The following is a 124,053-nucleotide window of genomic DNA, read 5'->3' on the forward strand; positions in this document are numbered from 1 at the left end:
GTACTGTAGTAGGTTTTGACAGTCTTATGTAAGTGTCATAATAGTCATAAAAAAAGTACAGTGGTAGGTTTTCTGGGTTTTGACAGTCTTATGTTATGTAGGTGTCATAACCAGCTATAAAATAAGTACCGTGTTAGGCTTTCTGGGTTTTGACAGTGTTACGTTATATAGGTGTCATAACCAGCCATAAAATACTGCAATATATGTCACAATAGGTCTAAATATGTGTTGTGACAGTGTTATGACCATATTATGACAAGTTATGTCAGCTGTTATGAGATATTAGGACATGGCTCTGACCATTTCATAACGTGTTTTGACGCTGGGTGTCAAGTAATGTGTTACCGAAAACTGATTGGATTTGCAAAAAGTCACCAATGTAAGGGCATTTTGTCTATTTTTACCCAACTTTTAACCTAAATCAAATGACGTGGTGAATTGTTTTGTTGATTTCACATTGAATTCATGTTAGTTGATAAAAACTAGATGTTGAACTGACGTCTATGCCCAGTGGGGTGATAGCAGTGCCGGCTATGTTATGTGTGATTACTGTGAGGTGCAAAAACAAGCAGGAGAGTGGAGTTTGCCGTTCAAGATGTGATTTGCATCTCTGGCGTTTAGCCTCCCCTCAGAGGACAGCTATACAAGCCATCTAGTCATGAGTTCATTTGAAAGACAATAGCAAGGAATTTCTCTTATCTCAAATTCGGCCGGTCACCTTCCAGCTAACCACAGCCAGCCAAAGGCTGCAAGCTGTTTGGTTGTTTCTAAATAGCTTACATTTGTTGTGATTTGAATTTGTTTTGATTCATTTGCCAATTAAAAAATACAATACAACCACACATCAAAATAAAATAAAATGTTATTCCTCACACACGCCAAATACAACAGGGGTAGTAGACCTTTCAGTGAAATGCCCCCTTAACCAACAATGCAGTTTAAAGAAAATATCAACAACAAAAAAGTAAGAGATAAGAATGACAAATAATTAAAAAGCAGCCGTAAATAACAATAGCGCGGTTATATACAGGGGGTACTGGTACAGAGTCAATGTGCGGGGGCACCGGTGTCGTGGTAATTGAGGTAATATGTACATGCATAGATAATAACAGAGAGTAGCAGCAGCGTAGCAGAGGGTGGGGGGGAATGCAAATAGTCCGGGTTGCCGTGTGATTAGCTGTTCAGGAGTCTTATGGCTTGGGGGTAGAAGCTGTTTAGAAGCCTATTGGACCTAGACTTGGCGCTCCAGTACAGCTTGCCGTGCGGTAGCAGAGAGAACAGTCTATGACTAGGGTGGCTGGAGTCTTTGACAATTTGTAGGGCCTTCCTCTGACACCGCCTGGTATAGAGGTACTGGCTTGGCCCCGGTGATGTACTGGGCCGTACGCACTACCCTCTGTAGTGCCTTGCGGTCGGATGCCGAGCAGTTGCCATACCAGGCAGTGATGCAACCCATCAGGATGCTCTTGATGGTGCAGCTGTAAAACCTTTTGAGGATCTGAGGACCTATGCCAAATCTTTTCAGTCTCCTAAGGGGGAATAGGTTTAGCCGTGGCCTCTTCATGACTGTCTTGGTGTTCTTGGACCATGTTAGTTTGTTGGTGGTGTGGACGCCAAGGAACTTGAAGCTCTCAACCTGCTCCACTACAGCCCCATCGATGAAAATGGGGGCGTGCTGGTTCCTCTTTTACCTGTAGTCCATGATCATCTCCTTTGTCTTGATCATGTTGTGGGAGAAGTTGTTGTCCTTGCACCACACGGCCAGGTCTCTGACCTCTTCCCTATAGGCTGTCTCATCGTTGTTGGTGATCAGGCCTACCACTGTTGTGTCATCAGCAAACTTAATGATGGTGTTGGAGTCGTGCCTGGCTGTCCAGTCATGAGTGAACAGGGAGTACAGGAGGGGCCTGAGCATGCACCCCTGAGTGGCCCCCGTGTTGAGGATCAGCGTGGCGGGTGTGTTGTTACCTACCCTTACCACCTGGAGGCAGCCCATCAGGAAGTCCAGGATCCAGTTGCAGAGGGAGGTGTTTAGTCCCAGGGTCCTTAGCTTAGTGATGAACTTTGAGGGCACTATGGGTGTTGAACGCTGAGCTATAGTCAGTAAATAACATTCTCACATAGATGTTCCTTTTCTCCAGGTGTGAAAGGGCAGTGTGGAGTGCAATAGAGATTGCATCATCTGTGGACCTGTTGGTGCGGTATGCAAATTGGAGTAGGTCTAGGGTTTCTGGGATAATGGTGTTGATGTGAGCCATGACCAGCCTTTCAAAGCATTTCATGGCTACAGACGTGAGTGCTACGTGTCGGTAGTCATTTAGGCAGGTTACCTTAGTGTTCTTGGGCACAGGGACTATGGTGGTCTGCTTGTCAAGTGTAAATGTAAAGTTATTGTTTCAACAGGACCAGAAGTGAGACACTACAATTGGCAACAGTGCCAAGTTTGGGCCGCAGACATGAGGTAAGAACATACAGTAACTGTTAACAACTTAAATGTACATACTTATTGGAAATATCTGCCGTCTTTCTTTACAGACTGTCACAATAAATGTATATAAAATATAGGGGGTGGGGGAGGGAAATATGTTAACAGTGTGTAATTTATAATATACTGCTCAAAAAAATAAATGGAACACTTAAACAACACATCCTAGATCTGAATGAAAGAAATAATCTTATTAAATACTTTTTTCTTTACATAGTTGAATGTGCTGACAACAAAATCACACAAAAATAATCAATGGAAATCCAATTTATCAACCCATGGAGGTCTGGATTTGGAGTCACACTCAAAATTAAAGTGGAAAACCACACTATAGGTGTAATGTCCTTTGATGTAATGTCCTTAAAACAAGTCAAAATGAGGCTCAGTAGTGTGTGTGGCCTCCACGTGCCTGTATGACCTCCCTACAACGCCTGGGCATGCTCCTGATGAGGTGGCGGATGGTCTCCTGAGGGATCTCCTCCCAGACCTGGACTAAAGCATCCGCCAACTCCTGGACAGTCTGTGGTGCAACGTGACGTTGGTGGATGGAGCGAGACATGATGTCCCAGATGTGCTCAATTGGATTCAGGCCTGGGGAACGGGCAGGCCAGTCCATAGCATCAATGCCTTCCTCTTGCAGGAACTGCTGACACACTCCAGCCACATGAGGTCTAGCATTGTCTTGCATTAGGAGGAACCCAGGGACAACCGCACCAGCATATGGTCTCACAAGGGGTCTGAGGATCTCATCTCGGTACCTAATGGCAGTCAGGCTACCTCTGGCGAGCACATGGAGGGCTGTGCGGCCCCCCCAAAGAAATGCCACCCCACACCATGACTGACCCACCGCCAAACCGGTCATGCTGGAGGATGTTGCAGGCAGCAGAACGTTCTCCACGGCGTCTCCAGACTCTGTCACGTCTGTCACATGTGCTCAGTGTGAACCTGCTTTCATCTGTGAAGAGCACAGGGCGCCAGTGGCGAATTTGCCAATCTTGGTGTTCTCTGGCAAATGCCAAACGTCCTGCACGGGCAGGGCCTGGGAGGGCATAGGGAGCCAGACCCAGTTTTTCCCCACAAAAGGGCTTTATTGCAGACAAAAATACTCCCAGCTGTCTGGGTGGCTGGTCTCAGACGATCCCTCAGATCCCTCAGGTGAAGAAGCCGGATGTGGAGGTCCTGGGCTGGCGTGGTTGCACGCCATCTGCGGTTGTGAGGTCGGTTGGACGTACTGCCAAATTCTCTAAAACGACGTTGCAGGTGGCTTATGGTAGATAAATTAACACTGAATTCCCTGGCAACAGCTCTGGTGGACATTCCTGCAGTCAGCATGCCAATTGCACGCTCCCTCAAAACTTGAGACACCTGTGGCCTTGTGTTGTGTCACAAAACTGTACATTTTAGAGTGGCCTTTTTATTGTCCTCAGCAAAAGGTGGACCTGTGTAATGAGCATGCTGTTAATCATCTTCTTAATATGCCACACCTGTCAAGTGGATGGATTATCTTGGCAAAGGAGAAATGCTCACTAACAGGGATGTAAACAAATTTGTGCACAAAACTGGAGAGAAATACGTTTTTTGTGCTTATGAACATTTCTGGGATCTTTTATTTCAGCTCATGAAACATGGGACCAACACTTTACACTTTACATGTTGCATTTATATTTTTGTTCAGTATACTTTGTATCCCTCATTTACTTAAGTGTTTCCTTTATTTTGTCAGTTACCTGTAGGTTATATGCCTAAGGTTCTTGGACATTAACGTAGTAGGCTAGCCTGCAGCCCTTAACAGTACATCTTGGCGAGCTGCAGTCCACATTGCCGCTCTCTTGAGCCCCCTTTGTCCTGATCTTGTCCACATTCTGATTGTGCCCATATATAACCAACTCAGTGGCCTTGTGGTTAGAGTGTCTGCCCTGAGATTGGAACCAAAGACTGTAAAAGCGGGACCCGATGCATCTCTGCTTGGCACTCAGCATTAAGGGCATTGATTTGGGATAAGGCCCTGCAGTATACTAGTGTCCTGTCTGGTGGGTGTACTTGTACATCAAACTGCCTCATGCTACAGAAACAGGAGCAATGCTTGTGCAAAGCGACTTACTTACTAAGGTCCTTGGACGCTAAAGTAGTAGGCTGCACTCCTTAATGGTATATCTTGGTTAGCTGCAGTCAACATTGTCACTCTCTTGAGCCCCCTTTGTCCTGATCTTGTCCACATTCTACATTGTGGCCCCATGTTTTTAATAGGCGTGTAGAGATGATTCAAAGACACATTTCGATCTGATTGGGATGAAATCTTCCAGACCATTTCTGGAGGTAGTCTGGTGTGCATTGTGTCTGGATATCAATCAAGTGTAAACAGATCTGGATGGTCAAACCATTTCAATCATCATTATACTGGTCTCTAATATCCTTGACAGGTAGTACCATTGACTTATGGCATCAAATTGTCTTTAAATAAATATTATTTTGAAATAATATCTGTCAAATATTTGCATAGAGAGAGGCCCCAGCTAATCTTTTCACAATGCGGACAGAGTGAACAGAGAAGAGACACATTTTAATAGAATGTGCAGACACAACATTAGCTTTTGATTGGATCATATTGATCAGATCATTAAAAAACATGTTGGCGCAAAGTATAAACAAGGCTTTGTAGGCCTAACTAACTTTTACTGACTTTTTTAGTTATTTAGTAGTTCAATCTCCATCACATTCTTCATTGCTTGTCCCACTCAAAATAGCACTCATATTTGTGCAGTGGTGTAAAGTACTCAAGTAAAAATACTTGAAAGTACTACTTAAGTCATTTTTGGGGGTATCTGTACTTTACTTTATTATTTATATTTTTGAAAACGTGTACTTTTACTTCACTACATTCCTAAAGAAAATGATGTACATTTTACTCCATACATTTTCCCTGACACCCAAAAGTACGCGTTACATTTGGAATGTTTTTCAGGACAGGAAAATTGTCTAATTCACACACTTATCAAGAGAACATCCCTGGTCATCCCTACTGCCTCTGATCTAGTGGACTCACTAAACACATGTTTGTAAATTATGTCTGAGTGTTGAAGCATGCCCCTGGCTATCTGTAAAAAATCTATAAAAAATGTACAAAAATAAACTATGCTTGGTTTGCTTAATATGAGGTATTTGAAATTATTTATACCTTTACTTACTTTCGATAGGCCTACTTAAGTATATTTTAGAAATTACATGTACTTTTGATACTTAAGTATATTTAAGTAGTATTTTACTGGGTGACTTTCACTTTTATTTTCTATTATGGTATCTTTGATTTTTCCCAAGTATGACAATTGGGTACTTTTTTCACCACTGTATTTGTGTTGCCATTTGTTGTCCTATTATTAGTTCATGAGAAGTACTTCCCTACACACACACTGGAGCTACCTCTAGGGGGCTTACTGAGTTCATGAGAATGTATGAGGGTGAGAGAGCGTTGAGAAGAGCAAAGCGCGAACGAGAGATTTGTACATTTGGAGCCGTTCCCTTCGATTGTCGCCTACGGACGTCGATTGATAAACGTTTTCATCTGAAACGAGAAGACAGCGAAGCATGTCTACCAACGCAGAGGGAGAAAAGTAGTCCATATTGCGCGCTATTCGTACAAGGGTGTCAGTCAATGTGGTAAGTACAAGCCCTCCCGCTGTCCTAGGTTTCTGGCCAACTGTTTTTTGTAGGCTACAACAACGCTACAATAGTAGCAAGTCGACTATTATCAGTGTAGTTATAGAAAACACTAGTGCTACAAAATGTCAACAGAACATCCGAGGTTACAATGTTGAGAGTCGGCCTCTTAAGGCAAAGTGTTGCAGTAGCCTGTAGCCAAGTCTCAAGGTGGCATGTTATGTTATGCAGGTATTTGCACTGTATTTGCACTGTTTTACATGGCACTATCGACCATGTAGCTAGTAACAAGCCTATAGGCTATGTGTAAGCTTCATACATTTGTTGAGGCCTTTACTAAATAAGGAGACATTCTAGGTGCATTTACAAGAAGGGACTTACCAAGAAGAACCCGGTTTAGGACATGTATCATGTTCTCTCACCATAAAAATATGCTTGAAGGTGCATCAGGGTATCATGACTTTGCCAATACTGTAGGCCAGGGATCATTAACTAGAATTTCTGGAGTGGATGGTCGGGGGTCCGGAACATAAATTATAAATAATTTGTAGACTGCAAATTGACCTCAAGAAGCACAAAGATGTATTTGGTTAAAACATCATCATTTCGAACCTTGTTTACACTTGTATACGATCAGGTGTCTCTCTATAATGCGTGGGAATAATTGGGAACAGATTTTCCTTAATTAAAATGACTTGGAGCTTATTTTCTGGTGTTTTTTTAAAGTATGATGTACAACAATGAAAATGGTAAAAAAAAAATATATATAAATATTGTTATTTTTCTCAGGCCGCCAGTTGGGGAACCCTGCTATATTACTTGTCTAGAGTTTATCTGAGAAGTTGGTAGAGAGATTTTAAGTGATGACCGTTACTCCTGACCTAAATTCTGGCGTCGAATGGTAAGGCTATAGGGTCTTAAATAGATTACAAACGTCAGTGCAAGGAAACAGACACCCCGTTATATAGGCCTAAGCAATGTTTGAGAAGTATAGGATACTTGCCGTAACTGCAACGAAATGTAAGCAGTCTGACAGGGTAAAGGCTGGTTAACATAGGCTACACATACAAACGGTGCGTCCGATGGAATCAGTGTGTTCGGCTGGCCTTCTTGCAACCAAATAGGCTATATGCAGATAGTTGATTGCATGTCACATATCATAGAGGCCTATTTATCGCAAACATCCTGAGAATGATGTGGTCTTTAGTCCTGCATATAGATAATATACATTCAAACTCAATATATAACCTATATATATATTAATTTACAACGTTGACAACTGTTTTCACGGTTTATCCAGAGTCAGTAAGAATAGAAATACGTATTTTTTATTTAATTTTTTTATGATATCTCGAGCGGATGCTGCTGTAAATGCATGCATGCGCTGTTCTGTTTGTGTTACATAACCGCTGCATGCTGCTGTGTGCTCGAGCTGTGTGTCTGACCGGCGGCGCGTGCACCAGCGGTGAATACATGCTTGATTACCAGTCTGACCCAGAGGAGCATTGAATAATCTATTAGTGCATAGATCAGATGCTTTTATCTGCGAAACAAGACCTATATATGTCATTTGCGTATCGTGCTATTTGCTGTTTTAATATTTGTATTTAAAATAGAATATCCGACGTTCCAATCATCTACTCAATGTTAATATTTGTCCTTAAACTTGCTTTGACGTTAATGGAGAGATATTGTGGTATGGTTATGGGGGAAAGGGAAAATAAAAGAGAAACCACTTATTATAGGTGGAATTTTAGTAATGATAAAATAAGTAAAGGTAGGCTACATATTTTGGAAATTACATTATTAAAGAATACACTGAATACAAGCTAGGCTAGTGTATGTCAGACAGAAGACGATGTTGTGTATTGGCAGAATGGCAGTACAGATTTTAACTAACTGTATTTGAAATAACAAACCACAGAACAGGATTTTCTGTTTGCCAGCCCCTCAGTTAGTTCCAAAGGTTTATTTTATGAAGCAACTTCTATCAATAGCTACTGCTCTTGATTAGAAATAAGGCATGCCAGGCATGTACTGTAGAATTGAATAGATTCTAATATAATAGATTATTTGTCTATTTTGATAAATGTACATTTGTTTTCTGCATTTTGATAAATGTACATTTGTTCCCCCCCCACCACACACACACACCAGGGTTTGACATTAACTTTTTTGCCAAGTCACTTGTCCCCCCAAAAAAAGGTATGTAACACTATGGGCCAAAAAGGTGACTTAAAAGTGTGTTATATGATGCAAGGAACCACTTTACAAAAAAAAAAAAAATTATTATGATTATTAGGCCTATTACCATACAGAGAATCAGACAAAAAATGTAGGCTACTCTCTGCCTATTGACTTCTTTGCATATTCAAGCCTGTCTAAAAATACAACACTGTCCCTTTAAGGCTGTCCTGGAGGATGGTTGGCTACCCTTCATAGGCTATAAAAAGTAGCAAAATTACAACCAAATACTTCTTGTCTTTATAAAATAATTTCCTCATTCAAGGATTCAGAGAACAATTGGCTAAAGTAGCCTACTTCAAAGCAAGATAAATAACTAAGACATGTTTATCTATAACCTTGTTAAGCTAAAATATTCAGGTTAGGCTATTCTAAGAATATATTTAAAGTTGTCAGAATGACATGATCTATGTTGAATAGAGGGGAGTCCCAGCTGTCCGACAGCTTCAGATTTATTTCCCAGTTTCCAATATTGGTCACTGAGAGACGGTTTACCGGAAGCACCCTTTCATCAGCTGTGGGTCACAATTTACGCTTAAGCTGGTGGAAAGTTTTTAGGAAATTTGATATGACAATTACATTTAATACATGACAATAGTTAACTACTGAGATACAGCGCCTTCAGAAAGTATTCACACCCCTTGACTTTTTCCACATTTTGTTGTCTTACGGCCTGAATTTAAAATGGATTCAATTGAGAGACTGTGTCACTAGCCTACACACACTGGCCTGCACACATGATTTTTGAATGACTACTTCATCTCTTTACCCCACACATACAATTATCTGTATGGTCAGATTCAACCAAAAATACCAGGGAGGTTTTCCAATGCCTCACAAAGAAAGTATTCCATTACTCCAGCCGACGCTTGGCATTGCTCATGTTGATCTTAGGCTTGTGTGCGGCTGCTCGGCCATGGAAACCCATTTCACGAAGCTCCCGACGAACAGTTCTTGTGCTGACGTTGCTTCCAGAGGCAGTTTGGAACTCGTAGTGAGTGTTGCAACTGAGGACAGACAATTTTTACGCACTTCAGCACTTGGCAGTCTTGTTCTGTGAGCTTGTGTGGCCTACCACTTTGCTGCTGAGCCATTGTCACTCCTAGATGTTTCTAATTCACAATAAAAGCACTTAAAGTTGACCGGGGCAGCTCTAGCAGTGCAGAAATTTGACGAACTAACTTGTTGGAAAGGTGGCATCCTATCACTGTACCATGTTGAAAGTCACTGAGCTCTTCTGTAAGGCCATTCTACTGCCAATTTTATTTAAAAAATTTAACCAGGCTAGTCAGTTAAGAACAAATTCATATTTGCAATGACGGTCTACTGGGGAACAGTGGGTTAACTGCCTTGTTCAGGAGCAGAAAGACAGATTTGTACCTTTTCAGCTCGGGGATTCGATCCAGCATCCATTCGGTTACTGGCCCAAGGTTCTAACCACTAGTCTACCTGCCGCCCCACCCTTATGGAGATTACATGGCTGTGTGCTCGATTTTATACACCTGTCAGCAACTTGTGTGGCTGAAATAGCCAAATCCACAAATTTCAAGGGTTGTCCACATACTTTTGTATGTATAGTATATATTCATTTTGTCTGACAATTTTTTTTGTTGTTGCCCTGGACAAGCGCTGCTTGTCGAGGCACACGCATGCAGAAACACTGCACCTCTATTATTTTTCATCCATGTTGTTGTTCTACAGATTCTCCCTGGCTGAGAGATTTAGTCTTTATTAAGTTTAGAGGTTATATACCTATGTCCTTGATGTGTGCTGAATGCAGCCGGAAGCCAGCCTAGGCCCTTGTCGAAATTAGCGCACTATATAGGGAATAGGGTGTCATTTGGGATACAAGCAGTGAGTCATCAGGGCTAATGGGGGAGAGGAAACATGCACAATTTAATCTGGATTGGAGGGCTCTTCATCTCTATGTGCGTGCGGCATGTGTGTGTGTTTCATCTGTGATGGCTGCTGACTGCTAACTGCCCACTCATAGGAGCTTTGTTGTCTAATAGGGCAAACCCAACTCTGCCCTGATGTTATGGGGAGATTGATATAATGTAACTAGCTAGCTAACTTCTGTCTCTCTGTCTCTCTGTCTCTCTGTCTCTCTGTCTCTCTGTCTCTGTAAGTCTATAGGACTAGTGGAGTTGGAGGAGAATGGTTTATTTAAAGTCAGTTGGAGGCATTATACCAGCAGCAGCTGATGAGAGTTGAATTACATTATACAAATGTAGAATTGTCTGGGTTTTCCAGTTGTTGTTATCGACCTAAACAAGGCGTGATATAAGTGTTCACTTAATCCATACAGCAGTATAACTGTATAGGCCAATTGTATTTGGAATGGAAGGAACCATATTGAAATCCAGAAATATACATACAGTACATCTGTATCAGGTGTCCAATCAAAACGCATCTTTTGACCAAATGGTCAAATAGTAGATAATCCTCTATGAAAACCAATTACCTCATGTCTCTATCGTAATACGTTCAAAAGTTATTGGAGTTTTTTTTACCCTTGTAGGGTGGCCAGAATTTGGGTGACTAAATCAATGGAGGCTAGAGAAAAAAAAGTGTTAAAAAACGTGGAGCATCGCGCCAGCTAGGCTGAATTCTGTGAAAAATGAAGGCTACTGGCTACCAGACGGGCTCACTTTCCCGTTGAACTCGTCATCTTTTTTCGATTTTGAGACATGACGTAGTACGTTTCAAATTTCCTGTTATTTTTCAACAGTTTCTCACAAAAACAAGTGTCTCTGTGAAATGTCAATGGCGCACTGAGCGTATACCAAGCTTTCATTACAAATCAAATCAAAGTTTATTGGTCACATACACAGATTTGCATATGTTCTTACAGGTGCAGAGAAATGCTTGTGTTTTTAACTCCAACAGTGCAGTAATACCTTAGCAATACAAAACAATACACACATCATCCAAAAAGTAAAAAGAAAGAAAAGAAAAAGAAAAAAAGAAATATCAGAACAAATCCAATTTTCAAAAGTGTGTATACTTGTAGTTATATAGGATGAGCCATGACTAGAATACAGTTTATACATATAAAGTGGGTAAAACAGTATAAACATGATTAAAGTGACCACTCTATGGTGCAGGGTAGAGTACCAGGTGGTATCCGGCTAGTGACAGTGTTTGAGGTTTAGGTACTGGGCGGAGGCCGGCTAGTGTTGACTGTTTAACAGTCTGATGGCCTGGAGATAGAAGCCGTTTATCAGTCTCTCGGTCCCAGCTTTGCTGCAGCTGTACTGTCTCCAAGGTGGCTGGGGGTCCTTTGATCTTCTTGGCCTTCCTGTGACACAGGGTGCTGTAGGGCAGGCAGTGTGCCCTTGATGATGCGGTTGGCTGACCGCCCTCTGGAGAGTCCTGTTGTTGCAGACGGTGCAATTGCCGTACCAGGCGGTGATACAGCCCAACAGGATGCTCTCAATAATGCATCTGTACAAGTTTGTGAGGGTCTTAGGGGCCAAGATTAATTTCTTCAGCCTCCTGAGGTTGAAGAGGCGCTGTTGCGCCTTCTTTACCACACTGTCTGTGTGAAGGGACCATTTCAGGTAGTCAGTGATGTGCACGCTGAGGAACTTCAAGCTTTTGACCCCCTCCACTCCGGCCCCGTCGATGTGGTTGGGGGTGTGCTCTCTACTGTCTTCTGTAGTCCACATTGAGGGAGAGCTTATTTTCCTGGCACCACTCTGCCAAGGCACTCACCTCCTCTCTGTAGGCTGTCTCATCGTTGTTGGTAATCAGGCCTACCTCTGTTGTGTCGTCAGTAACTTGATGATTGAGTTGGAGACGTGCGTGTCCACGCAGTCATGGCTGAACAGGGAGTATAAGAGGGGGCTGAGCACGCACCCTTGTGGGGCCCCGTGTTGAGGACCAGCGTGGGGAGGTGTTTTTGCCTACCGTCACCACTTGGGGTCGGCCAGTCAGGATGTCAATGACCCAGTTGCACAGAGAGGGATTCAGACCCAGGGCCCTGAGCTTCGTGATGAGCTTGGAAGGCACTATGGTGTTGAAGGCTGAGCTGTAGTCGAGCATTCTCACATAGCTATTCCTGTTGTCCAGGCAAACTGTAATGGGTCTAGGGTGTCAGGTAAAATGGAGGTGATATGGTCCTTAGCTAGCCTCTCACAGCACTTCATGATTATAGAAATGAGTGCTACAGGACAAAGTTAATTTAGTTCAGTTACCTTCGCTTTCTTGGGTACAGGAACAATGGTGGACTTCTTGAAGCAAGTGGGGAAAACAGATTGGGATAGTGAGAGATTGAATATGTCCGTAAACACTCTGCGCATGCTCTGAGGATGCGGCTTGGGATGCCTTCTGGGCCAGTAGCCTTGGGAGGGTTAACACGCTTAAATGTCTTACTCAAGTCGGCCTTTTACATTTAATTAATTCTCGCCATGCTTGAGCTTTTTTTGCGATCTTTGAAGACGACGACCACAGAATGTGAAATCCTCAAAAGTTGTTCAGAGAAACCTGCACCACTAAGTCAACAGAGCTCGGTGCTTTTTATCGGACGTATTAGGTCACGAAGTCTGACTTTTGCGATATAATTGTTAATTATGTGTTAGAGAAAGACCCCACTGAACGATTCAGAACAGGAATAATCATGTTTGTCTTGGTAAAATGTATTTTATAACATAAGGAAGTAAAATTTCATCACCAAAGCGCGTTTTCACCAACTCTGGGCAGAGTGGGAGGACACCCTAATCTGTATACAAAATTGTGCACTGAAAAGTGTAAGACGTCAATGATAGGGCAGTCACACTTGAGTATTAGTAAAGAAAACAACATAAGGACATTTGAAGGCCCTCTCTCTGGATGAAACTGCCAAAGCGTAGGGTTGGGGATTGGGGGAGGAATAGAAAAGGGTGGTGGTGACAAAGAAGAGAATGCAGGACTATACATGTACTTTGACAATTTAGCTCATCTGTTGTTGATTAGAACAAACACACTGCCACATTTTGAGTTAGAGTTTTGTATTGTCTAGCTGCACACGCTATCCTCACATTTAGGCTATAGTCAACAACTGAACAACATACAACTGAAAACCCTTTTGTAATAAGTAACTCTTATACCTGTGTTGTAATTGCACTAACAACATGGATTACCATGTTACATTGTACTTTAGTAAATGCATTTTAATTGCATAGTAATGGAGGTTGTGTTTCAGGAAACCATGTTAGACACTGTGATTGGTTGTTTGACAGAGGTGGGCGGCTCCAAGGCAGACATACACACCTCCTGAATCCTATTTTTCCCTGACCAGTCTGACTCTGAGCCCGCTGTGTTGTGATGGGACCTGTGACCTAAATGTGATAAATGAGTGGTGTTTGACACTGTAATTCTTTGACAGTAGTGGGCCACTCCAAGGCAGACACACTCCTCCTATGTGTCCTTGTCCAGTCCTTGTGTGATCTGATCTGGGACCAGTGGGATAAATGAGTGGCCTGGCTGAGGGTCACAGCGTTGGCACACACCACAAAGCCTACACAGGTGAGGGGACCGGACTCTCAGACCTCGCATGAACCTTTTTACTTTATAAGAAGCATAGGAGGACTTATGCTCTTTTACGGAGTCAAGTAAATCAAGTGATTTTACAGAAGCTGTACTATGGATGTGTATGAAGATGCTAGGAATGAACTGAATGATAAACAGTTGAGCCCTGTGTTTGTTTCTACTTTATAATTTGATCCATTGTCAACCATATTGAAACCATGATAAAAAAAAACAGTGTTATTTCATGTCCGTCCCTAACTGTGTGTTATTGTAGTGCTGCTAACCCCCGTCTGTCTCTGACTGTGTACTGAGGTCTCTTGGTCTAATCCCTGTCTATCTGTCCCTGCTATCTCCCCCCAGTAGGATGTCGTGGGTCCGAGGCTTCTTCGTAGCCAAAGTGGACGAACGAAAGACCGCGTGGGGGGAGCGCAATGGCAGAAAGTCCAACAAGCGGAAGAACGGTTGCTCAGGGTCATCTCTCTGCAAGCCCCGCTGCATGAGCTGCCTGCGGGACGCTGAGGACCTGGACCCCACCCCTCCCACCCCCCAGCACTACCACCGTGGAGGAGGGGGGTCCGGCCCCAGCGGAGGGGGTAACTTTGGGATGCGCTGTGGCTGGCAGGAGGACCACTATGGGAAACGGACCGGGGCGGCGGGAGACCTGGGTTTGAAGGCCGTGGATCTGGGGTTCGACGACGGAGACCTGACGGGGAGGAAAGGTCCAGGGGGGGAGGATTTGGGGGAAGGAACAGGGGAGGACGGAGGAACATGCAAAGCCTTCACAGCCGCGGAGTGCTGGATGCGCGTCGTACGAGTGTTCCAGTCGAAGAAATTCACGTCGGCGAAACTGGAACGTCTCTACCAGCGCTACTTCTTCAGGCTCAACCAGAGCTCTCTGACTATGCTGATGGGTGTCCTTGTCATAGTCTGCGGCGTCATGCTAGCCTTCCACTGTGTTCACGCTCCACCCGACGTAGCCTACGCCTCGGTGCTCTCCGTGGCCATGGCCCTCTTCCTGTCCATGATGGTGGTGTGTAACAGGAACGGCTTCCACCAGGACTACATGTGGATCGTCAGCTACTTGGTGATCGGGGTGCTGCTGGTGGTCCAGGTGTTCGGGGTGTTGATGGTTGCCCCCCGAAGCGCCTCTGAGGGGATCTGGTGGTCCGTGTTCTTTATATACATAATCTATACGCTGTTGCCAGTGAGGATGAGAGCTGCAGTGCTGAGTGGAGGGGTACTGTCTACCATACACCTCATCACCGCATGGCAACTCAACCAGGACGATGTTTTCCTATGGAAACAGGTAGGGCTCTACAGTCAACATGATATGATCCCATACAACCTTATTGGAAACGGGTAGGATTATACAATCAACACTTTTTAATACAATGCAATTAATCTTATTCAGCTGGTGGCCATCTTGATACACAGTCTAACTTTATTATGAGTCATGGGGGAATTCACTTGCCATTTGCACACTTGTAGTAAAGTGTTGACGTTACATGGCTTTACACTCTATTCAGCAAGTTTTGTTGAGCAGTATCTGTATGGTTTTGATGACAATAATCATCTTTGTCTGTGCATTGGTTGAAATTGTGCAATGCTTTATTGAGAATAGCTTGAAGACCGGAGGTGTATACTACGACTCAAGCTAGACCTTCTGAGGGTTTTCTAGAGCTATCCAGCATCCGTAAGCTTCACATTCCTGCTCAGGCATCAACTGTATTATGACTGTGGATATTGCTTGTCCGCCTGCTGCTAACTCTAGCAAGCTTGTAACTGCGCGTGCATGTCGCACATGGCTAGTCGAACGCCGAACTCTTCATTGAGAAACATCAATCCATGGGCGAGTCAGTGCCACATTTTCATTTTCTTGCAAATTCAGCAGGCTATGGTGTGAAATAGGCTTTTAGAAGTGCCATCTTTATTTTATTGCTTATCGTTAATGCCGACTTTTGTGTGCTCATCAATGCACAAACACCTTTTCCCCCCACTCCTATCACTAGAATAATTGTATTAAGTTATATAAAAGTTTTACTGTGCTTGAAGTTTCAATTGCATTCTGTCATTACTGAATGTGTAATGTGATAGGTATTTTAATAACTACTATTTTCTAACACACAAAAAACATTTGATTGATAAAATATTTAGTCAGTTTGATTTAAATGAAGGGGATGATGGCGCAATCTTTGCGATAGGGACGGAATCTGATTTCATTGGTCCTCAACTCGCGACTCAGACTCTCCATTCAGGATAAATGGAGTTCTGAAGGATTCGGTGGCATAGAAATTTACCTGGCTAAAAGGTGAGCCATTTTTCGTGGTACCAGTTATCCCGCGTTAAACTCAGTTGACCAAAATTACCTTGCTAACTCCACAAACCAGGTATGTAGAAAAGGGCTCGGCTCATGTATCTGACACTTTGGTAACTATATGTAAAAAAATATATATACAATGGCAAGAAAAAGTATGTGAACTCTTTAGAATTACCTGGATTTCTGCATAAATTGGTCATACAATTTGATCTGATCTTCATCTAAGTCACAACAGTAGACAAACATAGTCTGCTTAAACTAATAACGCACAAACAATTATATGTCTTTATTGAACACACCGTGTAAACATTCATAGTGCAGGGTGGGAAAAGTATGTGAACCCTTGGATTTAATAACTGGTTGACCCTCCTATGGAAACAATAACCTCAACCAAATGTTTTCTGTAGTTGTGGATCAGACCTGCACAACAGTCAGGAGGAATTTTGGACCATTCCTCTTTACAAAACTGTTTCAGGAATATTCCTGGGATGTCTGGTGTGAACTGCTGTCTTGAGGTCATGCCACAGCATCGCAATCAGGTTGAGGTCAGGACCCTGACTGGGCCACTCCAGAAGGTGTATTTTCTTCTGTTGAAGCCATTCTGTTGTTGTTTTACTTCTGTGTTTTGGGTCGTTGTCCTGTTGCATCACCCAACTTCTGTTGAGCTTCAATTGGCGGACATCTAGCCTAACATTCTCCTGCAAAATGTCTTGGTAAACTTGGGAATTCATTTTTCTGTCGATGATAACAAGCTGTCCAGGCCCTGAGGCAGCAAAGCAGCCCCAAACCATGATGCTCCCTCCACCATACTTTACAGTTGAGATGAGGTTTTGATGTTGGTGTGCTGTGCCTTTTTTTCTCCACACATGGTGTTGTGTGTTCCTTGCAAACAACTCAACTTTAGTTTAATTTATCCACAGAATATTTTTCCAGTAGCGCAGAACATCCAGGTGCACTTTTGCAAACTTCAGACGTGCAGCAATGTTTTTTCTGGACAGCAGTGGCTTCTTCCGTGGTGTCCTCCCATGAACACCATTCTTGTTTAGTGTTTTACGTATCGTAGACTCGTCAACAGAGACGTTAGCGTGTTCCAGAGATTTCTGTAAGTCTTTAGCTGACACTCTAGGATTCTTCTTAACCTCATTAAGCATTCTGCACTGTGCTCTTGCAGTTATCTTTGTAGGACGGCCACTCCTAGGGAGAGTAGCAACAGTGCTGAACTTTCTCCATTTATAGACACTTTGTCTTACCGTGGACTGATGAACATCAAGGCTTTTAGAGATACTTTTGTAACCCTTTCCAGCTTTATGCAAGGCATGGTGTTCGAGGCATGGTGCACATCAGGCAGTGCTTCTTGGGAATAGCAAACTCAGTGTGTGAGTTAAAAAAAAAAAAATGTATAGGTCAGGGCAGCTCTAACCAACGTCTCCAATCTCATCTCATTGATTGGACTCCATGTTAGCTGACTCCTGACTCCAATTAACCCAGAGGTTCACATACTTCTTCCAACCTACACTGTGAATGCTTACATGATGTATTCAATATAGACAAGAAAAATACAATAATTTGTGTGTTTATTAGTTTACACTTGTCTATTGTTGTGACTTAGATGAAGATCAGATCAAATTTGATGACCAATTTATGCATATATCCATGTCATTCCAAAAGCTCCGCATACTTTTTCGTGCCACTGTACGTTTTAACTTAAGAAAAAACAATGCATGACCATTCATGGAGTCTTGCTCAATCCAAATTCTTGCTAGATCGAGTGTAGCTAAACTTCAATGAACGTTTCAGGGAACACACTTTTGGCATGAGAAGAAAGATACAAAATCACTCCACCTCTTCCTTCTTAGCCAGGGCCCCCTATTTATCCTTTTACAATCAGGCCCCACTACCCACGACTATCCATGACCTGAAGCAACCTACTTTTTCTTCCCTCTGCATTCATATAATATAGGATAAACTGTGTACGGACTCCATATTTCACACACACTCCTTTCACCATTCTCCCATGGTGTGGTGTCAAAGGTGCCTTACTAAAAGTAGATGGGACCGTGAAGTGTTGGCCGCCTTAAAATGTTATTTTTAATGAAGCTGTGTGTGCGTGTGTGTGTTTTCAGCTTCAGGGCGACGATCAGAAGCTCCTTTTGGAGTTTGTAGGTCATTTGGGTTGAATGAGCCTGTTTAGCTGTGTTTTGCAGGAATATCATGATAATATAATACAGTAGCATTCATATTCAAGCCTCAATTCACTGAGACAAGGATGCCATTGTGGTTTTGTGTAAGGGGTGGGGGAATATTTTGCGGATGGGGGCGTTGGGGAGGATTCTGATAGTCCAACGGACTTGACAAAGGAACATAACTGAATATCCATTGCTTGAAAATAGAGGAAGAGATTGACCCAAACTTTTTTCTTACTAGATTTATGCATTATTTTGTCATTATGAATGATTATTGCATATAAACTGCCTATAAACGTTATTACATAGTTTGCTAAACTTTACTTACTAATGTTGATGAATACATGAACAAGTCTTGTCAAATTGTTGACATTACTTTATAAACAATCCATAAGCAAACACTTCAGATAAAGAGTTCTTGACAAATTGCCAGTAGCAGTAGATTCTGCTGTACACAGTCTATCAAAACATATTGATTTATAGTTATGATACTATTTGATATGACAAGTTATTGACATGTCCATTAGATCAGTACCATTTAAAATCAGATGTAGGCTGAGCCCCAAATGGTACCTTATTCCCTATTTAGTGCACTACTGCACTAAATAGGGAATAGGGTGCCATTTGGTATGCAGTGTAGTATGATACAGATGTGGGATCCTAATTTGATCACTCTTTTGTTGCTGAGAATGTTCCTGGAAAGCAGGAAGTTCAAACTGGTATTGTATTTGAGTTTTAAAAAGGCTTCTGAAGTTAGTCATTTCCACTTTGAAATGTCAGACTCAATTTGCCCTAATGAAAAATGTATTAAGCCATACAAAAATGTACATTTAATTATAATCCACATAATAATTGACATTTCCTATTGCTGCAGGATTCTTTTCCTGCTGTAGTAAATTGGCTCAAATTTAAGACCTTACATCTGTATATACAACCACTCGAAATGGGACCGTATTGACATGGTACAGTTTACTACTGGTTCAGTGGTCTGGTGCTTTGCTTGTCCACTCCCCACTCCCTCCCTAGACAGACACTGAATCCCAGACCCTTTAGCATTCAACTCAATTATTTATATGTACACTAGTTGACCGATAGGGGGTGCTATGTTGAAGCCACCAGGCCTCCATGTTGGCACTCCGCCACCATGTTGGCACTCCGCCACCATTGCTAAAAATATATTTTGAAAGCTATAGAAATGTATTGATTAATGTCTACATAATGTTTTGGTGACGTTTATTCTATTACAGACACTTTAATGCATACTTTTAAATTACATTATGTGAGATAAACAGTAACATTCAAAAACATTTTCCTGAAAGTATAATTTTTTTGATGACTAATGTTACTGTCCCCACTACAACAACAAAAAAAGACGTGATTTTGTCTTTGAAGCACTGTAGAATTCCGTTCATTCCTATGGAGGACTGCTTTTACTGGGGAGTGCCAAAATGTCTGACCGGTTCTTAATGGCCAATAAATAGCATCAGCAATCTAGTGTTTTATATACAGTGCCTTCAGAAAGTACTCATACCCCTTGACTTTTTCCATATTTTATTGTTACAGCCTGAATTCAAAATGGATTAAATATGTTTTTTTCTCACCCATCTACACACAGTACCCCATATTGATGACCTGGAAACGTGTTTTTAGAAGGGGAAAAAAATGACACTCCAAATTGAGCTCGGGTTGCATCCATTTTCCTATCATTCTCCCTGAGATGTCACTACAACTTGATTGGAGTCCACCTGTGGCCAATTCAATTGTCTGGACATTATTTAGAAAGATACACACCTGTCTATATAAGGTCCCACAGTTGACCGTGCATGTCAGAGCAGAAACTATACCATGAAGTCCAAGGAACTGTCCGTAGATCTCCAGGATTGTCATGAGGAATATATCTGGGGAAGGGTATAAAACAATTTCAAGTGTGTTGAACTTTTCCAAGAGCACAGTGGTCTCCATCATTGGAAAATTGAAAAAATATGGAACTACCCAGACTCTGCCTAGAGCTGGCCGTCCGACCAAACTAAGCAACCGGGCAAGAAGGACCTTGGTTAGGGAGGTGACCAAGAACCCAATGACCACTCTGACAGAACTACAGAGTTCCTTGGCTGAGATGGAAGAACCTGCCAGAAGGACAACAGTCTCTACAACACTTCACCAATCTGGGCTTTATGGGATAGTGGCCAGACAGAAGCCACTCCTGAGAAAAAGGCACATGACAGCACACTTTGAGTTTGCAAAAAGGCAGGTAAAAGACGGAGAGCATAAAGTAAAAGATTATGTGGTTTGGAGAGACAAAACTCTTTGGCCTGAATGCAAAACGCGATGTCTGGAGAACCAGGCACAGCTTATCACCCGTCTAACACCATCCCTACCGTGAAGCATGGTGGTGGCAGCATCATGCTGTGGGGATGCTTTTCAGCAGGAAGGTAAGGATAGAGAGAACTTTGAATTCTTGTTGAGAACCTGCTTCAGAGTGCAAACAACTTTAGACTGGGGTGAAGATTTATGTTCCAACAGGACAATGACCCCAAGCATACAGCCAAAGCAGTGCTGGAATGGCTTCAGGACAAGAATGAGAAAGTCCTTGAGTGGCCCAGCCAAAGCCCAGACTTGAATCCCATTGAAAATATGTGGAAAGACTTGAAGATTGCTGTTCACCGCCGCTCCCCATCTAACTTAACAAAGCTTGAGAAAATCTGCAAGGAAGAATGGGAGAAAATCCCCAAATCCAGATGTGCAATGCTGATAGACATACCCAAGCTGACTCAAAGCTGCCAAATGGGCTTCTGCAAAGTATTGACTCAGAAGTGTGAATACTTATGTAAATGAGGTATTTCATTTTCAATTAATTTCAATTAGTTTTCACTTTATCATTATGGGGTATAGTGTGTAGATGGGTAAGAAAAAAAATATTGCAGACACCTATCCAATCCTGTCAGATCTCCACGTGCCTATGGGGGTAGGGGCTGGGGGTCGATTTGGGATCCAGGGAGTGTGTGTCTGTGGGCTCAGTGGTTGGCTGTGTGAGGCTCGCTGCCTGGTGGGTTTTGGCAGAGAAGGGTGGCCGGCCAGCCTGCTCTGGTGATCATGGCCTCCTGATAGACTGTGAACTGGCCTGGGGCTGTAGGGACTGGACTGGCCATGCATGGGTGTTAATAGGACTGGGGGGAATGTTCTGGCAGGGACAGTGTGCCTGTGTCCTTATATAGGGTGCCATTTGGTGCGCAGGGACAGGGTTTCTCTCCCTTTCTCTATCCCATCCATGGGAATAAGTTCCAGTCCCATGAGCAATCAATGACAGGGACATGAGCTCTAGTGGTGGGAGGGAGGACACTGCTGTAGTGCTCCTTCCTCTAGTTCTCTGACATTCTTGAGTTGCATAAAGTAAATAATATCTAAAAGGTTTTATGTGACTTTATTAAAATTGAAAAAAATGAGCGTGATGATGATTGTACGTTCTCCCTTTGATTCAGTGGTGAATGATAGTAGTTTGCGCAATTGTTCACCCTCTCTGGGGGAACAATCTGCCAGTCAGTCTCTGTCTGTGTTTGCCACCAGTGATTTCGTGAATGTACAGTAGAACCCCATTCAGTTTAGCCAGCCCAGAGGGAGGGAGGCTGGGAGGCCCCTGGCATCACATGGCCAGACATCCCTAATCTGGGAAACTCTTCTCCTCTTCTGAGACCTCTCTCTCTCCACACACACACACAAACCTCTCTCCCCCATCTATGTTTTTCGCTTTTCCCCTTACTTGAATTTTCCCTCTGGAAATGGACATGAAGTATCAGGGACAGAGAGACTGTTGATAGGAGGGACAAAAAAAGAGACTCGGAGAGGGTGGTGACAGAGATGGAGAGTGTGTGAAATAGCACCAGGCTGAATCATCCAGCTGAAAAACAACGGCATGTATATCTTTTCATTCTCTGTGTGTGTGTGTGTGTGTGTGTGTGTGTGTGTGTGTGTGTGTGTGTGTGTGTGTGTGTGTGTGTGTGTGTGTGTGTGTGTGTGTGTGTGTGTGTGTCACACGATTCTATTCTCCACAAAGACTGCCTTAACATAGAGTGGCCTTTTTATTTCTTGCTCGGCTGAGAATGAGATTGAGCCGACAGAACTTCTGATGATTATTTCCAATAGATCTCTGTGTCCCGTTCTCTGTTCTGGACTTGCCTCGCTCGGTCTGGGCTACATCTTGATTCACCCTGGCTGAGCCCTGGCCTGGCTGGCACTCTGATGAAAGCAGATCGATGAAGATTGATAGATAACCGTCTCTCAAGAGAGACACACTTACTCTGTCCCTTGATGTCAGTCTTGGTCTTCTCTCAGTCACAGAGCTGGATGAGAATGTCCTCATTCACACTTTGGGCCATGTAAGAGCTGAGGTTCTGGTGCTCTGGAAAAAAACTATTTTTTAGAGAAAGTGGAGGGACCAGAAACAGGAAACTTTACTGTCATGCAAAACAACTGTTGCTAGTAATGGAGACCACAGAAGCAAGGCCATTGGCTGAAAAGCATTGGCTGAAACTAATACATGGACATTTCATCATAATTGACATACCAATTCTCTAGGGGGTGGGCTCTTTAGAGAGATTGGAGAGATCAGAAACGGGACACTTTAGTGCCATTCAACAAATGCAGACCACAAAATGAATGGATATTTAGGCATATCTATGTAGCTACTATTTGTCTGTGCGTTCCTCACCAAATGATATTGACCTGACCAGTGAGGGAGAAAGAACCTGAATGTGAGGCATGTGACTGTGGTAAAGCCTTTGCTTACACATATCCTTCCTCATCTATAGGCCTACATCTGATTTAATCTCATTACATCACACCTAAGCCCTACATGCATGTCAGTATTAAAGATGGCACATGACGTCATGGATATTTCATTTATTATTGTTTTAGGTCACCTGCACCCGTCATGTGTCCTAGAACCATAGACCGTGTCCCAAATGGCAGCCCAAGGGCTGTGGTCAAAACGAGTGCACTAAATAGTAGTGCTGGGAATTGCCAGGGACCTCACAATACAATATTATCACCATACTTAGGTGCCGATACGATATGTATTGCGATCCTCACAATTCTGTATGTATTGTGATTTGATATTTTGATGTTCCAAACATATTGCTCACTATGTGTCTGCAGCAGACACAAAATAGAGCATGAGAAGGGTTTTTTCATCAGTCAGGGAAATAAAATTAGCTGAAAACAACATGTTTGCTCACTATTTAAAAAGAAGATGGAGAACAAGTTATAGAATGAGAAATACCGGAGTTTTTGCGCAGGTACTGCCGACTAGCGCTAGCTAACGCCACCTACAGGAGCCACCCCCCCCCCAAAAAATATATATATATACATATACATACACACACACACACTACCGTTCAAAAGTTTGGGGTCAATTAGAAATGTCCTTGTTTTTGAAAGAAAAGCTTATTTTTTTTGTCCATTTAAAATAACATCAAATTGATCAGAAATACAGTGTAGACATTATTAATGTTGTAAATGACTATTGTAGCTGGCAACGGCAGATTTTTTATGGAATATCTACATAGGCGTACAGAGGCCCATTATCAGCAACCATCACTTCTGTGTTCCAATGGCACGTTGTTAGCTAATCCAAGTTTATCATTTTAAAAGGCTAATTGATCATTAGAAAACCCTTTTGCAATTATGTTAGCACAGCTGAAAACTGTTGTTCTGATTTAATTAAGTAATAAAACTGTCCGCCTTTAGACTAGTTGAGTATCTGGAGCATCATCATTTGTGGGTTCGATTACAGCCCCAAAATGGCCAGAAACAAAGCACTTTCTTCTGAAACTTGTCAGTCTATTCTTGTTCTGAGAAATGAAGGCTATTCCATGCGAGAAATCGCTGATAATGGGCCTCTGTACACCTATGTAGATATTCCATAAGAAATCTGCCGTTTCCAGCTACAATAGTCATTTCAACATTAACAATGAATGTCTACACTGTATTTATGATCAATTTGATGTTATTTTAAAGTACAAAAAATGTGCTTTTCTTTCAAAAACAAGGAAATGTTTAAGTGACCCCAAACTTTTGAACGTGTGTGTGTGTGTGTACGCGTGCGTGCGTGCGTGTATATATATGCCTTCAAAAAGAATTCAAAATTGATTGAATATAATTTTTATCACGCCATCTACCCACAATACCCTATAACAACAGTGAAAACATGTTTTTAGAAAATGAAATGCAGAAATATCTAATTTACATTAGTATTCAAACCCCTTTGCTTCTACACTACAAATTGAGCTCAGGTGCATCCAATTTCCTTTGATCATTCCTGTGATCTCACTACAACTTGATTAGAGTCCACCTGTGGCCAATTCAATTGTTTGGACATAATTTCCGACACAGAGTTGCGACGAGCCATGTATCTGTGGAAAGGTATAAAACAATTTCTAGAGTGTTGAACGTTTGTAAGAGCAGAGTGGTCTCCATCATTGGGAAATTGAAAAAAATATGGAACTAACCAGATTCTGCCGAGAGCTGACCGTCCGACCAAACTGAGCAACCGGGCAAGAAGGACCTTGGTCAGGAATGTGTTCCTTGGCTGAGATGGGAGAACCTGCCAGAAGGACAGCAGTCTCTACAGCACTTCACCAATCTGGGCTTTATGTGAAAATGGCCAGACGGGAGCCACAGCTGAGAAAAAGGCACATGATAGCATGTAACTCTTTGGCATGAATGCAAAGTTATATGTCTGGAGAAAACCAGGCACAGCTCATCACCCGTCTAACACCATCCCTACTGTGAAGCATGGTGGTGGCAACATCATGCTATGGGGATGATTTACAGCGGCAGGGACCGTGAGACTGGTATACTTCAGAGTGCAAAGAGTTCCAACATGACAATGACCCCAAGCATATAGCCAAAGCAATGCTGGAATGGCTTCAGAACAGGAATGTGAAAGTCCTTGAGTGGCCCAGACTTGAATCCCATTGAAAATCTGTGGAATAGACTTGAAGATTGCTGTTCACCACCGCTCCCCATCTAGCGTAACAGAGCTTTGGAATATCTGCAAGCAAGAATGGATTGTTGCGTATAACAATCAGTGCGTGATGACGTAGTGCACACAAAATATACTTTTTCACTTATGTTTTCATGTACTGAATAAAATCTAAAGTTCAATGCGTTTCCATTATTGCATTTTCAACTGTTGGCACGTGCGCTCTAGTCAACAGCTCGCAGATAAAGTGTGGGTAGGCTGTATGGCTAGGCTAGCCTACATAATGAGATTATTATGGAGAATATTTGTATTTTCCAAACGGTAGTCAAGCATCGATCATCATGACACCAGAATAAGACCCTCAATATTTATTGGAAAGGAGCATCAAGCTCATTACTGTGCACTTTCACCACCCTGTGAAGTTCATCATTTATTTCATCTGTAGCCAATAAACTGCATGTTTCCTGAGTCGTTGTGGGAGGACCATGCCATATCATCGCGTGACTCCAAGTTTACTTCCATATGATGGTTATTATATCAATATTTGCACATAAAGGTGTTTCCACTGCCATTTCTCGCATAATAGATTTTACCGACACAAAAAGATCCCACCGTATCGAATGAACAAATGATCTGTCGGCATTTGTACAATTTTACTTTTCAAAGAGTGTTGCATTATGGAGATAAAAATAGTCCGACTTGTGCCTACAGTACATGTCGACTGCATGAAATGTACAAAAATCATGTTATCAAAGGTCATGAAGTTTTGACTGCAGTCGACTGCAAGTTTCTGCAGTTGCTCTTCAACTTCATCCTGCAGCCATCGCCTGCATTGTGGGAGGCTCTATTGTAAACCAATCATTAGACTGTTTTTGTTTTTGACCCATGCAAAGGTGACCAAAGACATGACTGAAACAGTAACCAATTTTGCCCTATTTCCGTCAGCTGTCGTCATTCTTTTTCAAAATACGGTATGACTTTACTTGCATAAAAACTATGGATGGAAATGTGGTTATAGATAGAGATATATGGCTCTGTTGTGTCCTGGTCATTGTGAGTGTATGTGGGGATTTCTGAGTATTGACTGCTGTGGTCTTGCCTGGCCTGGTGGCTGGCGCCGTGCGCTCAAACTGTGGCTGGGACAGATAGGCGCACGAACGCACACTCCTCGCTCAGACAGACCGACACCACAGAGACCAACCAGCTCTGAGGGAATAGCTCATGAAGTGGACCACCTGTCCCCTTGGTTGTTTGTTGTGTCATTGTCCCTATTGACAGTGGTAAGACAAGACACATCCAAACCAGGAGTACATCCAAATCAGGAGTACAGTACATATGGCCAACTTTTATAAAGTTGTTTTGTTTTGATTCTGAAAGAAAAGTCCTGGCAGTTGGACACACTGGATATATTGACTATAGTGTTGTATATTGATATTATATGGATTATTGTGATATATTGCATCAGTTATTGCTCAGCTGTAGCTATTCTCCATGTTGCTGTGGTAATAACGTGAACTTAACCCCTTAGTCTATGTCCGCGCCCCGTGGAAATCTAATTAGCATAATAAAACATCCCCATTAAAAATCGGAGATGGTTTTTTTTTTGCATTGGATGCGTCCGCCAATGTTGCACTTCTGCATCTACAGTGAAAGGTGACGGAGCTAGAGTGGTGTTTTTCAGACCATCCCGAAAATCGGTCTTCTAACAAAATCGTCTGTAGCATCCGAACAGTTTGGGCTACACACTAATATGACCCCTCTGTGGAAAGGTGACTCTCACGAACACGTACATGTATGTTGCTCTAGGACCACCAGAAGCCTCACAAGACTCGTCTAAAGGTCCCCCGGTGTTTTATCAAATAATTCTTACTTTTTTTTATATAGTTCAAGGGGTCTTACAATTCAAAATCAAATAGCTAAATGATCCTTGGTATGACTTTCTTTAACCCCCCCAGCTTAGACAGGGCTTAGTCTGTAGAGCGTTTTAAGCAATATGGAGTAGTCTATATACAATATATATTTAGATATAAATATATTAATCTCAACCCTCATTCTGTACTGACCTTTCCTTCAACTCACTTACTCATCCTTGTTGCACTGGCAGGCGCATATGGTAACAACAGTTGCTACACACTACTTAGGAACAGTAACAGGAACTACAGAATTTACATGGTAGTCTGTGGTAGTACTAGAGTACAGACGGTCAAATATATTGGCACCCTTTCCCTTTTTTAATGGAGTGCAACGGAGCAGAATGTTCTGTTCTGGTTGATTTGTTATCTTTTTACCCTGTAGGCACCTAAACATTTTCACAGGTGAGATAAATGACACAGCAAACAAGATCACTTGCCTCTTGACATATTAATCCGATTTTTTTTTAGTTCAGGCCATTTTTTTGACTTTGTGAGAAGGAAAGAAAAGTGAAAAATCTCTTTCAGTTTAGTTTTTTTGTTGTTGGTCCTGTGCAATTGTAAATCAAACAAATATACACCTTTTTATTACATAAAATGTCAAATTATTTTAGAAGAAATTGTGAGTTGTGCAAGGGTGCCAATATATTTGATTTCACATATAGACCATGCTTTGTGTCTGCAGTTTGTTTAGACCTGGTGTTGCTGCTAGTGGAAAAACCTGTTTCTGTGGAATTAGTTTGTTGTGTAGTCACTCAACTCGCTGTCTGCAGGTCAACCCAGTGGAAAGATAACATACTGATCCTCCTGGTGCACAGTAGTACACCTGGATTCAAATCCTGTTCAAAACATTTCAAATACTTTAGCTGTGTTCTATTGAGCTTGCCTGTTGAATGGAACCCATTAGAAAAGCCCCAAAAGTTCAAACTCTGCCCACCTGGTACTCCAGGCAGTCTAAAGCAAATGCTTAACAGATTCGAAAGATTTTGAATAGTATGTACACCCAGTTCTGCACACCAGTGGTGAACAAGATACCAATCAATGAGTTGTCACAGTCTGAGAGGTGTACATAATGCATTTAGGGCAGAACTCTTTCCTTACGTAAGAAAACGGCCTGACAACCAACCGCCAGCCATCACCACACTATCTACCTGAACCTTAGACTGATCATCCACACGTTTTGCTCAGAAAATACCTCACTTCTGTGTGACTTGCTCGCACTGTGAGGTAAGTGTTAGGTACACCATAGAATTAGTAGAACGGGGACCCATTCAAGTAAATTATACCATAATGGGTGGGCTGGTACTTCTATTCATTGTAATTGTATGAGGGAGACCAATCTGTGACGCATGGCCCACTGACATTTACCCCAGTCCGAGGGAATGAGGGCAGCATCATAGAGTTAGCAGTTAGCATGCACAGGAGAGCTTAATTTCCATTAAATGCATATCAATATTGTTTTGCTCACTCCTCTGGTCTTCAGGGTCTTACTGGGTCCTTTGTGCTATGGGATCATTGATCAACCCAGTAAACTGGTACCCATTTTACACTATCGTACTGAACCAGACCGAACTGTGTTGGCTTGGATATTGTATTTTCCAGCAACTGGTGGATGCGTAACCAGGCCAGCTTAGTAGAGCTTGGTTTGGCTCAGTAGAGTATAAAGTGGACTGTATGATCTGTCTCTGTCTCTAACACAGTACAGCAGACTTGGCTAATGGCGGTGAGAATTCTTCGTCAGATTTCACGGGCGCCAAACAAGTCCATAGGGAAAGACAAACCCTGGAGGCCTACAATACACTGGCTCAGATCATGGAAACGCAGGAGCCCAGCTGAGAAAGAGAGCGAGGTAGTGAGACACACACACACAGAGCGAGAGAGAGAAAGGGAGGAGAGACCTAGGGATACACAGTGTAAGAGAGCGAGTGAGACAGAGACACGTGCACGCACACGCACACGTGTGACTCATCCTGTCATTGTGTTACAGCCTAGAAGGGTGATACTACAGTGATATAACACTGGATAACTCTATAGTACACCATACTAGTGGGTGGGAGGAGTTCCAAATAGCACCCTATTCCCTATTTAGGCCTCTAGTCAAAAGTAGTGCACCATATAGGGAATCTGGTCAAAAGTAGAGTATAGGGTGTCACTTGGGACATACCACAGGATAAGCGATAACATAAATATTGCACATAAAATAACACCACTGATGAGACTTAAGAATAGTCTGGGCTAATAATAGTAATTTGAGTGAGGCTAGGCTAACACTGCTGAAACTTCTAATAACAGACACCAGACCTGGGTTCAAGTAGTATTTTTTTGGGTGGACCACATTTTAGGTTATAGGTCAAATCTTGAAATTCATATAACATTTTCATTGATTATTTTCCATATTTTTATTTTACCTTTGGACAACATGTTTATTTATTTTTATACATAATTCAAAGTAATGCTTATTTTGCTCATATGACTCACCACCTGGATTTGGTATTATGTAGCAAAATTTGAAATTGTATTATTTACATTGGTTAAAAGTAGAGACTCAGTGCTACAAAATTGTATATCATACACTGCATTTTTGAGGAACAATGTGAAAATCATTCTGCTTCGACAGTTGATAAACTTGTAAACTCACTTTTAAGAAATGGCCTTTGAATGTTTTGGTATCTAGTGAAGAGCTCTTGCTTGTCTACACCCATTCAGCATCGTTCACACCCTCTTAAGCTTTAGCTCCACCCATCTCGTTTCGCTCTCAGAGCATTCAGAGCGCACACTTGATGCTCTGGCCGATGATTTGTTTACCTCTGGATAACATGAAAACACCCTAACCAGCTCTGCTGGCAACAATTTCATTACACTTTTTTGCCGACGTTTACTGACACTGGCCATATTCAACGAGTGTTGTACACTTTAGCTTAAGACATGTAGCTAGCTAGCTAGGTAAACAATGAACCTAGCTAGGTAAACAACGTGTAAGATCACACACGTTGCGTAATGTTAGCTATCGAGCCAGCTAGCGAACGATAGCTAGTTAAACAACAATGAACATTGTGCCAAATCATATCTTACTAATGTTACCCTGCATGAATCTGCTGGGAGCTAACCAACCAGCTTCAATGTTAGCTATCTAACAATAGGCTCTAACTAGCAAAGCAAACGGCTCAGGAATTCAAATAATAACGTCATACACGTAACATTAGCTAGGGAGCCAGCCAGCTTTAGCTTAAGACATGTAGCTAGCTAGCTAGGTAGGTAAACAATGAACCTAGCTAGGTAAACAACATGTAAGATCACACACGTCACGTAACATTAGCTAACGAGTCAGCCAGATAACGTTAGCTAATTAAACAACAATGAACATAGTGCCAAATCATGTCGTTACTCCTCTCATGAATCTGCTGGTAGCTAACAAAACCAGGTTCAATGTTAGCTAGCTCTAACTAGCAAGGCAAACGGTTCTGGGATATGAATAATGTCATACACGTAACATTAGCTAGGGAGGCAGCCAGATAACATTAGCTAGCTAGCTAGCTAACAGTACACTTTAGCTTGAAATTAAACCACTTTCTGTAAAAATTTGAAATGTGTAATATCTGAAAGTGTAGCTAACTGGAATATCTTACCCGTATACATCATCATGCATGATGGACGCATCTCCCTGTCACGGATACCATGCCACAGTTGCCCTTAGTTTGAAGATGTAATCCGGAGACAGGTGTTTTCTCCATCTCTTTAGCTATCATACTCTAATTCCACTGATTTTCAAAACTCAATCCTCCAGAAAGTGGAGAGCAGCACCACACAATACTAAAACAAAACAAAAAAGCTGCGTTCGACAGGATTACCAACACAGACTGACCAGCTCAAATAGACAGAAGCCTGCTATATGGCAGACCTATCCGAACTCCTTTCTCGGCATGTCCAGCCCACTCATTATCTCAGCCAATCATGGCTAGTGGGAAGGTTGCTGTTCTTTTCTGTGGCTTAACCAACAAGGCTCATAATTTTGCAATTTTATTTCTATTTACAGATGGCATACAAGTTTGTTATTAAGGCACATGAAAGTTCACATGTTCTAGAAGGCATTTCTGCCAAAAAGAAATAGCATTTTGATTAAATGTATTATTATTATTTTTTAATTCAAATGGCTCTCCTGTGAACTCGTGACATACGCCTAGTTTCCTGAAACGGGTCACATATTAAGTAATAGTACATTCAGTATTAAAAGGAAAAGAAACTAAAAAGTGGTACTCCACCCTCAACCCTATCCAGTCAACATGTCTCCATCCAGAGCAGATGTAGATGGCTAGAAGGTGGCTAGAAAAAACTCCCTAAAAAGGCAGGAACATATGAAGGAACCAGGCTCTGAGGGGGGGGAGGGGGGGTCAAAACAGCAGGTCCGGGACAAGATGGCATGCTATGGAACCCCGACCTGTTAACTGGCTGTGCGGTTATGGAACTCTAACCTGTTCACCGGTCGTGCTACCTTGTCCCGGACCTGCTGTTTCGACTCTCTCTCTTGACCTCTGAATGCTCGGCAATGAAAAGCCAACTGACATTTACACCTGAGGTGCTGACCTGCAGAACAGTAGAAACTGGATCAGCACCATGACCAGGTGGACTGAGGACAGGGACAGCCAGGAGTCAAAAGCCAGGTTGGGCGGTATCCACATATTCATACCGTCGTACTGTTTCTGTACCATACCGGGGTATATGGTATTACCAGAAGTGCACACAAGGGGCACAGTTTTTTTTTTTAAAAACATACAAAACAATTTAGGCCAGGGTTTCCCAAGCTCGGTCTTGGTGAGCCGGCCAGGCAGAGACAGCAAGGGGAGTTCGTCACTCCAGTGCCGTGCCTTCACCTTTGCATCCCTGGGCCAGACTACACTCAGTCATAGGACCTACTGACGAGATGAGTCTTCAGTAAAGACTTAAAGGTTGAGACCGAGTCTGCTTCTCTCACATGGATCGGCAGACCATTCCATAAAAATTGAGCTCCATTTTAAAGCCTTGCCTCCAGCTGTTTGCTTAGAAATTCTAGGACCAAATCAGAGAGAGAGGTACAGTAGAACCAAGTCAATGTAATGCTTAGTAGATTAGCAGTAAAACATTGAAATCAGCCCTAGCCATAATAGGAAACCAGTGTAAAGAGGCTAGCACTGGACTAATATGATCAGTTTTTTTTGGTTCTAGTCAAGATTCTAGCAGCCGTATTTAGCACTAGCTGAAGTTTATTTAGTGCCTTATCTTGGTAGCCGGAGAGTAGAGCATTGCAGCAGTCTAATCTTGAAGTGACTAAAACATGGATTAGCTTTTGTGCATCATTTTTGGACAAAGTTTCAGATTTTTGCAATGTTATGCATATGGAAAAAAGCTGTTCTTTTTAAATATTTTTTTGTATGTTCTTCAAAAGAGAGATCAGGGTCTAGAGTAACGCCTAGGTCCTTCAGTTTTATTTGAGACGACTGTAATTTTGGGGCTTCACCATGTTTCATCAAAATGTATAGCTGTGTGTCGTCTGCATAGCAATGAAAATAGACATTGTGTTTCCGAATGACATCAGCTAGAGGTAGAATATATAGTGAAAACAATGGTGGTCCTAGAACCGAGCCTTGAGGAACACCGAAACTTACCATTGATTTGTCAGAGGACAAACCATCCACAGAGATTAACTGATATCTTTCCAACAGATAAGATCTAAACCAGGCAAGAACTTGTCCACGTAGACCAATTAGGGTTTCCAATCACTCCAAAAGAATGTGGTGACCGATGGTGTCGAAAGCGGCACTAAGAAGAACGAGGACAGACGTAGAGCCTTGGTCTGGTGCCATTAAAAGGTAATTTACCACCTTCCCGTGTGGTCTCATTACTATGATGGGGTCTAGAACCAGACTGGAGCATTTCGTATACATTGTTTGTCTTCAGGAAGGCAGTGAGTTGCAGATCAACTGCTTTTTCTAAAATATTTGAGAGGAATGGGAGATTTGATTATAGGCTGATAGCCAAACTTTGACCCAGATTTTTTTTTAAACTATTTCAGGAGAGGCTTTATTACTGCCACTTTTAATGATTTTGGTACACATCCAGATGATAGGGAGCCAAAAGAGGGCCAAGCACAGGAAATAGCTATTTTCCCACCCCTTTAAGACATCCAGGTTGCTTGTCAACTTGTAAAACGTTTACATCACAGTATATTTGGCCAGGCCATTCTCACTGTCGATAGTTATGTTCTAACTTCTAATAGTAACTGTATCCATTGGTGAATTGGGAGAGAGTGAGGTGATTGCCATCTAAGAGCCAACATCATTTTTTGCGGCAGTGCTGCCTGCCAACAGTTATCGTCTCTGATTTGAGAGATTCAAGGAGCTCGCATTGTTAAGTAATATAGTAGATGCGAAGCATTGAATATTTACATTCATGCACTTCTAAATGAATTTTGTAGCTTTGTCCCAGGAGCATTTAACTGCAGGGCAATCCAACATCATATGAAAGAATGTGCCTACCTGATTTATGGGACACAGTGAACAGTTGGGAGCCAATTTCATCATAAAATGTTTCCTTGGTGTTAAATACAGTCTGCGAACAAACTTAAAATGTATAAATTAATGGTTTAGATTACGGGATGCCAAGGTCATATTTTTTTATATTCTGTTCTAATTAAAGGGTTGTTCATATTCAATTAGATCTGTGGACCATACTTTTTTTAATGGCTAGCTCAGAATATGAGCTTTCATTTTAGTTATTTTATATATTATAGAAATCAGTCCTTTCGGAAGCCCAGATAATTTATTTTATAAGTCACATCATTGTATGCTTTGTTAGTTGGGTTTCCCAAGGTATTCCATAGGCCAGCATAGCTGACCTAAGGCCGCCCTCCAGATCGCAAGGCATTATTGTGAAATACTGGTGCATGCCATTTTGATTCCCAGTTACATTGTTTTTCAAAATTGTACCAAATAGTAATTGTGTGAGCAATAATAGGACCAAAGAGTAGTTTGCATTGTTTAAGGGAGATATCAGTAAAGGCCACTTCTTCCCGAGTAATATGCCATGTTTCTCTATACTTAGCCAGGGAGCGGACGAATCGTGTTTCAATCAATTTAGGATAGGGGGAATGCACTGTGTATTCGGCGCACGTGACAAATAAACTTTGATTTGATTGCTAGTCCTCCTATGTCTTTCCCTCTTTGTAAGTTTGGTAACTTTATCCGGGATTGCTTACTTGCCATATACATTTTAAAACGTATACATTAATTTGATCCCTACAGCCAGAAGGGGGACCCCAGGGAAGCATTGAACTACAGAAATTCAGCTGTGGCAATATATTTATTTGGACTATAGATATTCTTCCGGTTACAGCAACTATTATGTTAGTCCATCTACTGAGGTCGGATTGAATTGATTTGAGCATTCTGTTCATGTCTGCCAATGGTTTTATCTAAGGAAGGAAATACAGTGCATTCGGAAAGTATTCAGACCCTTTGACTTTTCCCACATTTTGTTACGTTACAGCCTTACAGCCTTATTCTAAAATTAATTAAATCGTTTTTTTCCCTCATTGCAAATATACAGTTGAAGTTGGAAGTTACCATACACCTGAGCCAAATACATTTGAACTCAGTTTTTCACAATTCCTGACATTTAATCCTAGTAAAAATTCCCTATTTTAGGCCAGTTGGGATCACCACCTTATTGTAAGAATGTGAAATGTCAGAATAATAGTAGAGAGAATGATTTATTTCAGCTTTTATTTCTTTCATCACATTCCCAGTGGTTCAGAAGTTTACATACACTCAATTAGTATTTGGTAGCATTGCCTTTAAATTGTTTAACTTGGGTCAAACGTTTCGGGTTGCCTTCCACAATCTTCCCACAATAAGTTGAGTGAATTTTGGCCCATTCCTCCTGACAGAGCTGGTGTAACTGAGGCAGGTTTGTAAGCCTCCTTGCTCGCACACGCCTTTTCAGTTCTGCCAGCAAATTTTCTATAGGATTTAGGTCAGGGCTTTGTGATCGCCACTCCAATACCTTGACTTTGTTGTCCATTTGCCACAACTTTGGAAGTATGCTTGGGGTCATTGTCAATTTCGAAGACCCATTTGCGACCAAGCTTTAACTTCCTGACTGATGTCTTGAGATGTTGCTTCGCTATATCCAAGAACGAGGACAGACGTAGAGCCTTGGTTAGAGCCTGTAAGTAAGCATTTCACTGTAAGGTCTACACCTGTTGTATTCAGCGCACGTGACAAATAAACTTTGATTTTATTTTCTTTCCATTATGGATGCATTTAAACAAAGTGATTCTGCCTTCTTGGTTTTCAGCTTTACACAAGATGGTGATTTTTTGTTTCTTATGCATCATTATGATTACACCTTTAGTTTTGTTTGGGGCTGATGAAAAGGCAGTCCGTTTGTACAAATGGTTCTCTATTCTGTGTGTGTCCTTTTGGAGAATTGCTATATCAACATGGTTTCTTGCTAGGTTATCAAGACAGCTGGAATGTTTAATGGGACAGTTTAGGCCTTTCAAATTCCAAGAGAAAATACCTAGCGGTACCATTGTTCTGAAAATAATGTATTATTGATCTAATTGTTATCTTCAGTGTTAATAAGCCCAAGGATGTGAAACAAAAAGCAGGACCCACAGGGAAACCCCCCACGCATTGGTCGTTCCCCACCCCATTGGTCCCCCATGTAACGGTGAGTGGCAGCCTTACATATAAAATCTCTTAAGCAGCATATTTTGGTGGGGTCTTAAGGTATTGAGAAAGAAAGAAAGCAAAACATAAAATAAGTAACCATTTTACCCCTTCAGACATTTAAATGTAAGTTTGCAGACTTGATGAGTTAGGGTGGGGGAAAAGGGAAAAAAGTTTGCTAAATATAACAGAAATGCAAGTCTAAACAGTCAAATAGGATGGCTGTAGGAGCAATGGCTCTTGATCCATTATCCTCATTATTATTATTAGCAATATGGTCTAAATTACTTTAAACATAATGTACTCTCAATTTGTATTAAGCATGTACTGCATGTGCTCTATACTATGTAAACAATTTTATATGAAAAGGGTATGTGCAAGAAATGTAGTCTTATCTAGATCTTCACAATAATTAATCAAGTCCTCCCTGGGAGCTAAATTCAGCAGTGAAAAGAAAGTAGTATTTGTTTTCTTTCAAATACTTTAAATAGTCTTGATTGAGCTTGGCTGGTGTAATGAAACCAGTAGAACACTCCCTCAAGTGCAAATCCGTCCCATCTGGCACTTCAGGCAAGTTAAAGCAAACGCTCCACTTATTTGAAAGATTTTGAATAGTATTTGAACCCAGGTCTGACGGACCTGCACTAAAGACCGGTCCAGGCCCCTGTACTAAAGTAAATAGAGGGATTTAGATGAGAATGGCAGTGGGAGACTGAGCTCTATTAGCGCTGTGTTAACTGTTGATCCCCATCTTCCATCATGGAACGCCAAGCTCCAAGGGTCTTTTTCAAATGGCAACCTATTCCCTATATAGTGCACTACTTTTGGCCGGAGCCTGTTGGCCAAGAGGATGGACCCTGATAAAATGTAGTGCACTATATAGGGATAGGGGTACCATTTGGGATGCTAAGCCCCAAGGTTTTTGAAGACAGTTTTCACTTTAGTCTCCTGCTGTGTTCCATCCGGATCTGTCTGTGGTGATTAGAGTGAGGGTGAATCAATGGCACTGACCTTCTTGTCAAATGTCACTCTGACTGACTGTGGCTAAACTACCCAGTCTGCAATGGCACCCTATTCTCTATGTAGTGCAGTACCTTTGACCAGGGCCTATAGGGCTCTGGTCAAAAGTAGGACACTAAAATAAGGAAGACGGTGACACTTTTGGATGTAGCCCTATCCTCTTACAGGCAGGCGCCATCCCCAATAATGACCTCACTTGATAGTGTTGCATGCCTTACTTGGGCCTCTGGGTTTGGAACATCAACATCAGTCATCTTTGTCATGACGAAAACAAACAAGTCTCTTGGTCTATGTTGACAAAAGACGTTGTCAGTTGTCCTTTAACGACACTAGCCTCATGATATCATTGGTCTCCTTCTGGTTTAATCCAGATTAGCCAGGCTTTCATTGCTTGTTACTCCTTTCAAAACGCTCCCGCCCAGAGCCTTCCACTCACAAACACACCATTGTTGGAATCGTCACCTAATTCATAATAATTGTGTTTTTATCCGCACTTCTAAGTCATTTTACAATTTATTGAATAGAGAACTGCTTATTGACTACTTATTAAGTATTTTCTCTCAACAGACAGGTTGCCTCCCACAATGTACCAATGCTCCAGCTTACTCATCTATAGTAGGGTTGGGCGGTATCCAGATGTTCATATCGTCATTCCGTCCTTCTCTGACCCCGGGATTTACGGTATTACCGGTTTAGTACACAAGGGGGCGCAAAAAAAACCCACAAAAAAGCCGATTGGACGTTTATTACCAGAATGCTAACAAAATTAGCACAAGTAATAGGGAATTTCCATGGAGGCTGGTAGCTAAATATGCTAACGAGCGCAAACGAAAATAAACAAATTGCAAAGACAGGCAGTCCAGCTCATAAAGTTATACGTATATATGTTGGAGCTACCGAATGTCATTTTGGTGAGTTTGGACATTTTACAAGCTAATGTGAACGAGAGACATTGTGCAAATGAACAAAGTTTTGACACATGCAGTACGGGCTTTCCAGCAGCAGGTCTACACGCTGTGTCTGTGTAGAGTCTGGAGTCGCTAGGGCAACGGGCCTGCTTGCTCGGAGAAGAGGGGGGAGGAGCAGACAGGCTGAAAACGGAGAGGGGGAAAAAATGCAAGAAAATCAAGAAAGCAGTGGCAGCTGTACTAATAACTCATCCAAAGGGCTTTGACTTCTCAAACACGGCAGAAAGCTAACACAATATGACGCCCCGTCACCTTGTTAAATCAGCCACTTACACTACATGACCAAAAGTATGTGGACACCTGCTTGTCGAACATCTCATTCCAAAATCATGATCATTAATATTTAGTTGGTCCCCCCTTTGCTGCTATAACAGCTGCCACTCTTCTGGGAAGGCTTTCCACTAGATGTTGGAACATTGCTGCGGGGACATGCTTCCATCCAGCCATGAGCATTAGTGAGGTCAGGCACGGATGTTGGGCGATTAGGCTTGGCTCACAGTCAGCGTTTCAATTCATCCCAAAGGTGTTCGATAGGGTTGAGGCCAGGGCTCTGTGCAGGCCAGTCAAGTTCTTCCACACCGATCGACAAATCATTTCTGTATGGACCTCGCTTTGTGCACCGGGGCATTGTCATGCTGAAACAGGAAAGGGCCTTCCCCAAACTGTTGCCACAAAGTTGGAAGCCCAGAATTGTCTAGAATTAGTCCGTGGAACTGTAGGATTGTGAAGCGTAATTCATCACTCCAGAGAACACGTTTCCACTGCTCCAGAGACCAATGGCGGCGAGCTTTGCACAACTCCAGCTGACGCTTGTTATTGCTCATGGTGATCTTAGGCTTGTGTGCGGTTGCTCGGCCATGGAAACCCATTTCATGAAGCTCCCAACGAACAGTTATTTTGCTGACGTTGCTTCCAGAGGCAGTGTGAAACTTGGTAGTGAGTGTTACAACTGAGGACAGACGATATTTAGCACTTTTAGCACTCAACGGCCCAGTTCTGTGAGCTTGTGTGGCCTACCATTGCTGCTCTTAGACCTTTTCACAATAGCAGCACTTACAGTTGACCGGGGCAGCTCTAGCAAGGCAGAAATTTGACGAACTGACTTGTTGGAAAGGTGGCATCCTATGACGGTGCCACGTTGAAAGTCACTGGACTCTTCAGTAAGGCCATTCTAATGCCAATGATTGTCTATGGAGATTGCATGGCAGTGTGCGTAATTTTATCCAATGGGTGTGGCTGGAATAACTGAATCAACTAATTTGAAGGGGTGTCCACATACTTTTGTATATATAGTGTATGTGTTGCCACCCTAGGGTCAGAACTACTCATGAAGCAAATTTAGAACTTTGATTATTCAAAAACGTAAAATACCGCCACAGTGTCATTCATATATATATATATATATATATATATATATATATATATATATATATATATATATATATATATATACTGTGATATGATATTTTGGCTATATGCACAGCCCTACTTAAAATGGAGGCAACTGCTATTGAAAAAGCCAATTCCTTTGAGCATTGTGGTCTGGTTAGGTCCGGGACATTGTACAGTTCAAGGTCTAGCTCGCCTATGACAGTAAAGATCAGTGAATAGAACAGAGAATCTAATCACTAATCAGGTCTGTCAGGATAATTATTGAAAGCTTGTTTTCTGCCATCTGTACAGAACTGTAATTGCAGCTGAACACTGGGTTCAGTGTGTCCGCTCGTGTGCATGCACGTAATTGCTTTCGTGCATGTGTTAATGCTGAGCAACTCGTGTTTTTTTTTAGGACTGTTCGGTTTTGGTTCGATTATTAAAAATAATCACGGTTTTCGGTTACGACTATTAAAAAAAAAAAAAAAAAAAAAATTAAATGCACTATGCGTTAAGTGAGTTGAATGCTATAACAACACAGACTAAAACATTTTCGACTGCCGTTAAGGCGGCGGTAGTGTCACAAGCACCGTATTTTTCATTTTCGTCACTGGCATTTCCAGTCCTCATGCCAGGTTCAGCAATGTACCTGTCTAACATCAGCACACTTGCGCTCAGATGGGATGGGTTGAAAATATTTTAGTCGTGTCCTTAACGTGATCCAACGTGCTAATTTCGCTGGTCGGGATATTTTAAAACCAACCAAAACCTGGTTTTTAGCGGTAACATGAATTATGACAGTTGAAACTTTGCCTATCCAGCCGTGACGCACACTGCCCATATGCGCATGAAACAAGAGTATCCTAATGTGCTTTTGGTGACTGTATATTTCTTATTAAGAAACATAAAAAACGAATGTTTATAGCCCCCCCTGCCCAATGCAGTTGCGAAGTAGTCAAGACTGTTGATAAAGGGATTGGCTCCTGAGACCGCTTGGAAATAAATCTTAACCACCAAAACTTCATTGAGATACAACGTTTGAGAGGAGTAAAACAGTGAGCTGACATTCCCTTTGTATCTATGCATTGTAGGCGGGCCCACATTATTTTAGCCATGCAGGTCCCGTTTTGGACGTGCGTAAAATGATGTAGGCTACGTGTCCATGCCCATCATGAAATTAGAGAGAACCTCGTATTTAGAAGTTTACCGCTATTCAACGAGGTTATCTATAACCTGTAACAATTACTTGTATTCCGTTTCATATGTTCAAAACACAAAGCCCCCCCCCCCCCCTAGGCCTTCTGTAACGAAGGCTAGTTCAACTGCAATGCGTGTCTTTTTTTATCCAGGCGATTTTATGATATCATTACATTTTGTACATTTATTTATTGTTGTTGTTTACAAAACAAACTGATTTGGTTGTAATACAATTGAAGGGAAACAAGCAATCTTATTAGAATGATTCACCTTCCTGGTTTTATGATTAAAGCGTCCGTGGCGCACATGCAATGTAACTTCTGTAGATGTGTGAATGCGATCTGATCTGTAAAATGGTTCCGATTATCTTTGTGAAACATAGGCCTATTTGGGCGCAGTATAACGGTGAGTGGACATTCTTCCTTTCTCTTTACATAGGATCTTTGTCCAGCTACTGTGAAAAGTTTGCATGTGCGTAAAACCCTCCAAGTCTGCGTTGTTTTAATATTATATGCCCACGGGCAGAAATGATGGTGCCTGTAAGTGTGACATAGCCTATTTTTAAAATAAGTTTCGTTTAGAATTTGATTAGAATTATTCGTTCTCTTTTTAGGCCTTTTCAATAATGAATTTAATCTTGCTTATTGACTATGTTTGGCATGTCGATGCTCAGACATAATGCAATGTTCTGTAGGCCTAGGCCCTATATCAGTGTGAAAGCTATTGAAGCCATGTCATTACTTAGAACAATGTGGATTGTAAATGGGTTCAAGTTAACGTATTTATCAAATATATGTCTACATTAGATTTAGTTTCTGTAAGCCATTTAACAAACTATAACAAACTAACATTGAAGTTGATTCCAAGGCAATACATAAAAGACCGTAAATACACAAGAGGGTCAAGTCTCGACACACCCATAACTCGTTTTTTCATCAAAACCCATCCCTTTCGCGCCAATGACAGCAAGTATTATAGTAGTGAAAATAACAAAAATATTTCTGAAATACTCCTGAACCTATAGGGCTACCGCCTGCGTTTAGATTTACCATTGCGTTAGGTTTGTTAAAATCGAATCCCATGTGTAAAAGAAACACACAAGTAGGCGTGCAATGGATTGTGGTCATTGTAGTTTTCTGGGTAAACTATGTAGAATATTGGCCTATTGGAAACTTCAACTCTCTACTGCATCTCACAGTTCGGGCTTGATCTGATTTGACTTCAGATAAACTGTGCAATGTGCGCATTGAGCTCACAGGGGAAAAAAATGATCCAATAATTGAACCGGCATTGGTCAATTAGTTGTTTAAAAAACGAAAAATAACTGTACTTTTGGTTAATCGCTCAGCACTACACAGTAGGGCAAGGGTTAGGGTTAGGAATTAACTTCTACATAAAGAGTCCACGCACAGCATGATGCCACAGCTGTGAGGGGAAAATTACATATCAGATATTTCCCTCTAGGTTCAGCAAGAGTTGCAACTTGCACAGATTGGAGTTTTTCCTTTATGGGCAATTCCACAGTAATGGAATTGTGCTGAGACTCAGATGTATCACTTAAAATGTATGCCAAAACCCTCCCATTTGATTTCAAAGTTTAACAAACCATACAACTCTATGTACTAAGACTATTAGATTCAAAGATGTCTGCTGAAATAATGGGGTGTTAGCTATGAAATGACAACTTGAGTTTGAAAAAATCTCTTTTGGTTATTGAAACTACAGTAAATCATAAGTGGACTAACACCCAGTAACAGAATTGCTGTAAGATAATTGAATCATAGGTCCCAGATCTGTACTACACACAAATGCATAATTATGGATATGAATGTCAATCTAATCAAAGCGTATTTGTCACATGCGCCGAATACAACAGTGAAATGCTTACCTACAAGCCCTTAACCAACAATTCAGTTTTAAGAAAAAATAAGTGTTAAGTAAAAATAACAGTAACAAATAATTAAAGAGCAGCAGTAAAATAACAATAGCAAGGCTATATACAGGGGGTTCCGGTACAGAGTCAATGTGTGGGGGCACCAGTTAGTCGAGGTAATTGAGGTAATATGTACATGTAGGTATTGTTAAAGTGACTATGTATAGTTAATGCAAATAGTCTGAGTAGCAATTTGATTAGCTGTTCAGGAGTCTTATGGCTTGGGGGTAGAAGCTGTTAAGAAGTCTTTTGGACTTGTTTATGCATCCTAAATATGTATAGAAAAGTAGAAATATACAATATCCTGCATATTTGGTTATTATTCTACACCAGTGGTGGAAAAAGTACCCAATTGTCATACTTGAGTAAAAGTAAAGATACCTTATTAGAAAATGACTCAAGTGAAAGTCACCCAGCAAAATACTACTGAGTAAAAGTATTTGGTTTTAAATACATTTACATTTAAGTCATTTAGCAGACGCTCTTATCCAGAGCGACTTACAAATTGGTGCATTCACCTTATGATATCCAGTGGAACAACCACTTTACAATAGTGCATCTAAATCTTTTAAGGGGGGGGTTAGAAGGATTACTTTATCCTATCCCAGGTATTCCTTAAAGAGGTGGGGTTTCAGGTGTCTCCGGAAGGTGGTGATTGACTCCGCTGTCCTGGCGTCGTGAGGGAGCTTGTTCCACCATTGGGGTGCCAGAGCAGCGAACAGTTTGGACTGGGCTGAGCGGGAACCGTGCTTCCTCAGAGGTAGGGGGGCCAGCAGGCCAGAGGTGGATGAACGCAGTGCCCTTGTTTGGGTGTAGGGCCTGATCAGAGCCTGAAGGTATGGAGGTGCCGTTCCCCTCACAGCTCCATAGGCAAGCACCATGGTCTTGTAGCGGATGTGAGCTTCAACTGGAAGCCAGTGGAGAGAGCGGAGGAGCGGGGTGACGTGAGAGAACTTGGGAAGGTTGAACACCAGACGGGCTGCGGCGTTCTGGATGAGTTGTAGGGGTTTAATGGCACAGGCAGGGAGCCCAGCCAACAGCGAGTTGCAGTAATCCAGACGGGAGATGACAAGTGCCTGGATTAGGACCTGCGTCGCTTCCTGTGTGAGGCAGGGTCGTACTCTGCGAATGTTGTAGAGCATGAACCTACAGGATCGGGTCACCGCCTTGATGTTAGTGGAGAACGACAGGGTGTTGTCCAGGATCACGCCAAGGTTCTTAGCACTCTGGGAGGAGGACACAAGGGAGTTGTCAACCGTGATGGCGAGATCATGGAACGGGCAGACCTTCCCCGGGAGGAAGAGCAGCTCCGTCTTGCCGAGGTTCAGCTTGAGGTGGTGATCCGTCATCCACACTGATATGTCTGCCAGACATGCAGAGATGCGATTCGCCGCCTGGTTATCAGAAGGGGGAAAGGAGAAGATTAATTGTGTGTCGTCTGCATAGCAATGATAGGAGAGACCATGTGAGGATATGACAGAGCCAAGTGACTTGGTGTATAGCGAGAATAGGAGAGGGCCTAGAACAGAGCCCTGGGGGACACCAGTGGTGAGCGCGCGTGGTGCGGAGACAGATTCTCGCCACGCCACCTGGTAGGAGCGACCTGTCAGGTAGGACGCAATCCAAGCGTGGGCCGCGCCGGAGATGCCCAACTCGGAGAGGGTGGAGAGGAGGATCTGATGGTTCACAGTATCAAAGGCAGCAGATAGGTCTAGAAGGATGAGAGCAGAGGAGAGAGAGTATACTTATATACTTATGTAAATATACTTAAATATACTTATGTATCAAAAGTAAATGTAATTGCTAAAATATACTAAAGTATCAAAAGTATAAGTATAAATAATTTCAAATTCCTTATATTAAGCAAACCAGACTGCATCATTTTCGTTTTATTTACGTATAGACAGGGGCACACTCCAACACCCAGACATAATGTTCAAACAAAGCATGTCTTTAGTGAGTCTGCCAGATCAGAGGCAGTAGGGATGACCTGGGATGTTGTCTTGATAAATGTTTGAATAGGAAAAATGTTCTGTCCTGCTAAGCATTCAAAATGTAACAAGCACCTTTGGGTGTCAGGGAAAATGTATGGAGTAAAAAGTACATCATTTTCTTTAGGAATGTAGTGAATAAAAATAAAAGTTGTCAAAAATATGAATAGTAAAGTACAAATACCCCAAAAAACGACTTAAGTAGTACTTTCAAGTATTTTTACTCAAGTACTTTACACCACTGTTCTACACAATTGTTTTTATTTTATTGAGCTCTGCCACTAAACAAGACCAAATTTGGACATCAAAGTACAGCACAGCAGAGTTCAGCGCAGTAGAGTCAAGTAGAGTATAATTCAGTAGAGTTCAGTACAGTACATTAGTGTACTCAACTCTGGTGTGCTCTACTGTGTTCTGTATTGAGCTCTACTCCTTTATTCTACTCTACTGTACAGAGTGAGTGAAGGGGAGCCCGCTGGGCAAAAACTGGTTAAATCAACATGGTTTCCACATCATTTAAACCCCCCAAAAAATCAATGTGATGACGTTGAATCAATGTGGAAAACTGATTGGATTTGCAAAAAGTCGTCAGCGTAAAGAAATTTCGTATTTTTGTCACAACTTTTTTACCTAAATCCAATGACGTGGTCATAGTGATTTTTGTTGCTGAATTGAACTGAATTCACGTTAGTTGAAAACTCAACCAAATGCAAAACAAAACTAGATGTTGAACTGATGTCTGTGCCCAGTGGGGAGGGATTATCCAGACTTGTTGTGCTCTTGCTTTGACTACCAGACGACAGGAAGAAAAACAGTTATCAGCTAAACATAAGTATACCAGTGGAGGACAGTAGCAGGTGACCCAACTATGGTGTGTGACTTCTATGATTCCCTATTGTAGCCAATTCAATTGCAGAAATTCCTTGACCGATAAAACTAATTGGTGGGGGGGATTCTGTTACTGATTAAATCACTTCATAATTACACTGAACAAAAATATAAATGAAACATGTAAAGTCCCATGTTTCATGAGCCAAAATGAAAGATCCTATACATTTTCCATACGCACCAAAATATAATTTCTCTCAAAGTTTGTGCACACATTTGTTTACATCCTTGTTAGTGAGCATTTTGTCCTTTGTCAAGATAATCCATCCACCTGACAGGTGTGGCATATCAAGAAGCTGATTAAACAGCATGATCATTACACAGGTGCACCTTGTGTTGGGGACAATAAGGCCACAACACAATGCCGCGGATGTCTCAAGTTTTGAGGGCGTGTGCAACTGGCATGCTGACTGCAGGAATGTCCACCAGAGCTGTTGCCAGAGAATTTAATGTTAATTTCTTCACCATTTGCCATCTCCAACATCGTTTTAGAGAATTTGGCAGTTCATCCAACAGGTCTCACAACCGCAGACCCGTGTACAGGCCAGCCCAGGACCTCCACATCTGGCTTCTTCACCTGCGGGATCGTTTGAGGGGGTTCTGAGGAGTAATTCTGTCTGTAATAAAGCCTTTTTGTGGGGAAAAACTCATTCTGATTTGCTGGGCCTGGCTCCCCAGTGGGTCGGTCAGGCTACCAAGTGCCCACCCATGTCTGCGCCCCTGTCCAGTCATGTGTAATCCATAGATTAGAGCCTAATGAATTTATTTAAATTGACTGATTTCCTTATATGAACTGTAACTCAGCAAAATATTTGAAATTGTTGCATGTTGCATATTATATTTTTGTTCAGTATAATAAACAAGAAACACTTAACTAATATGTGTCTATTAGTTGGTAGGGGTCTTACTTTGCATTGTGTTTTGAGGGATTATCGTCATGGATTTGTACATCCCGCCCCAAGCTGACACCAAAAATGCTCTCAGAGATCCTCATTGGACCCTGAACAAACTGGAGACCACATACCCGGAGGCAGCGTTCGTTGTCGTCGGCGGGGACTTTAACAAAAGTAATGGAGAGGACTGTGCTCCTGAATTATTATTATTATTATTATTATTATCAACACATTAACTGTCCATCTCATGGACATTTGACAATTGACCACTGCTACAGTATATGCCTTTTCGACACGGGGATGAGGCCTTCTCCCGTCCTCCTTTCTGCACATCTGACTGCGACTCAATTTTGCTTCTCCCCGCCTACAAACAAAGACTCAATAGGGAAGTTCCGGTGGTCAGGTCTGTACAATGCTGGTCCGACCAATCAGAATGAATGCTCCAAGAGTATTTTGATTCACATGAACTGGTATATGTTCCGGGTCGCCTCTGGGGCAACATCAATAAATACGCCGACTCAGTCACTGGATTCATAAAAAAATACATTGATGATGTGATACTGATAGTGTCTTTCAAAAGACATTGGCAGCGTGGATTGATGGCAGCCTTTTAGGGAAACTGAGAGAGAGAGACCCTGCTTATAAACATGGCAAGGTGACCGGGGACAGTAGTATAGTTAAACAGTACAAATACAACCTACGCAGATCGATCAAGATGGCGAAGCACAAGTATGTGGACAAAGTGTAGGACAAGGTTGGACACGAGGCAGAGGCTCCTAACAATCATGGATTACAAAAAGCAAGCAAGCCAGGCACGTCGCGGACACCAACTCTGCCCTACCGGACGAGCTAAACACCTTTTCTTACTCTTAGAGCACAGCAACGACTCTGAGCGGCCGAGGAGAGCCGCTGAGGACAAAGGCTACAACGAGGGCTACGTACTTATGGTCTCCACGGAGGACGTGTGTTAACCCACGCAAGGCTGCCAGCCGAGACTGCATCCCTACCTGCGCCCTCAGAGCAGAGCATGTGCAGAGCAGCTGGCTGTTGTTTTGAGACATTTTCAACCTCTCTCTAGCTCAGGCTGCTATCCCCATCTGTTTCAATATGTCCACTATCATCCCCGTGCCCAATAAAGGGAAAGTAACTGAACTGAATGACTACCGATCCGTAGCACTCACTTCTGTCTTCATGACGTACTTGACCCTCTCCAATTCGCCTACCACCCTGACAGATCCACTGACGACGCAATCACTATTACACTGCCCTCACCCACCTGGACAAAAGGAATGCATACTGTATGTGAGGATGCTGTTCGTTGACTACTGCTCCGGCCTTTATTACAATAGTGCCCCCTATAAGCTCACATCAAAGCTCACTGCCCTGGGACTGAACTCTTCCCTATGCAACTGGGTCCTGGACTTCCTGACGGGCCGCCCCCAGACACTGATTCTCAACATGGGGGCCACACAAGGGTGCGTCTTCAGTCCCCTCTTGTTCTCCCTGTATACCCACGACTGCGTGGCCCCACACAGTTCCAACTCCATCAAGTAGTAGGCCTGGTTACCAACAACGATGAGATGGCTTACAGGGAGGAGGTAGGCACTCTGACGGCGAGGTTCCAGGTAAACAACCTCTCCCACAACATCAGAAAAACAAAGGAGCTGATTGTGGACTTCAGGAGGAACCTGGCTGTCGTGGAGACTGTCAAAAACTTCAAATTCCTCGGTGTATACATCTGTGGAGCTGAAATGGTCAAACCACATGGACATCGTGGTGAAGAAGGCATGACAGTGACTCTTCATCCTCAGGATGATGAAGAAATGTGAGTTATCCCCGAGGGCCCTCAGTGTTCTTCAGGAGCACCATCGAGAGCATACTGTCGGGCTGCATCACAGCCTGATACGGCAACTCCACTGCCACGAACCACAAGGCACTACAGATGGTGATGCGCTCAGCCAAACGCACCATTGGGGGCACACTGTCTGCACTACAGGATACCTACAACACCAGGTGTCACAGGAAGGCCAAGAATAGGTCGCAATTGTAAATGAGAACTTGTTCTCAACTTGCCTACCTGGTTAAATAAAGGTGAAATAAAAAAAAAATAAAAAAAATATCAGGAACCCCAGCCACCCGAGCCATGGTCTGTTCTCCCTTTTTCCATCACTCAGATGTGGGCAGTATAGGAGCATCATGGCAAAAACTGGAAGACTGGCCAACTCCCCGACCATCAGGCTGCTGAATAGCCACCACTAGTCTGCTATCCCCCCTACCCCACCCCACCCCAATCGACATTTTATTATTTATAATTTCCACAGTTGTTAATATGTACAGTATATTTTAATGATGTATTTTTATTGGTTTATTTCACTTTGTCCTGCATTGTTGGAGCTCAAGAATTTCACCGTACCCTGCAACTACGTTTGCACATAGGACTATTAAACTCTCTAATCTAATCTACCTTTGAAAACTTGTTCTGGTATATGTTTTCTAAGAGTCCTTTTCAATCTGTTTAACACAAAATCAAAGCCATTGCTTATTCCACATTTTTAGGATGGAAAAAGGTTGAAAAACATATACCTTAATAGCAAAAAGATATACTGTCTATAGACTTCGCTTTCATTTGACACCCAATTTGACATGCTCCACATGTTGCTGCTCGTGGGTCCATTTACATGGAAATTACCTTATTCCATCTTGTTCTAAAGGCAGCTCTGCCTCGAGGGCGGAAATGAATGCGATTGGTTAAGTTTAGGCAAAACATTGGTTTGCTTAACTTTGAGGCGACTGAGTTGCAGAGTGAGGTAATGTGAGGGTGAGTGATATTGGACACGAGCACAACAAACCCCACTGAAAAGAGCAATATGAAAACAGCTCTGTAATCCCATCTGATTTGAAAGTTGTGTATATTCTATTAAAAAGGAGGGGGGGGGGGGGGGGTCCTGGTGGAGGAGGACGTTTAGTATGTTTGTTTTACTTATTAAATCCTTGAATAGCTGGGGAAGATTTGCGTTCATGTTTTGCGTTTAATTTTAGTTCTGACAGATGTATGGCTCCAGTCTAAATCTGCTGAGTCTAGTGGAATGTACACGTGCACGCACACACACACACACCAGATTACTCCATGGGCTCGCAGGTCGCTTAAAACCAATTTTGGTTTTAAGCCATTACACAAACAGAGACCAGCATCCAGATGGAAGCTGTCCAAGTTGGCACAGATGGATGGGCCTCTCTCCCTTTCTCTCCGCCCTCCTGCCCTCTTTCGGTCTTTGTTTCTCTTTATATCCTCCCTCTGTCTCTCGTTCCCCCTCTCTCTCTCTCTCCATATACTCCCCATCTCTACATTGCAACTTTTCCATCTTTATAATGAGCCGTTTCTCATTCTAACACGAAGAAAGGACTGTATGAGGATGTTTTCTATAGGACTGACTGGTTCAGGATATCTGTTGCCACCATGGCATATCGGTGAGTATGCGATGAGGAATCCAGGTTTAGGGGTATTTATTACACACAGAAACACGATGCACATCGGAGGAGGGTTTGGATGGAGGTTAGTATGAGGTTGGATGTTGGGGCTTGTAAGGCCTTTGAGAAAGGATTGGCTGTGTCAATTAGGATCTGGTGGTGTGGAAGGGAGATACAAAAGGGAAACATTAGAAACACATCATAAATGTACTTGATTGAATAATTAAGGTCACAAATTAGTAAGGAACTCCCCTCACCTGGTTGTCTAGGTCTTAATTGAAAGGAAAAACCAAAAACCTGCATATACTCGGCCCCCCGTGGAAAGAGTTTGACACCCCGGCTTTCGGGCCTAACTGTATGCACGCCAAATAGCCTACACGCCAATCGCCGAATGCTTTTGGGAACGGGCAGAAAAAGTTAATGTTGATCCACGGAAGCAAAAAAGACAATGTCGGAATTGAATTAGATAAGAGAAAAGCTGCAAAATGGAGAGTTAAATAAAGAGAAGGTCGGCCAGAAAAGTCATGTTTGGGAAAGATTTGTTGAACTGGTAAAAGAGGATGGTCAACTGTAAGTGCTGTTATTGTGAAGCACGGGACCCCTGAAGCGCGTAGCTCGTAAACCCATTCTTTCCTCGGTTGTAACACTCACTACCGAGTTCGAAACTGCCTCTGGAAGCAACTTAAGCACAATAATTGTTTGTCGGGAGCTTCATGAAATGGGTTTCCATGGCCGAGCAGCCGCACACAAGCCTAAGGTCACCATGCACAATGCCACGCATCGGCTGGTGTGGTGTAAACCTCGCCGCCATTGGGACTCTGGAGCAGTGGAAAAACATGTTCTCTGTAGTGGTGAATTGCCCTTCACCATCTGGTAGTCCGAAGGACGATTTTGGGTTTGGCGGATGCCAGGAGAACGCTACCGGCCTGAATGCATAATGCCAACTGTAAAGTTTGGTGGAAGAAGGATAATGGCCTAGGGCTGTTTTTCATGGTTCTGGCTAGACCCCTTAGTTCCAGTGAAGGGAAATCTTAAAGTACAGCATACAATGATATTCTAGATGATTCTGTGCTTCTAACTTTGTGTCAACAGTTTGGGGAAGGCCCTTTCCTGTTTCAGCATGACAATGCCCCGGTGCACAAAGCGAGGTCCATACAGAAATGGTTTGTCGAGATCGGTGTGGAAGAACTTCACTGGCCTGCACAGAGCCCTGACCTCCACCCTTTCTAACACATTTGGGATGAATTGGAACGCCAACTGCGAGCAAGGCCTAATTGCCCAACATCCGTGACCGACCTCTCTAATGCTCTTGTGGCTGGATGGAAGCAAATCCCCACAGCAATGTTCCAACATCTAGTTGAAAGCCTTCCCAGAAGAGTGGAGGCTGTTATAATAGCAAAGGCGAGAACCAACTCCATATTAAAGCCCATGATTTTGGAATGAGATGTTTGACGAGCAGGTGTCTACATACTTTTGGTCATGTAGTGTAGTGTAGCATAGGTATAAATACACGAAGGCACTCAACAAATTGACAGTACAATATTTACACATGTCGGGAAAGGGGATATGGAGAGCAAAGTGTTTAAATTGTGCGGTATTTTTAGCAATAATAAAGTCTATTAGCAGCTGGTGTGTGTGTGTGTGGACGTGCCTGGGAAAGTGTTTTTTGTTGGGTGTGTTCTCTCCATCTCTCTTTCCTTAAACTTGTGGAGGTCCTCACCTTATAAGCTAATGTTTAGATTATGTTCAAGTCTTCTGTCTGCCACAAAGCTGTTAACTCCATTTCAAAAGAGTGTCTGTGTTTCTCAAGAGATTTTAGCACAATTAGACTAACCTGTATAAACAAACGTTCCATGAAAAATGTTTAGTGGGGTGTTTTGAATAGACTAAATAGAATTAAGGAGGAGACCTTTAAGTAAATGTTCAGTTTGGTGTGGAAATAAAAATTTTCTCAAATGCTAAGAAACTTTCAATGAAACTGAGGTCCACTTGATCTCCATCATAACCTAATGAGTACAACACTATTATTTTTTGCAAAACTGTAAGTCATTTCTCATTGCTTTCCCACACAATGCAAATCCTAAGCACATTTTTGCAAAACAGGAAACACAACTCTACAAAAGACACAAAACTCAGTTGAGTAAATCATGACAAACAAAATTAAAACATTTGGTCACAGCTGATACAAATTACTCCTATGAATGTGAACCTCTTCTGCATGTGCGCAAAACGTCTTTGCATGGTGGTTCAATTAGCAAGCAGTCCTTATTCATGCATACATGATGTCACCTCTCTCTGAGTCGCTGTTTGCATGAATGGGCCAAGGAAGAGGCCCAGGGCAAGGCCAAAGGAGAGGTAGAGGGGCCCATAGAGGAACTGGGATTCAAATGTGTGGTGGTGGAGTAGCTCAAAGGGGAATATAGTGCCTTTGGAAAGTATTCAGACCCCTTGACTTTTTCCACATTTTGTTACGTTACAGCCTTATTCTAAAATTGATTAAGCAATCTACAAACAATACCCCATAATGAGAAAGTGAAAAGTTTTTATTTTATTTTAACATACCTTATTTACATAAGTATTCAGACTCTTTGCTATGAGGCTCGAAATTGAGCTCAGGTGCATCCTGTTTCCATTGATCATCCTTGAGATGTTTCTACAATTTGATTGGAGTCCACCTGTGGTAAATTCAATTGATTGGACATGATTTGGAAAGGCACATACCTGTCTATATAAGGTCTCACTGTTTACAGGGCATGTCAGAGCAAAAACCAAGACATGAGGTCGAAGGAATTGTCCGTAGATTTCCGAGACGGCATTGTGTCGAGGCACAGATCTGGGGAAGGGTACCAAACATTTCTGCAGCATTGAAGGTCCCCAAGAACACAGTGGCCAACAACATTCTTAAATGGAAGAAGTTTAGAAGCACCAAGACTCTTTCTAGAGCTGTCTGCCTGGCCAAACTGAGCCATCAGGGGAGAAGGACCTTGGTCAGAGAGGTGACCAAGAACCCGATGGTCACTCTGACGGAGCTCTAGAGTTCCTCTGTTGAGATGGGAGAACCTTCCATAAGGACAACCATCTCTGCAGCAGGTCTTTATGGTAGAGTGGCCAGACGGAAGCCAATCCTCTGTAAAAGGCACATGACAGCCCACTTGGAGTTTGCCAAAAGTCACCTAAAGACTCTCAGACCATGAGAAACAAGATTCTATGGTCTGATGAAACCAAGATTTAACTCTTTGGCCTGATTGCCAAGTGTCATGTCTGGAGGAAACCTGACACCATCCCTACGGTGAAGCATGGTGGTGGCAGCATCCTGCTGTGGGTATGTTTTTCAGTGGCAGGGACTGGGAGACTGGTCAGGATCGAGGCAAAGATGAATGGAGCAAAGTACAGAGAGATCCTTGATGAAAACCTGCTCCAGAGCGCTCAGGACCTCAGACTGGGGCAAAGGTTCCTTCCAACAGGACAACAACCCTAAGTACACAGCCAAGACAATGCAGGAGTGGCTTCGGGACAAGTCTCTGAATGTCCTTGAGTGGACTAGCCAGAGACTAAACTTGAACCCGATCGAACATCTCTGGAGAGACCTGAAAATAGCTGTGCAGCAATGCTCCCCATCCAACCTGACAGAGATTGATAGGATCTGCAGAGAAGAATTGGAGAAACTTCCCAAATACAGTTGTACCAAGTTTGTCGCATCATACCCACGAAGACTCAAAGCTGTAATCGCTCCCACTGTCAAGTCTGAATACTTTCCAAAGGCATTGCACAAAGAGCTAATGTTTTACATTTATGCCACAATTGTTGACAGTGTTGTCAATCATGGCCTTTCCATGAGAGAGGCTGGGCAGCGGGTCTAGCCCAATCTCCGTTGATCAACTTTGGCATCAATAGTGACAATATTGAAGAATGACGTTATTTAAGTTACAATGCTAAACCACACTGTATTTCGGTATTACTGTACTGTATCCAGTCAAATGTGTGTAAAACGGTTCTGTCAATGCCATTCATGTAACCAAATTGTCAGAGATCCAGACAGCAGTCATTCAAGATCATAACATGTTCAGAAACGTAAACAGTATGAGTTTGGCAACTATTGATCAGGTCCTTAAAATACACAAAGTGGGAATGAAACAACTTTGTAAGGTCCCATTCCGAAGAAACAGTGGGAGCGTGAAGGAGACTAGACTCCAGTGTGTACAGGTAAGGGTTTGTCACTGTAATGCCTTTTCTTACAGTAAAACATTAAATTGCATGCAGCTGGAATATTTTACAATATATTTACTTCATGTATACAGTGCCTGCGGAAAGTATTCAGACCCCTTGACTTTTTCCTAATTTTTAGGTTACAGCCTTATTCTATGATTGATTAAATCAATTTTCCCCTCATCAATCTACACACAATACCCCATAATGACAAAGCAAAAACAGATTTTTTAAAAATGTTTGCTAATTTATATAAATAAAAATAAACTGACCAAGGCCCTTCTCCCCCGATTGCTCAGTTTAGCTGGGGGGCCAGGTCTAGGAAGAATCTTGGTGCTTCCAAACTTCTTCCATTTAAGAATGATGGAGGCCACTGTGTTCTTGGGGACCTTCAATGCTGCAGAAATGTTTTGGTACCCTTACCCAGATCTGTGCCTCAACGCAATCCTGTCTCTGAGTTCTAGGGACAATTCCTTTGACCTCATGGCTTGGTTTTTGCTCTGACTTGTACTGTCAAATGTGGGACCTTATATAGACAGGTGTGTGCCTTTTCAAATCATGTCCAATCAATTGAATTTACCACATGTGGACTCCAATCAAATTGTAGAAACATCTGAAGGATGATCAATGGAAACAGGATGCACCTGAGCTAAATTTCGAGTCTCATAGGATAGGGTCTGAATGCTTATGTAAATAAGGTATTTCTGTTTTTGCTTTGTCATTATATGGGGTATTGCGTGTAGATTGCTGAGGAATTTGTATTTATTTAATCAATTTTAGAATAAGGCTGTAAAGTAAGAAAATGTGGAAAAGGTCAAGGGCTCTGAATACTTTCCGAAGGCATTGTACATAAATATTGTTCCTCTATTGTATTTTTATTTTAGAGAATAATGGAGCTTGAAGCCAAATGCAACACCCCATATATTAGTATATGTGGATGAAGCCGGCTTCAGCCTTTCAAAAGTAAGGAGACGAGGGAGTAACCTCATTGGTAAAATGTGCCAGGGCAAAGGGATGAAAACATCACCCTGTGTGCTTCTATCTTCAGCGGTGTTGTTCTTTGCCACACACCTTCAGTTGGCCCGTAAAATACACACCGTCTCCTCACATTTCTTGATGCATTGGACCATAGAGTAAGGCCTGACATATGGGACAATTTTGCTTTCCACCACTCCCGTCTTGTTACTGAATGGTTTGCAGCCCACCCACGAATGATGACGCAATTTCTCCCTCCATACTCTCCTTTCCTCAATCCAACCGAGGAATTCTTCTCTGCGTGCAGGTGGAAGGTTTATGATTGCCGTCCACATGACCAGATGTTCCTCTTAGACGCAATGATCGCCGGTTGTCTGGGCATCACTGCAGAGGACTGCCAAGCATGAATGTGCCATACAAGGAGATCTTTTCCCTCGCTGCATTGCGAGGGGAAAACACCCAGTGTAATGTTGATGAAAACGTGGACTGATCGACAAAGAATGGATTGAATGATCTGTGTTTGTTGCCTTTTTTCACGTTGCTTTGTTTTGGTTGACTTGGTGTATTTAATTTTTGTTCTCTGTGTATACTGTACAGCATCAGTGAATCTGTAAAGTACAACATGGAAAAAGGTGAAATAAAGCCTTTTGTTTCTGGATATTCATGCTCTTGAGTGACATCCTCTATGCATTGGTCATAGTTGGTTAAGTCATTTTAGGAAACAATAATACAGCCCATGATGTGATAATGTGTTTACTTGCCTTTTTAAGGTCATACTATAATTATCGTACCAACAAATGACACAGACATACTGTATAAAAGAAGGTTACCCATGTTAGGGTATATTGATAGTTGTAGTTAGTATGTATTTGGCCATTATGTAACGATTGATTGAAATTACTTTTCATTAGATAACACGTTTGTATGTTTTGGAGGTAGTTGATTTTGTGTCATGTATTTCATGTTTTGAGTCTTAATGCATTTTGCAAATTAAATGTGTAATTTTGGCCAACGTATTTCAGTTTGGGGGTGCGTGTTGATGGGTTTTGAAAAATTTAATTTTGTTTGCACAAATATGATCAAGCGATCGAAGAAATAAAAATCTGTTTTATTGTCACATAAACCAGATAGGTGCAGTGTTGTTTTACAGGGTCAGCCGTGGTAATACGGTGCCCCTGGAGCCAATTAGGATTAAGCTCAAAGGTAAACCAACAGATTTTTCATCTTGTCTGCTCAGGTATTCGAACCAGCGAACTTTTGAGTTACTAGACTAGCCTGGCATTATGAACACTTTGAGAAAGGTGAGAGGAGCAAGGAGCAGAGCGTGCCCAATTTGACTGGAGCGCAGAGCGAGATTCCCAATGTCTGGAGCTTCGGCCTTCTCACCTGCTCCAATTTTGCTACAGTAGTGCTCACTTCACGACCTCGGGGCATGCCCGGCCCAGCATGCATTTGTAGTTTACTTGTGTGCTGCTATAGCCCCTTGCTTTATCTACTGTCATGAAGTTTGCTAAATATTTTCATAAAGAAACAACTGATAAAACACAGGTGCAAAATCAAGGTGACTTACAAAGATAAAGAGCAAGAGAGGGAGTGTGGTGATGTAAAGAATCCTTGTGGGATCTGAAAAGACATGTGTCCCGAAAGAATGATGATGTACTTACTACGTGCACTTGCTAAAAGAAAGGAACAAAATGGGTAGCTACTTAAGTGTCATTATAGTAAAGTATCTATAAACCAAAAATCTGGTCTCTTAAAAGTTTCCTTCATTTTGTTCTATTATCTATACAATAGGCCATAATTGATTTTGGCCCAATGGGACAGGCATATTCCAACATTCAAGGAGCTTTCTGTTTTGATTGGGTTATTTTGCCTAAAAACCTTCAGGCTTACCAATAGAATTAAACAAAAATATTCTGTATCCGTGCCCAGTCTGGCAAAAAGAGGTCAAAAGGGTGTTTATCATCCCCAGTGGCTCTGCAAGTGTAGAGAGGATATTCTCTACTGCTGGACTGTTCTCCAGGCAACATCGCATGAGCCTGAAGCCACAGACTCTGGCCAAACTCGTGTTTCTAAAAATGAATTCAAAGGCACTGTAGACTGAGCCTAAAGGCATTTTGTTTGTTTTGTATTTAATTCTAAGTAAGTCACAGCCTATACGTGCAATTTATGGACTATAATGATTTAATACAACAAAATGTTGTTTAAATGCTAAGCGCATAATGTCCCTCACTCCCTACCAGCCTAGTGTGTCGCACTCGCAAATGCTTCACAATGTATTTCTTTGTAGACTATAGCCTTGAAATAATGTAGCCTAAAAAATTCATTTTTGTTCCTTCTTAGGCTCCCTGTCTGGCTCCTGGCCTATTTAGAGTGTTTACATGCTGTTTAATATGACATGTAGCCTATTTTAAATGATGAGCGCTTCTTACATACACATTTTCCTGTTTACTCAAATACTTTTAATTCAAATCATATGGTTTGTTTTCAATACTTCAAAACCTAAATGGTAGTCACAAAAATAAATGGCTATTGGTTTAATTGTGATTTTAATGAATGGCTTGAATTTGAAGAGGCAGTTTTTTCCCCCTGTGAATGCTGTGCGGTTTTTAGCAGAGCGGTTGGAAAGGACATGGAGTGCTGGAGTGGTGCACAAGCACCGCTCCATGAGTGATGAGCGGGATTTCCGACCGCTCAACTCCGCTCACATACTTGCTCATCTCCGCTCACGTACTCTGGTTCTTATCAACCATTCTGTGTCATCATAGTGCTGCAAGGAAGAAGTAGTGCTCTCTCCCTTCCTGGACACCTCAGAATATGACTTTTTGTTGTTACATTTACCCCTTTTTCTCCCCAATTTTGTGGTACCCAATTGGTAGTTAGTCTTGTCTCATCGCTGCAACTCCCGTACGGACTCAGGAGAGGCGAAGGTCGAGAGCCGTGCGTCCTCCGACACACAACCCAACCATGCCGCACTGCTTCTTGACACAATGCCCACTAAACACGGAAGCCCTCCGCACCAATGTGTCGGAGGAAACACTGTGCACCTGGCGACCGTGTCAGCTCGAACCCAGATACTCTAGTGGACTCGAACCCAGATACTCTAGTGGACTCGAACCCAGATACTCTAGTGGACTCGAACCCAGATACTCTAGTGGACTCGAACCCAGATACTCCAGTGGACTCGAACCCAGATACTCTAGTGGCACAGCTAGCACTGCGATGCAGTGCCTTGGACCACTTTTATTTATCTGAAGGATTTCCTTTAATGCCCGCCCTCCCTTCAGGGCTTGTTGTTGTCCGACACATATGCAAACCATTTGTTTACTTGTTTGTTTGTTTACTGCTGTAGTCTAGTGTTTACCCCAATTGGTCTTGAATTCATTTTCAAATGGACACAGCCCAAACCACACAGTCAGTAGTGTTATTATCAGGTCAGTTAAACAGTGCTGATTGATACCTTTTTATTGTCCCAAATGAAATTTGGTTGGTGCAACATTAGCACATAGTACAGCAATGACATATTGAGTTGTTTTGCTGCCACTGTCTTGAGATGGTAGATAGATATTTTGTTCACACACACACTTTTTTTCAGAGTACCGGGTCAGGTTGTTTGCCTGCCTCTGTCTGTATTGTTGTAACAACACAGAGCCTTGCCTGTCTCTTTGTATACACTGTAAACCTCCTCTCAGGTCTAGTGATATTGTGGAGAGGAGAGCACTCCAACCTTCCATCTTCACACAAACAAGGTCTTCACTAGAGTAAACTACTTCAAAAGAACTGCACTAAATAAGGAATAGGGTGACATTTGGGACACCAAGGCCAGCATGCCAGGTACTTTGGACCCACTCCAATTTGCTCCAACAGATCCATGGAAGATGCCATTTTCATTGCTATTCTCACGGCCCTAACACATCTGGACAAGAGGAACACCTATGTGAGAATGCTGTTCATTGACTACAGTTCAGCATTCAACACTATTGTTCCCTCCAAGCTCGTCACCAAGCTCAGACCTCTGGGTCTGGACACTAACCCTTGCAACTGGATCCTGGACTTTCTGATGGACAGACAAGTCTGTGAAGATTGGCAACAACACCTCCTCGACACTGACTCTTATCCCTGGGGGGGCCCCTGTGTTGTGACCTCAGCTCTCTGCTATACTTAAGCAATAAGGCCCGAGGAGGTGTGATATATTGGCCATATATCACAAATCCCAGAGGAGCCTTATTGCTATTATAAACTGGTTACCAACGTAATGAGAACAGTAAAACTGAAAGTTGTGTTGGTTGTCGACCTTTCGGAAGCAGAGGAGGGAACAGGACTGCAGTAGAGTTATAAGTTCCACATCACCGAGGGCTTGACTTGGACCAACAACACCACCACTCTTGTCAAGACGACACAACAGTGTCTCTACTTCCTAAGGCAGCTGAGCATGAGGTCTGGTACCAACAGTCTGAGACAGTTTCTATCTACAAGCCATCAGACTGCTGAACACTTAAACTGGACTGACCACCTGTTCTGATTCTCCACTCTTTAGCGCACACACACACACACACACACACACACACACACACACACACACACACACACACACACACACACACACACACACACACACACACACACACACATACATTCATGCTACACACACATCTGCTGCTATCAGAGTCTTAGTATGAGTGCTGAATACTGCACATTTTCACTTTCCCCCAATCTCCCCTTCCGCAAAAAACCCATACAGTTGAAGTCAGAAGTTTACATACACCTTAGCCAAATACATTTAAACTCTGTTTTTCACAATTCCTGACATTTAATCCTAGTAAAAATGTCCTGTCTTAGGTCAGTTAGGATCACCACTTTATTTTAAGAATGTGAAATGTCAGAATAATAGTAGAGAGAATGATTTATTTCAGCTTTTATTTCTTTCATCACATTCCCAGTGGGTCAGAAGTTTACATACAGTCAATTAGTATTTGGTAGCATTGCCTTTACATTTTTGAACCTGGGCCAAACGTTTCGGGTAGCCTTCCACAAGCTTCCCACAATAAGTTGGGTGGATTTTGGCCCATTTTTCCTGACAGAGCTGGTGTAACTGTGTCAGGTTTGTAGGCCTCCTTGCTCGCACACACTTTTTCAGTTCTGCCCACAAAGTTTCTATAGGATTGAGGTCGGGGCTTTGTGATGGCCACTCCAATACCTTGACGTTGTTGTCCTTAAGCCATTTTGCCACAACTTTGGAAGTATGCTTGGGGTCATTGTCTATTCGGAAGATCCATTTGCGACCAAGCTTTAACTTCCTGACTGATGTCTTAAGATGTTGCTTCAATATATCCACATGATTGTCCTTCCTCATGATGCCATCTATTTTGTGAAGTGCACCAGTCCCTCCTGCCGCAAAGCACCCCCACAACATGATGCTGCCACCCCCGTCCTTCACGGTTGGGATGGTGTTTTTCGGCATGCAAGCCTCCCCCCTTTTCCTCCAAACATAATGATGGTCATTATGGCCAGACAGTTATATTTTTGTTTCATCAGACCAGAGACAATTCTCCAAAAAGTATGATCTTTGTACCCATGTGCAGTTGCAAACTGTAGTCTGTCTTTTTTTTTGCGGTTTTGGAGCAGTGGCTTCTACCTTGCTGAGCGGCCTTTCAGGTTATGTCGATATAGGACTCGTTTTGCTGTGGATATAGATACTTTTGTACCTGTTTCCTCCAGCATCATCACAAGGTCCTTTGCTGTTGTTCTGGGATTGATTTGCACTTTTCGCACCAAAGTATGTTCATCTCTAGGAGACAGAACGCATCTCCTTCCTGACGGCTGCGTGGTCCCATGGTGAGGTCTTGGCTGATTTATTTTGATTTTCACATGATGTCAAGCAAAGAGGCACTGAGTTTGAAGGTTGGCCTTGAAATACCTCCACAGGTACACCTCCAATTGACTCAAATGATGTCAATTAGCCTATCAGAAGCTTCTAAAGCCATGACATCATTTTCTGGAATTTTCCAAGCTGTTTAAAGGCACAGTCAACTTAATGTATGTAAACTTCTGACCCACTGGAATTGTGATACAGTGAATTATAAGTGAAATAATCTGTCTGTAAACAATTGTTGGAAAAATTACTTGTGTCATGCACAAAGTAGATGTCCTCACCGACTTGCCAAAACTATAGTTTTTTTAACAAGAAATTTGTGGAGTGGTTGAAAAACGAGTTTTAATGACTCCAACCTAAGTGTATGTAAACTTCCGACTTCAACTGTGAATATTGGACAATAAATTGTGTCTTCCTGTATTATAGTTATGCTCAAGTGTTTATTCTATTCTACTGAGCCATTTACTTTATGTTCATATATACTGTATACCATTTGTAAGCCATACATATGACTAAAAACACATGTATTTTTGGATCAACGTCCAATACTTCTCTATTCTTTGTCTAGACTCAGTGGCTACTACACGTCTGCTGGTCCCACTATAAATAAACTACAACTTATAGGCTTTATAAAACATTTATTAAGTCTTCATAAAGATGACATGGGTGCTTCACAAGTCATGTTTGAGCAAAGACACACTACAGTAGCTACACGTCTGTTTTACCTCGTAATCGTAGACGAAGACGTACTGGACACTATCAGTAGAATCCAATGAAGCGAATGGCCCTTTGCAAAGCACGCACATGCAAGGAAGTATGCAGTGGGTGTACGAATGCACAGATACACAAACATGTTTGGCCACATACCAGCATCGATTTACATATGCTGGTAGTGATGTTGGAGATAAATAAATACCAAGTACGGCAGTAAAGGCGCACTATCCTCCAGCTATAATATACAACTGAAAAAAACTTGAAGTGTATTGTATTACACTTCACACTCTGATCTTTGAGCAGAGTCTGCGCTGCATTTTTGAGTGGTGCATACTTGCCATGTTTGGTAATGCCATTTGATTGATTTAGTGGAAATTGTTCAGCCTAAAGCCTGGCTGTTTTAGAATCTTGTCTGTTAAGACCAACTGTTCTAGAATGTTCTGAGGAGAACAGAGCACACCACATTGCCATCCACGTGGGATTTGATTTAGTTGCAATAGTTCTATTCAACTTCTGTGGAACTGGTTGTTCTGATGGTCCAGTAGATACGCTTCCCCCCCCCAAAATACCATATTGTTCACTTTGAGGAGAGCAGAGTCCATAAAAGGAATGGCCTTAGAACTTCTATGGAACTGGTCTAGAATGTTGTTCTGAGAACAGCAGAATACACCAGTCAGTCTCTAAGTCATTTCCTTCATTAATCTCCATCAGACAACAACATGGCCATCTGGCTGTGATAAGGTCTGCTTCACCCAGGGTCTGAGGCTGTCTGTCTTTTTCTCATTAGGGATGAAATAGTCTGTCCTCTGGTCAAGGGTCAAGCTATTTTCCCAGGCTGAGAGAGAGATCTTGTAGTCATGTGTGTTCAGTGTACACCATTGGATGTGGACAAAATCACTTACAGACACTGGCTTGTTGCCTGTAGAGGGTGTGTGTGCGCAGCAGAGGAATGTTCTCGGGGTCAACGACCTCACTAAGCTAACTGCAGGCTATCCTAACTTCACTTAGCTAGCCTAATGCTGTTGTGTTGGTCTAGTCTAACTGTAGGCTAAACTTCTAAACTTAATTTGAGCCAGCCCATGCATATAAGCCTACAATGCGGTTGTGTTTTGCTGCAGTGGGCTCATAAACAATTCACATTCGCCTAGTCTCTTCCCCACTGCCGCTGTGTCTGAAAACACAAGCGCCCTGTGAATTTAAGCAAATCAGACTAGCATTTGCCTATCTGCACGGTGCGAGAAATAGTGAGCCTCCTCTCTCAATCAGTTCCTAGTGTCTATCTGTACGGAGGAATAGTGGAGTAAGGAAGAAGTGTGGGACTTCTGTCTCTGACCCCGTTTCTTTGTATTGTCTATGATTATGAGTTGTGTTTTGATGCGTTGTCAGATCCAATAAGGGAAGCAGACAGACAGACAGGCAACATAATGCTGTCCTATTGATGTCCACTTAATCACTGAGCCAGTCACAATAAGGTTATTAACAGTATGAGAAAGGGAGGGAGAGCTAGACCAGAGACTATATAGGGAATCGGGCACCATTTGGTACACACACTTGGTCTATAACGTTGTATTGTAACCTACAGTCAATGTAGGTTTAACCCTCTACTCCAGGTTGTGTATAGTTACAGAAATGTAAATTCCCAGTAACACCTGTAAATATATAGATTCCCCGGTAAATCTGTACATTTACCAGTATGAAGGGGAATGTATAGATTTTCAAAAAGAATGTGTAGATATCCCGACTTCCCATTTATAGCCTAGAAGACATCTCAAGAATGTCCACTTTTGCAAAGACACAAGGTTTTTCTCATCTTCTCTAACCATATACTGTATATCATACCTAATTTGTGTATCCAGACATTTCTGGATTAGATGTCTAGATTTCGTGCTGTAAATCTTATGACATGGTGATGGTGAATGGTCGTATTCAACCTCACCCAGGTCACACCAGGTTCTCTCTGTCACAACAGAGTGTATACTTACATTTCTCTCTCTCTCTCTCTCTCTCTCTCTCTCTCTCTCTCTCTCTCTCTCTCTCTCTCTCTCTCTGTCTCCCTCTCTCTCTCTGTCTCTCTCTCTCTCTCTGTCTCTCTCTCTCTCTCTCTCTCTCTGTCTCCCTCTCTCTCTCTGTCTCTCTCTCTCTGTCTCCCTCTCTCTCTGTCTCTCTCTCTCTGTCTCCCTCTCTCTCTCTGTCTCCCTCTCTCGCTCTCTCTCTCTCTCTCTGTGTCTCTCTCTCTCTCTCTCTGTCTCTCTCTCTCTCTCTCTCCCTCTCTCTCTCTGTCTCTCTCTCTCTGTCTCTCTCTCTCTCTCTGTCTCCCTCTCTCTCTCTGTCTCTCTCTCTCTGTCTCCCTCTCTCTCTCTGTCTCCCTCTCTCGCTCTCTCTCTCTCTCTGTGTCTCTCTCTCTCTCTCTCTCTCTGTCTCTCTCTCTCTCTCTCTCTCTCTCTCTCTCTCTTACCACTTCCCTTTCTCTTGTCTCTCCCTCTCTCTCCATCGCTCTTTTCTCTCTTTCAAGTTCTAAAATGCTTTATTGGCATGACAAAAGTACTTGCATTGTCAGGAAAAAACAATGTTGAATAATTCAACAGGACATAGATGACACGCAGAAACATTCATCTGAACTAGAATAGGTAATTAACACATAATAATTATAATAATAATACATTTTTTCAACTTCAAATATAGCGATTTTCAAAGGATCTCAAAGCGCTTCAAAGCACAAAAAAACAACATAACATCATGGGATGGACAGTCATTAGAAAGTTCATGGCTTGAGTGGTCATCTGAGGGAGGTGGTCAAGCGGTAAGAAAATGTCCGGAGGCAGGCAGGCAGCAAGCGCGGTCTCATCAAGGTGTCTCGCTGTCTCTGTCTTATCCGTAGTAGACCTCGGATTTTGTTTGAGCTAAGCCACTGTGGTCCGTGGACTCCGTAGTAGCTAGCTAGCTACTCCTTCGCTTCTATCAAAATGAAGGGGCGCCCACTTGGATGACTACGGCAGTTACGTGGTGCCAGAAAGCGCACGACATGTCAATAATAATTCAAGATCTCTCTCCCTCTCTTCTCTAGCTCAGTGGGAACATGTGATAACATTGTGAAATGTGTAACCTTACATGTCGCTCGCTCTCTCTCCCTCCCCTCCAGCTGAGTGCCAACGTGTTGATCTTCCTGTGCACCAACATGATAGGTATCTGTACCCACTACCCTGCCGAGGTATCTCAGAGACAGGCCTTTCAGGAGACCAGGGGGTATATCCAGGCCCGGCTCTACCTACAGAGAGAGAATCAGCAACAGGTAGGCTACATACACACACACACACACACACACATACAGGCATACATTTACACAAGCCATTACACTTGTTGACCTAACTATATTTTCAAATTATTGTGGGTCAACAATATAGAGTATTTCTGAATGCCAACATGTTCCCACGCAGTATTCCAACCAATGACTGGCACTCAAGGCAGTGACTCACTGAGGTTTCTAGCTGTTGAAACACATGAAAGGGAATGGGTTGAGTGCTTTTCTCTCACTTCTCTGTCTCTCTCTCTGTCTCTCTCTGTCTATCATACACATTTTCCAGGAGCGCCTGTTGCTGTCGGTGCTGCCGAGGCACGTTGCCATGGAGATGAAGGCAGATATCAATGCCAAGAAGGAAGATATGATGTTCCACAAGATCTACATCCAGAAACATGACAACGTCAGGTAACCATGGACACACACCCTTTCCCTCTGCCGTAACCGTGGACACACACTGACCATTTCACTCTCTTCCCGCAACAAGTGGTGCTGAGGTCAAAATGTGACACATCTGTATTGGCTCAAATGACAAAACTGCCACAGTTCCTCAAATCCTCTTAAAGCACATTAAAGGAAAGGATCCAAGGTCCCTCCCTGGGACTGCTTCCTCCAATGAACTTTGAGAGGAATTGAGGAAACAAGGATGGAGGAAGCAAGCATATGAAAGCCAGTCATTTTTTCAGACATTGCCTTGGGCCCATATCCACAAAGTGTCTGAGTAGGAATGCTGATCCAGGATCAGTCCAAGCTATCTTATTAAGTATTAACTAAAACACTAAACTGGTCCTAGGTCAGCACTCCTACTCTGAGTTGATTTGTGGACCCTGGACTACCTGATCTAACACCACCAGCCTCTTGACCCAGATATTAGTCTAAACTCTATTCAATCACCATCAAGATGTGTTGGATTAACACTGTGAAACTCCCCAGACATTCTCTCTCTATTGGTCTGTCTTCTATCATGTTGTTGTTGTTATTATTATTACTGAGTCAGAACATTGATCAAGAGGGCAACAGCGCCATCTCTCATCTCTCCACTAGAAGTGTCAACATTCCAGTTGTTTTTCCTCTTCCTTGTAATTATTACCACAAATTAGAAAATGAGAATCGTGCTGAGATGTCTTCACTGGGGAGGGAGGGAGGACTGAAGGTGACCTATATGAGTCCAGACGAAAAGCTGAACAGAATAAATGCCTCTCTATCTCAACAAGAGATGGAGGGAGGGAGCAGACAGGCCGGTCGGCGCATGACCATGCCAATGATGGGTTATTGATCCATCTCTCTGTCTCTCCCTCTTCCCCCTCTCTCTCTCTCCCTCTTTCATTCTCTATTTTTCCTCCCTCTGTCTTACAATCTTTCATACTCCCGCTTTCTCTTTCTCTCTCGCTCTCTCTCTCACCCTGTCTTTCTTTCTCTCTCTATTCGACAGTATACTGTTTGCAGACATCGAAGGATTCACCAGCCTGGCATCACAATGCACCGCACAAGAGTTGGTCATGACACTGAATGAACTTTTCGCTCGCTTCGACAAACTAGCTTCGGTGAGCAGTTAGACATCATATAATCAGTCACTTCAACCCCGTACGTCAGATTTCAAACCTATTATAGATGTACTCTTTACTTTTAAATTGTGGATTTTGCATCGCCCATAGTGACGTGTGATTCATTGGCTACTGGCCACTTACGTTTGTGTTGTGTAATGCTCCGTAATACATTTAACATTTGACGTGTAAACTACTCCCTAACCCTGAACCTGTGTGTGTCCTATAGGAGAACCACTGTCTGAGGATCAAGATCCTTGGAGACTGCTACTACTGTGTGTCTGGACTGCCTGAGCCCCGGGCCGACCATGCACACTGCTGTGTGGAGATGGGAGTGGACATGATAGAGGCCATCTCGTGAGTCACACACCCTAATGAATAACCTACTTTGAATTAGTAGAAAGCACGTTTTGGCTTGTCTAGAATCTATCGTAACAGGGGGTTTTCGGTGTGTGTCTGCGCAAGCTTCTGTGTGTCTAACTGTGTGTGTGTGTTTGTCTCCCTGCAGGCTGGTGAGAGAGGTCACAGGGGTCAATGTGAACATGCGTGTGGGTATCCATAGCGGCCGGGTCCACTGTGGGGTGCTAGGACTCAGGAAGTGGCAGTTTGACGTATGGTCCAACGATGTCACGCTAGCCAATCACATGGAGGCAGGGGGTGCGGCAGGGTAAGCCCCTCCCAACACACCATACAAAACTCCAATAGGGTTGCACTTGATCTACTGCTAAACATTTAGTTGAGCATGCAAGTTCAAGCCTTTATTGTAAATTTTTTGGTAAAAAAGAAACATTTGTCTTTGGCTTACAGGCATATGGCTCGGACGCATCACAATTAAACACAAATAGAGGATAAAACACACGCTTGATAATACAATAAATCTAACTAGATGTGAGGCATCATAATAAAGTGTTAGTATTGATTACATTCTTTCTGGTACTGCAGTCCTCGAGATTCAAAATGTCCTCTGATGTACTGTGTCGATGTGACCCCTTGTCCTTGTGTGTATGTGTGTGTTACTAGGCGTATCCACATCACCAAGGCCACCCTACAGTACCTGAATGGGGACTATGAGGTGGAGCCTGGGTTCGGAGGGGACAGGAACGCCTATCTGAAGGAGAACAACATCGAGACATTCCTGGTGCTGGGGTGCAGCCAGAAAAGGGTCTGTTGTTTAATTAACGAGTTAAATCAATCGTTTTTTTCATTTATACTAGGAAAAAGAATAGTTTATAGTCCATTGTCAGTTTCAGATTCATTTCCTTTAGTTATCCATTTATTCATTGGTTTCTTCTTTTTCTCCTGGATGGTACTTATCATTAATTATTAATTGAATTATCAGAAAGAATGTGTTTTGTTCAAAATCTCTGTCAGAATCTATGTTGGTAATAGTATCGAATTTTTGGGGAATTAAAAAATACTGTGGAACAACATTCAAATGTCCAGTGTGAATTAAGGTCCATTGGTGTGGTAATTTCCCTCCCCGCAGAAAGAGGAGAAGGCAGCGATGGCCAAGAGTGCCATGATGCAGCGGGCACGTGCCAACTCCACTGAGGGCCTGATGCCACGCTGGGTACCCGACACAAGGTTCTCCAGGACCAAGGACTCCAAAGTCTTCAGGCAGATGGTGAGAAACTGATTACCTGAAATGGCCTGAGAGTAAATGATTGCTCTATATAGCTAGGATCCCGTCCAATTGGCGACAGATTTTCATGCGAATATTCTAAAATCTGCGTCAAGAAAATATGTGCATTTTCCCATCAGAGGTATTTCCACCAAACTGACTTGTTGCGGATAGAAAATCAGTGCGTGATTACGTGTTGCACACAAAATGGACTTTTTGGACATACTCCGAATAAAAAAAAACTAAAGTTCAATGTGTTTCCATCGCATTTTCAACTCTACTGATTGTTTGGTCACAAAAACGGTTATGTTAATTGTGCCTACTCTGGTCATAGTATGTGCACTCTAGCTAACAGCTTGCAGATAGTGCGGGTAGGGTAGTCTACATGAGGAGATGATTATGGATAACCAGAACAAGACCCTCGATATTTATTGGAAAGGAGCATCAAGCTCATCACTGTGCACTTTCACCACCCTGTGAAGTTCATCATTTATTTCATCTGTAGCCAATAAACTGCATGTTTTCCTGAGTCGTAGTGGGAGGACCACACCATCACTTGACTCCACCATTTTCTGCATAATTCATTCATTGTATCGACACAAAAAGTTCCCACCATGTCGAACAAACAAATTATCTGTCGACATTTATAAAATTGTACCAAAACTTCCTGTTTCCATCACAGCTGTTGTGATTTTTTTTTAATTATACGGCATGACTTTACTCACATAAAATGGTTCATGCTTTTGTCTAGCAACCTAAGCTTTAATCATGTGCGTAATACAAGCCTCAAGCCTCTAAAACAGCCAATGGAAAACTGAAATCATGTATCGATCAGTATAGAGCCAACACCATCACAACAAGTGGGAGTTAGTTACCCAGCTCCACTGTGAGTAAAGGGGTAATCCACAATTGCTATATACATTTTTTCGACTTATAAATATATATATATATACGCATTTCTTCTTGAGGAATATAACTTCTAAATGCCTCATGAGCTCAGTTCAACTGTCGTACTCATCAGAACCCAAAATATAAGCTTTTTTTTACCCCAATGTTTGTAAACAAATTACATGTAAACAAACCTTGTATAGCCTCAAAATATGCATAAAACTATCATTTTGATATCTTGGATGGTCAGTCTTTGCATCAATAGCTCTGTCTATGAATTTACGTGGTTACATTTCTCCAGGCCCATCCCTCAGCTTTTTCCCAAAACAGAGGCAGGGTGTACCCTTTGTTATTGTTTCAAACGCAGATTGCCCCTTTAATGTACACCCAACACCCAATGGAAGTTAGTGGCCAGTGGCAGACAGCTAGTCTAACACTTGTTATTGACTCTGATATGATTCACAACAACAATGCTTCAGATCTGATCAGTCTAGCAGGACTGCATCTCCACGATCATTTCTCCTCTTTTCCTGTTCTCAACCTCTCTCCGTTCCCCTCTCTTTCCTCACACCCTACACTTCACCTGTCTTCTCCTCTTCTCTCTCCTCTTCTTTCCTCTCCTCTTCTTCTCACCCTCTCTCCAAACTCACTCCCCTGCCCCTTCTCAACTTCTGTCATCTTGTTCCTCTCCTTCTCTTCTCTTTTCTCCTCTTCTCATTACCTCCTTTCCCCTCGCTCTCTCTTCTTTTCTGAGGGGTATTGCCCAGGGGGAGGAGGGTGTCATTTTAATCCTACAGCATTAATTAAAACATCAGTCTGGCTCCCAGGGATTAACTGTGCAGATGTCTGAGTCTGGCGGTATGTTTTTCACTGGCTTGGTTACACTGTGGTTTTCCCTGGCTACGTGTCTAAAACATCGCTCTCTCTCATCCATTCTTCTCTCTCTCTCTCCTCTCTCACACTCTCTTTCTTTCTCTCTCTCTCTCTCTCTCTCTCTCTCTCTCTCTCTCTCTCTCATCCATTCTTCTCTCTCTCTCCTCTCTCACACTCTCTTTCTTTCTCTCTCTCTCTCTCATCCATTCTTCTCTCTCTCCTCTCTCTCTCTCTCTCTCTCTCTCGCTCTCTTTCTCTCTCTCGCTCTTTGTGTTCCTCTCACTTTTCCCAGGGTATCGATGAAACATCCAGACAAGACAAGTGAGTCCTATTTTGGCCCAGTAGTTGTTATCGGGTTACTGTGTGTGTACTCTGTGTTGTTGTAGGCATTGGCCAGTTTGTGTGTGTGTGTGTGTTTAATGTAGTAGTGGGGACTGATTGGCACACTGTTAGTTATTGTTGGAGCTAAGTTTAGAGCAGACTGTTGGTTTTAGAGGGTCAGAGTCAGTCCAACACTAATTCCCTATTGGCTCTTAATCACTGCCTGTCACAGAGGTAGACCTGGGTTCAAATAGTATTTGTTTTCTTTCAATAAAACGCTTGATTGAGCAATGCCCGGGATGGAATGGAATAGTCTCAAAAGTGTAAAGTTTACACATCTGTAAACAGGCTAAGAATTCAAATACTGTTTGATTTGTGCTTCTATCTCCATGGCCCTGTCTGTTGTCCTTGTCTGACTGTCCCCATGACCCTGTCTGTTGTCCTTGTCTGACTGTCCCCATGACCCTGTCTGTTGTCCTTGTCTGACTGTCCCCATGACCCTGTCTGTTGTCCCTCTCTGTCTGTCCCCATGACCCTGTCTGTTGTCCTTGTCTGACTGTCCCCGTGACCCTGTCTGTTGTCCTTGTCTGACTGTCCCCGTGACCCTGTCTGTTGTCCTTGTCTGACTGTCCCCGTGACCCTGTCTGTTGTCCTTGTCTGACTGTCCCCGTGACCCTGTCTGTTGTCCTTGTCTGACTGTCCCCGTGACCCTGTCTGTTGTCCTTGTCTGACTGTCCCCTTGACCCTGTCTGTTGTCCTTGTCTGACTGTCCCCATGACCCTGTCTGTTGTCCTTGTCTGTCTGTCCCCATGACCCTGTCTGTTGTCCTTGTCTGTCTGTCCCCATGACCCTGTCTGTTGTCCTTGTCTGTCTGTCTCCATGACCCCGTCTGTTGTCCTTGTCTGTCTGTCTCCATGACCCTGTCTGTTGTCCTTGTCTGTCTGTCTCCATGACCCCGTCTATTGTCCTTGTCTGTCTGTCTCCATGACCCCGTCTGTTGTCCTTGTCTGTCTGTCTCCATGACCCCGTCTATTGTCCTTGTCTGTCTGTCTCCATGACCCCGTCTATTGTCCTTGTCTGTCTGTCCCCATGACCCTGTCTGTTGTCCCTCTCTGTCTGTCCCCGTGACCCTGTCTGTTGTCCTTGTCTGTCTGTCTCCATGACCCCGTCTATTGTCCTGTCTCCCTGTTTGTAGCCGCTGTGCCCAAGAGGCCTTGAACCCTGAGGATGAGGTGGATGAGTTTCTGGGCCGAGCCATCGACGCCCGCAGCATAGACCAACTCCGTAAAGACCACGTCAAGAAGTTCCTCCTCACCTTCCAGACTAAAGACCTGGAGAAGAAGGTCAGAGGAGAAATGTTAACACTGTTTAAATTCAGTATGATGCGTTGTGATTGGCTGATTGAGTCAATGATTGATTGATTTGACTATTAAAATACATATAAACCCACTCCAGACCAGGAGACATCACATACGTTACAACATGAAAGAAAGCACAATAAAGCCTGAAGGATCCCCCCCCCCCCCCCCCCCCGTTGTGGTCCTCCTTATTGTGTTAGCAGCTTGCTGCTGCAGCTAATAGTGACACAACCACTAATTGTATTATTCCTTCTCCCGATGATGTTTTCAGTACTCTAAGAAGGTAGATGATCGTTTTGGAGGCTACGTGGCCTGTGGTCTGTTAGTCTTCTGCTTCATCTGTTTCATCCAGATTATCATCTTCCCCCAGTAAGTCAATATCTTTTAATTATACCTAACCTCTCTTCTCATTGTATTTTATTTTGTATTTATTAACCTTTCTGATTGTACCTGCGTGGAACTAAACTAGGCTGCTGGTTGGTCTGGTTGAACCACTACGGGGTAGCCGGCTCAAAGGACCAAATAAGGGACAGCCTTTTTAACAGTATTACACCCATCAAAGACAATATACTGAATTCATGTAGTAATGTACTGAATAGTAGCCTATGGTAAATTGAATTTGGTGCAGTATGTGACTTCCGGTAAGATGTATTCTTCTTTTTCTCCGCAGCACTCCTCTCATGCTGGGTCTTTACATCAGCATCTTCATCATCCTCGTCAACATCCTCTTCATCTGTGCCATCTACTCCTGCATCAAGGTACGGGACAAGGGCCACCATTTTCTAATCGCATAATCACCCTTTCATAACAATGTAGCCAAAAGTTGCCATTTGTTATGATGATGCATTGTATTCTTCAAGAATCCGTGTGTAAATAGAATTGAAATGACCATTAAACATATTCCCCAGATCCCAGGCTGTATCTTTTAATCTAAGAGGAGGACTAAGATGAATTATTCTCTTTCTTCATCTCTCGCTCTCTGTCTCTCTGCCCCCCTCCCCCTCCCAGCTCTTCCCGGCTGCATTGCAGACGGTGACTAAGAAGATCGTCCAGTCTCGTACCAATAGTACCCTGGTGGGGGTCCTCACCATCATACTCCTCTTCATGTCTGCCTTTGTTAACATGGTAGGGACCACTATTTGCTTTCCCGTTCATGTACAATAACAGTGTAGTTAGAATTGCAGGTAATGAAACATTTTCCTTTTTAAAACGTTGTACGGTACTGTGGCATAGGTTTTTGTGACAAGCTATCAGTAGAAGATGATAGAGCGCCGTGTTGCGCAAACATTGTGAATAATTCTCCCAATAGTGCCTGCAACGGTAGTAGTTCAGTTTGACATCCGTGTGTTTGGGTTTCTCTGTTGGTTGACATGTGTAGCTCTCCCTTTAGTTTACCTGTGACAGAGAGGGCCTGGTGGACTGTGTGGTGCGTGAGCGTAACCTGTCCTCCAGTTTGGTGACTCTGTGTCTACTACACAACCTGACACAGTCGGCACAGGACGGACTGACCCTGTGCCCCAGCCAGCCCATGCCATGCCACTTCCCTGAGGTGAGCCCAGCAGGGACGCTAGTGGGTGGTGTGAGTGTGGTGTGAACACTGTATGTAATAACATTGTTATAACTTGCTACACCCCCCCCCCCTCCCCTCTCCTCCTCCAGTATTTCTGCTACAGTGTTCTCCTGACCCTGCTGGCCTGCAGTGTGTTCCTCCACATCAGCAGTATAGGCAAGCTGGCCCTTATGGTGCTGATCCAGGTCACCTTCCTGCTGCTCGTGGAGTGGCCCCAGGTGGCCCTGTTCGACAACGCAGATCTGCTGCTCACCGCCAACACCCTGTGAGTTAACACACACACACACCCTGTCACTAACTGTAGCCTACTGTTCGCCCACCTCATAGTATTTGTTCAAGTAGTACTTGTTTCCGTTCAAATACTTAAGCTGCACTAGTTGATAAAGTTGCATGGAATAGTCCCGAAAGTGCAAACCCTGACCATATGGCACTCAAGGCAGGTTGAATCACGTTGCAGTCCACATTACAAGCTTAAGAGCGCAAGTATACAATTCTAGTCAATGTGAACTTGTGTCTACCTTTCTGGTGTGCAAAGCACAAATGTCTTGTCAAGTGTTGAAGGTATTTAATCAATTTGTGTTATGTTTTTGCCCTTAGCTCTTTCACACCATTGAATGACTCTCTAGATTGGTTTCCTAGTTTCAATGAAACGGTTACAGAGACGTGGTAAGTTCAATGTTATCTTTTGGTCTTCTCTTTTAGTATGTTGGTCAGCGTACTGTTACCATGTCCATGTTAGTGTGCGTGTCTACTCTTAGACTGAGTCCATCCTCCTCTGTCTCCCCCTCAGCCAGGAGTGTGATTGATTGATTACAGTGGCAGTTCATGCCCATCAAGATTAGAGAGACCAATTTTAATTTTATGAGCATGGCCTCATATATTCCATTCACCCAGCTCAGTGTAACAGCGATAGGTCTAGGCTACTATAGTACATGATACTAAATGTTCCCCTACAGTATACCTACCAATCATGGGGTGTTACAACCTAGCCTACAAATGAACGTTTGTAACGTAGGTCGATAGACAAATTGGAGAAATCAAGGTGATATACAGTGACACAAACAATACCGCCTTGTACACTCTTGCCTGCATCTAGCAGGTGTAATTATTAGTCCAAACAGTTGCAAAATATTCCATTTTCAACTAAAACAAGAGATTCTATTGGACAAATTCAGGTAGGTCTGTTTAATTAAGAAACTTTTTGCAACAGAATCGGCGGAATGAATACACCCCTGATCACCCGCAAACACAGTTCACTTTCATAGCAGCCACATACAGCATCATCGCTTTGCTCGTTGTATAAGTCATTCTCGCATCTACACGCTCTCCTTCTCTAACTTTTCCATCAAAAAACCTCTCAGAGCCAAACCTTTATACCATAAGGTTACTGCTAGAGCATACATCATTGTCACCATATTAACGTCATAGTCAACAAACTAGAACAACAAACTATTGTTAGTACACCCACAATCCAATCCATGTGTCAAATCACGCAGTACATGTAGCACAAGCAGTTTAGCAGTTAAACCGGCAGGCCCCGGTGGCAATACATTTCTAAAACTGAAAGCTTACCTTGACTTAGAAGAGTTGCGGTGTTGGATAGCCTTAGCCAGCTAGCTAACATAAACAGCATTCCTCTTTGTTTGAGTCAGGTTGTTGAGTAGGCTAAATCATCTGCATTAGCTAAACTAAAGGTAAACAAAAAAGGAAAAAAAACATGAAATATAGCTACCTCTCTCTCTCTCTGCTGCTTTTTATTTTTTGTTAAGCATTGTTATATTGTTAACTTTTCAAATATTTTCTTTCTCTCTTTTTGAGTCAAGTACTCACCACATTTTATGCACTGCAGTGCTAGCTAGCTGTAGTTTGCCGGTATGCTTTCAGTACTAGATTTATTCTCTGATCCTTTGACTGGATGGACAAGATGTTAGTTCATACTGCAAGAGATCTTATAGGTTGGAGGACGTCCTCCAGAAGTTGTCATACTTACTGTGTAAGTCTATGGAAGGGGGTGAGAACCATGAGCCTCCTAGATTTTGTATTGAAGTCAATGTACCCAGAGGAGGATGGAAATGAGATTTTTTTAATGTTTCACTATTTGTATTTTTCTGAAAATGGTCCTCCCCTTCCTCCTCCAAGGAACCTCCACTGATTTGATTGCTTGATTCATTGCTTGATTGATTGATTGATTGTCATCCTGTCTCCCTCCCCCCAGCCAGGAGAGTGTGACCAAGGTGTCTCTAAAGGTCATGACCCCTGTCATCCTGACGGTGTTCGTCCTGGCTCTGTACCTACACGCTCAGCAGGTTGAGTCCACTGCACGCCTCGACTTCCTGTGGAAGCTGCAGGTAGGACCTGGCACCACACACATACACACTTACTAGAGTTGTGAACATTTAGAAACTGGGATCCTTAACGTTAAGTTCCTTTTTTATTAAAAAGACAAGAGATATAGATTACCAAGACCTATGCACACCATGGTTCTTTCTGTCTGCCCACTCCTCTCTCCCTCGTGCTGGTAGCATTGCATTAGTGGAAACCAAGACAGTTCTCAGGAATGGCCTGGTTGTTGCATCGTCTGGGGCAATTTTAGCTAACCCTTTCCTAACCTGGCTTGTTAATTCTCCTAACCTGCCACGTTAATTTCCCTAACCGGCTTTATAAATTCTCCTAACCTGCTACGAAAAGTCACTTCTGCTAGTCAAAACCGGCAGACCTGCCCTGAGAACTGTCTTGGTTCCCACTAATGCTAATGGTGCGAGTGTGTGTTCAGTCTTCGGTCTGTTGCGTGTAAAATATCCTAACTTATTCATTGATAATAGGCTCTGCTTTACTGAAGTTGCGAGACATTGCAAGCCAAGAAATTGCAAGATACAGCATTCCATTGCGAGATACACCTTTTGGTTGCTGATAGATAGGCCTAGTGCACGGTTTTGACTCTGTCTGCCGGGTGGCCGACCTGTCTATACTGTGCCCCTGTGCCCCTCCCCTCTCTCTCCGTCCCTCGCTAGCTTGCTATGAAGGACATGAGTGTTTGTATTCTCTGAAGTACTGCAACTAATCAGTCTCCTCTGTTTCAAAAATACTGAATCTTGACACTCAGAAATGGGGTCTGTGCAAAGAATAAATTATTTTGGAGAGTCGACTCTCCACCATTGCATCATCGTCGTTAACAGTTGGATAAACGGCAGCAAAAAAAAAATCACATCCCTCACACGCACACGCCTCGACTTCCTCTGGAAGCTAGGTAGGACCTGGCACCCCACCACACACACGTCCAGCAGGTAGAGTCCACATGCCTCGGTTGTTGTATCTGGTGACATCACTCAGCAGACCTCAGCCTTTCTCTGTAGATAGTGGTTGCAGCAGAGTGACTTTTAATCTCGACTCTGGTCTACGTTCAGTGGAATACTAAATGCCAATCAGCATTTTCGGTTCCTCTCAATACCTATAGACAGACAGCAATGAGGTTGCCCTATTAATCATTTAGTCACTTCCTCATCTCTTTTAACAAACCATTTCCCCATTCTCCGGTGTCTGTCCCCTCCAGGCTACAGAGGAGAAAGAGGAGATGGAGGAGCTTCAGGCCTACAACCGCCGCCTCCTCCACAACATCCTGCCTAAAGATGTGGCCGCCCACTTCCTGGCGCGGGAGCGGCGTAACGACGAGCTCTACTACCAGTCCTGTGAGTGTGTGGCCGTCATGTTCGCCTCCATCTCCAACTTCTCTGAGTTCTACGTGGAGCTGGAGGCCAACAACGAGGGAGTGGAGTGTCTCAGGCTGCTCAACGAGATCATCGCCGACTTTGACGAGGTGAGAGAGAATAATCTGTATAAAGAAAGGGAAAGGTCGGGGAGGGAGGAGAGGAGGAATGGGGGAGGGCAGAGAGACAACGAGAGGATGGAGTCTTTGAGATTACCGAACGAGATCATTGCAGACTTTTACGAGGTGGGAGATAGAAGGAGGTGGGAGGGGAGAAAGGGGTGGTCTGGAATAAAATTCCCAAAGTCACCAAGAGAAAGAAAGAATAGCGATTGATATAGCTGAGTCGTTCTATGAATAGAGTACATTTTGGGTAGTGCACCTAATTTTGAACATTTTGTCATAAAAAAACATATTTACCCATCTCAAGGGGTTAATCATTTAAAAAAAGACTAACCCGTAACAGGGTTGAGGTTTTCATCTTAAATCAGCCATAAATCTCCATCACTGGGTGAATGGAAACTTGCTGTGTGCAACAGGAAGGGGCAATTGTATGCAAGCTTCACCAAAAATGTTAAATACATTTTAAAAATCTATCCTTATCCAGTTGTCTGTTCTTTCGACCGATCGAGGAAAAAAATGTTACCTGACCCAACTATTCTGCTCCTGCTGGCTTTAGCAGATTCTGCCATTACTCTCCTGAAGTTGCCGGTAATAGTCTACACGAGGAGTCGGCAACCTTTTCTCATGTGAAATTCCAATATGTCTTACCATTTATACCGATCTATGTGCCAGTTATGGTTTTCATATGCACATTTTCATTTAAACAGTTTAATGAAGTTATGAAAAACTGAATGAGCACAAATTGGCGAGAAAGAGCGCATTCTGGAGAGAGAAGTGCATCTGGGCGCATGGTCAATCCGACGTCTGAATTGGCCATGCAGCATTTACGGTGATACGGCCTCAGCAGAAGTCAGGGCATACATACTTCTTGAGCTTCGTGGAGCAGTGCGGAGCAGTTGTAAAGGAAGTGAGTTTGGGTTTTCTACAGGATGTACCGCTCCCACCTACCGTCAACCAATCATGTCAATGCTGAGTTATACAGAACCCTCGGCATTGTTACAACATTTGGGAGGTGGTACAGGGCTTGATTTGGCCTCTGCATGCCTCTGGAGGCTCCAACCACATTTTCGGATTAAGCTAAAATGTGTTTTTAGTCTTGGTCTCTGCAATGGATTAGATCACTGAGATGGGCGCAAATATACATACAGTACCAGTCAAAGTTTGGACATACATACTCAATCCAGGGTTTTTCTTTATTTTTACTATTTTCTACATTGTAGAATAGTAGTGAAGACATCAAAACTATGAAATAACACATATGGTATCATTACAGTAACCAAAAAAGTGTATATTTTATATTTTTATTTGAGATTCTTCAAAGTAGCCACCCTTTGCCTTGATGACAGCTTGCACACTCTTGGCATTCTCTCAACCAGCTTCATGAGGTAATCACCTGGAATGCATTTCAATTAACAGGTGTTAATGTGTTTGAGCCAATCAGTTGTGCTGTGACAAGGTAGGGGTGGTATACAGAAGATAGCACTATTTGGTAAAAGACGAGGATTCCATCATTACTTTAAGACATGAAAGTCAGTCAATCCGGAACATTTAACGGAACATCAATCCGGAAATGTTTACGTTTCTTCAAGTACAGTCGCAAAAACCGTCAAGCACTATGATGAAACTAGCTCTCATGAGGACCGCCACAGGAAAGACAGACCCAGAGTTACCTCTGCTGCAGAGGATAACTTCATTAGAGTTAACTGCACCTCAGATTGCAGCCCAAATAAATGCTTCACAGATTTCAAGTAACAGACACATCTCAACATCAACTGTTCAGAGGAGACTGTGTGAATCAGGCCATGGTCGAATTGCTGAAGAAAAAAAACACTACTAAAGGTCACCAATAAGATGAAGAGACTTGCTTGGGCAATGGATATTAGACCGGGGAAAATCTGTCCTGTGGTCTGATGAGTCCAAATTTGAGATGTTTGGTTCCAACCACCGTGTCTTCGTAAGATGCAGAGTAGGTGAACGGATGATCTCCACATGTGTAGTTCCCACCGTGAAGCATAGAGGAGGAGGTGTGATCATGTGGGGGTGCTTTGCTGGTGACACTGTGGGTGATTTATTTAGAATTCAAGGCGCACTTAACCAGCATGGCTTCCACAGCATTCTGCAGCGATACGCCATCCCATCTGGTTTGGGCTTAGTGGGACTATTATTTGTTTTTCAACAGGACAATGACCCAACACACTTCCAGGCTGTGTAAGGGCTAAACTTTTGACTGGTACTGTATATATATTTGTTACTGCTCGACTAAAACAATGTCGGTTGACCAACAGCCTAACAAGCAGACAATCGACCAGTCAACTAATTGGGGTCAGCCCTAAGGCTATCTATCTATGGTTTGACATGTTATGCCTGACGTGCTCAGTTTTCCACCTCAAAACACCAGAAAATTGCCAAAAAGAGTAGAACCAGCTCACCTACACTATGATTTGAATATTATATGTTCAATGTTTTAAATAATTTTTTTAAAGGAATAGTTTCAAATTTTAGAGTTAAGTCAAATCTTCTTAGAAGTCGGAAAAACATGACGAGGGACAAAATGCTGCTATATTCATATAAAAAATCGAATTTATTGAATGTTGTCTATTTTAAACAGGAATTCATTTAATATAACAGGCTTTTAAAGTTCAATATTGGTGCACAATTTCTACCTAAAATATCAAAGGGATGCAAAATGTACTCTATTTGTGGAACGACCCAGCTATTATAGTACAGTTTGTTATTGTGTGCGTTTTGGCACTGCTTGTAACTCTCCCTTTCCACCGATGACTCGATTTTGTCTACCCCCCGACCGCCCAGATCATCAGTGAGGACAACTTCCGTCAACTGGAAAAGATAAAGACCATCGGTAGTACCTACATGGCTGCCTCTGGCCTCAACGACTCTACCTACGACCGTGAGGGACGATCACACATCCTGGCTCTGGCAGACTATGCTATGAGACTCAGGGAACAGATGAAGTACATCAACGAACACTCCTTCAATAACTTCCAGATGAAGATAGGTGAGTCCCTGGACCTATAGAAGAGAACCCCGGTGGGGTGGGATGGTGGTAGTAGTATTAGGAGTAGGACTAGCCATGAGACTCAGGGAACAGATGAAGTACACCTACAAGTACTCCTTCAATAACTTCCAGATGAAGATAGATGAGTGGTATTACATGTGTGGCAAAGTGTCCCTTTGAAAAGACAACACACAGAGTAAGAATCAATTCTGGTTAGGGCTGCAGTCGTCTATCATTAGTTGACTATTTGAATCAGATGCGTTGTACTGGAACAAAAGCCGGCACATGTTGCAGCCCTCTAGGACAGAATTTACAAGTTTACTTCTAGATGGGTGAAGTGGTGCAATGCAGGCAGACAGGTTGACTGTGTCTTGTTTCCTCATGCAGGTCTCAACATGGGTCCGGTGGTGGCAGGGGTGATCGGGGCTAAGAAGCCCCAGTATGACATCTGGGGTAACACTGTCAACGTGGCCAGTCGTATGGACAGCACAGGAGTCCCAGACTGCATACAAGTAGATACACCTACTTTGCCTGATATTAAGAATTACTGTACATATCTTTGGTATCCACTGTATTTTAGACATGTCATTGAGAGTCATACAATGTTCACCCATTTAAAACTTATTTAAATGCTATATTAATCTGTCAATGTAATTCCTTGGATGATGGTCTCCCTTTTGCTGCTATAACAGCCTCCACTCTTCTGGGAAGGCTTTCCTCTAGATGTTGGAACATGGGGAACCTGCTTCCATTCAGCCACAAGAGCATTAGTGAGGTCGGGGACTGATGTTGGGCGATTAGGCCTGGCTCGCAGTCTGCGTTCCAATTTATCACAATGGTGTTCGATGTGGTTGAGGTCAGGGCTCTGTGCAGGCCAATCAAGTTCTTCCACACCGATCTCGACAAACCATTTCTGCTGTATGCTAGAGCGTTAAGATTTCCCTTCACTGGAACTAAGGGGCCTAGCCCAAACCATGAAAAACAGCCCCAGACCGCTATCCACCAAACTATACAGTTGGCACTATGCATGCGGGCAGGTAGCATTCTCCTGTCATCCGCCAAACCCAGATTCGTCCATCGGACTGCCAGATGGTAAAGCGTGATTTATCACTCCAGAGAACATGTTTCCACTGTTCCAGAGTCCAATGGCGATTAGCTTTACACCACTCCAGCTGAAGCTTGGCATTGCGCATGGTGATCTTAGGCTTGTGTGCGGCTGCTCAGCCATGGATTCCCATTTCATGAAGCTCCCGACAAACAGTTCTTGTGCTGATGTTGCTTCCAGAGGCAGTTTGGAACTCGGTAGTGAGTGTTGCAACCGAGGACAGGCAAAACATTTTTTACGCGCTTCAGCACTCGGTGGTCCCGTTCTGTGAGCTTGGGGCCTACCACTTCGCGGCTGAGCTGTTGTTGCTGTTGTTGCTAGCAGGGCATAGATTGGACGAACTGACTTGTTGGAAAGGTGGCATCCTATGACGGTGCTACGTTGAAAGTCACTGAGATCTTCAGTGAGGCCATTGTACTTGCAATGTCTGTCTATGGAGACTGCATGGCTGTGTGCTCAATTTTATACACCTGTCTGTCAGCAACGGGTGTGGCTGAAATAGCCGAATCCACTAATTTGAACGGGTGTCCACAATATAGATTGTGTCCCCTCCGTCCTCTATGATCAGTGCTGCCACCTGCTGAATATAAAACCCTACTGCAGCGCAGTATTTTGCAACTACGATTTATTACAAGGAACAAGAATTGTAACCAGATACCAAGTTCTCCACTTCAACCTTCGCTACAATTGTCATCATATACTTTTCCTTCCACCGTGTAGCGCCTTGGTCATCTTAGATAGAACAGAAAACTCTAGGATAGCTGCTGTGTAGCTGTGGCTGACATTGTCTGTGGAGACGAGGTGGAGTGTCTCTGTGTCGAATGACACGCGCGCACACACACTTACGTGTCCTTGTGTTGTCTTTTCCCAGGTGACCACAGACCTGTACCATGTCCTGGTAAACAAAGGTTACCAGCTGGACCACAGAGGCCTGGTCAAGGTGAAGGGGAAAGGAGAGATGACCACCTACTTCCTGACCAGCGGTCCCAATGGTACCCAGGGCAGTTAACAGACGGTCACGGGACTACCGCTGGCTGCTAATACATGAAGAGGAGAGAGATGGAGAGGGAGAGAGAGCGGGAGAGGGGGGAGTGAGTGTGTGAGAAAAGAGAGCGAGAGGAGGGAGAGGGATGAGAAAGAAAAAAAAGAGTTCAAAGCCCTGAAGGAAATGTGTGTGTGTGTGTGTGTGTGTGTGTGTGTGTGTGTGTGTGTGTGTGTGTGTGTGTGTGTGTGTGTGTGCAATCATGTATTCTTATGCACACTACTTTAGGTTTGGGTCTCAAATGGCTTCCTGTATAGGCCCAGGGCCCTGGTTAAAATTAGTGCACTGTATAGGGAATACTGTGCCATATGGGACGCAAACCAGGAATTTTGTTCTCACTTCAAGGCTTTTGACACGAAGCTACTTGAAAGATATAATGAACGAATTACAGTGAAGACCTATTGCCTTAGAAGGAAATTACTGAACAAAAGGCTATATTTGTTTTGTTGTGAGCTACACAGCAAATACTTCACGTCCGGCGCTGTTATTTATTTTTCACTGAAATGGATGGATTTTTTTGTTGTCATGACGACCTTGTAACAAAAACTACATATGTATTATATGAAATATTCAAGGATAAGAGGATGAGAAGGATGACAATGACCAAAGAACAAATGTTTAATTATGAGGGACTGACGCTACACACATCAACCAATTTCTGTTTGAAATGACTGCAGAAGGAACAACTGACATGACAGCGGATTGAACAACTGCAAACCTGTTGTTTTTTTCAGCATTTTCTTTCTTGTCACTTTTGACAACAAGGGCCACGGAAAACAACGTCATTGTCTTTGATAGCGGCGAACACATTCTTGTTTTTGACTTTGATGTGCTTGCAAATATGAAAAGGAGAGCTGAGAAATCGTGTCTTTGATTGTGCACTGTGAACGAAGAGAGACCACACACACACGCAGAGCAGCCTTGGATTGGATTTCGGTGTTCCTTTCAGGGCCTCTATTGTGTGCAGGCTAATTCTAACCCACATAAGGTTGTGGTTTCATTTTTCTATGTATCATCAATGACATTCCCTCTCTAGATGTATTTTTGGGGTACAAGCCAAAACAGAAACTTTAGTGACGGACAAACAAACAACTGCATTGCTACCACGGTACCGGAATGAGTGTTTTCATTGCTGTGAGATGTTTTATATGAAATAAGTGTGTGCGTGTGAGGCTAAGTGTATGCTGTTCTTTATCTTTAAAGGGGCATAATTTTTCACTGTGAGGTTTTTAAAGATTCTGTATGACAAGTGGGGGTGCGTCCAAAATGACACCCTATTCCCTGTGTAGTGCGCTACATAGGGAATAGGGTGCCATTTTGGACCGCACACGTGCCAAATTGATGCTGCAGGGCTTATGCGCGTCGTTTTTATATCTTATGCTTTGGAGTTGTGTGTTCATTCCTGATTGATGTTTGTTGATTTTGTTTATATCACCTTTACTTCATGCCGTTTATTTTGACTGTGATTATGATCACAATTCCATTCCAACCCTTAGCGTCTAAAAGCCCACAAATTGATTTTGGATTGTGTTTAAAGGAGGTGGTTATCTACACACGGTGGGCCTATAGCCTACAGTGCAATGTTACATGTACAGGAGAATACACAAAAGTTATCTGGCATGAACACTAGCTGTTAACTTGAAATAAAAGGTACATATAATGGTAGTATCTGTACTCCATAGTATTTGACACCATCGGATAGTATTGGTATTTAGTACATAGAAGCTCTTTACCCCCCCCAAAGGAGTAGTTGAAACTCATCTTATGAATGTACAAAAATATACTGTATGTCTATGGTGAAACTACTACTACTTACTATTTTTGTGGTACAAACATCATCTGGCTTGTATTGAAAGAAATTCCCAGAAAACAAGTTTTAATGGTGCCAATACAGGCTCCCAGGTCAGGACAGGGACGTGGAAAGAGCTACTTCTGTATTATGTGAAGTACTATTGCTATTGAATAGAAATGAAGGTTAATGTCCCTTGATCCCACTTATCCCGGCAATACTGAGGCTCACTGTACTGTACAAGGGAGTAGGTTACAGTATGTAGGCTCTACCGTGGTGACTTGTGGCCTCTGTCTATCTATCTTCTTCCTCGACCTATGTCATGTTCATTAGGAACGGAAGAAAATAAGTGAAACAGGGAGGTGCTACAGTACCTGAACTTGTCAAATGCGAAATGGCTTGTTTAGGTTTTTCGTGGCAAAACGGATTCCTACTGTGAACACAAGCCTAATGAACACGAGCAACCTGTGTGTAGGAAGGAATGGATCTCGGATTGAAGTTGTTTTGTTCCCCCTTTTTTCTTTTTTTCCCCCATCCTTTTCCCATTAGTTTCTTACTGTATTTGAGTTGAAAGGCCAACAAAATACTGTTTGTTTGTTTTTCCATTCCAAAAATAACAATATAGCAGAATTGAAGAAATTAAATGGTTTGATTTCCCCTTAAAACGAAATCAATACATTACTGTTTTGTGTTATTGATGATCATTTATTTATTATTATGTTACTATTCAGTGTCTTCCCCTAATCAATGTGCAATCTAGGCCTGTGTGTTTTTCTGCTGTTTCATTGCAATGCACATTTTATTAAAATAATAAGTTGGATAAGTTATTGGTAATGTCATGTTCATAATAATGGGTACCATGCATTAAATCGCCCCTATACCTATGTAACTATACAGTAATAATAACTGCAGTAACAAGACTATAGCTGTATAGGAATAACTATGTATACAGATGGGTTTTAGGATGGAGTTAGCCTCGTTCCATGATCCTGATCCCATGAGCTAACGTTCTGTTTCGCTATATGGATTAAATGACAAGTTTCTTATTTTTTTTTTAACCAAATCTGTGTTTTAGAAGCATGGGGATGTCTATCGCTGGTGGGCTAAGTTTCCTAAAACCAAGTGAAAATTGCAAAAAAATAAAGTGTCTGGACACTTCGATGTCGATTATGGCAGCCCCCCGCACCTCTCTGATTCAGAGGGGTTGGGTTAAATGCGGAAGACACATTTCAGTTGAATGCATTCAGTTGTACAACTGACTAGGTATCCCCATTTCCCTTTTCTTTCCCTTTAACATTTCATATACATCCAAAATACAGATTTGGTCCAAAAAAAGTGAACTTGTCCCTTAAGTGAAACTAAACGAGAGCACAGTGGTCAGGATGGTGGATAAGGGCTAGTAGGGTTGGGAGTCAATTCCGTTTCAATTCAGGAAGTATACTGAAAATCCAATTCCAATTATCTTCAATGCTTTTCAATGAGGAAAATGTGGAATTGTAATTAAGGTTTACTTTCTAAATTCAGTGGAATTGAAATGGAATTGACCCCAACCCTGGAGACTAGATGTGAGTAGGCCTAAAGGTATAGTGTAGACCTAGGTACACTACATGGCCAAAAGTATGTGCTTGTCGGACATCTCATTTCAAAATTATGGGCATTAATATGGAGTTGGTCCCCCTTTGCTGCTATAACAGCCTCCACTCTTCTGGGAAGGCTTTCCACTAGATGTTGGAACATTCGTAGCGTTAAGATTTCCCTTCCCTGGAACTAAGGGGCCTAACCCGAACCATGAAGACCAGCCTCAGACCGTTATTCCTCCTCCACCAAAATGTACAATTGGCAATATGCATTTAGGCACAAAGCGTTCTCCTGGCATCCGCCAAACCCAGATTAGTCTGTCAGACTGCCAGATGGTGAAGCGTGATTCGTCATTCCAGAGAACGCGTTTCCACTGCTCTAGAGTCCAATGGCGGTGAGCTATACACCACTCCAGCCGACGCTTGGCATTGCGCATTGTGATCTTAGGCTTGTGTGCAGCTGCTCAGCCATGGAAACCCATTTCATGAAGCTACTGACGAACAGTTCTTGTGCTGACATTGCTTCCAGAGGCAGTTTGGGACTCGGTAGTGAGTGTTGCAACCGAGGACAGACTATTTTTAAACGCTTCAGCACTCGGCGGTCCTGTTCTGTGAGCTTGTGTGGTCTACCACTTTGCAGCTGAGCATTTTTGCTCCTAGACGTTTACACTTCACAATAACAGCACTTACAGTTGTCCGGGGCAGCTCTAGCAGGGCAGAAATTTGACGAACTGACTTGTTGGAAAGGTGGCATCCTATGATGGTGCTGTATGTTGAAAGTCACTGTTTCTACTACTTCAATGAGTTGGTTAACAAACGGAAAGGGTGCATACTACCACAGGGAGTGTGTTTGAATTATTCAGACCCCTTTACTTTTTTCATATTTTGTTACGTTACAGCCTTATTCTAAAAGGGGAAAGAAATCCTCGTCAATCTACACACAATACCCCATAATGACAAAGCGAAAACAGGTTTTTAGAAATGTTTGCAAATGTATTAAAAATAAAAAAAACAGATACCTTATTTACGTAAGTATTCAGACCCTTTGCTATGAGACTTGAAATTGAGCTCAGGTTCTTCCTGTTTCCATTGATCATCCTTGAGATATTTCTACTACTTGATTGGAGTCCACCTGTGGTAAATTCAATTGATTGGACATGATTTGGAAAGGCACACACCTGTCTATATAAGGTCCCACAGTTGACAGTGCATGTCAGAGCAAAAACGAATCCATGAGGTCGAAGGAATTGTCCGCAGAACTCCGAGACAGGATTGTGTCGAGGCACAGATCTGGGGAAGGTTATCAAAAAATATCTGCAGCATTGAAGGTCCCCAAGAACACAGTGGCCTCCATCATTCTTAAATGGAAGAAGTTTGGAACCACCAAAACTCTTCCTAGAGCTAGCCACCCGGCCAAACTGAGCGATCGGGGGAGAACGGCCTTGGTCAGGGAGATGACCAAGAACCCGATAGTCAATCTGACAGAGCTCCAGAGTTCCACTGTTGAGATGGGAGAACCTTCCAGAAGGACAACCATCTCTGCAGCTCTCCACCAATCAGGCCTCTATGGTAGAGTGGCCAGACGGAAGCCACTCCTCTGTAAAAGGCACATGACAGCCCGCTTGGAGTTTGCCAAAAGGCACCTAAAGAGCTCTATGACCATGAGAAACAAGATTCTATGGTCTGATGAAACCAAGATTGAACTCTTTGGCCTTGATGCCAAGCGTCACGTCTTGAGGAAACCTGGCACCATCCCTATGGTGAAGCATGGTGGTGGCAGCATCATACTGTGGGGATGTTTTTCAGAGGCAGGGACAGGGAGTCTCGTCAGGATCGAGGGAAAGATGAACGAGCAAAGTACAGAGAGATCCTTGATGAAAACCTGCTCCAGAGCGCTCAGGACCTCAGACTGGGGAGAAGGTTAACCTTCCAACAGCACAATAACGCTAAGCACACAGCCAAGACAACGCAGGAGTGGCTTCGGGACAAGTCTCTGAATTTCCTTGAGTGGCCCAGCCAGAGCCCGGACTTGAACCCGACTGGAGAGACCTGAAAATAGCTGTGCAGCGACTCTCCCCATCCAACCTGACAGACCTTGAGAGGATCTGCAGAGAAGAATGGGAGAAACTCCTCAAATACAGGTGTGCCGAGCTTGTAGTATCACACTCAAGAACACTCAAGGCTGTAATCGCTGCCAAAGGTGCTTCAAGAAAGTACTGAGTAAAGGGTATGAATACTTATGTAAATGTGATATTTCCATCTTTTAAAAAACGTTGCTTTTATTTTATAGCAAAAATGTCAAAAAACCTATTTGTGCTTTGTATTTATGGGGTACTGTGTGTAGATTGATGAGGGGGAAAACTAACTATTTAATCAATTTTAGAATAAGCCTGTAACATAAAAAATGTGGAAAAAGTCAAGAGGTCTGAATACTTTCCAAATGCACTGTATGTTATGGAATGTTTGTGCACGAGTATAATTCATCGGCTGATCCCTCCTGATGACCTGGATCCTTCCTTAACACATAGGAAGTCCAACCCTGTTGACTAATTTAAAAGTATGCAAGTCCTCAATGGTAATTTCCAAGCAAAAAAAAGGTACTTCCACTTAATGATCTCTATCAATTTCTATGTTCTCGACACACCATACAAAAGTACCTAGCTAGCACCACTGGAGGGAAGTGAAAGACCACACTTTCACTTTTGTCTCTTGTTCTTTTTTCAAAGAAAAAATTGTTTCCATTTTTATTTATTTATAATTTGGACAGACCACATAAGCGATTTGTTTAACAATTGAATTTTAGACATTAAATATCACATTAGTTGCGTCCGAAATGGTACCCTATTCCCTGTATAGTGCACTACTTTTGACCAGTGTCCATTGGGCTCTGGTCAAAAGTTGTGCACTTCATATTGAATCGGGTGCTATTTGAGACATGGCCATGGTTTTGGTGTTGTGTTGTTCCTGGGATGTCAGATTTCCCAGAAGCAACTTGACAATCAATAGCCTCTAAACAAAATGTAGATTTCTGACAATATCTGATAGATGGAGCCCAGCATGTCTCTTTTTGAGAGTATCTTCTCAATGTCTGAGGTTGCATCCCAAATGGTACCCTGTTCCCTATATGGACACTTCTTTTGACCCTGTGAGCCCTGGTCAAAAGTATTGCACCATGTAGGGAATAGGTTGCCACTCTGAATAAATCCCTCTACGGTTTCAAGACAGCGGTCGTGGAGATGGTATTTACTTTCTTGACATGAATAATGTAACTCTGTTGAGGTAATGGTTGTGTTAACTTAGGCTACAGTACTCTGTGCTGAGCATTAATTAAACAATGTGAATTATTTTTCCCATTGACAAAAGCAAATGAAATTGTCTTGAAAATCAGAGTGATTTTGATGTGGATTTAAATGAATCTATGCTCCAAATGTTATATTATATTCTTGGTGGCAAAAAACGAGTAGCCCATCCCACTAGGAACACACTGGTTCAATCAACGTGGTTTCCACGTCATTTCTATGAAATTATGTCGAACCAACGTGGAACAGACGTTGAAGTTATAACTGTGCCCAGTGGGATGTTTGTTTGAAATGGTCGGACAGAACGCAGTTCCCTTTAGGACCCTGGAGACTACAGTTAATACTTTCAAGCAATGTCACCTGTTACGTTCAAAGGGGAAGCCGCGATGGTGGCGCTCTATGGTGTGTGTGTATAAATATATATATACATCATTGGTGGTCTTAGTGTATCCTTTTTGCGCTGCGTAAAAGGCTTTTGAAGTGAATATTTACGTCCATCTATCGCCTTCGCGTTACTAAATAAAGAGCGTCGCAAAGACACAGCAAGGCAGTCTTCAAATTTGTGAACAGGTTCCCAGGTAAGACATTCGGGAGACAACGCATCATTGCGCCTCCTTGTATCTTATCAGGAATTGTGTTATTTATTGTTGCATTAGATAGGGTGAATTTATATTGCAACAATGAAGCCTTTACATTTTCCTATAACTATCTGTAATTTCCTGAGGCACTGGATATCAAGATAAGTACATTGAGGTACACGATAAAGATCGTGACATGTTATGATTCTATTTTAGCCTATCTGTCATACATTAGTCATTTTGTCATTTTGTAAATCAAAGGGACATCTGTATTTTAACACTTTTTTCTATATTTACTAACTCTAGTCATTTATAATCGGCCACACTCTCATACTTCCTGATATTTTTGTCACAAACAATTTCCTGTTTAAATTGCATCATGTTACACGCTCGAGCTGAAAGAGATCTTCTTAGTTGATGAGGCAACTTTTTTAAAAACGGCCAGTAGTTTCAAGGAATGCGCGTCCTTGGGACGCCCCTACCCTAACCCATACCCTAATCTTAACCATTTTACGTTTCAGCTTCAATGCCAAAGGACGATTTGGCACGGACCGTTTTAAAAACGACAACGTTTTCCAATTTAATTCATTGGAGTTCAGTTCATGGCATACATTGCCTTCCATTAATCGGTAGTTACTTTCAACATCTTATTTAGTATAGTAGTGTTACATTGATGCGGTTTTGATGTTCACTTCGTATCTCTCTGTAGTTCCTGTCTAGCCCAAGATTGTACTCATACGTAATGTCCTACCATTACTCTTTAAGGTCCAAGGACCTCAGTGAGCTCCAAAAGTATTGGGACAGCACTTTTGGATTTTAAATGATACAATGACTATGAGGTTAAAGTGCAGACTGTCAGCTTTAATTTCAGGGTATTTTCATCCGCTTAGAAAGTGCATCACTTTTTGTACACTGTCCCCCCCATTTTAGGGGACCAAAAGTATTGGGACAAATTCAATTATACAGTATGTGTATTAAAGTAGTAGAAAGTTAAGTATTTGGTCCAATATTCATAGCACGCAATGCCTACATCAAGCTTGTGACTCTAGAAATGTGTTAGCTGCATTTGCTGTTTCTTTTGATTGTTTCAGAGTATTTTGTGCCCAATAGAAAAAAGTGAGGTTTGTCATTTGAGTCACTTAAAAAAAAAACAATGTAAATAAGAATAGAATGTGTCTTAACACTTCTACATTAATGTGGATGCTACCGTGATTACTTATAGTCCTTAATTAATCATGAAATGAGTGAGAAACTCCACCTGGTAAACTATTCTCACTGCATAGTGTAATTTATATTTGGCATTGCATTCACTGATAGCCATAAAATTAATACTTTGAAGTGGACTATTGTTATGTTACAAATTCCATCCATTATTTGCTAATAGAAATGTTTGTCCATAAACTTTGCAACAAAATATTAAAGGCCCAGTGCAGTCAAATGTTATTTTCCTGTGTTGTATAAATAAATAAAAAGTGAGGTTAGAATAATATTGTGAAACATGATAATGCCCAAATTAGTGTAAGAGCTGTTTGAAAAGACCGCCTGAAACTTCAGCCTGTTTTGGTGGGATGGAGTTTTGGCCTGCCTGGTAAATTAGTTAATAGACCAATAAGAAATAGACTTCCAAACCTTTCTGCAAATAATAGCTCGTTTTCAGTTTTCCCCTACCTGCTCAGACCACTCCCAGGCAGTCCTAGTAAAATTCTTGCTTTCAGAAATTGCTCTTTGCTAAGATTAAGTTTCTTTTTGACCATTTTAATTGAAAACAATCGCAGTAAGATACTTAGTTGTTACCCAGAAATTATTTTATATTGAGACAAAAAGGGCTGCATTGGACTTTTTATTTTTTTGGCATTATTACACATTAATGACATTTTTAATTAAAGGGCAGGCGTTTAATTCAAAGTTCTTCTGAAAACATTTTCCATATCATATGGGAGAACTAGAAAGAGTTGAGGCAGAAAGCCTCTCACCTCCCACTCTTCCTTTCTTCACATAACCAATGTCTGTAACCAGTATAGGTACAAGCCTAACAGGTTGTCAACTTAAGATGACATTTGAGTCAAGGAGAGTGCACTGTGTGCCCATTGTTGGGCTCTGGAAGCATGAGAGTGTCTTTGATCAATTATGAAGGAGGTAGGATTTCCTTGAGAGGACTGGCTTAAATTAATGATGACAAACTAAGAGTTTGAGGCCCTAAGCAGTGTTCACCTAAGGGTATCATTTATTGTGATCTGATACCCCTCTTAATAAAGCAGGACATTGTTAAATAGCCTGAGTTCCAGATCTGTTTTGTGACGTGTGTCCAGCTCCATTGAATGACCGTAATGGAGTTCACGTGACAGCACAAACTGGGTTGTATTCACAAAGAACTAACTGGACGCGAAAGGGCTGACACGGGGAGCGACCACCTGAACTTAAGAAATGAGAAACGCTTGTTTTCGTTTTCCGTTGCGAAATGTTTTGATACATTTTACTTCAATGTGCGCTGATGAGTTGGTGACAGATCTGGGACTCAGGCTAGTTGTGGAGCGAAATATGTCCGGTGTGTTTGTCATCGGTCCAGTCATACTCATTCTACTGGTGTTTGTGTCTATGTAAGGTGGCATTCATTCATGTGAATGTTGGTGCTGCTAAGTCAGCCAACCTGTTGACATGTGCATCCGGGAAGGAGTGGAACAGGTGGGTATATGACAGGTGTGTTCTTGGCTAGAGAAGGTGAATACAGGTGCAATATTCCAGGTTGTTTACCGAGAGGAGTGTTCTGTTTGTTCTTTCACTCTGCTCCCTCTGTGTGTGTGTGTGTGTGTGTGTGTGTGTGTGTGTGTGTGTGTGTGTGTGTGTGTGTGTGTGTGAGGCTATTCCTCTGAGGCTCCACCTCCACTCAGCAGAGCCGAAGGGAGACGAAGGGAAAGTAGCTATGACAGCAGAGAAGTGTTATGGGATTGGCTAGGTACACAGGGACAGTACATGCTGGTTTAGAAGAGCTGACTGGATCACATCTTTTGACATTTGGCATATAGTTATTATAGTCATCTGGTTTTGGGTAGAACTGAATTTTAAATTGTCGCCATAGATTCACCTTTGCATCAGGTAAAGAAAGTATTTGAGTCTGTTTGTTTTGTTCTATTCTGAAAAGGGTTTGATTCCAGTGTCTGTTTAAGAAAAGTATAGTTTCAAATACTCCAGCTCTTCACTGCTATTACTATGTAATGCCTCCAGTTAATTTATAACTCCAGTGTTTCCCCTAGGATCCCTTAATCTAAATGACATCACCGGCCAATTCTATATTAAACCCAAAAGTTATTTAGCTAGCATTACGTCACTGTATCGTAACTAACAATTATTACATATGTCTAGTAATAGGGTTGACTACACTTCCAGGATGACATTTTTTTTCACCAGGTTAGTCTCAAAACCTATTTTGCAAGAGAGACCTAACCAAAAAAAAGCAGCATACAGTTTCAAACATTTACAACATAAAACACAAAGCCCCGCAGTTTAAAAATATCAGTTTACACATTGAAAAGGCTAATTGGTTTCGGGAGGAGTGTTTCAACAAGGGTCAAAACATTGATATCCCCTAAATCATTTTCCACCATTGTTTTTACCCTAGCTTTAAAATCATTTTAGTAGTTTTCTCGGACTATAGTACCTGATAAGAATCTGAGGAAGATATGTACAAAAAAATCCTCCAAGGTAACTAGCTAGCTAGCATGTAATCCTGGTAGTGTAGCCAACCCTATCAATAGAGAGTTGTGCCGCTGCATAAATGTAATATAGGGGAAACACTGAATTCTCTTGCTCTCTCTCTCGCTCTCTCAGCGGTGGCCATTTTGAATTGTGACCCACCATGCGTCTGTTCCTGCGTCGGCGCCTGTCCCCCCTGAAGCTGGCCCTGGCTGGGGGAACTCTGTTCATGGTGGTGCTGGTGGTCCTACAGAAGGATGTGGGCTCCGGCTCCAACTCTGCCCAGGATCCCTGGTTCCAGGATCTGGTGGAACGCAAGGATCGGGTGCTGGTGATGGTTCGAGGAGCAGTCAACAACCTAGGCTTCCAGGTACCCCTGTATGGGTCCTTTTGGTGGGTGGGGTAGAATAGGAGGTAGGGGGGAGGGGTTTAATGAACAGCCTTTATTGTTTTTGTTTGTGATATAATTATACACTGATCAAGAAAATAAATTCAACACTGAGTTACAGTTCATATAAGGAAATCAGTGAATTGAAATAAATTCATATGCCTTGATCTATGGATCTCACATGACTGGGAATACAGATATGCATCTGTTGGTCTCAGATACCTTAAAAAAAGAATAAGTAAGGGGAGTGGATCAGAAAACCAGTCAGTATCCGGTGTGTAACCACAATTTGCCTCATCTCACTCTTCAATGGCTTCGCGAAGTTGGTGGATATTGTCGGGAACTGGAACAAGCTGTTATACACGTCGACCCAGAGCATCCCAAACATGCTCAATGAGTGACATGTCTGAGTATGTAGGCCATGGAAGAACTGGACATTTTCAGCTTCCAGGAATTGTGAACAGATCCTTGCCACACGGGGCTGTGCATTATCATGCTGAAACATGAGGTGATTTCAGCGGATGAATGGCACGACAATGGGCCTCAGGATCTCATTCAAATTTTCATCAATAAAATGCCATTGTGCTCGTTGTCCGTAGCTTATGCCTGCCCATAACATAACCCCATCGCCACCATGGGGCACTCTGTTCACAACGTTGACATCAGCAAACTGCTCGCCCACACAACGCCATACACGCTGTCTGCCATCTGCCCAGTACAGTTGAAACCGGGATTCATACGTGAAGAGCACACTTCTCCGGCGTGCCAGTGGCCATCGAAGGTGAGCATTTGCCCACTGAAGTCGGTTACAATGCCGAACTTCAGTCAGGTCAAGACCCTTGTGAGCACGACAAGCATGCGGATGAGCTTCCCTGAGACAGTTTCTGACAATTTGTGCAGAAATTCTTTGGTTGTTCAAACCCACAGTTTCATGAGCTGTCCGGGTGGATGGTCTCAGACGATCTCACAGGTGAAGAAGCTGAGTGTGGACTGGCTTGGTTGCACATGGTCTGCGGTTGTGAGGCCGGTTGGACGTACTGCCAAATTCTCTAAAATGACGTTGGAGGCAGCTTATGGTAGATAAATTAGCATTTAAATGTTCTGCCAACGGCTCTGGTGGACATTCCTGCAGTCAGCATGCAAATTGCACACTCCCTCAACTTGAGACATCTGTGGCATTTTGTACTTTTTTCTATTGTCCCCAGCACAAGGTGCACCTGTGTAATGATCATGCTGTTTAATCAGCTTCTTGATATGCCACACCTGTCAGGTGGATGGATTATCTTGGCAAAGGAGAAATGCTCACTAACAGGGATGTAAACAAATGTGTAGATAACATTTGAGAGAAATAAGCTTTTTGTGCATATGGAACATTTCTGGGATCTTTTATTTCAGCTCATGAAACATGGGACCAACACTTTACATGTTCCGTTTATATTTTTGTTAAGTATACAAGAAATCTAAATAAAATGATAAAATAAAGAAACAATTACCTGGCGTTCCAGATCGGAGCTCCCCAGCCCCCTTCGATAGAGGAGCAGCAGGCCACCCCAGACCACCACTGTCCTCCAGGTCACTACAGTCAGGCAGAGCTGAAGCCGGCCCTGGAGAGGCCCCCACAGGACCCCCAGGGGCCTGGGGCCGACGGGAGGGGCTACGAGAAAAACAACATGACACCAGAGGAGGAGAAAGAGAAGGAAAAGGGGATGACCGTTAACTGTTTCAACCAGTTCTCCTCCGACAGGATCTCCCTCAGCCGTAGCCTAGGAGACGACACCCGGCCACCAGAGTAAGACTATGTCCCAATTATCTCTCCATCATCCCAAAATGTGCACTTGTTCACTGTTTTTGAAAGGAAATTACTGGTATAATGAACATAGTGGAAACTACCGCTGGCCCATGCCTATACCAATCTAATGCTTTTAGATCTGTGGGAAGTAGTGAATGAGTGCATATTTTTAGCAGAAACAAAATATTATTGGGATGCACCCTAAAACTTCAGTCTTAACTGTAACCATGGTGATGAAAGGAGTGTTGAAGGGTGGGTAGCGTATTTTTCTTGGGGGCGGTTTCCTAGTCTTGTTCAAAGATGCATTTTCAATAGCAAGATTCTCTATTGTTTGCTACTGTATTACTGCAGATGTTTCTTTTTCTTTATTTAATCAACATTTCAGAACCTTGATAGCCATGAAAAGCACAATCAGTTTGGTTTATGTACGAATATTTGCTAAGGGATGCTCTTAATATATTGTAAGGCTAGGGCATCTACGTAGACACAAACACCCCCCATGTCAACTCAAACACAGGGCAGATAATATTGACATTTTTTCCTTTTTATGACGAACAGTGTCTTGCTCTTCCTTTGCTTCCCAGGTGTGTGGAGCGTAAGTTCCGTCGCTGCCCTCCTCTCCCCACCACCAGTGTAATCATAGTGTTCCACAACGAGGCCTGGTCCACCCTGCTGCGTACCGTCTACAGTGTCCTCCACACCTCCCCTGCTGCCCTGCTCACTGAGATCATCATGGTGGACGACGCCAGCACCGCAGGTGGGCACAGAGAAAATAAATCCTATGGGTCCACTCAAAATGGGCGCCAGTCTACCCATTGTGGCATCATTGACTTGAATGGGATTCTATTTCTATGGGTACTGTGGGTATGATGACTCTAAATAAAGTCAAATCAAACTTTATTTGACACATTTTTATTTTTTTATTTCACCTTTATTTAACCAGGTAGGCCAGTTGGGCCAGACCTGGCCAAGATAAAGCAAAGCAGTGCGACACAAACAACACAGAGTTACACATGGGATAAATAAACGTACAGTCAATAACACAATAGGAAAATCTTTCTAGTGTGTGCAAATGTAGTAAGATTAGGGAGGTAAACATGCGCCGAATACAACAGGTGCAGACCTTACTGTGAAATGCTTACTTACAAGCCCTTAACCAACAGTGCAGTTCAAGAAGAGTTAAAATATTTACCAAATAAACTAAAGTAAAAAATTATAAAAAGTAACACAATAAAATAATAATAACGAGGCTATATACTGGGGGTACCGGTACCTAGTCAGTGTGCGGAGGTACAGGTTAGTTGAGGTCATTTGTACATGTAGGTAGGGGTGAAGTGACTATGCATAGATAATAAACAGCGAGTAGTGTACAAAACAAATGGAGGGGGGTAGTCTGTTCAGCAGTCTTATGGTTAGGGGGTAGAAGCTGTTAAGGAGCCTTTTGGTGCTACACTTGGCGCTCCGGTACCGCTTGCCGTGCGGTAGCAGAGAAAACAGTCTATGACTTGGGTGACTGGAGTCTCTGACAATTCTATGGGCTTTCCTCTGACTCCGCCTATTATATAGGTCCTGGATGGCAGGAAGCTTGGCCCCAGTGATGTACTGGGCCGTACGCACTACCCTCTGTAGCGCCTTACGGTCAGATGCCTAGCAGTTGCCATACCAGGCAGTGATGCAAGCAGTCTAGGCAATGGAGCCTGATACTAAACATGGGCTAAGGGAAAACAAAGGGGAGTGTACATTAGGGCACACCAATAGCAAAACTTTTCACCAGTCATTCTGAAACTAAGGGTACTGTTCTTATAAACAGGAAATTGCATTGGCCTAGCTTCGCTAATCAAAACTAAAAGAGGATGTGCTTTGACACCTAGTTCAATATCTACTTCTGGACCTTGGAACCTCCTGGCCATATAGTTTGGTTTAATCTCTCGCTGTGTTTTAACAATCGCCTGTATACTAGCTAGCTGCATTATCACATGGTTTAAGAGAATATGCTGTGGAGAAAGTGTGATGTCTGTTGTGGCCAGTGCATTGCATATGTGTTATTAATACTAAACTGAAACTTGTGACACGATTTCACACCTCTACGGTTCTACGGTTCTACGGTCTTGTCTGTTCTAAATATAACTGGATGTGGGTTTTTTGTATTTTGGGGTTTGTGTTTAACATTTATTTAATTAGGTAAGTCAGTTAAGAACAAATTCTTATTTATAATGATGGCCTACCAAAAGGCAAAAGGCCTCCTGTGGGGACGGAGGCTGGGATTAAAAATGTAAAAATAAAAAATATATAAATATAGGACAAAACACACATCAGAACAAGAGAGACAACACAACACTACATAAAGAGAGACCTACCATAACAACATAGCAAGGCAGCAACACATGACAACACAGCATGGTAGCAACACAACATAACAACATGGTAGCAGCACAAAACATGTTACAAACATTATTGGGCAGAGAAAACAGCACAAAGGGCAAGAAGGTAGAGACAACAATACATCACGCAAAGCAGCCACAACTGTCAGTTAGTGTCCATGATTGAGTCTTTGAATGAAGATATTGAGATAAAACTGTCCAGTTTGAGTGTCTGTTGCAGGTCGTTCCAGTCGCTAGCTGCAGCGAACTGAAAAGACGAGTGACCCAGGGATGTGTGTGCTTTGGGGACCTTTAACAGAATGTTCCTTACCTGCCGAACTATAAATTATGTGACCTTTGTTTTAGAGGTGTTCAGAACAAGGTTAAGGGTAGAGAAAGCTTGTTGGACACTAAGAAAGCTTTATTGTAGAGCAGTTAACACAAAAGGGGCCAGCTGAGTATAAGACTGTATCATCTGCATATAAATGGATGAGAGCTTCCTACTGCCTAAGCTATGTTGTTGATGTAAATTGAGGAGACCGTGGGGCCTAGGATTGAGCCTTGGGGTACTCCCTTGGTGACAGGCAGTGGCAGAGATAGCAGATTGTTTGACTTTATACACAGCACTCTTTGAGATAGGTAGTTAGCAAACCAGGCCAAAGACCCCTCCGAGACACCAATACTCCTTAGCCGGCCCACAAGAATAGAATGGTCTACTGTATGAAAAGCTTTGGCCAAGTCAATAAAAATAGCAGCACAACATTGCTTAGAATCAAGGGCAATGGTGACATCATTGAGGACCTTTAAGGTTGCAGTGACACATCCATAACCTGAGCGGAAACCAGATTGCATACCAGAGAGATTACTATAGTTACCGTCCTGTCCCATCACGTTTAGAAAGCAATGTATTATGTAGAACAGATATGACTGTCTGGCAGTATTGGGAATTGTGTTAGTTCTATTTCTATGTACATGTCACTGAACACACCCCTGCTTTCTGTTAGTCAGTTACCTAGCGATGCTGGATTTGACCTCCTGTCATTAACCGCTCCACCCTCACCTGATGAAAATAATGTTGTATTACCTGAAGAGCCAGCCAAATTCCTAACTAAACATGAAGTTTCGTGTTTGTGTTTAATTGATGTCTAGTGTTTAAATATACTGCTCAAAAAAATAAAGGGAACACTTAAACAACACATCCTAGATCTGAATGAAAGAAATAATCTTATTAAATACTTTTTTCTTTACATAGTTGAATGTGCTGACAACAAAATCACACAAAAATAATCAATGGAAATCCAATTTATCAACCCATGGAGGTCTGGATTTGGAGTCACACTCAAAATTAAAGTGGAAAACCACAATACAGGCTGATCCAACTTTGATGTAATGTCCTTAAAACAAGTCAAAATGAGGCTCAGTAGTGTGTGTGGCCTTCACGTGCCTGTATGACCTCCCTACAACACCTGGGCATGCTCCTGATGAGGTGGCGGATGGTCTCCTGAGGGATCTCCTCCCAGACCTGGACTAAAGCATCCGCCAACTCCTGGACAGTCTGTGGTGCAACGTGGCGTTGGTGGATGGAGCGAGACATGATGTCCCAGATGTGCTCAATTGGATTCAGGTCTGGGGAACGGGCGGGCCAGTCCATAGCATCAATGCCTTCCTCTTGCAGGAACTGCTGACACACTCCAGCCACATGAGGTCTAGCATTGTCTTGCATTAGGAGGAACCCAGGGCCAACCGCACCAGCATATGGTCTCACAAGGGGTCTGAGGATCTCATCTCTGTACCTAATGACAGTCAGGCTACCTCTGGCGAGCACATGGAGGGCTGTGCGGCCCCCCAAAGAAATGCCACCCCACACCATGACTGACCCACCGCCAAACCGGTCATGCTGGAGGATGTTGCAGGCAGCAGAACGTTCTCCACGGCATCTCCAGACTCTGTCACGTCTGTCACGTGCTCAGTGTGAACCTGCTTTCATCTGTGAAGAGCACAGGGTGCCAGTGGCGAATTTGCCAATCTTGGTGTTCTCTGGTAAATGCCAAACGTCCTGCACGGTGTTGGGCTGTAAGCACAACCCCCACCTGTGGACGTCGGGCCCTCATACCACCCTCATGGAGTCTGTTTCTGACCGTTTGAACAGACACATGCACATTTGTGGCCTGCTGGAGGTCATTTTGCAGAGCTCTGGCAGTGCTTCTCCTGCTCCTCCTTGCACAAAGGCGGAGGTTGCGGTCCTGCTGCTGGGTTGTTGCCCTCCTACGGCCTCCTCCACGTCTCCTGATGTACTGGCCTGTCTCCTGGTAGCGCCTCCATGCTCTGGACACTATGCTGACAGACATAGCAAACCTTCTTGCCACAGCTCGCATTGACATGCCATCCTGGATGAGCTGCACTACCTGAGCCACTTGTGTGGGTTGTAGACTCCGTCTCATGCTACCACTAGAGTGAAAGCACCGCCAAGCATTCAAAAGTGACCAAAACATCAGCCAGGAAGCATAGGAACTGAGAAGTGGTCTGTGGTCCCCACCTGTGGTCCCCACTCCTTTATTGGGGGTGTCTTGCTAATTGCCTATAATTTCCACCTGTTGTCTATTCCATTTGCACAACAGCATGTGAAATTTATTGTCAATCAGTGTTGCTTCCTAAGTGGACAGTTTGATTTCACAGAAGTGTGATTGACTTGGAGTTACATTGTGTTGTTTAAGTTTTCCCTTTATTTTTTGAGCAGTGTAGTTCACCCAAATTACAAAATGACATATTGGTTTCATTACCCTGTAATCAGTCTATGGACAAGGTATGACTGTAATCAATGCTTTGCCTGACCACTGTTTCAAATGTTGTTTAGAATTTGTGACACAATCCAATGCAAGTCAATGGTACCCATATTAGCATTTCCTCTCTTAATGTCCAAATCATCCTTAGGTTTAAGAAAATGGATTGTATAACTGAATTAAGTTACTTATAGGGTTGTACACGAAGAACAAAAATGCTACCATTGACTTGCATTGGATTGTGCCACAAATACAAACAATTTTGATTTGAAAGAGTGACCAGGTAAACAAAACCAAAAGCAAGGACCATACCTTGTCCATAGACTGCTTATAGGGTTAGGAAACCAATGTCATTTAGGTGAACTATCCCTTTAAGTGATTCCCTCCGACGCTCCAGCTCACCTTAAGAAAAGAAAAGAATGTCATAACAGGTATGTGTTTTCTCCTTTCTACCAGAACACCTTGGGACTCGGCTGGATGAGTATGTGAAGCAGCTAAAGATAGTGAAGGTGGTGAGACAGCAAGAGAGGAAGGGCCTGATCACTGCCAGGCTCCTGGGGGCCCGGGGAGCCCTGGGAGAGATACTCACCTTCCTGGATGCTCACTGTGAGTAGCTAGCCCACGATGGATGAATAAATGAGTGCCTGATAACAGCCAAGCTCCTAGGGGCTAGGGGGACACAGAGAAATATACTCACCTTCCTGAATGCACACTTTGAGTAACTAGCTCACAAGGGATGGATGGATTCATTCATTAATACTCGGGGGCCCAGGGAGAGACACCTAACTTTCTGGATGCACAATGTGACTAGCTAGCCAGCTAGCAATATATGTATGGTGGCCTATGGCACAGATGTATGCCAGAGTCTATATGGATTTGAATACAGCCCTCTGCCCTTTGACTCGACCTTCTCCACCTCCTACTGTACCTTTACTGTACGTTCTGTTCAAAAGCACAAACAATAAGATAGGAGATGGATTGATGCACTGTGACTAGCTAGCTCACAAGGCCAGAGCAACACAACTAACTCCTTATTGACCCCCTCATCCCTTTTTGCTAGCCCACAAGGAAGGATAGGTGGAGTGGGTAAAATGGTTCCCAAGTGATCAATCCGTTTACAACCATTGTGTTACAACTTTGTTTCTATAAATGTTTAGATCAGATTTACTACCTGCGGTGCTTTTTTAAAATAGTGAACAGTTGAAACCTGCTCTTCAGGTTTCCCTGCTAGAACTAGATGTATGACCACATTCCACTCACGTATGCTTAGAGATATGCAAAGTAGTGGTGTGACGAAGGGCTACACATACAGATGAAAGGCAATAGATACTAATGTACTGGAGATAAAGGCTTTGCAGTGATGTATAAAACGTATACAAAAACATACACAAATACTGTGAACCCCCAAGGTCATCCCGACAAGGGCGTTTGCATAATGTGATGTTGTCAGGCAATTGTGAACACAGATTACATATCATTGACAGAATGCTCAGGACTCATCCTGGGGGTCTGTTGAGGCCAGGAGGGTGCAGCGTTACACAATGTTCACATAGAAAAGTATTGTGTAGAATAGACAGGATTTTCTGTTGTGTAGAATTGGGAGTGGTGTCAGCTCCACAAATGTTTGCCAACTGAACTCCGCAATGTTTGCCAACTAAGCTCCATTCATTGAATCTCAATCTGTAATGCTTCACAATGTTTGCCAACTGCCAACCTACCGACTTCTTGTACTTTGAGAACTCTTTACACCTGCTGAAATCTACCCTCCTCTCCTGTCCCCAGGCGAGTGTTTCCATGGCTGGCTGGAGCCCCTGCTGGCTCGTATCGTAGAGGAGCCAACGGCCGTGGTCAGCCCAGAGATCACTACCATCAACCTGAATGACTTTACCTTCAACAAGCCTGTAGCCACCGCTAAGGCCCGCAACAGAGGGAACTTTGACTGGAGCCTCAGCTTTGGCTGGGAAGGCATCCCCGAGCATGAGAGGAACAGACGCAAAGACGAGACCTACCCCGTCAAGTAAGGGCTAAGGACCCACCTAACATGTTTCATAAAGTACATTGCCTTCCGACAGCAAGTGGAGAGGTCCGTCGGTTAGAGTATGTGTAGTGAATATAGTGCTGTGCTTGCTGAAGTTGTTTGCAATGTATTCAGATTTATTTTCATCTTACAATTCAGCATATGTTATATTTCTGCACTTGAAATATGTATCAGATCACTAGTCGGCAATCAGACTATGTATATTCCATAATGTTGCATTGGACTAGTATCTAGTATCAGTTACTCACCTCTGCATGTCTGTTCATTCAGAACTCCAACGTTTGCCGGTGGTCTCTTCTCCATCTCCAAGAAGTACTTTGAACACATCGGGACGTACGACGACAAGATGGAGATCTGGGGGGGTGAGAATGTGGAGATGTCCTTTAGGGTTAGTTTCCCCTCTTCCCTTTCCTCTAACAATGTTATTATAAAGGAATATCTATCAAATACTAAAGCTAGTCTAAAACACAGCCATATATAGAGAGTTTGCTGATTATGGTTTCTCTCAAAGACATTCAGTTGATTATTACCTAAATTCAATTGGTTGAATGGTGTCATGTGACCTCGACGTTGTATACGGCTCTGGGCTGATATCCACAAAGCATCTCAGAAAAGGTGTTAGGAATCCTGTTAACCTGTTTTTGTGAGCATGTGTATCTGTAGTAGGAATTTCCAGGTGAACAAAAACAAGCACAGCTGTAGTTAATCAAAAATGTATCTGGTTTTTACAAGTTGCAACAAGGAGACCCCACCCAGCACAGAAGCGGAGCAAATGTCTATCTGGCCTCTTGGAGACAGGCCCTAATCAGACAGCACCAAATGTTCTGTAAACACCAGCCCAAAAGGCTTGTAGGAAGTCAAAGCAACTTTGTCTAACATTGTCAGCTGCTACAGAATCGCACAGTGTTCACAGAATGTCATCAATACAATTCAACAGTGAATAGTCGGTGTCCTTGTGCCTCCATTGACAAAGCAGGTCACTAAGTTAGCCAGCTAACGTCAATAAACTTTCTCCCAGGTGTGGCAGTGTGGCGGCCAGCTGGAGATCATTCCGTGTTCCGTGGTGGGTCACGTGTTCCGTACCAAGTCACCCCACACCTTCCCTAAAGGTACTGAGGTCATCACAAGGAACCAGGTACGACTCGCAGAGGTCTGGATGGATGACTACAAACACATCTACTACCGACGCAACAGTAACGCTGCCAAGATGGCCAAGGAGGTAGGCTTATGTTCTCAATCAACTCAAAGTTTCATATACTGTACTGTTAGATATAGCGCTGTGCATTAAACATCTACAACCGACGCAACCAGAACGCTGCTAAAATGTCGCAAGTGGTGAGAGAAGAGGGTTAAGCCCATGGCATGTTTTCGTTCACTCCAAGTTCCATAATAATTTTAGATAATCTTGTGTTGCCAGACTTGGTAATCTCACATTCATTCGACACAGAAGGAAAAGCTGAATGAAGGCTAACTGTTAGACAACACACTACTGTGCAAAATATGTCGGCCTGTGCATACTGCAATCTGTTTATTATAAAATATGATTTATCTGGAATAGGCTAAACTACAATAAATATGTTCTTATGAGTGCCTATATACTGTAGGCAACAACACTGATCCCTAACACAGGGCCCCCCCTTGGGTGCGTGCTCAGCCCCCTCCATTGCCATGCATGTCTCCAACTCAATCATGAAGTTTACTGACAACAACAGTGGTAGGCCTGATTACCAACAATGATGAGACCGCCTACAAGGAGGAAGTGATAGCCCTGACGGAGTGGCGCCAGGAAAATAACCTCTCCCTTTACAAAACGCTGATTGTGGACTACAGGTGACTGCAGAGAGAGCACGCCCCCATCCACATCGACGGGGTCGCAGTGGAGAGGATCAAAAGCTTGAAGTTCCTCGGCGGGCACATCACTGACAACCTGAAATGGTCCCTTCACAAACTTCTACAGATGCAGCATTGAGAACATCCTGTTGGGCTGTATCACCGCCTGGTACAGCAATTGCACCGTCCGCAAACGTAGGGCTCTCCAGAGGGTGGTATGGTCAGCCTAACGCATCACTGGATATCTACAGCACCCGGTGTCACAGGAAGGACAAGAAGATCATCAAGCACCCGAGCCAAGGCCTGTTCACCCCGCCACTATTTAGAAGTCTCAAAGCTGGGGCCAAACAGCTTTTTTCCCCAGGTCATCAAACTGTTAAACATTCACCACTAGAAAATAAAGGAAAGCCGCACACTCTAAGAGCTCAGATGCAAAAATTTTAATAACCAACGTTTCGACAGCTAAGCTGTCTTCATCAGGGTATCATCACAAACACTGAGAGATGAGTCATTTATATAGTGTCAAGAGACACACAGGTGTTTGTAATCATGGCCAAGTATGGCCTAATATCATTGGTTAACTGAAATATTCAAAAAAATGGTATACAAGGAACATACAAAAAGACAAACAAATGGATAACATATGATCATAGCATTTATAGTCTAAAAAGTATCTAACAAACAATTACAATGGCAAAAATCACAATAATCACAAGAATGGCTTCAGATCAAAGTCTATGTTGAGACCGAAGGGAGCAAGTGTCTTTAAATTAAAGATCCAGGCAGCCTCTCGTTTTAACAATAAATTATCAAGGTCACCCCCTCTCCTCGGGAGGGTGACATGTTCGATGCCAATATAACGCAGAGACGAAATCGAATGGCCTGCCTCCAAAACATTCACCACTAGCCTTAGTCACTGTTCTAGCCGGCTACCACCTGGTACTCTACCCTGCACCTTAGAGACTGCTGCCCTATGTACATAGTCATTGAACGCTGGTCACTTTTAATAATGTTTAAATAACGTTTTGCCCACTTTGTATGTATATACTGTATTCTTGTCATGGCTCATTCTATATAACTACTGTTGTGCACACCTTTTTCTATTCATATACTGTCCATAATGTCTTTACACACCATTATATGTATATCCATTACATGGATACTGAACAAAAATATAAACACAACCTGCAACAATTTCTAAGATTTTACTGAGTTACAGTTCATATAAGAAAATCAGTCATGGATTTCTATGGATTTCACATGACTGGGAATACAGATATGCATCTGTTGGTCACAGATATCTTTAAAAAAAAAATGGGCCTTATAATGGGCATCAGGATCTCTGTGTTTTCAAATTACCATGAATAAAATGCAATTGTGTTCATTGTCCGTAGCTTATGCCTGCCCATACCATAACCCCCCCGCCACCATGGGGCACTCTGTTCACCACTTCTTCATCAGCAAACCGCTCGCCCACACGACCCCATGCATGTGGTCTGCGGTTGTGAGACCAGTTGGACATACTGCCAAATTCTCTAAAACAACATTGGAGGTGGCTTATGGTGGAGAAATTAACACTCAATGCTCTGGCAACAGCTCTGGTGGACATTCCTGCAGTCAGCATGCCAATTGCATACTCCCTCAAAACTTCAGACACCTGTGGCATTGTTTTTTTTCTTCTTTTTTTCTAGACATTATTGCACTGTTGGAGCTAGAAACACAGGCATTTCGCTGCACCTGTGATAACATCTGCAAATCTATGTATACTACCAATACTTTTTGATTTGAGATGACTACCGTTATATGGGGTTAAAGTAACTGTCCAGTCTTTCCATATTTCTATGAAATATGACTTTTAATTACTTATAATATGAGTAAAATAATAGTTTTCCTTCCAAGAAATGGTAATTAAGTATGTTGAAAAGCAGCTTTTCTGTGTTGGAATAGTGTGGACGTACCCCAACAACAGAATGGTGTGGGTGTATACCGGTCATTAAATATTCATGCAAGTAGACCGCTGATTAGCCAGCTCATCCTCCTAAGGGTTATGACATCATACTCTGAGGAAATAGCAAGCATTTTTTAAATGGTCTGTTTGAGATACACTTTAAAAACCCCAACATCAAATTTGTATTTTTTTTTTATTATAATTTCTTTTATATATACATTTCTCAACTGTATGCTTTGGCCACAAATACGAGTATTGGACGAGTCAACAACATTATTTGGGTATGAGTTAGAGAAAAGTCAGATATTCACTGGACAGTTACTTTAAAGTTAACTATCAGTGCACAGGATTGAGCAAGTCACTTGTTCCTGTTTCACTCCTTTCCACTACTTTCCACTACTCTGTGTGTTTTGCAGAAAGGATTTGGTGACATCTCGGAGCGTGTGAATCTGAGGGAGAGGCTACAGTGTAAGAACTTCACCTGGTATCTGAATACTATTTACCCCGAGGTGTTCGTGCCGGACCTCACCCCTACCAAGTTCGGAGCGGTATGTTTTGTTCCATGATTGTGTGCATGATTGAGCTTGCCTGTTGCCATGAAAATAATAGAAATGTCTCAAAAGTGCAAATCCTGCTCACTAAATGCAGGGTTTAGCCAGGCAGTCCAAAACAAACGCTAAAAGTATTTGAGGTAACACTTTTTATTTGGATAGTCCATCTATAGATGCTCTATAAGTAACATTTCAAATAAATATCTACTAACCCTAAACTTAACCTTAACCCTGACCCTAACCCGTTATTCTAAAACCTAACCGTAACCTTAGCGAGCAGTTGCTTATCGACAGATAGTTTGTTGATAGTATGACCATCTGTAGAGCATCTACAGATGGACTATCCAAATAAAGTGTGATTAGGAAAGTACTGTACGTGATGGCGATGCATAAGTGTTCATTGTTAAGTGTGTGTGTGTGTGTGTGTGTGCAGATTAAGAACTCTGGTGCTCAGAGCTGTCTGGATGTGGGAGAGAAAAATGAAGGAGGGAAGCCACTGATCATGTACACGTGCCACAATATGGGGGGTAACCAGGTACTGTATATTCACTCACGCTGTCAGAGGAGGCTGGTGGGAGGATATGTAGGAGGACTGTCTCATTTGTAATGGCATGGAATAAATGGAACGGTATCAAACTTATGGAAAACACATGTTTAACTTACAATGGGCTGTCCTCCTATAGCTCCTCTCACCAGCCTCCTCTCCTCTGATATTCTGATATTGATATGCATTCAACAACAGTATGTGCAGTCAATTTTTGGAATTTCATATTCAGGTTTATAGGCAAAGTTTCTGTTTTAACTTTTATTTAAATCACATTGAGATTGACATCTATTTTCAAGTGAACCCAGACGATCTCCAATAATAAATTACCAGCACCATATGAAAGTGATGTTTGACTACATATGCTTATCTCTCTTGCTGTTTCCCCAGTACTTTGAGTACACGTCTCATAAGGAACTGCGTCACAACATAGGGAAGCAGCTGTGTCTACAGGCCAACCCCCAGCCAGACCAGGTTAAGATTGAGCTTTGTACACTAAAGGGATTAGGGACTAGCGTGGCCCCACAACAGGAGTGGATCTTTACAGAGGTAAGGAAGCATCACCTGGACAAGCATGCACGCAAGCATATACAGTGCATTCAGAAAGTATTCAGACCCCTTCACTTCTTCCACATTTTGTTACGTTACAGCCTTATTCTAAAATTGATTAAATTATTTTTTTTCCCTCATCAATCTACACACAATACCCATAATGACAAAGCAAAAACTGGTTTTTAGTAATTTTTGCAAATGTATTAAAATTAAAATCACATTTACATAATTATTCAGACCCTTTATTCAGTACTTTGTTGAAGTACCTTTGGCAGTGATTACAGCCTTGAGTCTTCTTGGGTATGACACGACAAGCATGGCACACCTGAATTCGGGAAAGTTCTCCCATTCTTCTCTGAAGATCCTCTCAAGCTCTGTCAGTTTGGATGGGGAACGTTGCTGCACAGCTATTTTCAGGTCTCTCCAGAGATGTTCGATCGGGTTCAAGTCCGGGCTCTGGCTGGGCCACTCAAGGACATTCAGAGACTTGTCCTGAAGCAACTCCTGCGTTGTCTTGGCTGTGTGCTTAGGGTTGTTGTCCTGTTGGAAGGAACCTTTGCCCCGATCTGAGGTCCTAAGCGCTCTGGAGCAGGTTTTCATCAAGGATCTCTCTGTACTTTGCTCCGTTCATCTTTCCCTCGATCCTGACTTGTCTCCCAGACCCTGCTGCTGAAAAACATCCTCTCAGCATGATGCTGCCACCACCATGCTTCACTGTAGGGATGGTGCCAGGTTTCCTCAAGATGTGACGCTTGGCATTCAGGCCAAAGAGTTTAATTTTGGTTTCATCAGACAAGAGAATCTTGTTTCCATTGGTCTGAGAGTCTTTAGGTGCCTTTTGGCAAACTCCAAGCGGGCTGTCATGTGCCTATTACTAAGGAGTGGCTTTGTCTGGCCACTCTACCATAAAGGATGGTTCTCCTATCTCCACAGAGGAACTCTGGATCTCTGTCAGAGTGACCATTGGGTTCTTGGTCACCTCCCTGACCAAAGCCCTTCTCCTCCGATCGCTCAGTTTGGCAGGGCGACCAGCTCTAGGAAGAGTCTTGGTGGTTCCAAACTTCTTCCATTTAAGAATGATGGAGTCCACTGTGTTCTTGGGGACCTTCAATGCTGCAGATATCATTATTAAGTCATTTAGGAAATAATGTCTGGAAGTTGGGATTATCCAGTTGCAGTACATTTTAATGACCTAAAGCATGACATTTCTACCTTTTTAGATTTTGTGGTATAGAGAAAGTTAAAATATCAGACAGGGGAGATGATGTTAATAATACTCTGCGTAAAAGAGAATGTTTTTGGATTTTCACCCTCCAGACATTATTTCCTAATGGACTTAATGATGAAATGCCTATGTATGTTATGTTGTGAATTTGAACATGAATTATGTTCCTATTTAAGATTACTCTGATGTTTTTCATACAATGTACCCAATGATGAATGAAAACTTGCTATGTCCTCATTGTGGTTTTATAGACGTGTTTAATACGTCTTATTTATACACTTCACTCAAATATTTATGAAAAGCATATCGTTATATTTGGTAGCACTTATTTGTTTTTCCTTCGCCTCCAACCCCTTTCGATGCGTGGAACGGATGTGGGTGGGGCTAGGTCTACATAAGGGTGCACATTTTTTTTAACTCACAAAAGCTCTGACGAAGACCGTGAGGCCGATCGTAAGCTTATTAAAGATCAGTGATACTATCAAGAGCAGTGTGCGGTTTCCTTTTTCATTCATCTTGTTCAACTGTTACCATGCACCTGCAAAAAGGATTGCTCAGATGTGCGAGTGCCTTTTTGAATTTTGAAGGATGACCAATGGAAACAGGATTCACCTGAGCTCAATTTCGAGTTTCATAGCAAATGGTCTGAATACTTATGTAAATAAGGTATTTTATTTCTAGAAAACCTGTTTTCGCTTTGTCATTAATGGGCATTGTGTGTAGATTAGGATTTTTGTTTTTCAATTTAATCAATTTTAGAATAAGGCTGTAACGTAACAAAATGTGGAAAAAGTGAAGGGAATACTTTCCGAAGGCACTGTATATCACACACGCACACACATTTCTAGATCTGCTGGGAGAAATATTTGACTCCTCATTCTTGAAGAGTGCTTTTGTAAAGCATGTGTGACTGATGAAATAAACACAAGTACATTTAATCTGCTTAGGTAACTATCTGTTAACGATCTTTCACAACGCACAAGAGAAGTTATTACTCTAGATCTAATCTGTCCATAGCTGACCCAGTGTTATCCCACTGCAGTACATGGTCTTACTCTGTACTTTTAACCCTCTGCCCTCTCTAGGAGAATCTCCTCAAGAACCCACTAAGTAGAAAGTGCTTACTCCTGAAAGGGGGCCAGATAGTGATGGACGACTGTAAAGCAGCTGACCTCAACCAGCACTGGGCATTCAGTTGACTCCTAACCTTCGACCCCTGACCTTAAGCAGAAATGAAGCTTTCACTAGACGTTGACCCCCCCCCCCGCCAGCCCACCCACCCATAGATGCTATTAACAAACATACAGACCCTACCAATCTACCTATAAACTCTGGGTCAAGCAGGCAGTACTAGCACCAGTACTAGCTGAACCTTACAGGACATGAGTCATACTGCACTGGAGACCATTGATGACCGAAGTGGAGTGGACAGGTTGAATATAGAGTGCTGACTGTGCTATGGCAGTGCACACCTAAGTGAAGGATCTCAGGATAACCCCTTTTAACTATATATTTATGATAATAGAGACTCATGAATGAAGGTTTCTTCTCGTGGAGTGTGTGGACAGTGGACTCTGCAGCCTGGGTTGTGTTCAGTAGGGAGAAAATGTTTTGGAATGGAGTGAAACGGGGAGAACTTAGGCCTACTACCCGAACTTATCCAGTAAGAACACATATCTTAGTTTCCTGTTGCAAAACGTTTTGCCACTGTGTGCCCTACTGGACACGACCCTGGAGTGGCAGGCGGGAGGTCTCTTCCAGACAACTAGGACCACAACCCAGAAGTGTGTTCTCTCTCTTTTTATCAGCTTTGCTTGTCTTAACTTATCTTGTCAGGTAATGAATGTAGATATAGTGAATGTTGTTTCTGTGACAATGCATATGTCTGCCAAAGGGAAAGGTGTCCATTTTTTTAAATAAAGTTTTATCTGTATACAGTTGGATTATTTGTCATACGAGTGAAATGACTGGTCCCGTGTGTCTCAGTTGGTAGAGCATGGCTCTTGCAACACCAGGGTTGTGGGTTTTATTCCCACGGGGGAGCAGTAGAAAAATGTATGTACTCACTACTTACTGTAAGTCGCTCTGCAGAGCATCTGCTAAATGACAAAAATATAGATGTTTGTCTCAGCTTTTACGTTTAAGAGATGTTCTCAGATAATGAAAACCATTACTATAAACATATGATAGAAATGGAATTAGTAATTTTGAGAGATCTTGTTTTCTTTTTATTAATATCATGCACTCAAAAAAATGGTCAATGGTAGCCATTTGATTAGCTATTTAGCAGTCTTATGGCTTGGGAGTAGAAGCTGTTGAGGTTCCAGACTTGGTGCACTGGTACCGCTTGCCCTGCGATAGCAGAAAGAACGGTCTGTGGCTGGAGGTTTTGACATTTCTTTGGGTCTTCCTCTGACACCGCCTGGTATGTATTATGTGTGGTTGTGCACACTCCTACCATATCCACAGCGATGACGCTAGTGCTGCTTGTTATTGGTCCAACTTTATTGCTCTGGAGTAAAGACACTGGTTCATATCGGAAGCTAGATGCTGAGAAGAGACTGTCGGCGTCCCAAATGGCACCCTATTCCCTACAGTGAGTTGAGTTGATGCCACAGAGCTCCATTTTGGTCTCATCTGACCACAACATTTTCACCCAGTTGTCCTTTGAATCATTCAGATGTTCAGTGGCAAACTTCAGACGGGCATGTATATGTGCTTTCTTGAGCAGGGGGACCTTGCGGGCACTGCAGGATTTCAGTCCTTCACGGTGTAGTGTGTTACCAATTGTTTTCTTGGTGACTATGGTCCCAGCTGCCTTGAGATCATTGACAAGATCCTCCCGTGTAGTTCTGGGCTGATTCCTCACTATTCTCATGATCATTGCAACTCCACGAGGTGAGATCTTGCATGGAGTCCAGGCCGAGGGAGATTGACAGTTCTTTTGTGTTTCTTCCATTTGCGAATAACCATACCAACTGTTGTCACCTTCTCACCAAGCTGCTTGGCGATGGTCTTGTAGCCCATTCCAGCCTTGTGTAGGTCTACAATCTTGTCCCTGACATCCTTGGAGAGCTCTTTGGTCTTGGCCAGGGTGGAGAGTTTGGAATCTGATTGATTGATTGCTTCTGTGGACAGGTGTCTTTTATACAGGTAACAAGCTGAGATTAGGAGCACTCCCTTTAAGAGTGTGCTCCTAATCTCAGCTCGTTACCTGTATAAAAGACACCTGGGAGCCAGAAATCTTTCTGATTGAGAGGGGGTCAAATACTTATTTCCCTCATTAAAATGCAAATCAATTTATAACATTTTTGACATGTGTTTTTCTGAATTTTTTTGTTGTTATTCTGTCTCTCACTGTTCAAATAAACCTACCATTAAAATTATAGACTGATAATTTCTTTCAGTTGGCAAACGTACAAAATCAGCAGGGGATCAAATACTTTTTTCCCTCACTGTACATAGTGAAGACAATAATAAACATTCCTCCGTGTGACTGAGTGAGCTGGTGAATAGGCTAGTCAATAAATACCTGGGTCACAATTTGTTTTGCGCAATATTAATGTTTATGCAAGGAGTTGCTTGGTACTCTTAAGGTCATTCCTTTAGAAAGTTAATGAAAACTTAGTACAAACGAGATTGAATCCCCTAGCTGACAAGATAAAAATCTGCCATTCTGTCACTGAACATGGCAGTTGACCCACTGTTCCTAGGCCGTCATTGAAAATAACAGTTTGTTCTTAACTGACTTGCCTAGTTAAATAAAGGTACAAAAAAATAATAATTGTTGCCAAACCAGGCCTGTTGAAATGTGGAGATGTTGGGAGTTGCCTTTTCATGCCTTGCCTGTCACAATCTGAACATTTAATCAATGAGTAATAAACAATGGTAGCATGCTCCCTCACAGATGCCTTCAAAACAATAAAGCATAGGCTGAAACGCATCCAGTAGATTAGTTATTGAAGGCAATCTTCAATGGAGTGCTGTCTATTCCATTCGCTACAGCCTGAACATTTGTCTGAGGGGAAATGTGGGTGTTGAGTGACAAGAAGAAAGATATCCTGTATTTATAACAATAGGTTATAGCAGAGCTCTGAATGACAGTAATGCATATGGCACAGTCTGAACTGTATGGAAACCACATCCATAAGGAAATGTGTTGTGACAAAGTCAGACATTCTTTCTTTGCAATAATGGGTGGCAGCATTACCTCACTTTGCAATTTCTGCTGTGCAGTGATGACAGAATTGCAGTCCTTTGTGAGTGAATGGGATAACACAGAGAAAAGAGTGAGACGGCAATGAAAAGAGGGTAAGTTCACACACAAAGTAGACATACTCAAATGTCTTCCTTTTGCTATTGTTTGATGGAACCAAGCTTGACATGCAGAGACAACACAAGAGAGAGAGATGAGTGGTGTTCCTGAGTGTCTCACCCTTTCTGAGGTATTTGGATGGCTGAGAAGAGAGCTCTCCCATCCATCTGACTCCCACATCTTCATCATCCTGGGAGCCTCAGTGAGGGATGTTGAAGTTAGCCTGGTCCCAGATCTGTGCTCTTCCCAACAATATTGGCGGGACAGAGTAGACTGCCATTCAGGCGAAGTAGTAGTCCCTCTGGGCGTGTGTTTATGTTGAACCTTTTTCCTGTGGTATAGTTGAAGTCAGAAGTTTACATATACACTTAAGTTGGAGTCATTAAAACTAGTTTTTCAACCACTTCACACATTTCTTGTTAACAAACTATAGTTTTGGCAAATCTACTTTGTGCATGACTCAAGTAATTTTTCCTGCAATTGTTTACAGGCAGATTATTTCACTTATAATTCACTATCACAATTCCAGTGGGTCAGAAATGTACATACACTAAGTTGACTGTGCCTTTAAACAGCTTGGAAAATTCCAGAAAATTATGTCATGGCTTTAGAAGCTTCTGATAGGCTAATTGACATAATTTGAGTCAATTGGAGGTGTACCTGTGGAAGTATTTCAAGGCCTACCTTCAAACTCAGTACCTCTTTGCTTGATATCATGGGAAAATCAAAATAAATCAGCCAAGACCTCCACAAGTCTGGTTCATCCTTGGGAGCAATTTCCAAACGCCTGAAGGTACCACGTTCATCTGTACAAACAATAGTACGCAAGTATAAACACCATGGGACCACGCAGCCGTCATACCGCTCAGGAAGGAGACGCGTTCTGTGTCCTAGAGATGAACGTACTTTGGTGCGAAATGTGCAAATCAATCCCAGAACAACAGCAAGGGACCTTGTGAAGATGCTGGATGAAACAGGTACAAAGTATCTATATCCACAGTAAAACGAGTCCTATGTTGACATAACCTGAAAGGCCGCTCAGCAAGGAAGGAGCCACTGCTCCAAAACCGCCATAAAAAAGCCAGACTCCGGTTTGCAACTGCACATGGGGACAAAGATTGTACTTTTTGGAGAAATGTCCTCTGGTCTGATGAAACAAAAATAGAACTGTTTGGCCATAATGACTATCTTTACGTTTGGAGGAAAAAGGGGGAGGCTTGCAAGCCGAAGAACACCATCCCAGCCATGAAGCACGGGGGTGGCAGAATCATGTTGTGGGTGTGCTTTGCTGTACGAGGTACTGGTGCACTTCACAAAATAGATTGCATCATGAGGACGGAAAATGATGTGGATATATTGAAGCAACATCTCAAGACATCAGTCAGGAAGTTAAAGCCTGGTTGGAAATGGGTCTTCCAAATGGATAATGAGCCCAAGCATACTTCCAAAGTTGTGGCAAAATGGCTTAAGGACAACAAAGTCAAGTTATTGGGAGTGGCCATCACAAAGCCCTGACCTCAATCCTATAGGAAATTTGTGGGCAGAACTGAAAAAGTGTGTGCAAGCAAGGAGGCCTACAAACCTGACTCAGTTACACCAGCTCTGTCAGGAGTAATGGGCCAAAATTCATCCAACTTATTGTGGGAAGCTTGTGGAAGGCTACCCGAAATGTTTTCCCCAAGTTCAACAATTTAAAGGCAATGCTACCAAATACTAATTGACTGTATGTAAACTTCGGACCCACTGAGAATGTGATGAAAGAAATAAAAGCTGAAATAAATAATTCTCTCTACTATTATTCTGACATTTCACATTCTGAAAATAAAGTGGTGATTCTAACTGACCTAAAACAGGGATTTTTTACTAGGATTAAATGTCAGGAATTGTGAAAAACTGAGTTTAAATGTATTTGGCTAAGGTGTATGTAAACTTCTGACTTCAGCTGTATGTTCTGCTCACTTCTGTCCTGCAAGTGCAGATACATAGGATACATTAAGTACAATTCAATGTCCATTTTAGCATACTACATCTTAGACTGCATGCTCAGTATATTGCTTCATTGCTGGAATTATGCTAGCGTCAATGTTGGAACATAACTGTGGTTTCACTGTATGTAAAAGGAAGTTAATGACTTGTTGAAATTATTCCAGTGTTTGATAAGAGGGGGTTTCTTTGAGATATGTTTTAAGAGCAACCGCATGACCTACTCTGCTCAGCAACCACACAACTGTTTAGGTTACTTTGTGAGTTTTGTTATGGAAACGTGGCGTATTGCTTGTTGTAATTGCCCAACAAGTATATCTATTGGGAGTGCCTCTCTATCTAGTTCCATCTGGTTTGAAGTCCAAACATGGGGTTAACTAACTGTGTGTGTGTGTGTCTGTGTGTGTGTGTGTGTGTGTGTGTGTGTGTGTGTGTGTGTGTGTGTGTGTGTCTGTGTGTGTGTGTGTGTGTGTGTGTGTGTGTGTGTGTGTGTGTGTGTGGGTGGATGGGTGGGTGGCAGTGATACAATAGGGAATACATATAACCGCACAGTGTGGTGACAGCCAGGAAGCCGACTGGGGGATGGAGAGGGTAAAGAGGAGAAGGGGGAGTGAGCACACACTGACTGAAATGTGCTGCATCTACCTTTATCCAGTGCTGAAAAAGAGAGAAGTTTAGGACTTCAAATGTTTGTCCACTTATGTGAGTCTGCCTATCACAAATGATTGTCCTCATTCACTACAGTTGAGTGCATTAAAAGGTTCATTTTCAAAATACCTGTGCTGCAATGCTGTAAGTCTTCTTGACTATCGTCAATGTTGTGTCTAAATGACCCATATATCCACTACTCACAACATGCCCCACGTTGACTAGGTCAATTTATAGTTTACCTCCGGTAGGTAGATAATATGTAGGTTGGATATTGGACTTAGCTCACGTGACAGACTCAGTGTCATGTACATGTTTTCACTGCACCAATAGGAGACAGAAAATATGAGGAGTACTTTCAAACATAACATTATAAGCACATTTCTGTCTGAACTTCTATCCATTCAGGGAGATCATGCCAAGGAGAATATTTATCCCACACTATGGTGGGTGAGATGTTTTGTGTTGTCTGATGTTTTCTGTTAGTTATTAGCAAACTGCTTCTCTACGTCCCTAGTCTCTGAAACATCATTCTAATTTATGACTGCCACTAAATGCTGGTCAAGGTTTGTCATCTCAACCCACCGGGCACATACTGGTTAAATCAGCGTTGTTTCAACGTAATTTGTCAACATATTGTGATGTGGAACCGGTAACACTTTACTTGGCACCCAGCGTCATAACACAAAAGTGAACTTCTTGGCAGAGGAAAAAAAAGGTTTTGACACTCTTATGTAGGTGTCATAACCAGCCATAAAATAACGCAATACACTGTATATCACAACAAGTGTAACTATATGGGTCATGACAGTGTTATGACCATATTATGACAGGTTATGACAATGGGTGTCAAGTAAAGTGTTACCGTGGAATCTATGTGGAAAAAAACTTTAATTTAGAAAAAAGTAATCAACTGTTGTTTTGAGGGTAAAATTTTGTCATCGCGGCAACAAATTGTCAACATATTTTATACAAGGTTTGTCTATGTTGAATTTGTACCTTTGAAACATCAGATCTTCAACGTAATATCCACAGGGCTCTCGAGTAGCGCAGTGGTCTAAGGCACTGCATCTCAGTGCTAGAGGTGTCACTAAAGACCCTGGTTCGATTCCAGGCTATATCACAACCAGTTGTGATTGGGAGTCCCATAGGGCGGCGCACAATTATTTATCCCAGCGTCGTCCGGGTTAGGGTTTGGCCGGGGTAGGCCGTCATTGTAAATAAGAATTTGTTCTTAACTGACTTGCCTAGTTAAATAGAGGTTAAATCAAAATAAATAAATAAGATGGAGCACTTGCACCATGTAATTTAATGTAATCTCAATTAACTGCCATCCAGGTCATTTGGTTGTGCTGTTAGATGAAGAACAGTGATAACACATTAAGTTGTTGTATGAACAAAATATTAGACATTGTTTTCCTATTTGAACTAGGTTATACTTTTTAAACGGTTGAAAGCATAGTGATAACACATTGGGAGTTCAAAACACTTTTGGCTGTCTTTTTGAGTGGGTGAAAATAGGTTGGAATCTCATTCATCAACGTATCTACTTCTCTACATTGAAATGACGTTGTCACGTTCTGACCAGTATGAGGGTTATTTTGTTAGTGTAGGCTGGTCAGGACGTGGCAGAGGGTATTTGGTTTATGTGGTTCAGGGTGTGTGTATTATGTAGAGGGTAGTTGATTTATGTATTCAGGGGTTTTTTGGTCACTGCTCTATGTTAGTCTATTTCTATGTTCTTTCTAGTTAGTCTGTTTCTATGTTTAGTTAATTGGGGTGTGGACTCTCAATTGAAGGCAGGTGTTGTCTAGTTGCCTTTGATTGAGAGTCCTATATATTAGGGTGTGTTTGTAAATTGTGGGAGGTTGTTTCTTGTTTAGCTGTCTATGCCTGACAAGACTGTCTTTTCGTCGTTCATCATCATTGTTGTTATTTTGTATACGTGTTTGTTTGTTTTTCCTTCTTTCGCCTATTAAAAGTAGATGAGTATACAACCCGCTGCGTTTTGGTCCTTTCCAGACGACAACCGTTACAGACGTGGTGTGCCCAGTGGGCAGTTTATTCTAATGATGGTAGAAATTCAGGGGTAAGGGGTTGGCTGCTCGTTGACCAGTGTTCATATTTTTTTCAACTGTGCTGTGATGTTTCACAAAAGATCTGAACCTATATACATTTTACGGACAAAGTATATTTTACAATAGTTATCTTGTTTTTTTTGTTATTTTTAGTCCCACCTTTCAGCTCCCCTCAACCCCTCCCATCTATCTCCGAACACAATCCAGCTTTGATTTACAGTGCATTCGGAAAGTATTCAGACCCCTTAACTTTTTCCACATTTTGTTACGTTACAGCCTTATTCTAAAATATATATATTTTGTTCAATTTCCTCATCAATTTGCACACAATACCCTATACTTTTTAGAAATGCTTGCAAATGTATTAAAAATAAAAAACAGATACCTTATTTACATACCCTTTGCTGTAAGACTAGAAATTGAGCTTAGGTGCATCCTGTTTCCATTGATCTGGGGAAGGGTACCAAAACAATTCTGTAGCATTGAAGCTCCCCAAGAGCACAGTGGCCTCAAATGGAAGAAGTTTGGAACCACCAAGAATCTTGCTAGAGCTGGCCGCCCAGCCAAACTGAGCAATCGGGGGAGAAGGGCCTTGATCAGGAAGGTGACCAAGAACCCAATGGTCACACTGAAAGAGCTCCAGAGTTCCTCTGTGGAGATGGAAGAACCTTCCAGAAGGACAACCATCTCTGCAGCACTCCACCAATCAGGCCTTTAAGGTAGAGTGGCCAGACGGAAACCATTCCTCAGTAAAAAGGTACATGACAACCTGCTCAGAGTTTGCCAAAAGGCACCTAAAGACTCTCAGACCATGAGAAGCAAGATTCTCAGGTCTGATGAAACCAATATTGAACTATTTGCCTGAATGCCAAACATCACATCTGGAGGAAACCTGGGACCATGCCTACGGTGAAGAATGGTGGTGGCAGCATTATGCGGTGAGGACGTTTTTCAACGGCAGGGTCTGGGAGAGATCTTTGATGAAAACCTGCTCCAGGACCTCAGACTGGGGCAAAGATTCTCCTTCCAACAGCACAATGACCCTAAGCACACAGCCAAGACAATGCAGAAGTGGCTTCGGGAACAAGTCTCTGAATGTCCTTGAGTGGCCCAGCCAGAGCCTGGACTTGAACCTGATCGAACATCTCTGGAAAGACCAGAAAATATTGGTGCAGTGCGCTCCCCATCCAACCTGACAGAGCTTGAGAGGATCTGCAGAGAAGAATGGGAGAAACTCCCCAAATACAGGTGTGCCAAGCATCATACCCAAGAAGACTTGAGGCTGTAATTGCTGCCAAAGGTGCTTCAACAAAGTACTGTGTAAAGGGTCTGAATACTTATGTAAATTGCTGTTTTTTATTTTTTATAAATTAGCAAAAAAATCAAAACCTGTTTTTGCTTTGTCATTACGAGGTATTGTGTTTAGAATGATGAGGGGGAAATAAGTTTTACCCCTTTTTTCTCCCCAATTTCATGATATCCAATTGGTAGTTGCGGTCTTGTTCCATCGCTGCAACTCCCATACAGACTCGGAAGATGCGAACGTCGAGAGCCATGCGTACTCCGAAACACGACCCCGCCAAGCCGCACTGCTTCTTGACACACATGCTTAACCTAGAAGCCAACTGCACCAATGTGTTAGAGGAAACACCGTACTGCTGGCGACCGTAGTCAGTGTGCATCCACCCAGACGCAACGAGTCGCTTGAGCGCGATGGGACAAGAACATCCCATTCGGCCAAACCCTCCCCTAACCCAGACGACGCTGGGCCAATAGTGCGCCGCCTGTTGGGTCTCCAAGTCGCGGCCGGCTGCGATACAGGCTGCGAAGAACATTAACAATGTCTTCACTGTATTTCTGATCAATTTGATGTTATTTTAATGGACAAAAAATTGCTTTTCTTTAAAAAAGAAGGTCATTTCTAAGAGACCCCAAACTTTTGAATGGCAGTGTATATAAATAGAATTAAACAACAGTTGGACAGACCCTATAGCCTTCTTAGACTGAACAACTGAAGCAATTATCAGCAGTCAAAAAAGAATCACTAAAAACAGAGATCACCCAAGAATAAATATTAGATACAGTTAAAACTTAGCACGGACAAAAGCACCAGGAATGGATAGCTTTCCCATAGAATTCTATTCAACATTTTTGGACAAAATAGCCCCCCTATTTACAGAAATGACAATACATGTCACTCAATTCAGTACTTTCTAGTACCATGTGTCAAACAGATATTTAAATTATATTAAAACCAGGAAAATCTGAAGAGTCCCCTGCTGATTATAGACCCATAAATGTAATAAATTGCGACAAAATAATAACAATGCTTATAAGCAATATAATGGCGGAAGTCTTACCAGACTTGATGCATATCAATCAAATTGTTTTTATAAAAAATAGACCCTCACAAATAAATGGAAGAACAAAACAAGACACGCAGTACCAGTCAAAAGTTTAGACACCGCTACTCATTCAATGGTTTTTCTTTATTTTTAAAATTTTCTACATTGTAGAATGATAGTGAAGACATCAAAACTATGACATAACACATAAGGAATCATGTAGTGACCAGAAAAGTGTTAAACAAATTAAAATATTTATATTTGAGATTCTTCAAAGTAGCCACCCTTTGCCTTGATAACAGCCTTGCACACTCTTGCCATTCTCTCAACCAGCTTGACTTGGAATGCTTTTCCAACAATCTTGAAGGTGTTCCCACATATGCTGAGCACTTGTTGGCTGCTTTTCTTTCACTCTGCGGTCCAACTCATCCCAAACCATCGGAATTGGTTTGAAGGACAGATTTCCACCAGTGCAATGTCCAATGCCCATGTTTCTAGGCCCAAGTGAATCTCCTCTTCTTATTGGTGTCCTATAGTAGTGTTTTCTTTGCATCACATTGACCATGAAGGCCTGATTCACACAGTATCCTCTGAACAGTTGATGTTGAGATGTGTCTGTTACTTGAACTCTGTGAAGCATTATTTGGGCTGCAATTCTGAGGCTGGTAACTCTAATGAACTTATCCTCTGCAGGAGAGGTAACTCTGGGTCTTCCTTTCCTGTGGTGAGAGCTCATGAGAGCCAGTTTCATCATAGAGCTTGATGGTTTTTGCGACTGCATTTGAAGAAACCTTCAAAGCTCATTACATTTTATGGATTGACTGACCTTCATGTCTTAAAGTAATGATGGACTGTCATTTCACTTTGCTTATTTGAGCTGTTCTTGCCATAATATGGACTCTGACATTTACCAAATAGGGTTATCTTCTGTATACCACTCCTACCTTGTCACAACACAACTGATTGGCTCAAACACATTAAGAAGGAAAGAAATTCCACAAATTAACTTTTAAGAAGGCACACCTGTTAATTGAAATGCATTCCAGGTGACTAACTCATGAAACTGGTTGAGAGAAACCCTGCCCAATATAAAATACATTTCAATTTTTTACACTCTTTTGGTTACTACATGATTCCATATGTGTTATTTCATAGTTTTGATGTCTTCACTGTTATTCTACAATGTAGAAAATTGTAAAAAAAATGGAAAAAAATAAAAAATTACTTGCGATCAACAGCAATTCTTTAAGTGGACCACAAAAAAATATTAAATACTTAACTTAAGTATCCGAACTTTATTTTATTTCTCAACAAAATGAAAGCATATGTAATTAAATTGAATAATGTTCCATAAATCGTACAGGTGGAATAAACCTCTAGAATGGCATGGCTGCCAAAGTTTTTGTATTTCATTTCAGTAATACCAATTGCCCCACCAAAGACTTTCTTTAAAAAGAGTTCTCTCGTTCATAACAGACTTTATATGGCCAAATACAATTCATAGAATAAAATGAAAAGTTTTATATCTTCCTAAGTCTGCGGGTGGTTTTAACCTTCCAGGCTTGGGTAGCAATTTTATACAATTCCAAGACTTTTACTTGCAACATATAGTTAAATGCACTAAAGAGGAACAATGGGTACATATCGAAGATGTGCATGCTCATCCTCAGAATCTTTTTACATGTCTATTTTCGAAGGATGAAATTAAGAACATTAACAACTTTATAATTAAGACTATAACAATAAGGAAGAAAATTAAACGTATTCTACAAGAACCAATATCACTTCCTAAAAACACAACCTTATGGAACAATCCTTGGATAGCTTTTCAAAATTCACCAATAAATTGCTCCACATGGAAAATTAAAAGCATAGAAACCGTAAATGATTTGGCAACAGGAAATACATTTATTTCCATGACAGAATTAAAAAGTCATGACCAATGTAGATGTTTCAAATACATGTAACTTAAAAGTTACATTTCACAACATTTCGATTTGACATATTTTGGACATCAGACTAACCTTGGGGGAATCTTATTTGAGTCAGAAAAGGATGTTCATATGATAGGGAAGATACACAAAACCTTGCAGAGAGTATATCCAACTGACAATCTCTTAGGAAAAAAATATGGATGGAAGATGGAGAGAAATTTGGAGCACAACTAACAACATGAAAGTAAACTAAAATGTACTCTTAATACAGTTTAGGCTATAAAGAATGTGTTATACGAGACACAAAATTCACAAATTCTACAGCACAATGGCAGAGTCATGTCTTAAGTGTAAAACTAATAATGACTCAATAATCCGTGTTTTTTGGGAATGCTGTAAAGTCTGGAAGTTGTGGGTGGAGCTAGAAAGTTGGCTGTTAGAAGTATAACAATATCAACTTACTTTTAATCCGTCTGTCAGCATATTTCAAGACATGGCATATGTAGAGAGATACCCAATGGGTTGGACAATTCTCTAAAATACGTTTGCAAAAAACACAATGGAAAATTCCTACAGAAGAATGTTGTTTCTTAACGCTCTCGGAACAATTTGAGAACATGACTTTAAATGGAACCATGAGGAAACCTGTAGGAAACGCTAAGCTGAAGTACTGAAATTCCCACCTAAGAAACATATGGTTCTCAGAACATGATGTGTTAGCTGGGTATCCTGCACTATTCACAGAACTTTGTGGGAAGGTTGTATGCAAAATAACCACAGGACAACCACGCTCTCACCAACTTCTAAGAAATATAAGCTTATCAGAAAGTTATGTACCAGCTGGGATGTCTTTACTATTAGGCTCATAGTAAAGTGTCACAGTATGATTTGCACTCTGATCTCATGGTAGTAATGTATGGAGATTGTGATAGAACCTCACGCTCCTCAGGTACAGACATGGTGTAAAACCTCATGTTCCGCATGCACAGACTATGGTGCAGAAACACATGGTCCGTAGCTACAGACTAGACATCATGCAAAACCTTGGATACAGAGTCTGTTCCCATGAAACAGTACATTTATTGATTTGATTTCCTCCTTGTTCATAAAGTACTGTGCAGCATTCATCACAATGAAGCAGAAGCTTTTGTCCAAAGCAACTTACAATACAGTGAGTAGATACATTTTAATTACATATGTGTATGTAATCCTGTGGGAATTGAAAGGACCTTAGTGTTGCAAGTGCTATACAATGCTTGACTCGCTCTAATTCTCTCTTTTTTTTTCTTTCTCTCTCTAAAACCATATTTTCAATGCATGTTAGAATCACCTTTGGCAGTGTTTTTGGGCAAGTCTCTGAGAGCTTTGCATATCTGGATTAAAGGCCAACCGATTTATCAGCAGGTGCGGTAGAGAGAGAGTCCAAAACAACAGGTCCGGGACAAGGTAGCACGTCCGGTGAACAGGTCAGGGTTCCATAGCCGCAGGCAGAACAGTTGAAACTGGAGCAGCAGCACAACCAGGTGGACTGGGGACAGCAAGGAGTCATCAGGCCAGGTAGTCCTGCGGCATGGTCCTAGGGCTCAGGTCCTATCGGAAAGATAGGTAGGAGCAAGCCCATGTAATGCTTTGTAGGTTAGCAGTAAAACCTTGAAATCAGCCCTAGCCTTAACAGGAAACCAGTGTAGAGAGGCTAGCACTGGAGTAATAGGATCACATTTGTTGGTTCTAGTCAAGATTCTAGCAGCCGTGTTTAGCACTAACTGAAGTTTATTTAGTGCTTTATCCGGGTAGCCAGAAAGTAGAGCATTGCAGTAGTCTAGTCTATAAGTGACAAAAGCATGGATTCACTTTTCTGCATAATTT

The 124,053-nt window shown here is 42.4% G+C and overlaps 2 protein-coding genes across 6 annotated transcripts; both read left to right on the forward strand.

The window, feature by feature from the left end:
* Positions 1-5,913: 5,913 nt before the first annotated feature.
* Positions 5,914-81,950, forward strand: LOC115167808 (adenylate cyclase type 6). Of its 3 annotated transcripts, none has more exons than XM_029722438.1 (23): positions 5,914-6,139; positions 13,752-13,891; positions 14,255-15,200; positions 64,627-64,776; positions 65,069-65,190; positions 66,215-66,326; positions 66,556-66,683; positions 66,835-66,993; positions 67,347-67,488; positions 67,813-67,950; positions 70,001-70,029; positions 71,225-71,372; positions 71,659-71,756; positions 72,058-72,145; positions 72,396-72,512; positions 72,778-72,936; positions 73,047-73,222; positions 73,555-73,623; positions 75,173-75,305; positions 76,508-76,771; positions 79,595-79,799; positions 80,187-80,311; positions 81,776-81,950. In XM_029722438.1, exons 3-23 carry the CDS (start codon positions 14,259-14,261, stop codon positions 81,911-81,913), a joined length of 3,642 nt encoding a protein of 1,213 aa, XP_029578298.1. In that variant the 5' UTR covers positions 5,914-6,139; positions 13,752-13,891; positions 14,255-14,258; the 3' UTR covers positions 81,914-81,950. The 3 variants fall into 3 exon arrangements, with proteins under 3 accessions (XP_029578298.1, XP_029578300.1, XP_029578299.1); XM_029722440.1 differs by having other exon boundaries at positions 14,258-15,200; XM_029722439.1 differs by having other exon boundaries at positions 13,755-13,891.
* A 6,857-nt stretch (positions 81,951-88,807) lies between these two features.
* galnt6 (UDP-N-acetyl-alpha-D-galactosamine:polypeptide N-acetylgalactosaminyltransferase 6 (GalNAc-T6)) lies at positions 88,808-110,827 on the forward strand. 3 transcript variants are annotated; one of them, XM_029722441.1, is made up of 12 exons: positions 88,808-89,189; positions 93,015-93,249; positions 94,773-95,056; positions 95,641-95,813; positions 100,653-100,802; positions 101,979-102,213; positions 102,505-102,622; positions 103,253-103,453; positions 106,429-106,560; positions 106,997-107,098; positions 107,498-107,656; positions 109,970-110,827. In XM_029722441.1, exons 2-12 carry the CDS (start codon positions 93,043-93,045, stop codon positions 110,081-110,083), a joined length of 1,875 nt encoding a protein of 624 aa, XP_029578301.1. In that variant the 5' UTR covers positions 88,808-89,189; positions 93,015-93,042; the 3' UTR covers positions 110,084-110,827. The 3 variants fall into 3 exon arrangements, with proteins under 3 accessions (XP_029578301.1, XP_029578303.1, XP_029578302.1); XM_029722443.1 differs by lacking the exon at positions 88,808-89,189 and adding an exon at positions 89,341-89,364 and having other exon boundaries at positions 109,970-110,117; XM_029722442.1 differs by lacking the exon at positions 88,808-89,189 and adding an exon at positions 89,521-89,818 and having other exon boundaries at positions 109,970-110,117.
* The last annotated feature ends 13,226 nt before the right edge of the window (positions 110,828-124,053 follow it).

This window comes from Salmo trutta, chromosome 30, assembly GCF_901001165.1.
Source record: "Salmo trutta chromosome 30, fSalTru1.1, whole genome shotgun sequence".
Classification (NCBI taxonomy): domain Eukaryota; kingdom Metazoa; phylum Chordata; class Actinopteri; order Salmoniformes; family Salmonidae; genus Salmo; species Salmo trutta.

Excerpts from the sequence above, each read along its gene's own strand:
- LOC115167808 (XM_029722438.1), top strand. The coding sequence starts at position 14,259 with ATGTCGTGGGTCCGAGGCTTCTTCGTAGCCAAAGTGGACGAACGAAAG. Across the intron at positions 71,373-71,658 it reads CTAAAGACCTGGAGAAGAAG|TACTCTAAGAAGGTAGATGA; the intron begins GTCAGAGGAGAA and ends TGATGTTTTCAG. Across the intron at positions 75,306-76,507 it reads ACTTCCTGTGGAAGCTGCAG|GCTACAGAGGAGAAAGAGGA; the intron begins GTAGGACCTGGC and ends TGTCCCCTCCAG.
- galnt6 (XM_029722441.1), top strand. The coding sequence starts at position 93,043 with ATGCGTCTGTTCCTGCGTCGGCGCCTGTCCCCCCTGAAGCTGGCCCTG. Across the intron at positions 95,814-100,652 it reads GGACGACGCCAGCACCGCAG|AACACCTTGGGACTCGGCTG; the intron begins GTGGGCACAGAG and ends CCTTTCTACCAG. Across the intron at positions 102,214-102,504 it reads GACGAGACCTACCCCGTCAA|AACTCCAACGTTTGCCGGTG; the intron begins GTAAGGGCTAAG and ends CTGTTCATTCAG.